General features: G+C 40.3%; 1 protein-coding gene across 1 annotated transcript; it reads right to left on the minus strand.

Moving 5' to 3' along the window:
* Positions 1 to 41,054: 41,054 nt before the first annotated feature.
* On the minus strand, positions 41,055 to 110,481 carry NKD1 (NKD inhibitor of WNT signaling pathway 1). The gene is made up of 8 exons (XM_042027749.1): positions 110,445 to 110,481; positions 79,893 to 79,994; positions 61,423 to 61,529; positions 58,789 to 58,884; positions 50,358 to 50,505; positions 49,261 to 49,345; positions 45,390 to 45,520; positions 41,055 to 44,644 (listed from the first exon to the last, which is right to left on the minus strand). Exons 1-8 carry the CDS (start codon positions 110,479 to 110,481, stop codon positions 44,070 to 44,072), a joined length of 1,281 nt encoding a protein of 426 aa, XP_041883683.1. The 3' UTR covers positions 41,055 to 44,069.
* Positions 110,482 to 144,179: the final 33,698 nt, after the last annotated feature.

The following is a 144,179-nucleotide window of genomic DNA, read 5'->3' on the forward strand; positions in this document are numbered from 1 at the left end:
CAAAAGGTTTTATTTTTCTGGATTCAACCCTACCTTGCCACCCAAGTCACCCGGAAGGACAGGTGCCTTTGGTTGGAATTCTGCCATCAACAGAGTCACAGCAGTGATGTTGCAGTGAAAACTACTGGCCAATGACAGTCTTCACATTGATGTATGCTATTCCTGGAAACTGCTGCTGGATGAGGATTTCTTTTGACAACAATTGGAAGATAAATCCATAAGTTCTTAATTATTTCATGTTTTCTATAAATTTACTAGAATATTCTTTGTGTAATAGTCACAAAATTTACAGAAGCCTAAACAGATTCAATCTTTGTGTAAACAAACATTTTCATTTACTTCACCGGACTGATACATAAAAATCAGTAGGTGCAGGAGGCAGCTTGTGGTATATTCTGATTTCAGATACTTAGATTTCAGTTTGAAACATCCTCAAAATGATAATTGCTATAGAATGAAAAAATTTGACACCCTGCTGTAGAAACCAACACTATGGAGCACAGAGGCCAGAGAGTTATTTAGGTCAGCATTTAGTGCAACATTCTGGGGCATACAGTCTGGAAGTACCACCTCCCACTCACAGAATGAGCGTGGACCCAGCATTAGCTAAAACTGGGAGCTGTCAGCATCAATCTGGAGAGTGTGCTCTGTCACTTTTTGTGTACACAGGCATTTAGATCCACTATGGTTTTTCTTATCCATATAATTTATAATTGCATATGTGAAAACAAGACTTTCCTAAAGTATTTCAAAAGCTGTTCTTAGCTGAAGTACGGTTCAGTTGTGTTTAGTGCTGTTCAGCTCAACAGCAAAATTCGCACTGATGGTGGGGATAACTCCTAGCAAGCTTTTCAAAGGGAAGGGGTTTTTTATGGCTGATAAAGCACTGATCTCACCTGTGAGAACCAGGGTTTACTTCTCACTCTCCATCATCCTCAGAAAAAAGCAAAAAAGAATTTAGGCCTTTCAAAACATTCACTGCACAGAAGCTCTAGAGAATAGAAACACACACAGAACAGCAAGGCAAAAGCCTGGTGTGCTAAAACTGTGTCTCATCCATCTGTACCTTATGCACAAATTCCTCCAGAAAAATTAATACCCTCCATCTGGCAAAGGAGGGTGCTTTGAGCACTTTGGAGCATAAAGGCCATTATAGCTTTAAGCTCATTATATAAAATAAAACATATTTTTTAAATTTATAAATAAACTTAATATGCTCAGAGAAGAGAGCAAATTATTAAATATTAGGAACAGATGGGGAAATGTCAGACCACAGCTACTTGTATTTCCTGCATTTCACAGCTGGTTTGCAAGTACGAAGTATGCAAAGCCTTAAGCCACTCAGATCAAATGATCAGAGTGGACCAAATTCTGTCCCCTTTACTCAGGCTATTTATTCTGCATTTGATTCAAGTGTTGTTTTGCCTGAAAGCTACACCTTCTTCTGCAAAGTGCTTTCATTTAGGACTGATTTTAAACCTCTTTAAGATGGTTCAGTAACTGAACCAAATTTCCAAACCCCTCCAGACCCTTTGCCTTCAACTGTACATCAAGGAAAGAGGACTGTCCAGGGCATTCCCAGTCCCACCCAAAAATCCCGTATTTTTCCCTAAAGAAAATGGTAGTTAAAGCAGGTCTCTTCCTCCTTTCCTGCAGTTTTTCATGTATTTTAGCCTTTTCGACATTGTCAGTCTCAGAAAATATGAAAGGCATCTTTATTTCTTTGGAGAAGAAAAACAAGAGCTGTTTAGTACTAAGAGTATTTTCTCCTTGTTTAGGCTGTTATAAACACAGTTCCTATAAAATAAAAACCAAAAACCCCACAAGAAACAAAAAAACCAACAACAAAACACAAGTCAAAATCCTCCCCAAGAACAAATCGCTGGTGTCATTATATTTAAAACAAAAAAACCTAGATGATGGATGCAGCCAGACACTGTGTTCCTTTTAACCTGAATCTCTGCCTGTGGGCCATATCATCCTAAAAACTCTTTGATACAAGTTAGGAACTAATGCTAGGGGCGTATCCAGAACTGCACACAGGTACCTGCTGATTTGCCAACTCACAGGTTTCAAAAGTCTCGTAGCCTGCTCCTGGCACCTCTTGTCAGTCACTGACAGGAAGATCTTCCTCTGTGAAGGGCGATTTGCACAGCAGGGGACCTGCAAAGCAGCTGCCGCAGGTACTGAAGAGAAAATATAAGTAGCAAATTATATAAAAATGATCTTTTTTTTTTAAAGGATCAGGAGAGAGAGGGGAGGAATTTGCTTCCCTGAAAAATGGGGCACAGAGCAAAGAAGGCTGAAGAGAAGGCAGACATGAAAATGCCATAAAAACCTCAGAGTGCAATTGATGTAGCCAGTAAAGGATATTAAATGTCCCCTGGTGAGGGATTCGATGGCACACGCAGAGGCCACGGTGTCTCTGTGCATCACAGCTGCACACAAAGCACCTGCCTGGGTGTCCTGCCTGTGGTCTCCCATGGTCTCAGTGCACGAGCAGAGCCTGAGCCACAGCAGCCCCTGCTCTCAATGCTCATCTCACAGATAAATAGCTCGAGCTTTTGGCAGGATGGCAGAGTCCTGTGCACTGCAGTCATGTCATCTCACAATGCTCTGGAGAACATTTCTACGGCAAGCAGAGGGACCATTTGCACATCTGCTCTATTCCCCTCAGAGACAAGCCTGAATTATTTAAAGGCATAAGAGGGAATACTTAAGCTTCAGCTTGTCATATATGGAAAGGAAAAAAACCATAAACAGTACATTTAGTCTTTACACGCCACAAATCTAAAACCAAACACAGGATTAATTTAGGTTTTCTGCTTTACAGAGCAGTATTAGAGGTTTGTCCAGCATACAGCTTCTCTCTCCCATCCCCAAGCCCAGTTTTTTACTGTTCAGTAACAACAATCAATCTCATCAGCACTTATCCCTTTTTCTGCCTCTTTCCTCTTCCCTAAATCTGCTGTCACAAAGAATTCTTCTCACACCCGTAAAAAAGAAGCCTGAAAAATCTATTGTAACAATGATATCATCATACTTTCTTCCTTAAGGGTTTAAAGATAGAAAAACTGGTTTTGTTATGCCACTGTACAATATAAGCAGAAGATGAACTGAGTAAATTAAATAAAAAAAAAAAATGCAGATAAAAAGCTAAGTAACAACTTTTTTTTCCCCCAGTTATTTCAGACTGCAGGATTGTAAAATGTTTGCCAGCTCCTGCTAGTTGGGGTACTCCTAGCTGTGACTTGTAGGGTCCCTAGAAATTCAGTTAAAGCCTATTTTCAGGAGATGAAGCAGCATCTAACCAGCAGCTGCTGGTGGGGGCTCTGTGGCTGCCCTTGGGTGGACTGTTAGCTCAGGCTGACAGTGTGGTTGAGATAATTCTGTTTTACAGTGATGGGAAAGAGGAGTGAGATGACACCCCTTGACTTATGCCCGTGGAGGGAAGCAGGTCCTTGGAAGGGACAAGCAAAGGGCCTGCAGCTCTTTCACAAGGAACAGCCTATCAAGAAGGGCCATGAAATGGCATTACATGTCTCAGCCACAGCTACCTCTTCCTGACTGAAAAAGAGCTAAGGATTGTTTTATTTCAACCTGCTGAGTAGGAAAAGATATTTTTTGCCTCCCTCCCGAATATCATGAGAAATAAGGTTGTTTACAGGACAATTTTTATCTAAAAGCATGACTCCAAGGAGTAGCCAAAGGTAATCCAGGCTTTCAAATATAACAATGCATAATTTTGCTGTATTTAGGACCTAGATCCAGCCTTGACATTTGCAGTTTTAAAATCTAAATTTCTGGCCAGATATTTCTAAATTTCAGTCCAGAGCTGCAGCTTCAGGCATGCCAAATAGCAGGCAGATTCAAACGAGTTCTTCATCTTTGGTAGAAGCTCAAGTAAAAAACTGACTAGAACTGGAGCAGGAATCATACAAATTTGAAATTTTAAAGATAAATTAGAGTGCTTGCAGGTTTTTTACGTGGCTATTCCAAGCTGTCTCTAGCAATGTGCACTAATTGCTTAAACCTGAGACTGTGTAATTTCACACAACTGCAGCTGTGTGCCAGCTCTTTAAACAATTCACCTAAACAGCTATAGTTAAAAAAGACCCAATTTTCTAAATCAGATGGGAAAGATATTTCATAGCAATACGGAATTAATATTGTCCAACTTGTTAGAATTAGTCCTGATTATAATTAAGGGCATACACAGGAGTAGCCATGGAAAAACAGATCTCTGAAAAGTATTTTTGGAGGTAAGATTACATATTGATCCCTAGTGATAATGGGGTAATGCTTCAAGCTTGCAGGCAGAACGACAGGTCTTTTGAACCATGAAAAATGAACACACCAGAAGCTAAGTGAGAAAGTTAATAAGTTGCAGGTGAAGCTGAATATTTTTCTAGGTGGTAGAAGGACATCTTCAATGATACAAATTTTTTTGTAAATATAATTTACATTTACTTTGCACTAAATAAGTGTAGCAGGCAAAGTTTATGATACAGGCAGTTCTGAGGGATTGGATGGTCTGCTAGTAAGGAGGAGGGTGCTAAAACTAAAATGACTCATTAAAAATAGATCATTTGTTGAGCTGTATGAGATGCCTTAAACTAAGCATTCAAAATGATCAAAAAAGGAAGCAAGACGTAAAACGGGGGTGGAACACATGTCTGTCACTGGCTGTCGTGGTGACAAAAAGGGAACAAAAAATCAGGCATGCTAGGAAAGAAAAAAAGGGTCCAGAGTATCATTAAGTCAACAGCTCTCAAAGAACAGGATTATTTTATAGCAGGAATTCCAGTGCTGCCAGATGAGTGTTTTCATTAGGACCAAGAGAGGTCGGCTGCACACATTTCAAACCCACTCAGACTTGTGGGCTTAAATATGTGCTCTGGTAAGCAAGCCTTCTGCATTCCACAGAGAAGCAGAATTCTCACGTTTCCAGAAGCATTAGAGGTTGGAGTTGACCCGGAAAACCTATTTATTGTCATAGTTGCGTACCAGAAGCTATGCATGGCGATTCCCAAACCTAACATCACTTGGCACCTCAGGGCAGTGTGGAAAAGTATTCAGGAACAAAATATGCTAGTAAAATACTAAAAAGAGGAGGAAGAAGGGTAAGGTTGATATAGAAAACTCTACAATGGCCTTGTTTTTGAGCAGCAGAAAGAGAGAAGATCTGAAATGCACTTGCATTATTTCTTCATTGACCTGTTATTTACCCAGGTCCTCAGAGAATACATTTTAGCAGCTTGCTTTGTACCATAAAATTAAAATCTTTACTCACCCTTTTCCTTGCTGGTAAAAACTCTCGAAGAGACTTCCCAAAAAGCAGTCCTTCCCAGGGACAGATACAGCAAATGGGAAAACGAGGATGTTGGCCTGTTTCCAGGTTGAATCCTCAGGTGGTGCACTTTGACAGAGCCACTGATTAAACTGTTTTCAGCTCTTCTCTCACTGAATGAAAGAAGCATTTGATAAGATGCAGGAGAGGCACTGGAACAACTGTTGGTAGCCCAAAACATCAATTAGTAGTTTAATTAAAAAAGCAGGATATTCTGTAACTGAGAGGAGGAAAGATCAATACAAAGAAATAAAATCTAAAACCTGCAAGAACAGAGTTTTTGTTAATCCTTCAGAATCAGACATCTATATTATTGCTTATGAGATGTTAGAAGAAATTTGTGTATATTAAAATCATACAAGATACATTTCTGATCTTTGTGTTTCACACAGTAACTCATATTTGTGTTTCATTTATCTATGAACAGAAATATCATGTCAGCTTTTCAGCTCTGAAAAATCTGCCTTTAGAGATAGCAATTTTCTCCCAAATGACTCTGCGAGTTGGAGAGGATCTACAAGATCATATGGAACTATTTTTCCTCCCCCTTGGTCATTACACTAGTCCCCTGTCCTTACTTTATCTAATTTAGAAAGGTGGAAGTAACTAATCCTAGTGTACAGTCTTCTGTATGAAATGGTGAGAGATGGTGATTTAGCCAAAATGTCTTTTTCCATAGTTTGTCAGCACTGATTATGAAATGCACAACAGCCTCCACAGAGCCCATTATCCTCCAGCTAAGCTCAAGTATTTCAGCTTGAAGTTCTACAGCATTGTCATGAATCACTGTTACTGCAATAGCAAAAGCAAGGCACTTTTCTTTAGCCATCCTTTGTAAACAGCATATTGACTTATACACAAGTACAGAAAAAATGTTGCAGAAAACACTTTCTGGAAGATGTTTTTCATTAGGGTTTCACTGCTGGTAGGCAGCTCACTGGAAAGCAACATCACAGGGATCATTGTGTCTGGCCTTGGTGTCATTGCTGAATTTATGGCTGCTTCCCATGTTCTACCAGACATCTGCATTTAGATTATGTGCGCAATCCTGGCCCTCCTGATCAATGCCAAAATTCCCATTGACTTTGATGGGGCCTGGATTTCTCCCCATTAATGCTTGAATCATAGAATCACAGACTGGTTTGGGTTGGAAGGGACCCCAAAGGTCATCGAGTTCCAATCCCCCTGACAATCCTTTAATTTCATTCCAAGCTAAAAAATGCAAGGAACACAATAATTTCCTGCTATTTAACAAATACATCCCTGGAACAAGGCTCCTGTAGCCTTCTGTCCCTATTTCTATCCTTAATATATTGGTTAGATTGTACAGTATTTTAACCTCCAGTGCTTTCAGCTCAGGTAACACAAGTACCTCCAGTGGACAGCCTGTGGGACTACTCATGCCTAAGAGTTAAATGCAAGTTTAAGTGATGAAATGTCAGGTTAGCTTTTTCATTAGAGTGCATTTGATAGCCTTCTGTTGAATCAATCTAGAATGCCGTTGCCATGAATAACTTCTGCTATGAATTGACAGAAATCAATAAAAATAATGAGAGGAGCAACCTTTGTGAGATAATTTATCAACTGCTACAAGTAAAAAAAAAATTTAAAAATTTAAAAAAAAGAAAATGAATAGGCCTGAACAGGCACATGAAAAATAAACCAGCATGAAGGCAGGTACAAGGGACAGGGAGGCAGAATAAATACAGGAAACCACTCAGAGAGGGACCATGCCAGAAGACCCCCTACCAACATTCAGTGTTCACATAAACGTCCAACTCAAGATTACAAAAGGTGTCTTGGACTTTTAAGGGACCATTTCCTTTGTATACAAAAATCCATGGCCAGGAAGATCCACATTTCTTTCACGAGCCTTTTGGGAGATATGTCTCTAAAGCATCTTTTTTGAACCACTCAGCCAAAAAGCCTTACCTGTCCCCACTGCTGCACTATATGGAAGAGTCAGATGTCATCATTTACAGCTTGTACTCCTGCCTCTCTGTAGGTATCATAAAGATAATTTTTAAAATCACAAAGTAAAGGTTAAAACAGTTATATGTAAGACATTATTCTTCTGCTCTGTGTTAGTCTATATAGATTATAAATTCTTTCAAGGAGACTCTGTTTATTAACTATCTGTCCAGAACCTATAAAGCCACAGCTCTGATGCTTCTGCTCCTACTAACCAAATAGATGTACTGGAGCTGAATGTTACAAGTATGATTTAAACTGAAAATCTGAGGACGTGCTAAAAAAGTAGAAATGTTGCTTATTCTTCCTTTTCTTTTTGCCAGGTCACAATATGAGGACATAGACTCTAAAAAGTGGACATTTTTTAAAGATGGCTCCTGTGCAGAGCTGACTTTTCCAAGTCATAACTAATACTGAATAATTCAAAACTCACAGTACTGTAACAAAATCAAGGTGGGAAATGGCTACCCCCAAACATTGTCAAAGTAGGGCTCTCCCAAGTGCTTGGATGATTCCTTCTTCCACAGCACATGTTCACCAGGCACAGCCTGCACTGGACATACTGCTGTCCAAGCTAGGAGTTAGATATTTAAGACTGTTCTCAAAAAAATCTCTCATCTGTTTTGAGGCTTTTAAATTCTTGTTGTGAAGTAAAAATTCACTCTAAAAGCAGGGAAAGAGAACTACAACAGGTACCCTAAGGGCTCCTCTGTGCCTCTCTTTGACCGTGGACTGTCAATAACCACAACACTGAAAAACAAGCAAGAACACTTGACACTCCTATAACATCATTTGGTTTCCCTTTGTATCACTGACCACAGGAAAGAATGGAAATGATTTGATGGATCTTTCTCCACTATTCAATATGGGTTTGGATGTGCAAAACACAATCTGGCTCTAATTTTTTTTTTTTTTTTAAATTAGAAAAATAGAGAGATGTCTGTAAAAAACAACAGCAAGCTTGTTTGACTTAGTGTTGTCACGTCCAAATAGTTCAGTGCTTGTCCTATGACATTTTAGTTATTTAAAGCTTTAGTTCTTTGCTTATTTGTCTCAGCTTTCAGTGAAAAAAAAAAGGGAAAGGGTTCATTTAAATTCCTCCTGCTTGCAAGGCAGAACATAAACTCCAGAAGAAACTCTTGGGGAGTCCAACAATACCCTTCCAGATCTCCTGATACAAAACCTCTTGATTTTTGTGGCCTACCCAGTTTTGATTCCTCAGGCTTACTGAAAATTTAAACTCACTCAGAGATTTTCAGTAACACATATAAGATGTACGGTGTTATGACTGATGGCTGACTCTATCACATCTGTTCAAGCAGCTTGCAATATACTAATAGTGATGCAAAATAAACTCAGATTAATGCACTTTATTTCACACAACAGGCAAGAAAGACAGACATTCAAACAATTTTATAACCAAGTTTTCTGGCTGTTTTTAACTTTGCACTTTAGTAGAAAACTCTCATCCTGTAATTGTATTTTTGTTTGTTGGGCTGCCAGGAAGTGCCTTACAGGTAGTATGATTAGCTCTACCTGTCTATACAGATTTTTATATTTTTTTAAAAGCTTAGTATCTGTTGTAACTGAAAGACTTGAATCCATCCATACAGATTTGCAAACATTTGTCCAAAGTGCTCAGAGGCATTCTCTTTTTGAGTGCAATGTGGTGCCAGACTGCATCCATAGGTCAGGATAATCTGAATGACCAACATTGGGATTACCTTATTTACAATGTAGCTCACAGAAATAGACATCCTTTGTTAAACCTCCTGTTTCTGTATGTGAGTAGGCCAAGAAATGTCAAGAAAAGAAGAGAGGGTTAAAATATTTGTGGATGTTTTGCAGGGTAAAGTAAGGAGATATTTGTTAAGTAAGTTCTGAAATATTTCAAGACTGTCTCTAACTGTACCCTGAGGATGAAAAAAAATTTTTTTAAAACTGAGAGTTATTTTTAGTGAAGAAAAACAGAATAGATATGTCTTCACTACTCTTTCTGTACTGGTAGGCTTGGAAAGACAATGAGGCAATAAATTCTGCATTAATCGCAAATGCACCTGTCTCTTCCAACTGCAAAAGCCTTGTTAATGTCTGTGTAACACTAATACAGAAGCCCAGATTATGACATTCTAGTGAGCAATACCAGCAAAACAGCAGGACATTATGTGGAGCATCAATCAAGATGTTGTATAAGAGAAAATATATCTCACTTTTTCAAAGCACTGGGAAGGAAGCGATCGTGAATAGTCCTTTAACCCCTCAGTGCTATTGTGCCAATCCAGCAAAGACTGAGTATGCCCTGAACTTCATGTGCTGAAAATTCAACAGCTGCACAGCATTTTCCTGCATCAGGAGCTCTGCCAGTTTTCATTCCTGTTGCATGAAAGTATTCTCAGGTTGCAGTTCTAAACTTTCCCAGATCTGCTGACTATCACCAAGATGTGCAAGAAGATGATATTCAAACATTCCTTAACTTCATTTACTTTAGTCACTTTACTTTTTCATAAAGGTTGAGGTCATAAGCTGCTCTAGAATGTGTCTGTGTCATGTTGGCCTTTACTTTGCAGTCCTCTGAGGAGCAAATGGAGTGTTCACTCATAGTTCTTGACAATTCCTACTATTTTCACAGTCATGACTATTAGTGCCCCATTCCCTTTCATTTTCTAAATCCTTCTACAATAATTTGAGAAGAGTGCTGATCTAAGAACAGGAAACACAGAGAAGAGTCTTGGACTCTGGGCCTCGCTCTACAGCTAACACAGCAACAAAGGACTGGCTCCAAAGTGCTGTTCCTCTGATCACACATGCACGTGCTGTATCAATTTTTCCGCCTTGCTTTAAGAGTCTACAAAATATATTCTATAATAAACACCAAATTAATAGAGAAATATTTGGAGAATTACTTAATTTCTAAGACCACAAAAGGACCTCACAGAACAGGCACTAGTTGAGCCCAAAGTATTTGCAGGAATCTCTGTGGATTCCATTGCTAATAAAACCTCAGACCATACAAAGATAATCTTACTTGGCTTTCAGCACCCAGCCTTAAGAGGTGAGTGGTGATAATACTGTTCCTACTGAGCTTTTGTCTTGTAGAAAGTATATTTAACACCACACACTGTGTCAAGCCTCATATTAATAAATGATGCAATTCATTTCAGTCAGAGCTATTGCCACAAGCACCAAGAAGTGTAATTAATATTTTCTGATGTGCCTTGTTGTCACTGTTGGGGCGGTCACGACACGCACAGACAGTGCCTCTTTCAAGGGCCAAAAAGCCATTTATTAAACAAAGCAGCCTCTTTTATAGATCTCTTGTGTGTTATCATTCGTGTTACAGATTCATTGGCTGCTAAACTACTACAATAGACTCATTGGCTATTATTAACCACAACATACTACCAATTGGCTACCCATAGCACCAGCATTCAAGCATTCAGAAAAATAACAGGTGCAGATATGTTGCTGTTTTCTCCCTCTACTGTTTAACTTTCTTGCTTCTGTTGATACTACATTCTCATGGGTAAAAACTAATTGTTTTTCTTCTCACGGACTTTTCTCACAGTCCTTCTCTAGCCAAAGTAACAGGCCTGAGCCATAATTTTACGAAGGCAACAAGGCCTTCATTTTATAAGGTTTTACTTAAATGCCACACCTTGTCTCATAACAGTTTTTATTCAACATGAAGGATCATTAGGAGTTGTATCATTCTGAACAGAATGCTGCTTCACAAATTCCTTGTGCTAAGCTTTACTTTAAGGATTTTCCACTGTAAAAAAATCAGGTGTAAAATACTTATTACAATGCTTTAAAATATGCTAAAATGAAGGGTGATATTTAACTCAGTATGGCAAACACATTTTAAAAGGTTTTATGTTGCTGAGAGGCAGCTTTCTGAAACTGGTAAATGAGCAGATAGACACATTTCTTCACCTGCAACACCACTGCCACAGGCTGCCAAGTCATGTCCACCTCTGCATTAATGTAAAAGCTGCAGGATGGAATGAAATTCTCTGTCATCACATCAAGGCACACACACAGATTCTGAATCTCCTATGTATAACCATTTCCCTGGATATAGTGGGGGAAAATACATAGGTTTTGCTATGCAAGCTGTAACATTAATGTCTGAGCAAGTCAGTGCCAATTGAAATCAATGGAAATTGGATTTACTGCCTAGGATTTTTCCAGTGGGAAGAACTCGAGCTGTCGTGTGGGATTTTCCGGGTTTGGTGTGACACTAGGTGGCAGTAGTTGTTTTAGAAGCCTATTTTCTTTCTTTTTAAATTTCAATCCGTAAATAGAAGTGGAAAAGCACACGTAATAAAATCAGTGCTGATTCCACTGCCAGTTGACGAGGTTGGGAAATTCAGAGTCTCAATACCAGACAGCATAGCTTGAGAGCAAAGACAAAGGATGCATCCAAAAGAGTGATGGTCAGTCCCAAGATCGTGCTAAACAACCTCTGGGAAGGGCCACAGAAACCCAAGAAGTCGCAGCCTGCCATGGGAGGGTTTCTTCTAAGGCCTTCCCAGAACAAGATATGTCATTTCTTTCCCTTCCAGGGCCAGTCACTACATTATCAAGAGATTCTGGGCTCTTTTCTTACATGTGAGAAAACTACTGAAATTTCACCTTTTATTTTTCCTCTCCTCCTTTGCACATAAGTTATATTAGGACAAGAAAAAGTACGTACATTGATAAAAAATTAAAAGATCCACTTTCTACATCGCACACTACCAGGTATTTCTTAACGAACTCTCAGAAAAGGAATCTGATATATTCCCATCTCATAATTTATTTATCAAACAATAAAACAACAATTTATCTTTTTTCAATTCCAGGTCATCAAATTCTTTAATTAAAGTGGATTCAAACAGCACTATTTCATGTAATAGTGTACAAAGAAATAATTTTAAATTTCTACACTTTCAGTATGCAAAACCAAGAACTATATACAATTAGGTCAATCTAAAAACTCAGGAGTGTTCCAAAACATAGAATAGATTTCAGTTTCTTCTGAGCCTGATATTTCCTGATCCTATGAAATTATGTATAATCAAGTTTTTTTCTCTATATCCATCTTCATAAAATAAGGTGCTTACTTTTACGAAAGCTAAGCTTTTCACCTAATCATTCAGTCAAGGAACCAAGGCCTTTAAAAAAATGTGAGGTTTTCATTTGACTTGCAAGAGCTGTCAATGCTGCATTTCGGGAACTACTGGAATAGTGCTTTTAGAGACCATGTACATACAGCTGTTCAGTGGGACATAACAACCCTCTGTAGCCCTTTTGGGCAGCAAGAAAAGCAAGAAATGACTGGGTCAGTGAGGGGAGGTTAACAGTGACACTATCCTTGTTCTAATCTGGTCCAAAAGTCCCTACTTGTAGAAAAAAAGTATTTTTAATAACTCATCATTGGAAATTTGGTTTTTTTCACCATACACACACTGCACCATCACCAGCTGAGTTCCCCCTTGGGTTATGTTGGGATGTTGATCTTGAGCAAGAACTAGTTTAGAACTGGGTTCTTTCTTAAAGATTATTTGAGCACTGGCTAACTAAAGAAAGCAGCTGCAGTCATGGCACAAAATATCCTGGCTAAAATGGGGCCAATCTCTCCACAAGATTTCACTTTTGAAACCACGTCCTAAGAGAAATGAACAGTCAGCACTGAGGATCACAGCATCCTAGCAAAGAAAAACAACACTACAGGAATTCTAGTAAATGTGGAATTTCTGATCAGAGTTCATACAGCATTTTCATTTCTCTGATCCCAATGTAATTTGCCATCAGACCAGCTATTTGAACTCATCTATCCTAATCTAGTTCTTGCATTCCTCTCTTCAAGAAAAAGAAAATAGCACGTTGATTTTTTTTGTCTTCAGACTGACAATGACACTGTGCAGACTAATAGTGATACAGTTATGAACTCCAGCTGTCTTTGGTAAGGAAAAACCATTAACACTGGCTTTCTCTTTATCCTTTCCTTTTATATCTATTTGCTTGTTAGCTGAACTTTCTTTGTACCTCTTGAAACCCACTGTAATAATTCATACTGATTGCAAAAGACATGCTAGAAGAAAAGGCTGCAAAGCCACTTATTTGTAGTTATCTCAGTTGTTGATCTTAGCCAATAAACTGCTGACTGATCACTGCAAACGTTTCTGCTTATAGCAGATATGCAAGGGGCTGATACTTAATTCATTGTAGCTTCTGTTGCTGCTGGTATATTGGCATGACAACTGGAGGGCTGTGCAGTGCCCCAGCTCAGGCACAGCACAAGGGATGGGCCATGTCTCGGGGGTGCAGTGGTGCCTGTGCTGCTCTGGGACCCGCCACCCCGGCCTGTCCAGCACATGCCACTGGTGTTCCCCTGGAAGCGCACAAAGATTTGCACAAGCAGCTGTTTCAGCTGCAGAGGGAAATGTGCAGCCCCACTTCTAGGCCTGTCCATCACAGCCAGAGTGTTTTAAAGGAGGTGGGGAGAGGGAGGAAAGTCTCATCGCTGTGTGCACATAGGGAGGGAAATGGGTATCTTGGGAACTATTCTGATTTCCATTGGCAGCTCTTTACCATCTACAGTAGTGCCCTGGGCTTTCCCCCTCTCAGCTCTACCTTTATAGTGTTCAGGGTGATGTCCCCTCTCTACCAGGATGACAAGGTACACCATTCTTGTGCTCCTGGGGTTCAGCTGTCAGCCACAGCACAGAGCTCTTCCTGGCATTTTGTGAACAACCCGTGGTGCATCACTGCTTCGGGAAGTCCTCAGCATTAATCTGTAGGATTCCAACACACAACAATTTAAAAACTGAGAGGGTAGAATTTGGATGTTTAAAACACTTCATCTGTGCTTCTCCCTCATCTCTAGACAGGCACTCCTAGTTACCCACAGGCACTTTTATTTCTGAAACACAAGTGGGAATTTAATCCTTCATATGCCCTCAGTTTTGAGCCAACTATCCCATTGCAAAACTGAGCCAGCCTGGGTAAAGATATCCCTGCACAGCCTTCCTCCTCTGGGAAGGAGACAGCTAAACACAATGTGCAGTGGTGTGCACAGTTGCACAGATCAATGCTGTCATTCCTTCTCTTTATTCCCTGCCTTTCCCCTTCCCTCTGCTTTTTCTTTTCTTAGAATGGCAGATTTTGGCAAGTGGACTGGCTTTTTGTTCTTACTTTGAGCTAGATCTGGGGTTACCAAGCCTCAATTAGAGCTCTTAAACACTGCAGGACTCCAGGTGATGAACATCAGCCCAGAAAAGCACAGAGAGTGACTCACACCGAGCTCCTGCCTGGTGCACAGGGCCATGCAAGGCCTGTGTGGCACCACAGCTTCAGTGTCCTAGATAAGGGTGCAAGTGATGCAGGTCCAGAGCAAAGGAATAAATTTTAGACACGTGGAGAACGCCTAATATAAATAAAATAAACTGTATAAATCAAATATTTCGCTTTTGAAATGCTAGCTGTTCCAGATGTAAAAATCTAAACAATTATCCCTGAGATAAGCATCACAAAGTATATTTATATTTCCCCCTAGGTTTTATTTTGTGTTCCTTGATATATACAACATTTTCCTTTTTAAAAACACTTTATGAGTCACATGCTCTCTCTGTGTACTTTTATGGAATTGCTGTTGGAGTTGGATGAAGCTGCATTTGCATTCAAGGGACAACTCAACTCACTGTAATCATGCCTAATTTGTTGGAGCACTGAGTATTTAAATCAGATTATTCTAATGTTTACAGCTCCCACAACCCCCAAATTGCATGATAATTGTCATGTCATGCAATTTATAGCTATGCAGGCTCTGCACTAAGACTGACAGGACAATTGTGTATATTATTAGTCAAACATTTGTGAATCTGAAGAAATTATGAGGAATCAAAAAGAAATGTGAAGAGCAGACATTACCACAGGCAAATGCAGTTTAAAGTAAACCCCTTCCATTTCACTACTGCAAATGTGCAGTCTTTCTGCCCTTTTTGATCCTGGAGGCTTCAGCTGACACATTCAGAGATTCAGGTGGTAAACAGCCGCCTTCAAGCCCCCAGGTAAACAAAGATTGGCCAAAGTTGAAACTCTCTGCAAGCACATATTCTACTATTAGGCACATTTACTTCCTCGAGTTTATTCCTGATATCAGAAAAATATAAAAACAGGAGTTAGAAGTATTCAGAAAGGAGCTACTAAGTACCTGGACAACAACGTGCATGAAGCTTGAGTTTCAGCTCTGCCTCCTCTGTAGAAGCAGCTCTACGTGGAATTCAGCAGTTGAATTGCAGACTTGTAAGCAAATATGTGACACTGAAAGAAACACACCCTGCTCCTTTGACAGCTCTTAGCACAGTGTGGTAATGCTTCCTAAGTAAGTTTGTAGATGTCACTATAAAATCACTAAGAACAGTACTTTCTCATTAAGAGGGGGGAGGGAAAGGAAATGACAAGACAATTATGTTTTCTGTCCCCAGAGTATAATTCCCACCGGCAGAAAATGCATGCAGCTGCTAGAAACTCAGTGGTGGTGCCACTACTATGGTTCTCTTCCAGAAAGCTGGGAGAAATGTGGTCCCCATTTTCCATTTCTCAGATGCAGACCCCACTCCATGGGGCAGTTGCTGCTGCTCACATCCTGAGATGCGCAGCCAGTGGCAGCTCCATGTTCTCCTCTTGTAACCCAGTGATGCCAAATTAGTGGGGAAGAAAAATGAAGGCAACTGCAAAGATCAAAGAGGAAATTTTGCAGAGAGGCATGTGTGGTTGCTTGCTAACTGAAACACAATGCCAGTGGTTCTTTTAAAGCAGGAAGTCGATTCTCCTGTCACTTATGGGAAGGCTGATGGAAATTTGTGCGGCCTTTGAGAGTGGTTGTTCTGGAACATCCTCTTGGAGGGACCTCAGGCCAGCTGCTGGCAGTGAGATGGAGCAGTGGCAGAAGGGGCTTCCTTGTGGCTTGTGAGGAAATCGATTACAACTGAACCTCGGGCAGGGGCAGGCTCTGCACCCCTGCGGGAGGGGGTGGCAGCCATGTGGGCCAAAGGGCTGAGGAACAGGTGGTCAGCAGCCACTGCCAAATCACCATCTTGACCTCATCAATAGCCAATAAAGAAATAGAACAGAAACACGTTACAGATGGCAAACAGCTAAATAAAAAGACATAAAAGTGCAAAAAAGGAGCTCTTCTGTGGAGTAAACTGGCCCTCACACCACCAGTTCTGAGAAAAAGAGATTAAATTGTTTCCTAATTTACCCTATGTATTCAAGGCATGGTTCATATGCCCTAGTGTTTTTAACAGTTTGAAGTATTTAGATGGTCAATGATTATCACAAGGCAAATAATTTTTATAAAGACATAAAAATATTCTCATTCAAGAAAACACAGCTGGGGAGACAGAAAAAGAAATACATCCTAGAGACCAATTTCTAATAAAAGTTGATCCTAAAACAAAATGGAGAGTGCAAAAATGTTACATTAAAAATCAGAGTATTAGATTACTTCAAAAATCAAGAATGCAAGTAAGTAAAACAACTGCTTTTTTTTTTTAGAATTGAAAAAATTCAACTTCAAACACACCTGCCAAAGATTCAAACTTCAAATTAACCTGTGGAACAGAAGCAACAGACAAGCATGGCCTTTGGAATGTGCTACCCGAAAAACCTGTAAGATAAATGAAACACAACAGTCAAAACATCCAACTCTCCTGTGAGTCATGATAGATAACTGTCAGGAACACGGTGCATGGTGATAGCCAGAGAGCCCAGCAGTTTCAAAAGACAAGGATAAAACATTAGTTTAGTGACAGCTATTTACAAAAAGCAGGGACTATTTGTCCAGGCATGTAAGAAGTTGTTAGATGAACATCTTACCATGATGAGGAAAGAAAAATGGGAGCTTATGAAGGAGAAAGTGATAACAAAGGAGTTGTGATAATATTGCCTTGCTAAAATTTATTTGTAAGACGGAATTAAGCACTAGACTTTTCTTTAAGCATGCTAGACTTTTCTAATACAGCAATCCAGAGAGAAAAGGGGTGGATTTTGTGCATCCACAATGCCCTAGGGTAGCTACATCAAAGAGCAAATGGAAGCAGTGTCCAGCAGGATTCCCAGGTGCTAAAGCAGAAAAACCAGATCTGGGAAAGTGTCCATATTTGTAAACTATTATCATTACAATACACAAGATAACAACTCTTGAGAACTGCCTCATGCTTAGCAAAAGTGATGCTGAAGATCTGCCTGGCCTGTCAGCCTTACCAGGACATTCCTCCCTTGACAATCCCTGAAACAATAACATTTATTAAACTTCTTTTGTTAACACAAAAGCTGTTTTGTGCTTGTTTGTTTAGTTTACCATCCAGCAGAAACAAAACAAGTCTGGTACCTAAATTGGAGGGCCTGGTTAAATCTGAATGGTACATGAGAACAAGTCTCCAGAGAAAAACAGCAAGCCCCAGCAGGCACAGGAAGCGTGGTAGGGACTGCACTCTGCACTGAGGGCCTCCCAGGGCTCCACTCCTGCCTTATAGCCAAGCTGGGACCTGCACAGTCCCTGTGGGAGATGCCAAACTCGAGCAAACCCCACCCCCATCTCCACATATTTCTGTATCAGAGAACAGTGCAATCTCCCTTAAACCCCACAGTCGAGACTCCCTGTGCTCCCTTCAGCCTGCTGTTGTAGGAGCAGGGGCTTCCACCAACAAGGAGCCACACCAGGGTGGTTGTGTGAGCCACTACACTCCCACCCAGCTCTGCCTGTGGCTCTCCCTTGGCCTTGGAAACCCCTGATGAGGTGACAAATCTACAGCTGAGCTTAGCCCTTGGAGGTGGCCATTTCTGCATGGGCTGTGCCACAGCTGTCAGGTCAGCTTGTGAGCATCGCTGCTGGGCTAGGCTCAGCTCAGAGCAGTGGCCATGCACACAGACTTCATGGTTTATGGACACTCAAAAGCACACAAACCCTTCCCTGCAGCATGTGGTCCCTGGTTTCAAGATGTCTCTATGTACCAAATGTTACCAGGCCCAAAAGTTCTCTGATTTTCTTTTAAAAACTGGAAACTACTTATTAAAGGCAATTATTAAACTTTAAGTTCCAGCAAATGTTTAAAATACAATGTGTTGTAGGAGCTCATATAAACTGCACCTGTAAGTGACATCTTTGCAATACTCTTGTACATAGGAGGCTCAAAGCTATTTCTTGCCAGCAGCAGTGATCCGCAGACTTTAGATGTTGTTAAAAAGCTTACAATATCAGCAGGGCAACTGCTGCCTCCATTAGAAACATGATACTAAGATGCTGATTAATACCAGGAGGGGGCTTTAATCAGCCAAAGCCATATGCTATTTCACTTAAGATGAAAGTGCAAATGATAATCATTATTTCAGAAAGGATGTATTTAAAAGAAGAGCAGAACAGCAAGTGGCATCTTTTTATCATTAGAGCTTCTTCATGCAGCCCCTTTTTTTCTAAAGCTTTGTAAGCTTTTATGAACATCTGGATCATTTCTTCATTATATAGGCTTCCAATACCATTATGTTTGATGTAGTGTTTTTAGTGGAGCTATGCTAAATGTCTAAATATACAATTAATTCCTATTAATTATAGTTTTCAAACTGGTGAAATTATCCATCATTAACTTAATCACTTGTATTTTATCTTAAAATTGTATTCACTCTTTTATAATCCCTACATCTAAAGCCATTTCTTCCCTGGGCTTTGTGTGATGTTTTGCATGCTGTTTGTATAAAGGTTTGCCAGCCATTTTCAACTGCTTGTAGAACTGAGGCTGTCAGCGGCAGACCATTTTAAAATAGAACCTAATTCAGTTTAGTTGTTTTACCAAGAAGTGCTTCAGAGAGAAGGGGAAAAAAAGAGGTGAATTTGGATCTGTAAAGGGCAAGATTTCATTAGACCTGATGAATCTTTAGTTCTGTGTTCCTTACACCAAGGCAAGAGGGGTGAGGGAGGCTTAACAAGAGCAGAGTAAGGGAAAAGAGTTATTCACTGGTTTCCACTTCATGTGGCAGTAATTCAGCATGAAAAGAGCCAAATGATTTGGAAGTCTACATTGACTGTACTTCAAGAATTAGGAGCATCTTTAATGTCAAGTTACAACACATCTAAAGAAAAAAACATCTCCAAAGCTTTCTTTGAACACTCTGGCCTCATTTTAGGCTTCTTCTGTGGCTTAAACTGGAACTTATATTATGACACATTAGTCAAATGCCTCCCCCAGTTTTGAAGCCTCAAGTTGGATGGATATTCCCTTTTCTTTCATATGGCATTTACAGCATAAAAAGAAAAAGAATCAAAGGATTAAAAACACCAGAACAGACCTCTCATCAGTCTCCTTTCAGGCACTGACAGTCAGAAAGAGTGCAGCAAACCAGAACTGCTGCTGGCAGTGATGAGACATAAGTATCAGCTTGTGGGGTGTGGTACCTCCAGTATGCAACAAGCCAGTTGTTGCCATGGTCACTTACTTAGTTCTCAGCTCTCCTCCTTCTTGCAGAAACACCTGGAGTGGGTGGTGGCCATGGTTTTCCCTCCAGTCTAGAGGTTCCTAAGCCCTGATTGCTCTGGGGGTCTCTCCATCCACAGCCATTGACCTTCCACAGAACAGCAAAGCACAGCCATGAAGAGTTACACAGACTCCAACACAGCACAGACTCTGTGCAGTGTGACAGTCCATCCTGCCAACCCAAACCTCCCTGACAGCACCTTTTTGATTAGATCTGAGGCCCACAGAAAGCTGTCCGTCTTCTGGACTCTTACCCCAGCACATTCCAGGATATACCTCAGGTGCCTGGTTTGACACACCTCAAGGAATTAAGCCATTGAAAAAGACAATTCTCTTAGAGGTTCATCATCCTGAACATGAGCAGCTATTTTTTAATCCCATCACTCTTCTCCACTATTGTAGACTTTTCTCTGCTGGACCTGAAGGAGCTTAAATGACACTCATATGCACCTTTACAAGGAATGTGGTATTATCCTGGTTTTGTACTAAGGGCTCACAGAATGCCTCCCCTGCTTGTATTTACATAAGAACTGTTAAATACATCAAGAGCACAAAGACATCTAATTCTCACAAATAAAGCTGTCTTCTCATCTTTGCTTTCACTGGCATTTTGTGGTCGCAAATACTTTTTGCAATTTCAAATCTTTAATTTACGTGTCTCTTATAACTTCAGAGAACTCTTGTCACAGCTCTGGATGTCCCATTCGTCTAGTCACGTCATTTAGGATATTCTTCTCTTTATTCTTTATATGATGTGATATCAAGTGATCATTTGGGGTTCAAGGTTCCTTAAAGTAATACATTTCATTTACAGTTCCAGCTGCCTTGGGGTCACAAAACCATGTGCTCCTGCTCTGTTTGTCTTCCAGGCTCCCATTTTAGGACACTAACATACTTAAAACTACAGTTCCCAGTGCCTCAGATTACAAAGGAGATTCTACACTGCTCCCCCGCTTCCATAACATGTTGGAAAATTCTTACTTCTACAAATGAAAAGAACCAGCTTGACTGACACTGAAAATTTTTGTTCCAGGAGAAACACTGAGCAGGAGCTAAAGTTTGTTTTATTCCTTTTGTAGTGAGACAAGGTTGTTGCTGGTTTTGAAAACTTGTGGCAGCATGTGAGACCCAGCAGCAAAGTTGTGCTGGCTGGGGATGGGATCCTTTGGTCTGTTTTAATCACTGCTCTATTTCCTTTCAGGTCCTACCCCTCCTTTGGCTTTGCTCTCAATTTTACTCCCCTCCTCTAAATGGAAAATTTAAAATATAAGGCTCAGGCATCCGACCCATGGCTCACCTCCAGGTGTGCCACAATATGCCTGCTCATCATAGGGGCTGCTTTGGCTCCAGAGGGCAAAGCTTTTAGCTTTGATCACTCCAGATGTATTTTCTCCTCCTAATAAACTGAAAATTACTATCATCCCTTTTGGGTCTCCAACAGCTCATTTGCCCCTTATTTCTTCAGTAAGGCATACAAGGAATATAGTGGTAAAAAGCTACACAGTCTAATGCAGTTTTAAACCAAAATTCAGAAACAGTAAAAATGAACTGTCTCTCCACAAGTAAATTAGCTGCCAGGTGCTCCAAGATCAAGACAGCAACATCCAGATCCTGCAGGGCTGGAATTTAGGATTTACTTCAGAAGTTTTTAAGTTAGGCTAACAAGGATGGCCCAAAGATGACTCTCTGTAGTTCTGCATAATGTACATACCACTCCTTTGCAAATCCCTCCTGACTAAACACAGAGAGGAGAATACTCTCAGTTGCTTCTAGGTAATGCAGAAGACATTCATATGGCCACTTTTCAAACTTATTCTGGAAAAGAGACCGTGACTGATTCCAGAACATAAGAAATACTGAGCTAGGCCAGTGGTGCACCTAGACCAGTATTCTGTCTCCAGCAATGGAGAACTGACCTTTAAGCCCAGCCCTTTATTTCCTGTATCTTAGCCAGTTTTCAGTAAAATAACCTGTCCACTAACATTTTTGCAATCCAGTTTCTTCAATAGCCTTTTGTGTGTAATGTTCAAAAAGGTTTTCTGAAAATCAAAGTATTGATGTGCACATGCTTATTGACACCTCATTGAACTGTAGCCAGTCAAGGGCAGGACTTCCTTTTCCGGAAACTCTTGCCCACTCTGCCCTCAGTGTTCTGTTTATCCCAGGATCCCCTCTAAAGCTCTTTTTATATTTCATTTACTCACCATTTGAGTAATCTCAGACAGAAGCACTCAGGTGGAGTCTGAAATTTCTCATGTTCTTCAGGCATAGTTCACCCCATGAATGCCACAGCTTCAGTCTGAATAGTTTCAGTCTGAGCATTAGTACAACCTGCAGCATCCCATGAGCTCAGTCCATTTGATAATGCAGTGGGTGACAAAAACCTTGCAGCTGCACCTAGACACATGATATAAACATAACACCTTGTACTTTCGCTGCTGCCACAAATCAGCCCCTTTTGGAGACCTTCTTTTTTCATTTTTTTCCACAATAAGATTCTTAGAATGAATACACAGAGCCTTTAAAAGATTAAGGTGCTTGGCTCCTAATGATCCCTTTGTTTACAGAAAGAGCTGGGGGTTGCAGCCTAAGGGATCTACAGGGTCCAGGGCAAATAAACAAACCAGTCAATTTAGAAAACAGCAGCGAGGACTAATGACCAAGAGGCTCAGTTTGTATTAAGACGCCTTGAGCAGGAGTCCCAGCTCTGACTCTGGCAGGCTGCAGGACCTTTGAAAGTCTTTCTGCATCCACTGCAGTCAGTAATTATCTTGTCTGTTTAGATTGTGATCTCCTCATGTCAGTGATTGACATGATACATTTGTACAGTGCCAGTAAAACAGGAGTCACAGCTCAGCCCAGGTTAGGACCCTGACGTGCTGTTTTAGTAACAACATCACTCTCCTCCTCTGGCATTGCAGTAATCCATAGCTACATTACCATATCCACCTGCTTTGGGCCATCTGGTATACATAAATGTCCCCGTGTCTTTTTACATGTAAATATAACTCTTTGAAGACTCTTCTTATTGTTACCAGTCACTGCTTGTTAAGTGCTATCAGAGTTTTCTGCCCTGCAGGAGAGAGAGGTGGATCCAAGGAGCCCTGCTGTCCAAGGAGAGCAGCAAACAAACATGGGTGAGCCAGGAGCTGGTTCCTGTTTGAGTGTTCCCAGGAGGGAACTGCACTGGAGCTGCTGCAGGTTTCAGGGAACTCAGAAAGGGGACAGATTGTACACTCTGTTAACAGCCGTGGTTTTGAGCGTGGAGGGAAGTTGCAGGTTCAGGAAGCACAACACACGACACTGTGCTGAACGAGGAAGGAGATATAAAGACAGAAGAGTGTGATGCAAGCAAAAGGAACTAGAGAAGGGACAAAACAAAACCATGGCTCTTCTCCAGGGACAAAACAGATCAAAGCTCTTAAGGCTAAAAAATTAAAAAATTACATAAAAGGGATTAAAGGGATGGAAAGTTTCAAAATTGGGAAGAAGGGAGGCTTTGGTTGTCACATACCTTCTAGTGTCAGAAAATGTTAAGAAGATCCCCACTTTTTTTGCTATTGCAGTGACATCTGCCTTCCTGTGACAACGGCCCTGAACTGCAGAGCTCAAGTATGACAGAACTCAGATTCCGTAACAGATCTGCTCTGCTAAGCAGGGATTATCTTTGCATAAGATTTGTATGAAGTGCCTCACACAACTGAAGCTGAATAGGGCTTTTAGACCCAACTACAGAATACAAGATACAAAAAAATTCATCAGCATCACCCCTGCTGTAGGCTGAAGCAGTGTGCACCCTGTTGAAGCATGCTGCAGTCTGACAGAAGGATATACTTTGAACTAATTAATCCACTGGCTCTTCTATCTTTTAAAGATTCAAATGCCAACATTACCTCTTACCTGCCAGTCCTATTTCAATTCCCTTTGTCTGAAGAAATTGAACTGAGAGGGAATCATAACAAAATGAGGTGATTAAGCCTCCTAGAACAAATACAGTTCCTCCTGCACAAGTGTTGAGGGGTAAAACTTTCTTGCTTCCAAAGTCTTTTGAGAGTCCTGAAATTCTTTTCTTCTGCATTGCATTTTGAAGTTGCTCCCCATGAATATCATTGTCAGACAATAGTAACTCTCCACCTACTGACTGTCAGTAGCTTTCACAGAGATGACATTTTAAAGACTCAGAGTTTGAAAGCTAATCTCTCTTCTCAAAAGTTATATTTCCCAGTAAATATTTGGATATATACTAGACAAAGTAAATGTAAGTGTTCCTTGTAACTGTTCAACCAAAAAGATGAAGACTATATAAGAATGGGGCTTAATTTGACTAAAAAGGTACTTGTGACAAAATAGTGTCAGTCTCAGACTCCAGTTCTATGTAACTGCAATTCTTTAGAAAAACAACAATAAAAATCTGAATTAAAATTTTTTTTCTGCAAATGCAATACTAAGGTTGACACTTGTCTGCTGAATCGAGAGTTTCTATGAATAGTGGATCAAATCCTTCAGCATACTAGCATGGCTCTCAGTGAAGAAAATACCCACAATGCCAGGAGCGGTGTGGGGTTGCATTCAGACTATCAAACCATTCTTAACCCAGTCTGGCTACAGCTCAGGGCTTTTGTGACAGGATAGACTTGAGTGTGCTCTGCAGCCCAGAGGTGTTCTACAGGCTGGGCTGAATTTCACTGTGTGACAGCTTCCCTGGCACCTGCTCTGGAGCAACTAAGGTGAACTTGAGTGTGGATTGAAACACCTCACTGCACTAGGAACATGTCTGAAGTCCTTGACAATGTCTTAGGAATATTTTTGCTCTCTCTTTTCTTAGGTATTGTCATTATTTTTTAGAAGTATCCAGTCCAACTGCACTTCAAATTAAGCCTAGGTTTTGAATGGCAGCAAGAGACCTCAGGCATTCCTTTTAGACATTAAGTTGGAAGGTCTCAGATGTTGCACACCAGCTTATGATCAGACACATTATTTCAGCTGTTCCTCTTGCTATGGGTTATCCCTTTGGCCTAATTAGTCAGATTATTACAAAAACATATTCTGTACCTGTGCCCCTACACCTGAGAGTATGAGATGTGACTACAGACCTTTTGAGATCTTGATGCAAGAATGAAGAAGCCACCCTCTGCTTTACTGTTCCTATACGATGGTTGGTGTTAGTTCTGCTCCTGTAACCACTGCTGCACAAGGATCTTCTTTCTTGCTCCCACGTTCTGTTCAAACCCCAAAACATGGTCCTGAAGCTTTGGCTCAGTGAGGCTCTATCTGTGTGCAATGGCACTCAGTAGGAATTTTTCCAAGAGCTCTCCAAAGGGTAGTGCAGTTGCACATCATCTGCAGGAAAGCTTTCGCATTCTTAAACTTTCCAAGGCATTTCTTTATTGGACATGAAACCCACAGGTTGATAATAAAACTATGAAAAAAATATCCAGGTTTAGAGGAATTATTTAGCAGTTGAGACTTAAAATTAGCCAGATCTCACTTGCATATATCCATGATCTCTAGGTTAGCAGGTACTATAGCCAGCTCAGAGAACTCACAATCAGATGATCTCTGTTCACTTTTGTCCCACCTTAACTGAGAAAAAACATATCTCAGTGTTGACTTTGGACTTTCCCTGAGCCTCTTCCACACCTAATCCTCTTCAGTCAAAATAGTCTGAATCTGGCAAGGAGATCTGGAAGGAAGTAAAGGTCCCCTTTTATCCAGATTTTCTTTTTTTGTCTATGCACATTATTTTGTTAAAGTAGAATAGAGAGGATGAAAAATTCAAGAAATACAAGAGATAATTCTTAGGAGTGATAGATAGCTTTCCAGAGAAAATGCAGACATTCTCTTTAATAATATTGTTATCTTCTCACAAGACGTCCCTCATGTAAGAATGAAAACAGATAAGGTGTCAATATTACCATGCATTATACCCTCATTTTCCTTTTTATAAGTTATCATCCCAAGGCTACAAAATTTCTAGAGAGTTTTAGGCATCTCTGATATGTGTTCTTAAACAGAAAAAGTCACTCCATGTTTATGATTGTCTCTCCCCCATATTCAAAGTGCTAGTAAATACTGTTTTCTCATGGTTACTCTCAACTAACAGAAGAAAAGCCGAGTAAATGCCTTGACTGAAGCTATGGAGTTTTACCTCTTATTTCCCTGAATTCCTGTGGATATCTGTTCCTTAACTATCATACATGAAACATCCAGTAGTTTCTATGTTCTGACAGGTACTTCTGATCTTAATGGGCAAGACTCAGTGTCATATGGGTTAATACTCACCTATGTACATTCCTTATTTAGATATACCCCACTACAACAGGCACCCATTGAAAGGTTTCTATGTCCTGTTTGTTAATCTAAACTATTTTAAGTCTCAGTCCAGTTTGCAGCAGACAGATGCTAATATTAAGACATTGCTGTATTTCAGACTTGACCCCTGCAGAGCTGTCTCAGCAAAGCAAAAGCCTGGCTGGCACAGAGCCCGGGCTCCCCTCGCAGCCCCTGTGGGTGCTCCCTTTTCCAGGGCAGTGTGCCTGGTGCACTTGCTCTGCGAGTAAATCAAGCAAAGCACACGCAGTTCACCAAACCAACTTTTTACAGCTTCAGAAATAATGAAAAGGAAGCATAAATTCAGTGCTAGCAGCTAGAAGACACAGTAGAAACACCCTCTTCTGCAGCTAAGTTTCTAGTAACATCACTGGATGTCCTGGTCCTGAAAATTATGGGGTTTGGGTCTAGAAAGTGCCTTTCCCTTCATCCCAACACTGCTCAGCCTCCCCAGGTGACTACCACTCCATCAGAGTTTCTAGATCCTTGGAACAAACCGAGTTAAATAATTGACACTTTCCTTTGTTTGACCCAGCATACAACTTTTGCCAGTGTTCAGACTCTAGGGACCACAAAGCAGCTACTATAAACTTCTGAAATGCACTGTGCTGGTTTAGACTTTGTCTCTGATGCTTTTCCTAGTATTAACTCTGTATCTTCTCAAAATTACACATTGTCAAATTAAGCACAGTTGGTGGCACATTTATTATTGTTAAGTAAAGCCAATGAAAGAACATTCATTTCTTATAGAACAACAAGGATTTTTACAGAATTCCTGTCTTGGTTCCACACTTTTTTAAAAATCCACTTTTTCTTAATCTCTTAAACTTAGGCTAAGCAGAGTTTTGAGGTTTGCAGAGCTGTTCTCCAGCTGAGTGTTTCCTTTTAGATATGCATACCTCCTTGTTGGACATTCATTATCAAACCTTGTGTTTGCCTTTTATCTACAAGTCCTCTTCAGTGTTCAGCATAAACTACATGGACACCTTGCAGATTGACATTTCTTCATTCATGCTTTACCTTAAACAGCATGCGAAGACATCAAAGAAGAGGCGCCGACTTTGATGTTACAAAATGAAAAACGCCTCATGATTTGCCAAGACCAGGGGAACTTGTAGTTTGCTCTTTTTTTTCCCTTAAAGAAATACTACTGCTTTCCCCGTGAATATGTGAAAATCTTTGCCATTTTCACCAAACCTGTATAAACATTTTGCTCCCAGTAAAAAAACAAGCCACGTCTCATTGCAGTCTGTTAAATATGGGCCCCAGGGCCTAAACTACAGTGGCTTGAAGGAACACACACACTTTATTTAAAGAGCTTATTTGTTTCTCACCTGTGACTTTGCACACCACGGTTGTCATGACCTCCAGCATCACCTCACTAATAATGATAATGATAGTGCATGTGCTCTGGTTTTTATTCACAGGTCACTGAGAGGGATTTAGAAAAACATGGTCATTCCTGTGCTGTAGATAAAGGAATTGTGCAATGAGAGATGTTATTTGGTTTGGCCATGATAGCAAATTGCCAGCCATAAAACAGAGCTGTCCCAATTTCTTGCGGACGCTTGGCTCAGAGCTCACTCTGATCAAGAAATCAAAGGTGATTTCCTCAGCACCATAACAGACACGAAAAGTGCCAATAACCCTGGGAGGAGGCCAGGAATACCTTGTCAGAAGGTGCCTCTCACCACAAGAGGAAAGACCAGATTTGGTTGAGAACTCACGTTCCTGTTGTTTTGAATACTGGGAAGGGAAGTTTTGCTTTTCGTGTTTTCGTTCATTGTTTGAAATGAAGAGCTGCCCTGTCCTTACAAGGACAGAAGGAATGTGCATAATTAGTCCAAGGCTGGAGAACAGAGACATTCAAAATGAACATTTGTTAGTGATTTCCCAGGCTGCAGTGGAACTAAGAAGAATATCATGAGAGGAAAAGATATGTAATTAAATATGATTTGTTCAAATGCTGCCAAGCTAGGTCATTGCATATGTATCATTCAACTGTATTGCTTCAACATAAAGTGCACGGTCCCTCTCTCTGGCACAAAATCCTTTGATTAACCAGCCTCTCTTCATTGGTGGAAGGGACCAGCCCTTTTGTTGTTTTGCTGCCGGCAGTGCTGCTTGTGCTATTTCTTTAAGACTCTTCATCAGATGTGGTTTGTCAGGAACATGCCTAGACTGTAAGTCAGAACAGAGCTCATTTTCTTTGATGTGCATTTGTAATGTGCCTGCTCCAAAAGGAAGGGAATGAAAACTTTGGTCACACTGTTAATCTTCAGGAACTACATTTTAAGCAACTGGATGTGAATAGATTATGCACAAACTGTAATGTTGGCTACTCCTTTCAAACAGAATTTTATAAATAATTGGTGCCAACACAAGAACATATGTCAAACACTTAACCACAACCAATTCAGGAGGAATGTGTTTAGTCCAGACCGTCTGCCACAGAAAGACTTTTTATTTCCAGTTTAGGACCTGAATTTTTCCAAAACAACATGAATAGCTGCTTTAACCTCATTTATTGTTGTATTGTGCTCAAGACCAGCTCAGATATGATCAGTTTGGCTATTTGGCTCTGGTGTTATAGGTTTTGTACTCAAGACTTTTACCCTTGAGTAAGTGTTTTGCATACTAAAAAAATCTGAAAGTGAAAGGGTTACACTTCCTTGAAGGTCCACTTGAATGGCTGTGAGAAGAGAGCCAAAATGGTAATCAGATCCCTATGAGATCATATTGAAAGCAGCCATGCCTATTGCACAGAGTCTTCTGATGTTGCAAGGGTCTGTAAAACATTTAATCACTGGAGTTGCAATAAGTTGAGATTTGTTGTGAGTACTGTAGAGAGCACTCGTCTTAGATAAAATGCTGCCTGGTAATGCTCTTACAGCTACATGAGCCAGAATGCAATCGAATATCCATGGTGATTTAGCCTTGCACCGTCATCCCAGAGAAGGGGATGCAGGATTTTCACAGCTACATAGCAGTGGATTAATATAACTATTCATTGCAATTCATGGGAGGCCTGATCCAGCTCCTGTCAGTGGAAGGAAAGATGCCATTTGATTTTACTGCGAGTTTGGATGGGGCTTTGTGTGTCTAATCCTGTAATGCCCTCCACTACCACAGAAGCTTCTCCAGGGTTCTCTATTACTCTGCTGTCCAGGTGGCACTTTTACAGCTGCTGGTCTGCTCTTATTACTCAGTGAAGCCCAGGTGATCCTAATTCTGCCAGGCAGCCAAGCATTGCTACAGAAAGGTTTAATAGCTAAACCTTGTCTACCTTGCTTTTATTTATTCAAGCTTGTGAAGTTCTGACTGACCTAAAATCTAAGATTGGCATGAACCATGTCAATGCCTGTCATGGAAAGAAATGAATAATGGGGTTTCAAAGATGGCTCTGCAAAAACTCACAGATGAGACTGCTTGTGGAAGAAACCCAAGTAGCTTCACTCACAATGTACCTTCTCCTCTGGCTCAAAGTGTGCAGGGAGCCAAGAGACAATCCTCGTTAGCCTATCCTCATTAAACACCCAGCAATCCCTATCCAGTTAAGCTTTCACCAAATAAACCTTTTATTAAGACTGTGTTTTGAGGAAGCCTTTCTCTACCAATGGCATGGTTTGAAGCTTACTTTGAAAGGTGGAGAAACCGAGCTAAAAGTGGACCAAGATTGAAGAGCAAATCACTCACACAGATCAATCCAAATGACCCCTTCTGGTTTCTTGCAAAGATCCAGACCTGTAAACAGTCAATGGAACTTGAAACACTGAAGAAATCTGAAAGGTAGTTTATGTCTTTCAAGTGGTTAAAACAAAACAAAGCCTGAGCCCATTTTATAGTACAGGTTCTTGTCTTTGCTGTCACTACTGAGCAGCAGAATGAGCAAGTTTGTATGTACCAAGGGTAAAAGATGGCTCAGTATATGGTTATATTGTGTCCTTTGTGCCTATACAATCAAAATACACATTAGATGAAAAAAACCTACCTGGGCTGCTAGAGCCAAACAAATGAAAAGGATGCCTCTGACCAAAGAGCACTGAGTTTTCAGAGATGGCTCCTGAAATATGCCAGGTTTGAGAATGGAAACCTCAGAGCATCAGTCCTTTCCCCTTGGCTGACAGGCTCTTGCAAAAGAACAGAAGAGGTTTTCCAGCAGATATTTTGAGTGTCAGGGAAGAAAAAACCCTCATGAATTAATGTGGATTTTGAGGAGAATGATATTGCCTAAAAATACCATTGTTAGTACAGGTTTTTTTGACAGACTTGGCAGGTTTCTACAGCACCTTCTGACTATATGAAGCTGTGTGTGTGACTTAACCTTTTTATTTCTGCCATTTGGAGTTTAGTCTCTGTCATTGTTGCCCTCTGCATTCAACTCCTCTGAACTCTCAGTGCTCCTGACACTCATTGTTATTCTGCTCTCTGCTTTCAACAATATTCCAGTGAGATTCCCTCCCTGTCAAAGCCCTGACTCAGTCTACCTTAGAAAACTCTCTGTTGAGCTCTGAGAGACAAGTGAATATTTCTAGTTTCACTATTATTTTTAACTGGCCAAAAGTGCCAGGATTAAAATGTTTAACAGAAAAAAAAAGTGTTCTCAACGTTATTTATATCACCCTCAGCAAAAGAAATTTCACAACATTTTAGTGTTTTGCTGTGCTTGAAGGGTGAACATTATTAAAAAGTGTTTCTTAGCATCACATTCACTTCCCACCTGCTTTGCTGCTACTGCCCAAGTCCCACACCATAGCCCCAGTTTCAGGTTGCCTATCAGATGTTGTTGAAAAGAACTGTTTGGAGGCATAAGGATTAGCCAGGTGAAATCCTGTGTGATCCCTTTTCCCAGGCCAAACACTGAAAAGCACACCATCTATAAGCCATTCTTACCCCCTTTTTTTCTTGAGCCTGAAATAAGGCCTGGTCAAATCACCAGAAATATTCTCATTAAGCATTAGCTTGTTCTTAAGGAAATAGTTGTCAGTATCAACTCAGCTGTGAGAAGCCCCTTTTAGTTTTGTAAAAGCTGTGTAGCAGCAGACTAGAGATGGGAAGGTAAAGGAAGCAGATTAAGTTCTCAAGCAGTGTTGTACCAGTTTAAGATGCCCACATCCTGTCACAAACTACACCCTCATCTACAGCAGCAGCAGCACTTATTTCTCTACCATTTTTGATGTGTTCAGACATCAGGGAAATTCCCCAGCCTGAAAGGGCCTTATTTCCAGGAATGGTTTCAGCCAGCCCCAGGACTTTCTGAGCTGCAGCCAACAGGGACTGCAGCACCTCGAGGCCAGGCTGCAGCTTCTGCTGCTCCTGCACTCCTTGCAGCCTCCTTGCAGCACTGCCAGGACGCTCTGACACTCCAGTATCTTGCTTGAACACACTCAGTAGCTCCTCAAGAGAAAGAGCAATGCCCCCCACCCTCTCTGAAATCCCACCCCATGCTAGAAGACTAAACAAGCCACAAGCAAAAGTAGAGGACTAAATACTCGGCCATCAATAAGAGCAAAAAGAATCACCAGAATTTTAATTGCAAGACCATCCCCCAGCACAAGGGGCTGGGATCTTTGGAAAGGACAGGACCACCTGTTTGCTGCACACCTCAAGGCAGTCTCTGGCTGCTGAGAAGCCTTGGGAACTAACTTCCCAACACTCAGGAGTTTATCCCATCCCTTAAACACAAGCAGCACTGGCTGCTGTCAGAACAGAACTGCTATGCTGAAATACCTGCTAGCATTGCCTATTTTGGCAATATTTGGTAGTGCAGATTTGGGACCTTTATGATGCATCATGATCTCTGAAAATTTCATAAATAAACCTGTTCATTACTAGCATAATTTACTGATCTCATGTAGCTGTAAACTCTGGTTAAGGAACCCAGATCACAAATCCATTTCCTCCAGACTGGCAGATAACAAACATTACACAGCAATGACCCAAACTCTTCTGTCAAATCTTCCAGAAAACAAGGGCTATGTTGTATTTTTTCACTTGGCACTACAGCTCTAGCACATAGTACCACTGTAATGTCAGATTCTCATTTATCTTTCCCCAATTGCACTTCTGCAATTTAGGGAGAAAACCACTTCACCTGTCTTTAAAGGCCTAAGAAAGGCTACCACACTTTGAATTATTACATACATCAATCTAAAAATATCATCTACACACTTGTCTCCTTACCTGAGAAGCTCAGAAGTAGAACTTAGACATGTGAACTCCATCAGCAATAAGCAAACGAGGAAGAGAAAAAAAAAAATCAATTTATTGCAAATGGCCAATACAGCAAGTACGAGCTGACACTCTTATTGCTAGCTGAGGTACTACAACATCAAACAAAATGATTAAGGATTTAGCTGGGTCTAACAAAATACATGAGCAATTTAGACTCTTACTGTAAAAAAATAGCAGTCATTTTATATGATTCATCCACAGCACAGCAGCCTTTACAGTGTGTTTGTATGCTCCAGTGAGGCCTGACAGCTTACAGGACATCAGGTCTCCTGTGCATGAAGATACAGCTTTGTTCATCCATAATTCCCTCAATAAGTCAGTTACTTGTGGGTTGAAGTTAACCAAGTTTGGGTTGAGCACTTAGATCTCAAAGGCTGAAAAATGGGACTGTTAAAAGATTAAATCAGGAACACCTTAGATAAAAGGTCACAATAAAGAAAGTGTGTGTATCTTATCGTAACTTAATTGCTGGTGATCAGGCATGAAGTAGCCCTCAAAGATACAACCTTCTGAAAACTCAAGGTTTCAGCTGAGAGATCAAGTCTGGAATTAAAATAGAGTAAAATTTAAATTCCAGAGTTCCAGTAAATTCCAGTACAGTGGCTACTGTACTGAGTAAAAGAAAATCTGTCCTATGCTTGTAATTGAAGCAGCTTAGCAAGGCAAACTTTGAGCTATTACACTTAGAAAAAAGAGCATCTCTCCACACTGAGCATTTTCATCCTTCAGTCTCTCTTTGAGCATCATTACAAGCAAACAATTCAAACCTGTCACAGCCCCTCAAGCTTTACAACTTATAACCTGCTGCAAAACCACACTTGAGCCAAGCCTTTCTCGGAACTTGCTAGAGCAGGCTCATGGGATTACTGCCCCAAAGTGTCCCTTCTGCCTCCTGCTGGAGCATAAGAGACCTTGAAACATCACAAATTCATTTTTCACATGGAAGATGATTTTCAGATTAATTTTTCTGTTCAGGTTTATCCTCAAGGTAGTTTTCCACTCAGAACTCTGAGAAAAAAAAAAGGGGCAGCGGGAGGTGGGGGGGGGGGGCTGCATTCTGGCTCATATGCAGTCTACATCAAAAGTTACCAGGACTACAAACCAGTTAGGAAGCAAGCTAACAGACCTAACCAAGAGTCTGCTGTGCCCCCTGAAGGAAAAATGAACTGACTGAAAGACATCAGAGGAGGAAAAATAAAAAATTAAAGTCCATCCTGTTGTGCTAAGCTGGTCAGAGCATGCCCACTTCATCCTATTTAGGGTGAAAGTGTCTAATATTATATCTGACTGGAAAAAAAATAAAGCAAGAAACTTAATTCAAAAGTTCTGAACATTTGTCACGCCTTTCCCCTGACACTCGGTGCTGCTGAGGGCCCCCCTGGCAGACAGGGGCAGCCACAGCCACTCCTGGTTATGGGATGGCTGCCACGAGGGTGGCACCAGCAGAGCCCGGGGTGTGAGGGATCCCTTGGCAGCCACAGCCAGCGACAAATCAAGCGGTTATTTTCATCAAAGTGATAGAAACAGAGTTGATCAAAACAAGCAGAAGGCACTGTTCTGTTTGGTCTGTACACTTTGTACACTGCCACTTGGGAACTTAATTAGCCCACATGCTTCATGTTTCTATCTTTAGTCTGATGGCATACAGCTGTTCTTTTCAGCATTGCTGCCTACTGCCCTTTCCCTGCTGTTGGGGTACTCTTGGAAATAGAAAAGGTGGGATTGACTCAAGTTTAACCCTCTGCCAGCCCTTGCTGAGTGCCTAAAACAGAACATTTTGGCCCAAAATCATGAGGTAAATTGTTTCATTACCTCATGGGAGTTTTCCCACATGGCCAGGGATGGAGAGAAATCCCACAGTCTCAGAGTGCTCATCCCATCACAGGGCCACTCTTCAGAGCCAAAATGCTGAAAAAAATAAAAAAATGAACCCTTTTCAGGGCAATCTTACCTGCTGGGGTGAGGGGGAAGAATTTTTGAGTCACCGTCTGCATGAGGTGACAGGACAGAGCTGGTTCTGCTTCCCACCTCAGCCAAGATGGATTTGTGGCAGAAGAACAAGCCCTGGACATGAAGTATGAAGGGATATAGATTATTTCAGGATATCGAGACCTGGCACTTTCCCCATGGCCCGCCATGACAGACAGTGACCAAGACTGTGCAAGGATTTAGGAATAAGAAAGAAATACTCCAGGACTGTGGTTGTCATGGTTCATTCATACTAAAATGCCGGAATATCTACTGAAGATGCCCTGCTGGCCAATGAAGCCAAAATTGGGGAACGACTCAGGAATGAGGCGTGAGCTCCCACTCCTGGTTGCCTCTGTGTTCAGCATCAGGTTAAGCCTCGTGCACCCCTATTTACAGTACAGGAAGGAGGACAAAGCTGGCTTTATAGTCCGAGTCTGCCCAGGAAGGAAGGGAATGCCCCTATGCACTACATCTAATAAATGAAGGTCTTCAAAATCCCTTGGCTGATGTAATTTCTTGCCCAGGGTGTCACAGCCTTGGCCTCTCAGCTGGGACATTCATATCTCCCAGCTGGAATGCAGCCGGCATCCCCAAGCCTGGCTGTAACCTCCCAGCTCAGAGAGCAACTCATTTTTCTGAGCAGTTAAGAAGTTATACATTCATCTACTCCCGAGGCTTAACCATATCAGTATCCTCCACCTCCTGCTTCCCCCCAATAGTTTTTGTCTCTTGTAGTAATTTTTTTCTCATATTCTAGAAATCCCTGCTTCACTACCTTGACAGTGAGGTGCTGTATATCACACCGCACTCATGAGTTTTACATTCCTACGACATGGCAGACTTTGATACAATTACAGCTCGGCTACATATCTTAATTTATGTTACAATATTGCTGTAGTGATATCAGAGACAAATGTTTAATTCACAGAAACTCAGTTTCAAACTACAGTCCCTGAATGCAAACAGCAGACTTCAATATTTTTTCATCAATTTCTTAGTTCATAAAAATCAATTTTTGTAGAGTTTTTACACTGTACATAAAAGACTGTGGCATCAATTAGCCTTAATTCTTTTTTTTTTTCTTTTTTGGAAACCTCTTTGTAGGAAAATCTCATATTTCAGCAATTTGCATTATCCACACAATCTGCTTTGAAGTTCTAAGTTATGGTAAGAAAAGGATCCACTTATCTGCACATAAAAAATGTTCAAAGCTTATAAATTCCCTGAAACAGATGTACATTATCATTGGATTTGCCTTTCTCTCTTTGCTGTTGCATGGCTAATAGAGTTTCATATGCCCCCTCACATCCTCCCCATTTAGCATCTTTTCTCTACAGAAGCATGCACCCTACTGTGCCAATCCACACTTCAAAGATTTCTGTCTATCTATTAGAAACAAAGCACAAAGTGAGAACATATGGCCCCTTTTAAATTTCCCACATTTAAGTCAATATCGTTTCTTTTCTCCTTTGGCAAAGAAACATAATAAGGTTTATCTTCTCCCTTCCTAAATCTGCTGGCTCTCTCAAACTGCTTGTGCCAATTCAGCACTTACTTTGCAGTATCAGACTTGGCAGCACATATGAAAACAAAATCTCTAATTTTTTAAATTGCTTTTATTTCTTCAGATCAAGAAGATGCATTTAAATGATGAAAAAGGACAAAATGTAACTGCACACTTTCAGATAAGTGGATTTTAAACACATGAAAGGGCACAACAGAAAGTCAACAGCAAAAAATTGTCTTGTTCAAGTTCTTTTCATGGTGACATCTTTCCAAACTGACTAAAGGGATGGAAGAGTATTCTGGAATCTAAGGCCTTACTGCACCTGCTTGTCACATGTGCCAGAGCTGCCAAAGAAACCCAGTACTGGGGTTGAGGGGGGTGATCAGACACTGTGAGACACTGACACCCCTCTTGAGGACAAGGAACAGTTACTTGTCTCAGTGACTGTGGCTCCTCAGTTTTCCCTGTTGGTGTTACAGACATAATGAACATACCTCTTGTGTGCTGGGAAGCAGAAATTTTGGACCATTCCTTTGGAGTGACTCCATCCTGCACATCCCTGGGGAGATGAGTAACAGGGCACGCAGGACGCTCATAGTCAGATCTGCTGTTCAGTGGATTTCCTTTGCAGTCATGGGCTACAGAAGCAATATCCAAAGGAACAAAGGCTCCAAGTAAAACAAACTTCATTAACTATTGTTAGAAAGATCAGCAGACACATAATATCCTGTGAATGCCGAATTCCTGATTTAATTACAATGAAAGAGGTTGCAGTGATGATGTTTTTAGCAGAGAAAGGAATGAAAGTCTTGCCCTGCTCCTGAAAACACAACTTGCTCCTTTAATTCATAGTTACCAGCTAAAGTGACTCTGTGTTTCAGACTTTTAAGATATCAAGATTGTAATCTTTAAATTAATTGATTTTAGCATCCACTTATTAGACCAGGAAAGTTCTAATAAAAACCGGTCCCTAACCACTGCAAGCTATGAGTGTCCCAGGGCCCTGAGTCCACAAGAGTATAAATTGAAGTACTTCTGTTGATCCAGTAAAGCTGCACAAAATTCCCAGTGAAACCTATGGAAGTGACATGCTCAGACCCGTTGAGGGTTGTGGCCCTAGCAGATGACACACTCAAACAGCAAGTTGTGATTATAGACATGAAGAGTAAAAACTATTCCCTGAAAAGGCTGTAAAGAGACCAGAGGAATGTGAGGCCCACAGTGCTGCCTTATTGCTTCCCTTCATACTTTTGCACTTACTGGAAACTCCGAGTCCCGTTAATTGAGCTTTTCCTCCCCTCCATTCCGTGCAGGGTGAGAGGGTTAATTGCTTTGGACTGAAACATTACAGTTTTTGTACTCCTGCTTCCTACTGGCACATTGAATATGCAGATGCCGTGCGCACACACCTCAGGAGTGCCCCAGCACTCGGAGCAGGGATGAGAACAGCCCCAGACCTCCCAGCCATGGGATGAGAATAGCTCCAGACCTCCCTGCCATGGGTATCCATAGAGCACTCTATCAATGGTTTGAAAATCAGCACTGGCCAACTGAGACCTTAATGCTAATTGCCATAGCATTTCAGTGTTTATCTTAGTTGAACTAGCATTACCAGTCATGGTTGTTAACAACCTCAAGTGGCACTTTATTCATCTATCAACAGCCTTACCCTGTGAACAAGCAAGCAAAGAACTATAAACACCCACTCCAAAGTCACTTTGTAGGTTTAAGCTGAAGCCCACAGAAAAAGGCTATTCACAGATCGTCACTGAGAACAGAAAAATACAACCTCCAAACCAATGTTTTACTCTACAAAGTTTTATTTGTCTTTTTAAACTTGTAAACCATAAAAAGAGCTTATCAAATATCTGAAATTAGTACAAGAAAAAATGATGACTCATAGCAAACTGCATTTGTAAGGTCCAAATTCCAAGACATGCACGGTGCTCTTCTGCTTCCATTTATGAAGCTGAAAACAAATTTGGCCCAGTTTGTTAGGTGTTTTATTGGAAAATTTGCAAAGCCTCAGCATGCTATACTTCATGAATAGAACAGAATGGGAAGCATTAAGTGCAAGAATAAGCACTCAGCACCAGAAGGATCTGAACCCCATATCTTCATCCACAAAATACAACACCAAAGGAATACATCTCCCAGCCAGTAGTAATTACAGGCAGCTTTGTCTCTGTGGACTAGGCACTCAAAGGAAGACACACACCCCACCTCACAGACATGTCCTAAAAACCAGAAAGCACAATTCACATCATTACCAGTATGCCTGGTACTGTTAATGTTTGCCCACTGCCAAATTTATGAAGCCCCTTATGTCTTCAACACTCTTAAAAAAACTTCTGGAACTTCCTACACTCAGACCCCCCAGATTACCAGCCTGATGAGACAACCAACAGGCCCAGTCTGCCATTCCTTGTGGTATAAAGATTATCCTTTGTGTCAGTAGATTTCACAGGCATAGTTAGTGTTTAGTGTTCTGAAAAATCAAGACAGATACTGAAGTTTTGGGTAACATTTGACCAACTTAGGTGTGTTTGTAATCAAAGAGAAAAAGAACTGATGTCACTATTCAAAATGTGTTCTAAGAAATACTCAAAACATCTGCAGAAACACCTCTGCTTCCAAAAACGTTTTCCTCAGCTTGGACAGGGACTTAGGAAAATGGGGATCCTTCCTTATTCTGCCATAGCCCCAGTGAGTATCTGCAACTTTCCTGCCTCGTGCCTCCCCCCGCACGCTGGAGATTCACCTCTTATAGAAAGTCTTTCAAGTTTTCCCAGTGAAAAGCATTCTACAAACTAGTGTTGCTGTTTTATGAGCAGAAAATGTACCATAAGAGATTCACAAAAGTATTATGAATAAAAACTTCTCCATACAGCATTTTCCTGCCTCTCGTGTGTCTCCCCCAGCCCCTCTGTTGGACAGTTCTATGCTATCCCTACACTTCTCAAATCTTTCCATCCTTCCCTTGCCAGTCTTTCTACACAGCTCTAACCCTCACAGTAATCTGCCTGAATAGTCCTTAAATCCTGCTAGTTTAAAACAAAGAAATCAGAAGACTTCATCTGTGTGATTCCTATCATTTTAGCTCATTTAGGATTGAATTACCTAGAAATATATAGAAATGTAAAAGTAAATTAAAGCATCATTGAAAACCTCATTATTTAATAACTGTAATTCAAGCTTCAAATAAGACACATTTCAATGCAGATTGAATAATTTCAATATAAAGTTATTTGCTTTTCTATATCTGTTCCTTTTAGACCACTTTGAGCACATTTTAAATGTGCACAGAACAAAGAAATCCCAAACCAGACCCTTCCAAATCAAATCAAATCAACATCTGTTCAAATATGCAAACAAAATACATTATTATGTCATAAATAGAGGCTGGTTTTGCTGTTAAGTGCATTAGAAAAGAAATCTTCTTCCCGAAGCTATTTAGAAAACACATTAAGTTCAATTTTTAGTTCATGGATTTTCAAACATGTTTCTGCTGGTATATTAAAAAAAAACAAAACCAAAGAAGTCTGACAACTAATAGGATGTTGAATAAGACTTGGTTCCCAGCAAAGCTATGAATAAGTCATGTTTGAAAACATACTTTTAGATCTTGATGAATTGCATCAAGATAATTAAAGGTGAGACTTGATTAGCTGACATGTTTCCAAACATGAACATTCTTGCCTGTACTCCAGGCAAAAATTATGGTGAATGTTTTTGCAAATTTTCTAGCATGATGAATTTTTCTCAAGTATAATCTAGGCCCAAAGGGGCCCAACTTTCCTGTTAATTGGAATACAAATGAAATCTGTCATTCAATTATTGAGGTACACGATGACATATGGAGAACAGTATGCATTCATCAGAGCTGTGTGTTTATGTGGCAGCTTATGGACTGTCAGCAATACACCATGCTCATCTTCTTAGAAAAAATCACCTCTGCCAGAATCCATCTTGTTCCACTCACTAACTTCTGCCAGGGGACACACTCACACACACACGTATATACACACACACATCTTTAAAGTACTTCTCCAGCTTAACATTGCTGTTCTATGCTCATGATGACTAGAGTAGAAAGATCATAACAGAGGTCACATATTTTGCTTTCTAATTTGGTAGGGCCTCAAGAGGCTGGTCTGCCAATATGCCAGGAGAATCTGTACCTCATCACCCACAGGCAGAACTGGGTCTCCATGTCTAACAATGACTAAATGACACGTGGATGTTTCAAAGACATTTGGAAGTGCCTTGAGGTCCTCCAATGACAGTATAAAGACAGTATTTTCTGCTAATCTTAATTAATTTACCAGCTTGCTCTCTTACAACAAAACTTCCATTTACTATTAGCAAACCCATCAGCAGTAAGATGCAGAAAAAATAAATACTGAAGTTACTGGCTGCACATTATGTAGACTTCAAACCCACCTTCCTGGAATGAAATTATAGGCACCCTGCAGCCAGTGGGAACCTGGCAGTCTTGCCAGAGATTTCACTGGGACAGAGATTTTACTTCACAGCCTTAGCTTAGGTTGTTTCGTATTGTGGTCATGAAGTTGTGAGAAGAGCTTAGCAATCCTTCTTTTCAAAAAACTGTCCTCCCCAGCATTGCAGCTGGTAGAAATGAGGAATATTTTTCAATTGAATTTTTTCAGCAAATAGTGCAAACTTCAGGATTGACTTCATTTTGCTGAACTTCCTTGTGTAAAAACAGAAAAAGTAAGTGAAAAGTTTGGAGTTTTCATCTGAACTTACTTAATACCACTCCATTTTACTTTTCAATATTAACAATATACTCAACTTTGATATTTTTTCTTTGGGAATAAAACGTTTTGTTTAACCAGAAACTAAACTCTTTCAAATTTTGATTCAGCTACAGTTTTGAAGAACTTAAAACAATTTTTTTTTAAGGAAAATTTTCAGAGTTAATAGCAAGATGAAATATCAGTTACTCAACACAGGTCCAACAGCAGGGGACAAGAAATTTACCTTTTAAACTTGATAGCTTAAATATTAGACCAAAGCATACCCAGTCCATACGTAATTTCCTGATCCTGTTCCCAAAAATGTTAATGCAAGCTCTTTCATCAGTGGGATCTGCAAGCACTGACAGCAATTGCAATAGGCCCCTGAAATCCACAAGAAGAAGAAAGAAATGTACTTTCTGAACTAGTAAAACTTTAATTAACAGGGGGTTCTCTTGGCACAGTTTTTGCTGTTAAATAAATAAAGCATTTAGTCAAAACCATCTATATTTACTATACAAAATACTGAAAAGCAAACATATTTAAAAGATACGGAAATTTAAGGTTCTGTGAAAAGAAACTGTGCTACATGTTATTCACACTTATAATGCACATAACACAACTGCAACACAGTATTTAGATACTGTATATTCATACATGGCTGGTGTAAAGTTTTTGTAAGGGGATGCCATGTTATTAAAACGTGTTTCACAGACTCTGAGCAAGGCAGAATCTGTCTTTTGAATGTCCAAATATAATAAGCCAAAACAAATCAATGCCCAGCTGTAACCAATGGTCAGTCATGTTCCATGTCAGAGTTCACCTGGCACAGCCAGTACTGCACACTTCTCAGTCAGATGGGATTTTGGTAGTGGTGCTGTTTTCTTTTCCAGCAAAATACCTTTGGGTGAAGGAGCATTTTTACCCCTTTGCTGCCCTTTCTTGGAAAATCCCACAGTTCTGAAAGCACTTGAGTTTTCCAGAATGTTTTCTGGTTTTCAGCAACAATCTGCATTAAAAAAAATTGACTAAGAACAATTTCCACCTCTCAGTCTTTCTGGCATATGCTCCACTGAAAAGAGAACAGCTTTAATTACTTCTTCAAAACAAATAGCATGGCATCCCTTCTTAGATGGAATGTACACTGTGTGTTTGCATGCGGTATAATGTCACTTGAATACATCAGACTTTTTTAACACTATAATATAAATAAGCTTATTCCTTCTACTAGACATATAAATGCCTTTTTTTTTTTTGCAGTCCATAATTATATATACATTGAAAAAGAATGATACACAAGCAGCAAAAAAGGCTTAGACTAGAACAACTCAGTGGTAATTAACCAAATTCGTGGCCTTTTCATATTTTCAACACAGAAAATTCTGCATATAAATATTTTTGGACTTTAGGAATTTTAAAATAAACAGAACAGTATAGTTGTCACACAGATCAAACACATTTTAAAAACATTTTGTTAGATTTTACAGAACACGCTGTTGACAGCTAAAAAAAGTATAATATAATAAACCAGATTTTTTAAAGGGGACAATAAGTCTAAACATCTGCTGATCCAGGGAGACAAGAGATGGACCTAATTACCATTAAGCAGTGATTCTATTCCAATTCCACAAGAAGGCAAGGCTTCCCACTGTTCTTTACAAGGTGATGTCTCTGTGTTCTTAGAAAGGACAATATCCCTCTAAAACTGGTCAGCAGTAAGGTAATACCCCATTTTGGACTGATCAAAACTCTAGTCAGAAAACAAAAAATACCCTAATCATAAAGGGCTTATAACAACGTCGGATAGTTACATTTTACAATATATACTATTGACAAAATACCACAACATTAAAAATAATTAAAACTGAAAGCAAATACATTTATAGAACATTTATGTTTTGATGTAGGAGTTCTCTACTTTCATGTTCCAAAAGAAATGTAGGTGTTTTCCAGTCACTTTCTACCTGCAAAATGGTGATCTGTACAAACCCCAACTGAATCTATTATAAATCTGGGCTCCACAGAAAGCAAAACGTGAATGTACTAACCCTTCTTTTTTTTTTTTTTTTTTTTTTTTTTTTTCACTTTTCCAATTTTCTTTTGACCTTCAAATTTCTCAGCAGCCATTAAGGTCTTGTGAGTGTGGTCTGATTCTCCTTCATGGAATGGAAGCCCTTTGACATGGAAAAAGTAGAAGAATCCAGAATGATTGTGAATGATATTTTTTATACACGTCTCTAAAATAGGAGAAGCACAAATTGATAGGTGCTTGGGAATTTAAATCAGAGGCACCAAGAAAATGCCATGGCATATGTTTCTAAAAAATCACTGTTGTGGAAAAAACAAATATAATGTTAATATTCAAACCACAGATTTCTAAAACACAACAAAATGTACCTGAGAGTGCGCATATTTATATATATATATTTATATTTATATTTTATATATATTTGCCAACATTTAAAGTGAGAAAGTATATTTTCCTCAATTCTTTCTCAAAACAAAGAACTGTGGATTTAAACAAAACAAATCCCCCCCCCCCCCGCCCCTCCATGAACCCCTCTCCTTCTCAAACCCCCATGAATGATAGTTATGGCCCAAGCACTAAAATCTAGTGATGCTTTGGAAAACCCCATTTCACATCCTCCTCTTTTCAAATGGTTACCCCAAACAGAGTGGAGAATAAGCAAGAGAAAAACCAAAAATAAAAGAAGTATATTTAAATATTACCCAGTATATAACAGACTGTACTTTTGTCAGTGAAGAATCTCCAAGAAAATAAAGTGTAAGTTGTACAAATGTAGCCCTGTTGACAAGTTTAGCTAATATTTCCTTGTAATTAAGATGATTTGAAAGGATGTGAACACAAACAGGCTACATGAACACAGTATATTAAATTTCCCCCCTGTAGCACATTACAATCAATAAAAAGAAAATAAAATCTGAATAATACTAGAGGTAGCAGCTGTTTGTATTTTCCATTATCTGAGTATCTCTGGAGTCCAACCCTTCGAACATTGCTCCCCTGATGAAAGGCTTGTGTGCGATCAGCCGACGTACAGCAGAGTGGAAAGCTAGATGTCTGCAAGACTATTTGAAGTATCTTTCTGAGTACAATGGAAGTAGTACTTTTACAGAAGTGCGTTGACGACCTGTATTAAATCACAGCTCAAAAAGCTATGGCTGTTTGCTGTTTTACAAGCCACTTAAAAAAAAAAAATCCACAAGGTGTTTGAGTAAGCTATGCGGTTCCACAACATATAAATAGGGTGAGTTTCAAGAGTTCCATATAACCTCTAAAATATATGCTAGCTGAATATTAATGGAGTAATGATCATATTAATCATAGTAATGCCTTAGTTCTGGTATCACAAGAACTCATTTCCTTCATTTGGGATGATTCTTGGAGGATGTTGGTGGGATCTCTTCTATGTCTGGTAGAAGTGGTGGTAGTGGTGGTGGTGCTCGTGGTGGTGGTGGTGCTCATGTCTTTGTATCATTTGTCCCACTTGGCCTTCATATAAAATGACTGTGGGCAGGTCTCTCACATGTTCCTTTTCCACAACTGTCCCTGGAGACTGGAAGGTTTTGCACATTTGGTGATTCTCCTTTGCCCTCTGCTTATGCTTCTTGTGGATCTGTTGGGATTGCAAGGGAAGGTACGGGAGGTTCTGGCCCACCCGTGCACTTGGGGAAGCCATGGGCAAGGACACCCCTTGAAAAGGTTTATTTCTAACTGCCCTTCCAGGATGCACAGGGGCGACATTTTTACCCTGGGCTTTGGGAGACCTCACAAAGTGCTTGTTTGAGTCCTGGTTCCGGAGCCTCTGTTGGATTTCTGCAATCTTGGCATACGAACTTTCAGCCAGATTGATGTGGTTTGGATCCACCACTTGAGATTTCCTATGGTGAACATGGAAGGTTTCAGGCTCATGAGAACGGGATCTAGTTTGATTCACAATTCTGCCTGGTGGGTCATGTTTTTGAGCTGCTGGAGGAGATCCTAGGAAATAACGAGCTGAGTTAGTCATCTAGTATTTCAAAGTTTTAATTAGTAGCATGCAGTTGGCAGGGATAGCATTATCGGCAGAACAAATTTTTCCTAAGGAAGTGAATGCAATTATAGCTGTCTAGTTTAATTACATTTAATAATTCTGGCCAGTAAATAATACACACACAAATATGAATACATACCTAGAGAAGAGTGAATGTGTGCATGTGTGAGCATGTGTGTGTATGTATAAAAATCTTTATGTTCCCAACTCTTGGTCATCAAATTAACTGTGAGGGGAATAGTAAAATCCTGGCAGAGGGCAGGGAAATGAAGGAAATCAAAATCTCTTTAATTTAGGGACTGAATCCAAAATTCCAGGTACGAACACACATTCTCCTATTTTTGGGTCAGTAGTGAGTATAAAATATATGCTGGTATCATCTTGGGCACAAGCTCCAACATCCAAAAGTCAGTCCTTGTCTCACCCGTAGACTAAACTTAATAATTTAGATGTAAAGATTGTTCTCCTAGGCTCAGCTCCAAGTTTAGCTACACAAACAAGTACATCAAAGCAGCCTTGCAGCACATTAGCCACTCTGTTGTGATGCCACCTTCACCAGTAATTATCTTGCAGTACTCACAGTCCTATTCCTAAGTCACTACACGCAAATCACACAGCTTCACAATTCACTGTCCCTGATACGGAACGTGAAACTGAAGAAAGAAAAGATTATGATGTTACAACATAAATTACCTGGCCCAAACTTTGATGTGTAGTTCTCTATTCCTGCAAGATCCAAATAGTGGTTTCTCCTTTCAATGTTCTCATCAACACAATGACGATAGCACCCACTTTGCTCTGGATTGTTCTCACTCTGGTGGTATCTGTCAGCAGGAAGCAAAATTACAATTCAGCACAACTTCTTTAAAGTTGTTATCACCATCTGCAAACCAACAACTAATGGACCCTTTGAAGTGACAGGAGCTGCTCACAAAGAAACAACAAATGCTTGAAATTCTGGATGACCAGATTTGCTAAGTCGATAGGCCTGAACTGACTGTTCCTTCTCATCACATAAATCAACCACAATGTTACAAAGCAAAGGAGGCTTTCAAATTGCATCACACGTGCAAAAGCAAATAAAACCACTTCTAGCATTTATAACTTTCTGTCTTAGGGCCAAATCATTCAACTGATTCTCCAATTTGGACATGCCAAAGAAAATCTGCTGTTTGATTCACAACCATTCCCACCACTGTGGGGAAGTGCTGGGGTAATCCAGATAAATGTTCATTTGTTCCTGCTTCAGACAGACAGGCAACAGCACAGGTGTAGTAACTAGAGAGAGCCTGGGAAGAGAAGGTGTTGGTAGGACAATCAGAGGTAACTGCTGCTTTCCAAAATATAATTAATAAGGTCAGATCAGATGCTGGCTTTAGAATCTCAACTCCTTTTCCTGCTCAGCTTTGCAATTTTATTTATAGCAGAACTATTTCCTGAGAATAAATATCTGAAATACCATTCATTTATGAGGCAGAAAAAATTCAGGCAGAAGTTTACAGTATTGTAGCCCAAAATGCCAAACAATTTAATTCAGCAATTTAAATGGAAGTCTGCAAATATGAACAATATTTTCAATATAACAAGCAGGATAAGCAGAAAACTCTTGACTAAGTTGCTGCCTGACATTCAGTCAGTTCAGTCTCCAAGACCACGAGATTGGCTTTTCTATTTCTCTGTGCAAGTGCACTGATGTCAACTTAACACCAGAATTTGGCCTTGTATGCTACACCAGTTGCTAAATATGGGATCTGTACTGTATGGTGCCCAATACTCTGCTTTTAGTCTATTAACACATTTCCAAGTTTCCAGAGGCTGCTGATCCCATCGAGCTTTGGCACAAATGGCTTTCCTGGTCTAGCTTGTACTGTTCAGGGACATTACAGAACTGAGTCCCCTTGTGTCTCTGTCAGACACAGGTCTGAAGTTCCTCTGACAAAAGTCACAAGACTTGACCTACCTGGAAGATCATTTTTGCTCTACTTTGATAGAGGTAGAGTCTCCTGAACGGAGGAGAGTTTGTCTGGAAAGCAGGTAAGGTTTAAAGACTCTGAGTCAGCTTTGAACTCCAGAAGTGACATGGGGTACTCTCAAAAAAAAAAAAAAAAAAAAAAAAAAAAAAAGGGGGAATGTCCAGATATTCTTTATTTTTTGGATACCTTGCCCGCTCAGTACCTTTCCTATCTCAGACACACCTTTACAGGTTGTTACACTTTAGCATGTCAACATAAAAGATCTCTAGGGCTAGAACTTGCCTAACTGCAGTTGCCAGGCATGAATCACCTTCAGAAACCACTGGGACTTGCACACATGTGCTGGAGACAATGCACAGTTAACCCAGGAAGAAATATCATTGAATTTAATCCAACACAATTAAGCAACACTGTATAGAGCACTGTCTGTTGGAAATGAAGTTAACAGGGAACCTGTTATTTTGTTACTGTAATAAATTCAATCTCTCATCAAGACAGAGAACAAAAATGATGCCAGTACTGCCACAGCCCTACATTCTAATAACTTTCTTACATGCAAGATGACGTTCAACAATATTCATGCAAATATACACAGTGAAGCAATTATACACTGATGAGAGATGTGCTCCACTGTCAAAGAGAACTTCAAGTACTTCTGAGAACTGAAGTGTCTGGCATCCAGCCCCACAATGCTATCCTGCAAACACATGGGAAGACAGAGGCAGGCATCAACCATGCCTCAAGGACTGTGTAAAAATACAGTGTTGTTACTGGGTTTGGGCTTGGTTTAGTTTTGGTTTTAATAAAAATGGCATCTGCTGAAGTGTTTGTGGAGTGTATGGAAGTCCTTTCTAAAATTCCCAGGCTGATGTGTCATCCTGATGGCACGAAGCACACAGCAATATAGCAGGAAAGGGGAGTAGAGCAGTGACAGAGCACAGGGCAGAAAAATGCAGGGACATCTCCTGAAAGCCTCACTCACTGAGAACACAGGGTTTAAGTCAGCCAGGGAGAACCAGGCTATCTAGCCATGAATCTAGCTACTTATCTTGATACTCATATTAGCCCTACAGGTGAAAACTCCTGCCTGTAGCTTCCAGCAAATGAAAAATCTATCTCCCAGCCTTCAGGATAAAAACATTTCTATCCATTTTATCTTGAATACGAATCACATCTTGCCTAGAATTCCTAAGTGACTGAACATGTGAGATGTGTGCACTTCTCACAAGTCCTCATTGCTGCTTTCAAAGGGAAAGCAACTGCATTAATATCACGAGATTCTGATCTGAGCTTTCCTGAGGGCTGTCAGCTTGGCCAGAGTGCACGAACATCCCTGAAACACACAGTGTGAACAGCACTCTCTTCATCCTGTCTACATTTTTTAGTGGGATGCAACAAAAACTGATGCTGATCTACTCAGCTCAAGATACAGATTTGTTCTATGAAGTCACTCACCAAAGGGAGGAGAAGGATAAATATTTTGTCCCAACATTTGATGCTTCTATGACTGTGGATTTAACTGGAAGTGCATGCTGTTCATAAAAACACTACATTTGCAGAGCCTGGACTTTAAGGTGGATAAGAGGGGGACTTCAAACTGAAAGGGGATTTTTGCACTAGATTATCAAACAAAAACAGTCTATTGAATTCACACAGGGCAAAACTTTGCTAATGGGCAGAGGGAATCTGCACACCACATCTAGGCCAGCAAGTAAAACCACAGAGTATTCTTCAGTTCATAGAAGATTTTGTACAGAGTTGCTGACACAAGATTAATACTAATTTTATTCTTCTTTTAATCTGAAATTTGACTGTACTGGGATTTGCTCACTGGGATAACTCACTAGCATTTTTTCTCCATCCAAAAAAGGGAGGTACTGTTCTCTTGTCAGTTTTAATAAGACTGAATGCTCCTTGTCCTGATAAATTTGTTATGTATTCAGACAAATATCTCTAAATCCAAGGGAAGCCAAAAGTTTGTTGTTTTTTTTCTTTTTTAAATTTGCAGCTGAAGAAACAAACACAACTAATGAGTCAATGTCATTACTGTAACATTTCAGCAAACACTTCCCTCTGCCTTAGTATGAAACATAAAATGTTAAAGTATACCAAATATACATGAAGATGACCTGTTAGCACTCTGGTCAGGTTATGAGCTGGTAACCAAGTTAGACCATATAAAGCTTGGCACTGTTTGAGTTGATGAGTGAAAAAGATGGGCTGGAAGGAGGATAGAGAAAGGCAGGAGCTGGCCACTAAGGAAATGAAAAGGTTTTAGGACACTTTTAGCCAAAAGGCTGTGCTATTAACCTCCCTTATCTGCACACAGCATCTAAAAAGACAATTCAGATCCTCCAAAGAGCTCATAGAAGAAGAAAATGTCAGGATTTTTTTCTTTTTTGTTTTTTTTTTTTGTTTTAATGTATATATCCAGCTATGGAATCTGCTCATAAGTCCACAATGAAAACTCCTGTAATTCCTGTATTTTAAAATAATTTTTAAAAATAAAACAGGCAAGAAAGAAATCAGCGGTTGAGGTTTCCTCAGAGCTACCCAGTGGCTGCTAGGAGTCAGGGTTCAATTCCCCTTACCTGAGAGAAGCCCTCTGCTTCTTCTCAGAGCTTCTTGCTTCTTCATTAGCTTTGTTTTCAGCTCTGTGCCTGGCACTCTGCAAATCTGCCAAGAGAAAGCACATTATTGTCACATTACTGCCCTTGCTGATCAGCATAAGTAACAATCTACATTGCAAATACGTTTGTTGGTGTCAGTAGATCAGGATGGGATGTATCATTTCATGGAACCTTCTCAAATGTGCTTTTGCCCGCATGACAGATTGTAGTCAGATGTAACCTCGACTGTAGGGTTAGGCTGCACTCCATGTGGCAGCCCAAGTGGAGCCACACTCACACTGACAGGCTCAGTAGCTGGCAATTCACTGCTGTACTAATGCATCATGTAGCTTCCCAGCAGTGGGAATTTGCTTGTGTCTGCTCCTGAGGGAGTGAGTGTTTTATTAAAACTGAGGTAACCAGGCTGTCCTTTTAGACCTGATGCCTATGTTTTCTACTGAAGTATTATTTTAAATACTTTTAAGTATTTCAATTTAGTACTACTCTATCTACTGAAGTAATTATTCTGATACAACTATCATTACAGTGAAGATAAGTTGGATAAGCCATCATGGTATGAGCATTTTATAATGGCAGACTCTGCCAGCACAGAAAAACGTGCAATTTTTATGCATAGATTCTTCGAGTTTGCTTATGCTTAATTGTTTATTTTTACCCAGCAGCAGCGGTAGCTATGCACTGGCAAGAAACATTTTATACCCCTACACCTGCTTCCACACAAACCAAGAGCTGTAGTATCAGCAGAGACAAAGTGGTCAAAAAGGCCTTAGATCTGCCTTGCAGTGCATAAAGACAATTACACAACATGTGGGTTATTGCTGCTTCCAAAAGAAGCAATCCATCAGGAGAGGGAACCCTCATTTGCTAATGAGACACTGAAAGAGGGCAGGTAATTTTACAACTGAGATCATAAAGCAGGTTCATGGGGTTTAATATACCCACATAATTATTTGCCTTTAAGTATATATGTATTTGTATTAACAAAATATAGAGATGGGTTTTCAAGGGACTCTGGGAGTTTTCTGTACTTTTTCCAATGGCTGATTGCACATCCTTACCAGTATGATTCAACAAGATACCCTTTTTCTTCTGGCTGCCATCTGGTGCCACAGTAAGTTTCACTCGCAGAGTTTTGCTGGAACTAGGAGAATGGTTTACTGATGCATCAACTACCTCGTAGATGGTATGAAGCAAGCTGGTAATATCCTAGAGTTGGATTGAAACACAAAAGAACACAGTACTGTGAAAATGGCATGAAACCTTCAGCTTTGATGCTTACAATTGTTTTGGACTTGGGACTATTAAATGCTGATGTATCCTCAGAAGTCACTGAATTTAGAAGAGTTCAACTTGCACAGAGCGTTACAATCTTCACCAAGAGGAATTATGAATTGGGGCAAAGCAGACCAAAACACTAACAACACCACAAAGATATTCAGGTTTCCCAAGCTCTGATTCAGCAAAATGGTGTTCTTTCTTTTCTTTGATTTACACAGAACCCAGGGATAATCATTCATACTCCACTAAAAATTGAGTTCACATGGCCAAAAGAAATACAGCAATTGAAGAAAATCTTGGACATTACAGTCTTCCTATTTGTTTGGGGTTTTTTTTTGGTTTGTTTGTTTTTTTTCCTTGGGATAATTAAATGGTTGATTATCTAGAGGGAAACCAGTAGGAGAAGTGGCAGAACTGTAAACCTCAGGTTTGGAAACCAATGATGTCTGTCTGAATGTCACCCTACCATCTGTGTTTTGGGGTCTAGCTTATTTTGTAAAATTCAACCAGTTCTAAACACACATTTTTAACTGAAAACATTATCCAGTCTATTACAGAACCTTCTTCACAGATCTCTTTGAAGGCAATGGGATGTGAACAAAGGCTTACATGTCTGCCTATATTGGAAAGAACAGCAGACAATTTTAACAAGCCAATCGTTTCAAACAGGAGGAACACTGTTTAGTAGCTGGTGATACTCAAAGGTCTCTCAGGCTGATTTAATCCAGCCAGGCTCAAACAGGGTACTACCTTAAATTGCCAGGATGAAAAGAGGATCTCTTGGCTCACAGCTCTTCCTCAAAGGGATTTTACCCAACTGATCTTGGGCACCAACCTAAGGCCAAAGCATTCTGATCATTGTAGGCTGTAAAGAGCCCATTGAATGCATATCTGAGAATTTCTCCATGCTGGCCTTCCTTTTCCTTGATCTATCCTAGTATCTAAGCTCTTTCCAGATGCCTGCAAGCACAAAGGAAATATCGAAATCATCTTTTGCTAAGTATAACTGGTTCTCAGGATTAAGAGTCAGGTCTATAAAAATTCAAAACCTCTACAACTTTTCCCTTGCTCAGGGGTCACACCTGTAACAAGGGCAGCTCAAAGTTTAGTATGCCCTAATGGGGCCCAATACTTATCAACACACCACACAGTCCTCATTATGGAACCAGCTTTAAAGATGACACAGAAATACTAATTTCTACTCACACAGAATTTAGGGAAATACTGACCTTATGGCCAGGACTGATGATATTACAGTAGATGATTTTTCAGCTCAATAGGAAGAAAGAATAACTAAATCCTAGGGGGTCCAGACTTTATCTTAACATGTAACCTCTCTAACTTTTCTGCACTCAGGGGAATTTCTCCAGACTTGTAAGTTCAAGACAATATAGTCATAAAAAGACAGCAGAATTTGCAGTGTCTCGATTATTTTTCAACTGATATTTTTTCTCTCATGGCTGCAGGAGTCTATATGGGATATAACCACCATGTCAGTAGCTGCTTTCCATGCTCTTGACAATCACCATCTAAAGCTTGAGTGTGGGTCAGAATGCTCTGTGTCAATCTGGCGGACACCTCACAGCTCTTTAACACATCTCCCTTCTCACACTTCCTCCCTAATTTGAAACATAACCAGACCTCTAAATAGACAGAGCCACATCCAGCAGTCAGCTTGAAGAGCTGGATTTTCATTTCCTCTAAGAGGACAAATCCAAGCAAGCACATAAACAGACAAAAAGCCATATCCGTTGTTTTATACACCCTTCGTAAGTCATGTTCTAGGAGCACTGTGCTATAATCCTATACTTTGATAAGCCAAACCTTCTCCTTCAGCAGAATACTTAAGCACAGTATTTATCCTTAACTGGGCTCCATACACTCAGCACTTGGGTAAATGGAGCTTTTCCCATACATTCCTGGATATGTTGGTTAGCCAACATGTCATCTTTCCACACAAGGCTGCTATCAAGAGGTTATTATCAACTTTTTCATTCACAATAATCTGCCCTTCTTCCTTTTTTCAGCTATGCCAGATATTTGTAAATTCAGATGTTCGAACATCTAGTCTATTTCAGCTTCAATAACCAAAGATAAAAAATCCCCCGCTGTCCTTTTACATGATTTTTTTTCAGCGTTGAGGTCTAACTGGCTAACTGGCTGACAATCTGCACCTTGTGTTCTGTGAGGGTCTTTCTCAACAAGCTGCTTGACTCAGCAGTTCAAAAAGTACTCCCAAAGGCTGTCAGGGAAGGCCAAATGTGGCATTTGTGTGACACATACTTGGCAAGTCACAAATATGTGCACATGCACATCACAGCAGAACAAGTTATATCTCTCAGCCAAACAGGCCCGAATTAACCCAAATTAATGCCCAGGCTGTGAAATGACTGCACAGAGGACTCGGGACCCTTGTGGACTTACACACTGCTGCCTTTGCATTTTGTTATGTGCTTAACAGGCAGCCTCCTCCATGGTGCTCTGAACAGCTCTGCATTCTGGCACTGGAGGAACGTGGTTGTCACACTGGATGCATACCAAGATCGAGGTTAGGGATAGCCATGAGCAACCATTTAGTGCTTATGCTGATCTTTTAAATACTGACAACAACATTTTTATTATAGGATTCATTTACTTGTGGTCCTAATTTGGGGTTGGCAATTTCAGCAAATTGACAGCTCTGATTTGGTCAAACAAGGCTGCTTGGGTCGTTCTGTCTCATGCACCAGTCCTGGCTGAGTAGGTACCAGCTACAAGGCAGCTTGAGCCTCCTGTTGCTTCACAATTACAACATATGAATTTCTGAGGTGCTGATCTACAGGGAATGGTCTTTGTCAAAAAGGTTTGAACTGTGACTAAAACTGCCTTCTCACAGCCCTGTTTTGGCAGCTAATACGGTAATGGTTTCTTGTCAAATTGGTAGCAATAGACCATTAAGATATGTTACTCTATATTTAATAGTTACATGTATATTTACCCCCAAAAGTATTTTTATTTTCCCGTAGCCTGCCAGCAGACATTTCTCTTGAAAGCTGTCCCACTGAACATTGCCTGCATCCATTGAGACAGCTTTACCTTCTACACACCAGCTTCTGCATGTCACCATGCTAAAGAAATTTAGCATCAAAGATCAAGAACTAAACCTAGTTAAATGTTCCTCTTGTCTGATACATCAACCAACATGACTCAGAGCCCACCTACGAAAGAACCGAACTTTTCCGCACAATGAATTATGAGTTTTGAAAGTCATGTGATTTTGCAACTGTTTTGATTTAGACTGCTTGCACCTCCCCCACAGAAAGTGGAGTTTTAGACTACTATCTTAAATGGGTAAAGGGAAACAAGAACAAACAAACAAAAATATTCCTCTCCTTTATAGCAAATGGATTATATTTAGAGGGGAAGTATGCTGCATGACTAACTTCTGAGGGGCTTCTGGTATGCAGAATTCTGCTGGAATCTCTAGTTTAATCAAGTACAAAAACTGAAACTAAGATATATTTCCACAGAGAGGAAAACAAATGCTCGTTGAGTAGTATCCAAACAGCCAGCACATGCCATACCCAGATTTGTCTTTTGCTTATTGAACACCACGGTTGGTTTTTCCAGGGTGAAAACCCCATCCTTTTTTATCAAGCAGCCAAGGCAACAAAGTATATTAAGAAGAGAAAATTTAATAGATTGCCAGAGATATTTCCATTCAAAATATTAAAAAGCAAACAGTTAAGCCCACACATGTATGCTGCACTCACACATGTATCTGCAGAATACTTTTTTGGATCTCCAGTAGGAGATTAACAGTAATTTAGAACATTCAGAGAAACCAATGGGTCTGAAAAAAGAACGAGAGCACTGAAGTATTCCTCATTCCTTCCAGAACTTATGTGAGACCAAGAAAGTCCTTATCCAGGTACTATTTTCTATTTTTAAGGAATATTAGTGGTACAGGGATGACCTTATTTTTCCCAGTTAATAAGCTATTAGCATAGCTTATCATCCCAAGACTAGTTAGAAAATTAGAGATTTTTGTAGAAGCCACTAATAGGCTTTTCCATTAGAATTAATTTAACAGAATGGGATATTTGTACCTAAAAAACTCCAACCAACAAACAACCCCCAAAAAATGCTAAACTACTAGCCTCCCTCAAATAAAAAAAACAAACCACAAAACACCCCCAAAACCAAGAGTTTAATAACACTGAAAGAAAAGATTCAGTTTGAGTCTTTGTAGCTTGCCTGAGAGAGAATTCTTCGACCCCCCCTTAAAACCAAAAGAGAAAGTTATATTTTCTCTTAATATTTCTACCTGACATGAAGACACCATTTCTAATGGCTGAAATTATGGCCACAGATGGGCACTGCTCCTCTATCCATTGGTTTAATTGTTCTATGTCCTGAGTTAGTACAATGCTGACAAACACAGTGAAAACCAACAAATTTCAAGATAAGGGTCAGGTGGATAAATGGTTGCCCCAAAAAAGCCAATATCCTTCCAGAAGTCAATGACTGAGTTCTGAATGCAGATATAACCTCAAACCTTTTTATTCATCAGAGCACAGGAGTAAAAAAATCTAAAAAGGGAAAGAACAAGTCACAAAGGAAACATAAGAGGAAAAATTGGGTATTTAATGTAAGACACAAAGAACATTTTTAGCATTAAAAATGCATGAAGAGAAACATCAATATCAGTTCATTACCTTTCCCTTGGAAAAAGATAAATACAAATGTCTCATTTGTACTTTGTTTGTAGTTTGATTTCTACATACAGCAGGATGTTTTTATTGCAACATCAGCTCTGTTTGATCACATACATTTTTGAATCATTCTTATTTGGAACGTGAAAGGAGCTTCACTTGCTATCTGCTCAAAAGCTACTCTAGAAGAAATTCCCCTTTTTTTTTTTTTTTTTTGTCCTGACAAGGAACTTTCTTGTGTGCTTATTCCTGTGCAGCCGCTCAGCAAAGAAACTCAATTTTACAAGGAAGAAATGATAAAAAAAAACCAAAAAACAAGCTTGTGTTTATGAAGTATAATTACATTCAGAGAGCTCAATATAAAACCTCATGGATCAAAACACATTAGTTCAATTATCCAAGTTTCAAGTCCAATTACAAATATTCGTGTGAAGATAATTACAGCGCAGCTGTCAGTTCTAAAAAGGCCTGCTGTACATAATGAATTGTCCTCTTATGGCTTATGGAATGAAGGGAAACATTATTAGCCAAGTTTTGTAATACACATATTAGAACAGGAGAAGTTATCTCTCACTAAACCAAAAAGGACGGAAAACCAGACATCCTTATGACAGAAAAAGCAGAAGTTTAGTAACATGCAGTAATGCTAATTTATAATTTGCCATCCCAATAATTATGCTCTCATAATGGGTGTATCTCTTCAAGAAGCCTGACTAGATATGAATTTCTAATTATAAAGACTACAGAATAAGTCATACAGATTCTAGGAGGAAATCAAAGCAGCATTAAGTTCTGAAGATGTTGTTAAGATCCAGAAGAAATTTCACTAAGATGGAATTTGAATGCTTTTGCGATGATCTGTCATTCTGTAAAACCCAAGGGAAGTTGTATCAACTAAATACACAGCTTATTTACAATTTTTAAACATTTGAATGAAAAAAACCCATTCAGTCCATTAGTAAAATTGCTCCCCACCTGTGTGTCTTACAAACTTAATTTAACACCGTGGATTCCTGTGGAAACTCTCTGGACATGGGGTATAATGTTTTAAACACAATGATTTTGAATCAAATGAAATGGATGTGGGTGGGCATGCCACTTCTTTTCCAGTGTCTCACTTTTATAACGTGGTGAAAAGCAAGAATAATACTACTGACTTCTTTTTGTAAGGCACCTCCAGGTCTACAGGTAAAAAAACTTAACTTAAAAAATTTCATCTCTCTGTTAAATCCAGCTATAAATCCAGGAGACATTAAAGGGAAATTTTCCAAGAAGGAGAAAAGGTTCATATTAAGCTTTTCTCACCAGAATGCTGGACCTTTGTTAAGAAAAGCTGACTGTTTCTGAATGCATTTTCATCAGCTCACTAAAGGGCACTGGTACAGATCAGCCTCTTCCTCAGACTGCCCATTCTGTCCCTGATCCAGCAATGTACTTCACATACTTTTAACTGAAAACATGTCTCTTATTCATTTTAATTGAAACTATTCAAATGTTTAATGTTCCCCCTCGTTAAGTCATTTGCTGGAACAGGAGCAGAGTTGCTTAGCAAAGGACAGTATCAGGCACACTTTGTCTACCCAGCTCCCAGGGGCCAGGAGAACAAGAATTTCTATGTCATATTAAGAGACTAAAATTCCTCTTTTGTGGCCAGGATTATCTATGAGCTGCTATTGATAGTCATTCTTGCTCAAAAAAACCATCATAAATTGCACCTGGATTCAACAGAAGATAACCAAGAAGATGGCTTATACAAATGGTCCTGGAACAGTTTGCAGAAGAAGTGTGTGACATAAATGGGAAGATTAGCAATGGTGTATACTGCTTGTTTCTATCTTTGGTCACATGTAAAGAGCTGAAAATTATCAAACTATTTGGTCCCTTGGTTGAAAGAATTTTTTTTGGCACAGGTTCAAGCCTGAATGTAGCAACCTCCAGACCTCAGAGTAGTATAATATTCAATCCCTGCACAGATTTGGTTTCAGTTAAGCTGTAGTCTGCTCTTGTAGCAGGGAGAGATAGAATTTGGCTGTAACATATTCTCAAAGTACAGTCAAATTAAGCTCTTTGGTGTACCACATAATCACAAATAATTATTGTATACACACTTGAAAGCATATTCTCGTTATGTTCAGCACATGGAACTCCCACTGACATTAATGGGAATTCCATGCCTGAATGTAAAAGACACCCATGTGTGTGGGTTTGGGGTTTGCGTGTTTTTCCCCTATTTTTGAGAGTCATGATAATCTTGTAATGAAGACTTAGCCTTGGGTCTTGAAAGACCTGGGTTCAATCTGCCACTAGGTTCTTGTGAGACTTCAAGCAAGTTATTTCATTCTTCTAGTCTCTATTCCACAAACATTAACAAATACAACACTACTTCCTCACCTCACCCCTCCTTTTCTTGCCCTCCCTCTCTCTATCTCCCTATCTGAAACTCTGGACTTGGCCAGCAACTTTTCATCTGCTTGTTCTCGTGCATGAGTGGCACAGATTTCACTTCACTATTCAATGCACTATCAGAGTAGCGACAATAAAAATAACCTTGTAATGATGTTCAAATACATGTTAAAAACCCTGAACAACCACCACATTTGGCAATGTCAAAAGAAATTTGCTTCAGGCTTACAGGAAAAAAATCTGCCCTCAGTTGGTGTCTAAGGCCACTACACTTTCAGTATTTGCCCTATTGCTTTCAGTCAGTTTTAGCAATTGTCACAGGCACCAGCATTAGATCTAAGTGAGAAAAAGCCTTTGATTTTCAGTTGATTATCTAAAGGCATGGGAGCCAGTAAACACACATCACAAAAATCAATGACAGCACACGGCAGTAAATCCCAAGTAAAAGACATTCTTCTAGAAGAAGTGTTATTCAATTCAGGCAGAAATAGTTCTCAAAAAAGACTATATCCTAATCTATACATCCTCTTATTTGGCTTCTCATTTGCACATGAAATGTGACTTGAAGACATCCTGATGATAAAAAATACACACAGGTATGCTTTAACAGCCATTCTTTATGGTCCTCCAGAGAACATCATCAGTGTTATTTATACTTGGAGGGAAAAGGCAGAGATCAGCCCAATATTCATGAAAACAATAGAAAAGTATAGTTAGTACTATTGGAAAGAACGTCAGCAAGCAACCTTGCTATTTAGTTAGCTTAACTCTGAAAAGCAGGAGAGAAGCCAGAACAATATACATTTGCAGGGGTTTATTTTGACAATGTGTTTAGCTGTTCAGTTGTTTCAGATATTTTTCCTCCTCAAATGCCGGTACTATTTTTTAAAGGCTAATCTCAGGTATTAAACAACAACCAGCTTAAAAAATGGTACAGTACATCTGAAAACAGTGAACTACTGGTGGGATTGTTTATAGGAGAGAAGGGTCCATGGAAACTGCTATTTAAGTTGGCAGGACACCTCTACTTCATAGTAGAAAAAATGTTCCTGTTATAAAACACTTCTCTTGTTAGCAAGCGCTGCACATAAAGGGGCAGCTGTACTTTGCTTACCTCACGTGTGACTCTTCCGTTGTTATCAAAGTCATACAGTGTGAAGGTCCATTCTTGCCTGTTATCTTCCTCTACAGACACATCACATTGCAATTCCTAAGAAACATGCAAAGAGCAGCTGATTACCTAAAGCAAAAGGCCTGTTTGCAGAGGAGACTCTCTGTAGAAGGAGGCTGCTTGCTTTCTTCCTTCGTCCCTCCCCTGTGGGAGGAAACTTTCAGGATATGTCCCGGAGAGGCCTCTGTCCACCACAACAAAGAGGTCCCATCACAGTCATATAACCCTCCTAACTCTCTGGGATACACCTCAGGGAATTCACAACATGCTTTCTACTGCATTGTAGAAAACAGGAAAAGGTACAAGAAAACTACTCCCTGAAGCTCTTGAAATGTAGTAAAATACCCCACTAAAAAGTGAGAAGGAAAACTATGCTTAACTCAGGAAGAGGAAGACAACAGAAGCAGACTTGCAAAATGAGGTGGCACACCACAGGGCCAGGAGTAAGGATTAATGTGGTATGGACACAAATCCCCACCAGAGAGACCTGTCCTCGACACAGATATTTGACAGGCAAAGGTTGTCAGAGTTAGTGCAGTACAACATCAAGCCACTGAAGCTCCTGAAATGGAGCCTGCCTTGGAACTGGCAAGAACAACCTGGTGGACAACCTGGATTGCCTGCTTCTTGTTTTAACTATGTTTCTATTAGTGAGAGTGTGATCTGTGGAAAGCCTGAAAGAATCAATTTGTTTAAGGGGAAATAAATCCCCAAACCAAAATCAAGAACAAAGGATGCACTTCGACTGACACCTGGGTGCAAATCATTTGCTGTCTCTCAAGGTCTGTGCAATCAGAATTATCCAGAGCCACAAAAAGGGAAAACAGAGAAGTTACAGTGCAATTAAAATGAAAGGCACTGTATGCAAGTAAAATAAACAGCTCCAAATAGCTCCAGCATGATAGACCTCAAAATACCTGGTTGATCTTCTGACTTGAAACCAATTCCCTACAGCAGTTACGGGTACCCCGTCCCCTGCCGAGTTCAAAGGCAGCCTTCCTCTCAGTTGTAACAAGCCCGGCTGAGAGCTGCCAAGTGCCCCACACTCCACTGTGGAAACACAGTTTCGTATTACATAAACATTCCCGGCACCTTTAAAAGCCAAATCACTTTCACCTCAGATTTAGACCTCTTGTCGCAACACACGCGTTTCTGATTCTTTTATACCTTTGAAGCATTTACCAGTCTCTTAGCTCCCAGCTTACATTGCTGGAAAACTTCCATTTGTAGAACAAGGGAAAAAAAATTCAATACTTGGTTTCTTGCCACATATTAATACTTCCCTGTCCCACACTGCCTACCATAACATCTTTATGTGAGGATGTGCTCTGCTTAGTTAAGAGCCGTGGAAACCTTCCCTGCATTAGTCACAGTGCCTAGAACCAAGTGCTAACCTTTATGGCATGCCAAGAACTACTTGGGAACAAACGCAGACTTTGCTGGTACAGTGGAGCTCCAGCTACTCTGGCACCAACCATGTTGACAGGTGTCCTCCAACATTCAAATGTCAAGGCACTGTTAATTGCAATTTATCATGCCTTTCCTGTCTGCAAATGTCTGCTACTCAAGGTAGAATGTAAAATGTGCCTAGAAAAAGAGTTATAGCTGTGCAATAAAAAAAAAAAAAGGAACATTCACCTCCCCCCAGAAGGCACACAAGCAATACCTGGACTACCCATGGGAAACCTACCTCCCCCTAATCTGCTTTAAAACAATAAAAAATAAATTGAATAAATTGTACCGGATTGAGAAGGCTGAGAAGGAAAAGAACACTCGAGCCATGCTGCAAGGTGTCTTTTAAACAGCAATTGAAGAAACACAAAGCTCATTACTTAGGGAGCCTGACAGCACTGAAAGGCAGAAGTTTGCCATACCTGCTGAAGTGCAGAGATGAATATTTGTGCTGTTTCTTGCTGGTACCAGAATATCTTCCTCCTCACCAAGACAGACAACCCACTAGCTGGATGACTGCATGCTTCCATACTCATATTTATGAAAAGACTCCCTACAGAAACAAAATCTCCCAACTACACATGATGTCTGGCAGTTATATGATGTTTGTAAGTCTACAACAAAATAGCCCATAGGACTCATCACCCTCCTTCTCCTCCTTCCATGTGATCAGATGGATTTCCTGTGTAGCAGGTCAGGATTATTTCACTTTGGAGACCTGGGCACAGAAGACCAATCATTTCAGAAGCTTTTACAAGCATCCTTTACATCACGTAGATTTACCCAAGTGCAATAGTCCATGAAACTCAATCTAAAGATTTGATAATATGGTAGCTGGCATAACATATAAAGGGTTAAACTGAAAGCTTCTTACTATACATTTCAGACCCTGAAGAGAAATAATCACCATTTGATTCTCTCCAAACCTGGAAATAAATGTCACAAATCACCTCCTAAGGAGCACCAATAGTAAGGCACTGATTTGTGCCAGTTCTGTTGCCTCCCATACCCATTACAAACATTGGGAGCAATAAACATGCATCAGATGACACTATTTGGTCCACAGGTTATTTTTCTACCATAATTATGTCAGTACAGTGAAACTTTAAAATGCAAAGGACTTACTTCAAATTTCAGCTGCTTCTTGGAACTCGTGCGTGTGTCACTTTCTTTTTCTGCTTTCTTTTCATCTCCACTGCAAACTCCATCTGTCTTCTCTGGAGGCAAAGCCACTACGAAAAGCATATTTAAGAAAAAATGCTTATAAGGAAATGTCAAAGCAGTCTCATATTTGCAAACCTGTCTTTATATTTAGGGTGAAATTGATATCAGCAAACTTGTATGAGAGGATCATTATACTTGATTTGCTTTTGTGTTCACTACACATCTGGGATAATTTCAGCAGACAATCTACCAACGGCTTTTGGTACACAGCCTCTCCTACAAACATCACTAGAGTCACAGGAAGTTCAAACACAGTATTAGGAGAATATAAAACAGCAGAAATGTTACTGCAAATAAGTTGAATGATTTGCAAAATATTGAAAGTTTCTGACATATTGCAAAAACCTATCACATTCACCAGCAGTGAGTGAAGTAATGAAGTTGAAATAAAGTCCTCATTCTGTTCCAGTTTCACTCTTCAAACACACGCAAAGCTTAGTACCTTCCAAGAAGGTAACACTACCTGCCAAAAAGATTAGTTGCCTTTTTTCAATGCATGAAATAGCATATTTTACTCAAGTTTCAAGTTAAAACATCAGGCACTTGCATAAATCAAGAGCACTCATAAAGAGCATCAATATTAATATCTATCACAACATAACATATATCATATATGTAACAGAAAGATACATGCTTCTCATGTGGATTAAAAGACAAATGCCTAGAACTTATAGCTGTTCCTTTGGCTTCTGCAGGGGCATTCAGCCTTGCACATGATGAAACCCTGTATCTGAAGAAAACTAATTCTATCTTCATTAGCATTATGAAAATATACACAGACTTTTTAACCCTACTCTGAGACTTTTAGACATGATTTTTTACACATCCACCCACCTCAGCCAACATTATGCCCATACTCCATTACATATAGCAACAATCCTTCCAACTCCCCAAAATCAAATATTGCAAGAACACGGGGTCCTAAAGCCAGCATTTTCTTCTCTTGCACTGCAGCATTTGCATTTACCCAAAGCCTTTATCCTAACGCTATTTAGGAACTGTTTCTTGGGGATGCCTTTGTAAGTAGCATCTCATTAAGTGCCAGTTCAATCAAGTTGCATTCCTTACAAAAAAGGTGACATGATCCCCTCCAGTTCAGGGTGACCTGTTTTAAACTGGGTTTAGTGCCTCTCCTGGTGTTCCACACTGCTGAGCTGCCTCCCAACCATTCTTCTAGGAAAGCAAGTCACTACCATGCTAGAAATTAAGATACTCTATTAGCCATTTTCCAGGACTTTCCTTCATATTTAAACTAGAAAAATAAGCTTCAAAAAACTAACCCAACAACAACAACAAAACCCCACACAAAAAATTCCCACAATTCCCATTACCATAGCTTCATACTCCCAGAAATTCCAGAATTCTGTCACAACACTCACATTGTCACACTGAAATACATATCATAATCTCATTTATGTGTTTAAATTTAAAATTATTGTATTACTTTTGTTTGTTTGTTTTCAAAACTGTGGTATGCTATACAAGATGGATATGCAGTAAAGAAGGGGAATGGAGTACAAATCCTGACCTTGGGAATTTCCTGACTTTGATATGGACTGGTGGTTTTGATGTTATACTAATACCAGCTTCCCAACACAAACACATGTGTAATCTGCATTATACCAACACAATGGTGTTTATTATACACATACTGACATGTTGATATACTTTGATTTCTACTCCAAGTCATGTTAACATTCCTTAGACCAAACATAAGCTAAGTAGGAAGGTCAGACAAAGGAAGACAAAGGTGCTTTCACAGCAGTTTCTTCCCTGATTCTATTAACCTGTTGTTATTGGAAAGCAGGGACTGTTTCTTAGGAGGTTTTTATAGAGTGTTTATCATACATAAGACAGGTATTAAAATAAGTATTATTTCCAATATATACTTTGAAGTATATCTGACAGAGTGCCATTTGCTTTATACTCACTTTGCCCGTAAATACAACTCAGCATTACTGGAAGTTCAAAGCTAAGGCCACAAAAAGATTCCCATACAACAAAAGACAACATTTGTTTGTCTACTTTAGTCCAGCTTTGTTGTTTCATTCTAACATCAACAAGAAATGAAAAGGTAACCTGGGCCTTCATAACAAGTTACACTGATAGTGGTTCTTCAGGCACACCCCTAGATTTTCAGTGCCTCATCTCTACCAGTGATTGGTTCTTCACATTCACAGTTATTACCTGACAGAAACTTCTGTAAAAGAGGCTTTTGCAATCCCTCACAATCTTGCTCTAGGGAATGCGAAATAAATGAAAGGTGGGCTGGTATGACCACTAGCTTCACTGGGACAGTGAACCGCTATTTGGAAAAAAAAAAAATTCACTCCTGTTATCACACATTCTTTTAAATGTTTAAAAGTACATGATGGCCAAAAGACTTCTACAGTGGTCTTTTATCTGTTGAGGGTCAGCATCCCAAATGACAATGGCATGGCAGACTGCATTAGGCATAGCACTGTGAGGCAGATCCTGCACAAGATGATTATTCCCTGCCACAGTGCTCTTTGTTGGGTTTTCTATCAAAACAAAGTGTCTTAGAGAGCACTTCCTCCTTTCCCCCACCATGCTCCTACACTGTGCTAAAAGCCACTGGCATGTGCATAGAGCACCAGAGTTCCCCAGTCCACACCAGGCACTTCAGAGAGGAACAGCACAGAGTTACCTTCTGCTTTCAGGAGCAGCCCTTCCCCTGGCACGGTTAACAACCTTTCTGGATGTACAGTTTGTGTGTTCAGATAGGAAGCTTTCGCTTTAATGTATAATTCATGTAACAGAGGAAAAAATGTGCACTGACAAATTAGTCTTCTCAAAAAACAAGGGTTCAACTATTGGGGAAGGAGGGGATACATCTTGCAGTACACTCCTTGGGAGGGTTTAAATGCTGTATGCCAGAAATTATCCTCTTTGAGCTTCACTGACCTTTGATCTGAAGAACTTACTGGCCTTGCTGCTCCAGGGAATTATCCTTTGAAATCAGTTACTCATTTTGGAGCTCAAATGAAATGGGAAAATCTGGTGATCTCATCCTGATGTCAAGCTTTGTTCAGCAAAGAAAAATGAAATCTAACTGAGGAAACTTTAAAGGGCAATATGGAGATACTAAAATAGTATTTACAAGAGATCAAATAATGTGTCTGTGCATATATTCCCATGTGTCTTATCCAAACTCATTGAACATTTAAAAATACATACTGTTTTGTCTAAGAGAAGGAGAAGTGTTAGGCATCTTGCTGCTATACTTAGTTTTGACTATTGACGTGCTCAGTTTCATGAGGGATACAAACACATGCAGAGCCTACTTATAAATAAAATGAGAATGTCTGCTTTGGACAGTTAAAACTGGCAGCCTGTAAACAGAGATCCACCAGTGAGCCACATGCCAAGGTTCAGATACATTCACAATGTGAACTTCCTTTCAGCTCTGCCAATGATATTAAACTAGACTAGACAAGATAGTTATCTCAAAGGAGTGTGGAGAATTAATAGACTTGAGTTTCCAAAGTCTAGGCCATCAGAAATAGGTCTACACACAAAAACACTTACCTCCCTGCTCAGACAACAAGTCCTGACAAAAAGAACATGCTACACAGAAAAATACACAGAGAAATATACCCTTGTTGTGGGAATCCACAACTGAAGGGAAAAAAAGTATATGTATTGCTTCTCATGGGAATAACCATATGCTCTCAAAAACAATGTTCCCTAACAGAATGTTTCATGAGTTGAAATATTGCATATGTTTTCTTTATTATGTTCTTTTCTTGTTCATTATTAATGGTCTTGTATTCACTTCTATAACCTTAAGACACTATAAAAATGCGTCTGGACAATATTTGAAATTGGAAAGACAATAAAGGAAAAATATTAACTTGGAAAAATTGTGAAATACCATTCTTTCACAAAAAACAAACTGACTGGCTTAAGTGTACTAGCAGATGTTTCTCCCTACAGTTGTTAATTACTACCACCCAATTGCTTATAATTGAAGAGGGGGAGGAAAAGAGCAAGAGAATGAACACCAGTTTAAAGATATTAAGACTCATCCCAGAAGAATTAAGTCTTTTTTTCAGTTTTTTTTCATTCCTAAGGAAAGGGGGTAATAATTCAAAATGCTCCTTAGGAATCACCAAAATATCCCAGAAATGAGGTAAACTGATTGCTGCGCTGTGTATTGAATGAGGTTAGAATACTAAGCTTCAGGCAGAAAAAAAAATTTTTCTCTTGCCTCCATCGTGCATCTAACAATAAGGGAGAAAAAAGAAAACACCAAAATAGAGCTGCACTCAGGTGGAAAAGTGACTATTTAAACATTCACCCTTACTCAGGTGGCGTGTTATTCCACATCTCTCAAAGGTTCATTCCAGCAAAGGACCATGCTCTTTGTCAAATGATCTGCCGTCTCAAAGCAAGGACAGCTTCACTCCAGTTTTCAACTGTACTTCGCATTTTAGTCAGATGGATTAACAGGACCTTGAGCTCAGAATCAAAGGGTGCAACTCTGATGAAGGTCCAAGTCCGGGCTACCAACTCCAAATTTTGCATAGCAGTTAGGAGAACTCAGGCTAAACAGACAAACAACTTCAGAACCTCTTTCGAAGGACAGCCATTCCCAAAGCTATGTGATTGTTGCATCACCTTAATTCAAAAAGCAGAACTACAGGAGAAGCTGTGCAATTCCACAGTGGTGAATTATGACTGGACATTACCAGCGATATGTTAACCCTATCTTAATGTCAGGGTCATTACTGAGAGAAACCAGAGTAAAGGTAAAACTGGAGAATTGACAAAAATGCCACCTATGAAAGTCAGCACCTGCCACACATGAAACCAAACCTTTGAAGTGAAATATTATTAGCCTTCCTCTCATGTTGGGTGGACTGGATTCCACAGCAATTCTTTAAAACTACTACCAGAAGCAAAGGGACAGAATTATCTGTACGTGGGGAAAGGAACAACAAACCACACACTAGAACCTGAGACTTGTGGGGGAGTAGGATAAAAGCAAAATTTAAAAATCATCTATTAAGACAAGGAGGTGAAGTCATAAGCACTTCTATAACAGGTCAAATTGAACTCCAGCAGCAATATTTGACTGGTGGAATTGAGTGTCAAAGAGCAGGCCAAGCTCAGTAGTAAAATTCCTATGGACATAAAAGGATAAGGGTTTCCCTTCCAATTTACAGATCTAGCAGATGCAGCAGAACTTAGGAGACTATGAGAACCAAAGGGATAGAAAGAGAATTAATTTCATTGTTTTAGCTGAGGTCTCTGATGTCTAAGTTATCTGGTTCTGCCAACATTTTTTCATTGCAAATCAGGTTTGACAAACATAACTGACATTTCTCACTGACTGCGCAACAACTAGAACAATAACAACCATGTTTGAAAGTCTAAATTAAGAAGTCGTCCTTTAATTAACAATTACTTTCACATTCAGATTTCACTTCTAAGTTCTCCTGGAGGCCATGGTTTAAGAAACATCACTCCCATTAAGCACATTTTATTTTATTCCACAGATCTGATGGAGATAACTTTGCTCTCTTCTCCAGTGGCAAATGAACATAGGGAGAAGGGGGTCAGGGAGGAACATTCCTGTTCCACAGCCACCAGAACAAGCACATAGAAAAACAGGCTCGTCCTGGGTCAGTGCCAAAAGCATGTATTCAGCTTTCCCTGTCTGAAAGCTGAAGCTGATGAATTAGACACACCCTTCAAAACAACAAAGATCAAGCTGCCTTCTCTGAAACTTACTGTAGGGAAATTAATTGTCCATTTTACATCCAGCGGGACAAGTCAAAACCAATTTAGAGGAAGCTGTACTAGTAGTGCCTCCTACCAATCTGGGATGGGTATTTCAACCTGAAAATATGGAGAGAACTCATGTTTTCTCTTTCATGGTTTCTTGTTGACAGTCACAACACAAATTAAAGGTTCATTTGCACACCATAGGGAAAAAAAGAGTCACAGTGTTACAAGACCTACTGCCAGCACCTGACCAGGAGGAGACAGAGCAGAGGGACAGTGACTCAGACCTTGTGACAGCTTGCAAAAAAAGAAAAAAAAAACAACCCAAAGAAATACAAAACCCAACAAAAATAGAAGACCAAAATATGTTTTAAATATTCAGGCATGGTTCTAACTGATAAAACACCACTAAGACATTGAGGAACAGCTAAACTGAAATTCGCTCAGAAAACAATTTCTCTCCTGAATAAAGTTTAGTCAAACTCACAGGTCTGTGCAACACCACCTCCCTTAAAGGTTCAATTCCTTTCGCCAATCCCAATAATTTGACATTTCTAAGTAGAAATACTTCCAAGCTTTGATGCAGAACCACAGGTTTCTATCTAGGTCTGGCTTTTTTGGTTTGGTGGTTTGGGGATTTTTTTGGCTGTTATGCTGGGGAGAGTGGGGTGGATTTTTTACTATTTCCTTGCAAAAAAGTTGTGTAGTAAAGATGCAGATAGAAAAGACAAATGGTCCCTCTCTGCTAGCTAGGGTGTAACTCATACATGCTTAAACACTAAACCTAGATTTCTCACACTCTCTCTAGAGTGAATTTGCTAAAGGGAGGGAGTTTGCTGAATTTTGCCAGATTATGATTCCCTTTTCCAATTAGCGCCCCAACTGGCTGTATTTCATCAACAGAAACTGCCAGATTAAATGCCTTACTTGACCATCTTCACCCAATACACTTTGATGTTCAGTTCTCAAGCTTCAAAATACCTTTTGGATGAAGATCAGACAGCACTAAACAGAATTACTAATTAATTAAGCAAAGTTAAATTTTAAACACTGTTTGTTGTGTTAGCCAAAAGCCTGAACAGAACAGTCTTTTTTTTTTCCTTCCTCATTGGAGATCAAAGAAGATCATTTCTCATTCCCCACCCCAACCTTAAAAAAAAAAAAAAAGAAAAAAAGAAAAAAAAAAAAAAAAAAAGAAGAGAACACGAAAACAGGGAAGAATCTCCGTAAGTTTTGGTCAGAATAGTTCAGGATGATACCTGTAGAAGCAAGATTTTTGTTTGATCAGTGGCCATATCAAAACCCTCATGAACAGAATGCAATCTGTTGCACCATTTAACATAGGTAAGTGTTCCTTAAGTGAAAACTGTCACTGTCATATGGACCCCTCACCACCTTCTTACAGTATTGTATGTCCCTGGGGCTCTGAATGGGCCTGTGAAGTGTTGAATTCTGTTACTGAACAGGGACAGATAGGGACATCAACTGATCACTTGCAGCTTAAAACAAAAGAAAAAAGACCTCTCTCCTCTAAAGATGGTCCTACACTGATTTTGGTTAGTAACTGGTAACAATTTTGCTTTTTAAAAATTCATTCTCAGTGTAAGTTGCAGACATGCATGTTCTCATAGGATTTTCTATCTTAAATTTTCTTTGTCTTTGTCTCTTTGGATTTTTTCCCCCTGAGATTCACAGGGGAAGAAAAAGAAGCCCCTGCATAACCCTTTATTCAAAGACTGAGTAGGTGATGTTATTAATAATGTAGGCTTTGATATTAACTTGCTCCCATCTAACTTAGAAGTTCAGTAAGAAAATCGTGTTTCTACCACCTTTGCTGTGATAATGGGGCCTCTAAAGGTATCTGACCTGTAATATTAAATTAATCAGAATTGCTTCCCATGAGGATGAATGTCACTCTGACCCTCTCAGAGCTAAACTTTTATAGAGAGCAACGTTGTCGACCCATACTGTAACATTATTTTGGCTGTGATGAATTAGTTACACATCTGACAACACTTTAGTAAATATTCAGTAGTAGGTTCAGTATTCCCATCCTCACAGCCCTACGTATTATTCTGAGAGGGAGGGGTGAATAGAGGCTGATCCACAAAACAAGAGAAAAGCGTTATTGTGATTAATATTAGTCCAGCATATACATGTGCATATCCCTTTCCCTTTTCATATTAATGCATGGGTGAGGAATGGTACTGAGGTGATGCATCACATACTGCTAAACATGCGGAGAAATAAATTTCACCAGGGCTTGACCCAACCACCTGAAATCTGGAGAATACACAGGATCTCATCAGAGAAACAATTCCCACAGAGCAAAGGCATGTATCTGCTCACCATTGTTAATTAGCACAGCCTAAAGACCTCAGCCAGAGATGGAAGCCCACATACTGCTCAAACACAGAAGACGAGATGGTTTGGAGCATGATTTGGAGCACCCTTTCAGGAGGAGCCAGCCCTTCCTGTTGCTCCAGACAGCAACTCAAGATTCAGCTTCCCACTTTGAGCTACCCCTTTGGTGGAAGATCCTGTAATATTCTCCTAGACACTGTCATTGTGAATTTACCTTCAGATGTAGCATTTTGAAATCTAGGCAGCAATACCCATGTGCTAGAGGGGCTGGGCAGCTGTCCCTGCAGGGCACAGGTGCCTGGGACAGGACAGCTCCCAGGGCATCCTGCAGGAGCACAGGGAGTGGATTAGTCCGAACCCCAGTTTGCCAACAATGTCCTGCCACACCTGCATGGCTCCGCTCTCTTTAAAGGCTCCTCGAAATAGCAAAACAAGGGTCTGCAGCACCACACTTCAGCTTTATGCCTCCACATCCTTAGGATGGACTATAACTCCCTCCTAAAAATATCTTTTATGCACAGAGTGCAGGGCTGCCTTGGCTTCCCTCAGCAACTCCTGTGCCAGCACTGAGCCCTGAGCGCAGCCCTGGCTGCCAGGCACAGAAATGCTCTCCCCTCCTCCAGAGCCCTCTGAAATTTCCTTGGGTAGTGGCTCTCTTACTTCTGGATATTTTGGTTTACAACTACTATTCCTTTTTTCTCTTTCTGTTACCTTTACAGTTTTAAATCCTTTTTGGTACAAAGTTGAGAACTCTGGATGACGTATTTTATTGGTGAAAGGACCTGGATTGCTGGATCAGATTTATAAAGCAAGAAAAAACTGATTGCTAGAAGTTTTATTTTGTTTTCGGTATTTTGGGGGGGTTGGGACTTTCCATCTTACAAGAGCAGCTGGACTCCAAGCTCTTTCAAGAGCAGAAATGTTGCTTCAGGTTCATTTCCACAATCCCAGAGTGCTGCATTTATTATTTGCTTTTACTCACAGACTAGTTGTGGTTACAAAAAAAAGCTTGTCTTCCAAACAAATGACATTTTATCTCTTTCTCCACAGGAGAATAAGGTTGACTGCTACTTGTGCTTTGAGGTTTGGATATGATTGAGATGAAACATCTGTTAAGAAAAAAGGTGTGGGGGGACTTTTTTCTGCTAAAAATATCATGCCTTTTTTTTTTTTCCACCAAACTTGAAACATGTGATGAAATTCAACTTTTAAAATATAACCCTGGAGCTACTTGAAACTATAAAAGTCTCCTCAGTATCTGAGGCAAGTCAGAATTTCCACTGTTCAAGCTGGGCTTTTATGAAGAGCAGACTTTAGAAAAACCTGTAATCTGTCTAGGTAACAAAGGGCACTTGTTCTGCCTGGTGAGGTAAAACTTTGGGTTTCTGTAGCTACTGCAGCAGAAGTGGAGTTGAAACACACAAAAGCACCCTGACTGATACACACTTTGAATTTGGAACAGCAACTGGCAAAGCAACATGCTTGTCATGGAAATTGCCTCCACAGCTCTGCATCGACACACTCGAGTGTTTGCAAGGTTCTGCGAGTTGTTGTAGCTAAACTTACCCAGCCCAAGATTCAGGCTTCTAACTTTGCATCTACCAGGCAGGCCATCTATATAAAACAACAGCTCCTAAATGCAGTCCCAGAAATGCAAGAACCATTTAATCCTGCCATAATGTGTGTCCACACGTAAGACACTCCAAGATTTGAAATCCCTGTGGGCAGGAGAGAAGGGCCTTAGCAGAACATGGGATCTAAACAAAAACCTTTTGCAGAAAGCTACCACAACCCCAGCAAAGGCTGCACTCAAGCTCAGTTGCCTGGTGCTGTCACAGGTCAGTGAAACACAAGAAAACTTGTAACATTGGGAATATTTGGGAGTTGCAGCAGGACATATTGCCTGTTAAATGGAGTATTCAAGGTTTCTAAAAATGAGCTAAAAATGAGTGTAGTGTTTCATGTAAAGGTGAGCGATCTGAAACAATATGTTGTCTTCTGAAATACCACAGACCAAAATTCTTTCAATTATAAAGGAAAAAAAACTGGAATAATTCTACAAACACCAGCATGAGAGTATTATCTAGTCCAAAATCTTTGACTGGAAATATGCACTAGCTTCACACGGATAAAAAAAAATAGGAAAAAAAATAGAAAAGAAAAGAGAGAGTCACAAGAGGGTCAGAGAAGAATGGCATTTTGACTCACTTTTCAAAAACATGTTTAATAAAACCTCCATGAACTGTGGTCAAAGCTACAAGAAAAGTAACTGGTAATAATCGTTGCTGGGAAATTAAAAGTAGAAAAGGACCTTTGTTTAAGCAGAATAAATGAAACCACTGGTATTCATCATGTTTCCAGAGAGATTGTTTTCAAACTCCTGACTTGTTCCCATATTTCATTCTTTGTTCTTGATGGTGGATGTTCAAGTACATTATTGTACTGCTGCACATGTACAGTAATGCAGCTTTATCTCTGACCATAGACACGGGATCAGCTCTCTCACAGGTACACCCAAGTCCGTCGCTTTGCCATGGCACACCTGAGCTCGTACCCAGCAGTGCCAAGGCAGGAGAGCAGGACAGCCCTGGGCAGTGGTGACCCAGCCCCCCAGGGGGGTGGTCAGGGTTTGTCAGGTGTGCCCACAGGGTGGGCAGGTGGAGCAGAGCTGTGAACAGCCTGCCTCGCTCTGCACTCAGCGAGACTGTGACCCAGCCCAGCCCAAATGAGCAGTGAGCCCATACAACTGAGGCCCAGCCATTTCAAGCCACAAGCACACACCACAGACCTCTTATCCCTGGCACCCATTTCTCAGCCCTGTCTCAGTCCTGCTACAGGGTACCTTCCCTCGAGCTTCACTCACTGATATGAGCGACCCGTTGGGTGCTGACAATCAGCTGCCCAAGACTCACCATGATGCCTCGCTCACCTTTGGGATGATAAAGGCAAATCCAAGAGCCCTCCTGTCTTTGATGAGATCTCCCTGAGCTACACCCTTTTGGCCTTTGATTCTTCTGCTTCCCACATGCACCCTGATGGTCTGGCTCTCACATACTACGAGAGAAGCAGCTTGAGAGATCTGTAGACATAGATTTTTCAAGAGGTGACTTTTTGCCTCCTAGCAAACTAGTTCATGACTACCCCAGAGCTGAGAATAAAGGAATATTCTTATTGTTAATTGATTATTTTTTAAATGACCACTCAGGAAGAGCATTAGCTTCTCCATGGAAAAAGAAGTTGCCAGTCTTAGGTAGATGGAAAGAACATGCAAAACCAGTATTATTATAAATACCATGCACATAATATTATTTTAAAGCTTTCCATATTTAAGATATTCATTAAGGACCAACTCTTTGCTTTTTTTGAGGTGCTTGTTTATTTCCCTATTATCATTTGGCTTTCTTTGGTCGTCATTAAGAATATAGACAACTTTTAAGTTTGGAAGAATTTCTTGTGTACTGTACTTTGTAACTCTCTGTCATATTCTAAGCAACAGACATGGTTCCAGAAAATCCCAAGCTCCAGTCTCAGCCTTGCTGTGGTGCTCCTGAACCAACATGGAACTTGCTTGTGTTCAATATAACAACTTTCCAGCTGTGTAGAATGATCTGAACACAGAGATCAATGTGAAACTACTACTTACAGCAGGTATGATCTTCCCAGTCTAATGCAGAGGATTAGAACCCAAAACACTCTCAAAACATAGACAAAACACATCATCTATCACAGCCTGCTAAGCAGCACCAGTAGGAGCTGGTGCGGTGTCAGCTGAAGAGAGTGACACACACTGTGCAGGGAACACGCAGGACGCAGGCAGGAGAGCACATGCCCTCCACAGAGCAGCAGCTCAGTGTGAGGAGGAAAACTCACCCTTCTGAGGTGTCCAAACAGCCCACTTTTCACTGCCTTTCTGTGCTCCGCTCGCCAGCATGGGTGGGAGCTGTTAGACACACTGTAAAGGTTCATTTGGAAACACCTGGAGACCACTAACTCATTACACACAGGCCATGGGCAACCATTGGATGGCAACAGTCTTTCATCACTACCAACCTGGCTGCACTTGAAACAGCAGCTCTAGAAGTAAAAGCTTCTGATCCAAATACCAACCCCCCTCAACTGGAACAGCTAATGTTAAGAAACACTTGTACAATTTTATATTTTTTAATTTTTTTTTTAAAGTGCCTCATGCCGTAAGATTTTCCTCCCACTCATGGCAAGCAGCCTACCTGCTTCTTATAATTTCCTGGATCTGTGCACAACCACAGGAAAACTTCTGCTAATCCTACCAGTCTCATGTTCTTTGGTGACTTTTATTCTAACTGCCAAACTAAGCAGTTGTCTCCTGGCACTCTCTACTGCTCCTTCCTCCCCACAGCCCCACGTCCTTCACTGCTCCTTCCAATCCACAGTAACCAGCTTATCAGCTGCCAGCCTCAGCAGGGACCCACTGCTTGTCAGATACTGGTGGCTGGTGCCAGTGGGTCACCCCGTGCCTGAAGACGTTTTTCAGAGTTGTTTCATGTCATATTGAGTAGTAGGAAAGGATACAGCAGAAACCTCTTGAGAGCTGAAAAAAATACAGCCAGTGAGCAAGTGATCACTAGTCTGAGGTGATCACATAGCAATACTCATGCATAGCAAATCTATGGTAAGTGCATAGGATTAGCAACAAGTCATTAAAATGTAGAGTTCCCATGTAACATCCCAGAAGGCTGATCACAAGAGCATGTCTAAGGTAGAGTTATTAACACTCTATTTGCAATGTCAGGGATAAACAGATATTTTGTTTAAGAACCTGAGAGAGAAGAGACCATCATTCTCTGCAAAGCACCAAGCCTGCATCAATAGTACTATACAGGTAATAACAATGGTGCCAACATAGAGCAAATTTGCCTGTGTGCAAGATGCAATCTATGCCTTTTCTATAAATACACTGGAATTTCATGTATATAAAAATACAAAAAATTATTTAAGCTTTAGAAAATAAATAACCATCATAACTGAAAGCATTAACTAGATAGAGAAATGCAATTTGAAATAACTGCCTTTTATTACTTAACTCAGCCAAGAACAATATATTAATCTACTAGATTTAAGAGATTAACAAAGTATGGTAAAAAGTGTCTCCCAGGTGAGTAGAAGGTTAGCTAGAACTAGTTAAAATGCTTGTTCAAGTTTTCCTTTGCTGACAAGTTTATGAACAATTTGGGCTGAAGTACCATATTTTACCATCCTTCCTTTGAGCTGATAACCCAACAAATATTCTTCCAATTACTAATTTAGGAAAAACTCCAGGAACTAAAGCCTTCGTTGAATCTGTCCTGAATGGAGAGAGAGAGGAAAGGGAGTTATCTCACACAGGAGCAGCCCTGCTGCAGGGTGCAGTGGAGAAGGACGCTCCCCCATGCCTCCCCTGCCGCTGCAGCCCCAGCAAAGAGAAGCATCCACCTGGAAGCCAATGTGCTCCCATCACTGGGATGTCTGGGACCAGTGTGGAAGGAGAAGCACATGCAGCTGGGGTGGTCCAGACAGGCTGTCAGTGCTGGGCATAAGACCAGCAGCCTTAAACCACCAGTTCATTCTTCGCTATTGGTTCCTTGTTTGCTTATCAGTTCTTATAAAAGTCAAAAATAACAACACAGCTCCTCATGCTGGAACACTGCTGACCACACCTCAGCTCCCCCTTGAACACAGCTTTCCTGGATGCTGGGGATGAAGATGTGAAGGACAGACTGCACACACCAGTAAAAAGTTGAAAAACATATAACAATGTTAAGAATATAGTTAATTACTTTTCTGCTTTGCTGAATACAGAATGCCTTAATTGCAGGTTTAAAAGTTCCATAGTGGCTTGTAAATATGTGAAAAGTGCAACAAGTAGCTCTTTTACAGATATGCTAGATTTTTTTCGGCAACAACATGTGCTTTGAACTCTGCTAGAGGGCTTTCTAATATTAATGGACAAGAAGATGACCTGAATAATTTGTCCTTTCTGCTACCAGAACAGGGAACATCTTACATCTAGGGATTTAGTTACATCTCTCTTGGGAAACATATAAAAAATTGGGCTTGTTGATTCACGCCAAGCTCTGTCACTGCTTTCAGCAGGACTTTGGATACCATGTTCAGATAAGGCACCAGGAAGGCTTGAATCTTCTCCAGTCTTCTGTTGAGAGAATAATAATCAAGACATCACCCTCGGCTGACAAATGAAACAGAGAACAGATTGCTATCAGTGTAAGAGGCAGCTCCTCTGACAGGTACAGTGAATCACCATGACATCACAGGACTAGACTGATCTCAAGAGATGCAAGATTTCTGATTAGTAGAAATACTTAGGTCATACTTTTCAAGAGAACAGTGACATGAGAAATCACATTTTTGCATAAATAATTGGGACAATAGGTTAGGTATCAAGGTGAAGCTCAGGACTTCACTGTGAACTCCAAAAAGCAGCTGTATCCCACAGGGCTCCAAAGAGCTTGTCCTGGGACAAGGAAGAAATCACCCCTTTATATAATCAGTCAGCATCAGAAGACTGCATCAGGAGTCCCTTCCTGAGCTGAACTTTCTGAAAAGTTTTTAAATGTTGCAGTAGTGACAAGATGGCGAAACCCCACTTCATTTCAGAAAGATGTGGAGTCGTCAAGACAAAAAAGCTCTCCTGGTCTACAAGCTTTAGCTGCAAAAAAATCCCAAAAAGTCCAGGGAAAGGAGGTGAAAAAGGTTCAGAAAAACAAGAGCAGGACTCTCGAACAATTCATTAGAAGCTTACTTATGCCTAGAAGAGTTGAGGGAGAACTTGGATGTTATTATTGAGTACACAAATAGCAGCTATCTTTCTGAACCACCTGCTTGTCTCCTGGCAGGAGAGTGACTTGCTGTTCAATCCTGCACTCAATTCCTGCCTGCCATTTTAGCTTCTTCACCAACATGAAACGGAAAATATCTCCTGGTGTCTGTGCTAGGTTTTGTGACTTCTTCCAGAGCCACCCCTAGTCATTGGTTGGTTCTGGCAACCCATTATTCTAGCTAGGGACAAGGAAGATAAAATGGGAGCTCTTTTACCCTACATGTGAAGGGTTTTGAAGCACGTCCTTCCTGTGCAGAAACTGGGGGACAAGGAAGTTTGAGCACAAAACATTCCTACACAGCCACAGCAGATTGCACAAGTACTCCAAGTCTGGCAAGTGGAAGGTTCTGAAATGCAGTGGGAAATCACTTGGAATGCAAGATGCAAATAAATCCACTACAGAACCTATATCCAGCATGCCCAGTTGCTGTGTTATTAATGAAAGAGGAAGAGGGAAAACAGAGTAATAGTAGTATGAGACTGAGGTTTCCATTGGTGTCTCTTATCTAAGGAAATCACTGACCACATAAGAGAAAATCCAAAAATTTCAATTTAGTGACTTGCCCAGCAGCAAAATCAAAGGCAGGTGGTGGATATAATAGACAATGCTGGTCAAACCGTTTCTCTCTGCATAGCACTCAATAAACAGAGTTGCCGCTACTGAGTTCTAACCTCTTGTCATGCAGCAACATTGAGTCAACAATCCGCTCTCATGGCTTAATGCTTTTGATGTTTACTTTGTTCTTTGTATAGTTCAAAAGAAAGCACTAATGCACCAGTCCTCTTACCAAATACAATCTTAATCCCAGAATCCCGAGCCTTTTGCTGTTGGCCAGTTAAGTCTGTTAAGACGAAAGGATTTGATCAAGCTTTACATAACAACACAGAAGTTAAATCCAGCAAAGAGAGTTCTTTTTATCTGTACTGCTCAGACAGCTAAGAGGGGGGGGGGGAAAAGAGAGGGAAGGAAAAAAAAGGTAATAAACTTGGCTATGTAAAACAAAATAAAGAATTCAATTATTTCTCTTATTGCCACTTTGTCTTTTCAGTGAGAGTCTTCTAAAGAACTCAGATTTATTCTCCAATAAAGTTCCTGAGAGCAAAGGCTCTAACGTTCCCTGCCCAAACCAGAACTGTAGCTATGAACTTGCTATGCTTTTTTTGCAAATCTAAGAAATGTTTCTGTTTCATCCCTACCATGTATTTATGAAGGCAGAATACAGTTCACTGATGCATGGTATTTGGTAGAGCATGGTATTTGCCATTCATGTCCTCTCTGAGCTGAGTCTAATCAACCATTTTCTGGGTTACAGATCCCTGTCTCTGAAGCTGTTGGTGATTTTGATGTTATCTTATGACACATGAGCATATAATCATGCAGCACATGTGTTATACCAGTACATATGTAAAGATCATGAGGAAGCAAAATAAAGGCAGAACAACTATTTTAGATGGAAAGATTAATCTGTGTTCTAGAATATTAATTACATTTTCCAACAAAAACATTTATATGCAGAGAAGAGGTACGACAGTTGCCATCTTGTACCTAAGCTACACAGAATTCAAGCTGTGACCGATCAAAGATCTCAAATCATGTTTCAGCTTCACTTTATCAAATACCACAATTTTTTGCTAGTACTAGCACAATCATTAAAGTATGATGCAAGTAAAAAGTATAAAGTTACACAAAAAGGATGCTTTAACATCATGCTTGTAGTATTGTCTGAGAACGGCAAAGATTTTCAATATCTGAATGAAATGGGGAACTGCTTAACACTGTCCCCAGCATGGAAAGCACAACCTGGAGATCTGAGAGCAGAAGGGACGAGGAGCAAGCTTTGACAACCTGCATGCATTTGCCTGAGCACTGGGTGGGAACAGTCATCTTCCACCCAGCTGGAAGGATGCCACAGAACAGCTCTTCCCTGGTGACAGCACACAAAGGATGGACCACTGCTGGTATCTAAATCTGGTCTTCACTACTCATCTACTTCATAACAAATGGGACTCATTGGAAGTAATAATGTGAAACTGCTGAAAGACTGAAATTACAGTTACCTAAAAGGTTTTATACTCTAATAAAAAGAATATTGCTGCTGACTAGTTTGAAAATTAGATATTGAACATTATGTTTGCTATACAAGATAATGCTACACAACAAAGCAAGAAATAATTAGAGGCAAGGAAAGATAGAATGAGACAAAGAAAATGAAATTATTCACCTTGCTGACATTTCATATCCTGTCTGAAGCAGTTTCTCCTATAATTCTAAAATTAAAATCCTACCCTTTACCAGCATTATGTCCTACTAAAATGAGATTGGAAAACTGTGGTGAAGTTAAACACAAAACCACTCAACAAACACTGACTCCATCATGGCAAGTATAGCTTGCCTTTGTGATTAACAGTAGCCTACAAGCACCAACTGAAATTGAGTTCCTGTGTTATGGCACATACAAGACATGCAGTCTTTGTAAACTACAGAGATGAGAGAAACTTGGAGAATCACGGTATATTAACACATTGCACAGGTAAGGAACTGAAAGGCAGACATTCTTAACAGAGAATCTTTCACGTTCTGTTTATACAAAAGCTTCTAATACCAGAAACAAATGATTGGATTGTAAAGGGATAGAAATTTCCAGATTAAACTTGACATGGTTCATTGCTCTAAATAAATTGGGCATATTGTTTCCACTAGTGTATAATATAAATCTAGCACACAGCCCATGCAACCGCTTGTTATACTGGAGAGTTTCTGAAGTCTCATTTCCTTGAAAGGAATGAGCAACAAATTAATCTTCTCCATTCAACAACCCCCACTTGGCAGAATACAGCATCCATACTCACAGGCACCAAAGGTCCTTCCCACCACAACAGTGATTCCATCTCAACTGATCACAGACGAGGAGAAGAGGTGGAAAGAGAAATTGTCTGAGGCAATAATGGTTCCATTCATATTCAAGAAAAATGTGCTGAGTAAGAATCTCTAGTCCTTATTAGAAATTGACGTGGGAGTTTCTAAGGCTGGTTTGTGTAACCCAGAAGGGAGTGCAGTGTCTCAGATAACCCAGTGTTAACAGTCTCACTCACTGCATTTGCCACCTCTGCCAGGGACAGCGACATTCGCCACTGCTACCAGTGTCAAGAGAAGTACCTGGAGAAAATGGTGAGACCTTTAATTAAAACACTTGGTCCCTGTGGTTCAGCTGGGTAACTTTGTTCAGTACTAGTAGTAGTGGATACAGAAATAATACCCTATTTCCTTCTTAACAGCTTTTTCAGGCAAATGACACATCAGTAGATCAAGAACTGCATTCTCAGTATATGCATTCTCACACTGATTTATTCACTAACTTGCTCCAATACCGCTTTATATTAACCAAAAAATTTTGTTCTTTACCTTCTAGATGAAAGTGTTCATCACCAATAGTGTCTCTGTAGCCTTCCCCAGATAAATCCTGTTTAAAACAAAACAAAACAAAACAAATTAACCACAAATATACTATACACAAAGTGTTGAGGTGTTAACAATATTTACTTATTATTGCCAGAATTAATTTAAAACAAGAATGAGAGCACAGAAACTGTTTTCCAGGAAAGAAGTCAATCACCTTATCAGTGGTAGTGAATGCATTTGGTGCTATTTTACAATGCTCTGGACATACTTCTGGACAAAGATTTAGTGAAGATGAATTGACGATAGAGGGGAAAGAGAAAAAAAGTTCATATTCAAATAATTTTACAAAGTAATATTTAGTATTTCAATGTTCTTTCAAACAAGCAAGATTAAAAAAAACTCCAAATGGAAATGATAAAGGAGAAATAAGCCATTCACTGCCTGCAGAGGAATGTTATCACTTGGTTCCACCAACTTCAGAAAACTTCCATATGCCAGAGGTCACCCAAGAAAAGCAGATACCAGATTCTGACAAGCTGCCTGAGCCTTCAGTCCTGAAATTAATGAAACTTTGCCAGCCTCAGTATGTATAGAACAACACAGGAGCAGATGCCATAGATATGCAGACAAACTTATCTCAGACCCAAAAAACATTTCTCCAGTGGTGCTGAAGTAGTTATAAAGTGCATCAGTGGGATTTGGAGCTAATCCCAGTCACAAAGACTCTGAAGAGCATTCTTACTCTCTTATTAGCAAACCCTTTCAGCTCCATCACCCCACCCCAGCTAAACCATAAGCAATGACAGCTATCCTCATGTCCTGCCTTCTCTCAGTCATTCCAAAGCTTTAGGAGAACCATAGTGTCAGTGACCTTACACTGTAGGCTGGCTCCCTGAATTCTCCACAAACACTCTCTGCCTCTGATAAAGTTATGGTGACAAAGAAGGATATGGGCCTAAAAAACCGGTGTGCTGCACTCACAGCCATTCCAGCTGCATCTGCAAAAGCACTCACAGCCAGCATTCTCAGCATCAACCTGGGAGCTGGAAGTTGACCATGGAGAGCTTTTAGTATGAGATAAGGATAAGGGAATAACTGGTGAAAATTATGTCTGGTTGTATTAATTAGCTTTATTGTTAAGGAATCTGATCATGGTAAAGACAGCTCACCTCTTTTTCTTGAAAAAGATGACAGAGGTTCTTTACCTTCGACATGCCCAAATGTTATTCTTTCAGATTAGTTATAACAGAGTAACTAAGCCACAAAAGCATATCTTAGGAATTCTTCAGTATCAATTTCTGAAACAACATGTTAAAAATTAGATTGCACTAACACTACTGGACACTTAGCCCAGAAACCCTGAAAATACTGTCTCTTCACAATCACATCCCCTGAAGTAAAGTTAGACCTCGCATGACAAATGTCTCTGAGAAATGCTCGCAAACTGGCCTGGAATGCTGGGATACAGCACAGCACAATACTGCTATAAAAGCTGACATTCTGGATTTATCTTTCCAGGTAGAAAATCACAAAAAGCTACTTTTGTTCCAGTAAAAAAGGTCTCTTTTTCTGGGCATGTGCTGATTAATATCAATCATTACGTTAAAAATTATGGAAGGAACAAATAGAGAATGAAAAGAAGACATAAAATGTTGGCATGATGCATCATATTGCTGCAAGATGATGATCTTCTCAAGACCATCTAAAAGTTAGTATACTTTTGTTTGACCAAATTCCCTCATGTCACAATTTTCCGTGAAGCTGTGAGAGCACACCTCTGCCTGCTCCCATAGATAATGATATATAGAAGTGACTCTGCTCTCCCACAATGCTAAATACTGAATACCTGTTTCATTTGGGGTTTTCTTGTGTTGGAATTCCTGCTCCCTTTGGAAAAAAAAATATTTTCTGTTAACCTGGTCAGCAAATATGCAAATGGTAGGTACTTGTGGTGTATCTCTGAGAATACTATCTAGATGGTAGCTTTCACCTCCTAAAATTTTAGCTAAGCAAGCACTGCCTCTGGGTATCAAACACGGCCTGTTAAAATGATGTCATTAATCTCATGCTCTACAAAACTCATGAGTCATTAACTGTTGTGATTTTTCATACGTCAAAAGACATCACTTAGAAATAAGCATACATTTGTTGATTAAAAATGCACTATCAAGTAACTTAAAGGAAAACAGTAGAAGACAGAGAGTGTAAAACAGCAGAGTGAAGCATTAATATTCATTACACTAGCTTCCTTATTTCCTCACTTTTAATCATTACATGGGTCTTAAGCAAATATGTTTTATATTCCAGTCTAGTTTCACTCCTTCTCTAGCTCCTAGTTATTTAAGTTAAAATAGTGACTTAATGCAAGCACATTTCCAGTAAGTGTTCTGCCTTAAACCAAATTATTTTAAATTAACACATTCTAAAAAGTGTTTTTCATGGTGTTGAACCATAATATAACTGTTAGACAGCACATAAATTGACAATCCATCCTGAAACTGATGAGAGTATCGTCTGAACATTTAGTGACACATTTAAGCAGAATTCCTCAGCTCCCATTCAAAGGGATTCCTCTGTGGAAGATTCTGACATGTATCATCTTTGATAGACAGACACGTATCTGCAAAGGGTGTGGGCAACTCTTGAGATTTTACAGGAAAAAAAATGCAGGAGAAAAAATATGTACTCTCTCATTCATCTTATCATCATTAACTTCTCTGTCAAAAAAACTGCAAGAGAGTCACTTGAATATTTTTAGCACCACCAAGATAGATGTTGCAACCTGAATAAACACCAAAATGCATGTGTCCGAGAAAAGGTTTCTGGGCAGTGTATGTGAATTCACACAACAGAAAAGTACAGAAGCTGAGCAAGCATCAGAGAAGACAACTCTGACTGCAGCTCATCCTGCATAATATTCTCCCAGTAACCCAGACAAATTGCCTTAAAGCGGATAGAACAGTGCATCTACCCCCAGCAACCCAAATTCATAAAGTGGGTTAGAGTGAAAGAAAAGGGTCAATGGGTAAAACAGAACTTGCAGCTCAAGAAATTCTAGTGGGAAGCAAACACTACAGCCAGGTAGGAGTATTTGACACTGGGGACCAGTGTGTTTAAGCACAAAGAGGACAGCGGCTCGAGGCGATGAGCGAGCCAGGAGCAGCTCTGCATTCAGCCAGGCTCTGCCACAGGGCCCTCAGCACCCATGCCACGGCAGGACCAGTGCCCAAGAGCAACAGCAATGACATTTGGGTCACAGGCAGTTGTATATCACTGTCCTGACACGAGGTTTTAAATGACAACGCTGAGTTTTCAAGCTGGAACACTGAGTCATGAAACAACCAAAACCAGATGTACCCTGTGAAATACTATATAAATGAGGTCAGTGAGCACTTGAAAGAATAAAGAGAAGAAACATTTACACAGAAGGATTATGCCAGCGTGCCATTGCTATGGGTTGCTGAACAGGAACCCATCCAGAGTAAGTGTCTCTACCTCACCAGGAGTTTCCCAGATAAATAAGTTGGCCTCTGTTAGCTACCAACACAAATCACAGTGAATGACTAAGATTCAGGCTCAAACATGTGCTTCAAAACTCAGAACAGCTGCCTGGCCTGGCCAGAAAGGACCTTGTGTCCCATACATCCAACTCTGATAGGTGCCGCTGTACTCAGCTCAGATTTGAGAGGGCGGGGGTGGGAGAAGAGTTAATTAGTGCAGCTCCCTCAGAAATGTTGCTGAGTATATACATACACGACGGGAAAAACAATCTTTAAAAGCTCCCACGGCCCAGGGCTGCTACTCAGTCGGGTACAAGTCCAGCAATCGTCACTCGCTTCCCACCTTCACTGCACAATCAGACATCAATGAATTCGGACTCGATGGAAATTTTAAATTTTTAACCTCAACATCAGCCCTAATGGCCCTGTGCAATCTTTTTACTGATACAAGTCTCTGGAGACAAAGGCCAGGCACTCACTCTGGGGCTTCCAGCTATTGACTTCCTTCTCACAAGCCATCTGAAAATGCTGCAATCCAAACACTCACCCTTCATTCTGCCTTCATCACCTTTGCTGGCTCCCTTTCTGCTTCTACATTGAGGTTAAGCTCCTTGATTTCACCCTCCAGGCTCTGCACAGGCGTATTTGTGGTCACATCTCCTAGTCCTGCCTCCTAGTCCCTACATCCACCAGTTGCCCTAACCTTGCTCTGCAGTATTACCCCTCTCCCTGTCCTGGCTCTGCCTTTCCATGTCACCTCCCATGCCATCCAGCAAATTTATGGCACACAAGAGCCGAAGCTACTGATTGCAACCAGAGTGTGTATTTTAGCAGCCTGTGCCTGACCTAACACAGTGCTCAATACAGTTTTGCTCCAGTGTTAAGTACAGACAGATACATCCACAGATGTACTAGATATTTCAAAGAATAACCTTTGATTTAAGTGGGTTATCATGATAACAAGCACATTTTTAAAGCTTGGGCCCCCCTACTCCTTGTATTACATCTCAAGTCAATATTGCATTAATTAACATTTTTCTAAAAGGTGTTGCTCTTCTCAAGTAGAAACAAGTTGATTTACCTTTCTCCTTCAAATACCTCATTAAAATCCTTTGATTTAGCCTTAAAATACTGGATTTTCCACATTTTTGGCAGAACATATGCACGTATTTCCTGTTTAATTAAGTTTTTGTCAAGGAATCATACATACTGGGGGTTTTTTGCACAACACATGCAGAAGACAAATCATCAACCAAAAACCTTTCCTCCCTATTTTTAACCATCTGACTGAAACATGGGGTTTTCTTTCTTTATTCTCATATTGATGCAATAAAGTTTTGGAATGAGCAAAGTTGAAGAAATGCATTTCACAACAGGACTGCAAGGGACAAGATATGTGGCAATTCTAATGTCTTGTGTAGATTTTAAATGGTTTTAAAGTCACTGCCAACAAGAATGCTGTGTCACCTATGCACAAACTTCAATTCTTGATGTAGAAAAAACAATCCCAAGAAATAGAGGCTCAAGAGAATGAGGATCCCCTTCGGCCTTTCAACCAAATCACTGAGGGCCCGTCAGGTACCAAGAGGCCATTCTGAATGTTTCAGTCTTATGTGCTGGAAAGAAGTTTCCAAAGTAAGTCTGATTTTCCTGTAGCAAGTCCTTAGCGGACTGTGGAAACCTCATCTGTTGAAGATGCTTCAGGAAACCCCTCCAAACCCCAAAGCAGTCATTATTGTTTTGCTTTATTTTTAGTCTTGTCTAGACTTGAAGAGAAAGAGGAAAAAGACTTTTGAAAAACAGTCAATGGAAGGAACCTTGTTCCCCTTTGGGTATCTGAAATTTCCCATGGACTAGAAACACGGCCATGTGTAAGTAACTATGATCAGCTCAAGCCTAGGCTTCAGCACTAGAAAGCCTACTCACACCTCAAAAAATGGTGTAGTTTCTTTTAGGCTAATGTAAGTGGAAGCAGATACTCAGTTATCCTGAGGTGGTCATCATTCTTTAAATACAGGTTTTTAGCCAGGCTTAAAACTTGACAATGAAATAAATAAGGAAATAAATAAATTAACTGCTCATAGTCAGACATGTGTGGAGAGGACGTTGTGCCAGGTCAGCAGCTTCCATGCAGTCAGGTACCCATGCAGTCAAACACAATGAAAGTAGACATTTAGGCACACAATTTTGTGTAATCACTACTTACAGGCAAAAGAGAAGAATGTGCTTTGGGCATGCATCTGGCTCTCTCTGCATTTGGAAATGAAGACTTCATTGTAATACTCTCTTTCAAAAATGCTTGGAGATCCCACTCAAGCTTTTTCAAATAAACCATACCTCCTATATTACAGTATTCTATTTAGGAGAAGAGCTTCCTTTGCTTCTCTGTTCATAAGCAATCTATAAACCCAGGGCCTTACACAGATAAAAGTATATATGCCACTATAAGCTTCACTATATAAGCCACACTATATAAGCCTCACTATAATGAAACTTGAAACCAGGCAAAAATATATGTAAGAATTAAAGCATATACCATACAGAAAAACAATATCGAGCAATACACATTTATGCCTTGTTTTAAGCCTAATATTGTTCTTCTACAGCATATTTCCCTTTTTCTTCTGCAATCATGAGGTCTCACTTTTTTAAAGTCTGCCATTCTGGATAATTTAATAATAAAGATACTTCACTAGTATGCAACATTCTGTAGAAAATGCATGAAGCAACTCACACTTGAAGACGTCAAGGTGACTCTAATTTTCAGACCCACATTAAAATACACACTGCAATTCTGATAAAGTAAATTGTTCAGCAGAAGAAACAAGTTTAACTTCTACAGTGTTCTCTTTCTCTGAAATAAGAACCTGTGCTCTGTCATTACAGAAGGGTTTTTCTTCCTCCGCCATGCATCGAAGCTTCTCTCAGATAAAATTTCTTCATAATATAATCACAGCAGGTAGAGTTCTTAAGAAAACAGACTTTTCCTATAAGATCTGTGACACATGATCTTGGATGGGTTTAACTGCTGTGGCTTAGGATTTTACTTTATCTGCCTTGTTGGCCTCTATGCCCAAAGTTATGGTCTTCCTAACAGAGAGAGCAGGACACAATGGGTCTAGTACCACAGATACCAAAATTCATTGCTTGGCACCTTAGCATAAAGATCACACTAATCTACCAGCTCCAAAAATAAAATGATGAAACACAAATGCCTTCAGTGTGGCTGCCTCTGTTCTCTGGGAGCAGTAATTCCCAGCCATAATAACATGGCAACGCTGTTGAAAATCATGCATCTGTATCCACCTGTTTGACAGAATTGGCACCCCTGCAGTCTCATCTCACAGAAGGTATCTGTAGAGCAATTCCAGATGCTGATAAATATTGTGATGATAAAGACACAATGGCCAAAAAAACTCCCACTCAAACTCCAGTCACAAAGGATCATGGACTATTAGAGGCTTATGAGGCAGAAAACATCCCCAATACCTTTCTATCTCTGTTACAGGCCCCCAAGTGGGTACCAGGAGCAGTGGTTGTATGATACACTTTTAAGGGCAGGCCATTCATAGGAATATGAACATGAGCCTGTTGAGGAAATGAACATGCAAAGCAGATGGACACTTGCACAAAAGCCTTCGTGGTGAACACCTGAATAAGAAAGGAAACATGGTACTTTTTGTTCCAGGTTGCTTCCAACACGCAGCTGAACCTCTTCTGCCCAAATCAAACGTGCACCAGGCTTTCCAACAGGATGAAACACAAATCCTTTCTTCATATTTCTGACCTATTCTTTTCTCCTGCCTGTGGAAATCAGGTAGTGACTACAATGAAACATGCTCTTTGCAAGTAGCTTTGCCATCACTACTGCAGGGGGCAAACGACCATCCTCCTTCAGTTGTCAGTCACTGCAACCTGCAGCCAACAAAGGCTATCTGCCTGCTCATTTAACTTGAATCATAGGCTTCACATGTGCTGTGGAAGATAAGCAAGGTTGTAAATATAAACCAATTTATACCCTGTGTATATATATATGTCTGTAGAGGAAAAAAAGACCAGAAATAATAGCTTAAAATACTAGGAACTTTTATCCAATGTATGTTAAGACCTGTAGATACTCAGAAGATCAATGCAGGGTACAGTTTTATTTAGATTATTCCAGTTTCAAGACAGAGCTTTACTATTTTTATGATGTTTTAATCCTGAATTTCATGGATTTTTACAAACCCTTGCTAGGTGTTTGCAAAGTGACATCTTCCATTAACACTACTATTGGAATCCTGTAACTATCAAGGCTTCTAATTTTTAAGGTGATAGGATAAAACACAGTTTTTCAAGGACTTCTGCCAGATAAGAGATCATATAATTGAAAGCAACTGTTAGAACAGATGTACGGAATCAGCAGTTACTTTCCAACTGAAGAGTCCAGCCATCTTCAACTAAAAAAGATCATCAGTCTTTGAGATTAAATAGAACTGAAACAAGAAATGACTGCTTTTTGCTATCTTTGAAGCTACTTCAGAAGAATAAATGAACTCTACAGATTCAGCTATTTACCTTATTTTGTTCTAACTATCCTCTAATCTCCTTGCTGATTGGAAAATCAATTGTCCCATGTTCCCCAAGATCTTATCTTCAACATAGATTATACTGATGACCATGTCTAAAGACATGAATGAAAAAGGACAAATCTTCATCTTCCTTCCAGCCTGGAGAAGCTCAATAACTTCTCTGAATTGCTTATTTTGGGCTTCTTCACCACAGCAGGCAGATGGGCGTAGCTATGTAATAAATCTGATTTTCTGTTCAACTTCCTTTCATGATAGATTTCATTACCAAGAAACTCTTTAACAGACAGGCTTAAGTGCACTGAGGTGATTGTATCCAGGCATGTGCTGGGAAGCAAGCTTGCAGAAAATGGCTACAGAGCTTGAGTACAGAATAACTTGGTCATTTAAGATGCGATCACCAATTCAGTGATCACCACAGCTTTAACATACTGCATTCTGAACCTTCCTTGTGAGAACAACCAGTGTCTTCCTATATGGCTCAGGTCTGCATACAGCACAAGGGCTTAGAACTCCCCTAGAATGATAATCAATGCTCCTCTATTATGTTTATAGCTCTAAGGCTTTTCCTGCTAATGGATGACGTATATTTATGCAGCTGGAGGAAACCTGGATTCAATAACTGCTCCACCACAGACTCACTGTGTGGTGTAGGGTAAGTCCCTTAAATCTCTCTGTGCCTTCATTTTTCAACTGTAAAACAGAATTCTTGATGCCCACCTTTGCAAAGAGCTCTGAATCCTCAGGATGAAAACATACCCTGCTAAATAATATTACCTTGTTAGGAAGCACAGGTGTGTGACCCTGGACACATATGCTAATGTTGAGCCATAAATCTGTCAACAGGAGGTGCTGGCAAAACAGATGGTTCACATTCCTTTTTAAACCACCTCTTTGTCCCTAGAGCCCAGGTATGTCAACTAATCATTTTATAACTGGTCGGGGTTTTAATGGGCCAGGAAGTCCCAGCAAAGCACAATGCCATCAACATTAAGGCTAAAAACAGAGCCAACAACAGGAAAAGACAGACAGAGAGGCTTCTTTTACTCTTCTCCTCTGTTGCCAAGCATGTAGGACAAGCACTGTAAGGCTCTGCAGAAAAAGATAAAATAAAAAGCAGAATCTATCTCCACACATTCCTGTAAGCAGTCCAGCATCGGTGACCATGCCCGAATGGTGACTGATGCTGCACACATGAAAACAGACACGTTTTTTAACAGGCAATAAAAAACCACAGACACACACCATTTAAAAACCTGATTTAGATGAACAATTGCATGTTGATTCACAGGGACGTCAGGAGGATTACAAGCAAATAAAAAGTTCCCTTCTAAACATTTTTTTTTTTTTAACTTAAGGGTTGCCTATATTATTAGAAATTCTTATTCCCTATCTCAATAGCTGAAAACTGAGTACATGGCATTTTCCTTGAAAATGTTACTGTAGCAACAAGGGCAGAGGCAGAATTTGGGTTGCAGGCTGGGTGGGCGGGTGACAGAGAGTGCTTGGGCAGGCGGGGCAGGGCAAGGCAGCAAGCAGGCAGGCAGGGCAGAGCAGGCAGGGCAGGCAGGACAAACTAGGCAGCAAGAGCAGGCAGGGCAGGCAGGCAGGGCAGGCAGGCAGGGCAGAGCAGGCAGGGCAGGCAGGACAAACTAGGCAGCAAGAGCAGGCAGGGCAGGCAGGCAGGGCAGAGCAGGCAGGGCAGAGCAGGCAGTAAGAGCAGGCAGACAAACCAGGCAGGGCAGGCAGGCAGGGCAGAGCAGGCAGTAAGAGCAGGCAGTACAAACCAGGCAGGGCAGGCAGGCAGGGCAGAGCAGGCAGTAAGAGCAGGCAGTACAAACCAGGCACTAAGAGCAGGCAGGCAGGACAAACCAGGCAGGGCAGAGCAGGCAGTAAGAGCAGGCAGTAAGAGCAGGCCTGTCTGCCACGCACATTCCCATAAATGGAATCGCAGGGCCAGCGGCCCACATCAAAGCATGGAGTTTAGCAGATTTCCCCTTCCCCTCCCCCTGAGCCTTTGAGACGGAGACTTCATACTCCAGAATTTAATATCTTTTTCCTCCCTCCCCCCATCAGCCCCTTTGTCTGTGTCTCTGTTCTCTAAGAGCTAACAGATGTTGATGCCATATAGTTTCAAAGAAAACTTTTGATGCCCACATAACTCATTACAAGTAATATATTCCAAGAATGCTTGTAGCTCAGGAAACACTGGGGTGAAAAAACAGAGGAGAGGGGGCAAACGGCTACACTGAGCAAGCCTTGAGAGAAAATAAATAGTTCACTTCAAAGTCATCAGGGAATTCTTTAACAAGCTCTTTCTTCCGCAAAACACAGAACAAATTCAGCTGAGCCTAGAATTCCCAAAGGGAAAAAATAAAACCAAACCCCATACAAATGGCAAAGCAGGGAGAAGCATCTGAGAGGTCGCTCGGCTCGCCCAGCAGCGAAGTGCAGCATTCTCGAGGTTCACTATTCCCAAGCAACCTGCACTGTGCCAGGGCACAATAGCACCACTGAAAAGCAGAGACTGTCAACAATAACAACACAGAGAGCCCTAGAAAAAGCTAACCCTGTCCCTCTGCACGGAATGAATGCAGAAGGCAACGAGATTGCTCAGTTCATGGAGCACTGTAAATCAGCCTTAAACACATGAGGAGGATGTGTCATGAATGTCGCAAGTGAAAACAAGAAACATCCCTCATTTAGCAAAAAACAGGTGATTGCAATTTTCAGGGCAGGCAGGTCCATGTTCTTAGCTGTTTTCTAGGACTACATCTAGACTACAACCCTCCATAAATTTTGCTAGCAGGTCTCCTCCTCTCCTCTACTGCTTCAGCACACAGCTGCATCCTCCCCTCTGTTTGGTGAGAAGGCCCCCAGGAGTCACCACGGGTTGGTAGGGAGAAGGGTTGAGAAAAGGGGGGAGGGCGAGAATGTGATTACATCAATTTCCACAGCAGGGGGATCAGATTGCATCATTGTACACAACTTGGGGCCCACTCTTTTATCCCCGATGCAGGCAAATTTCCCATTGAAATCAGTGGGAGACTTGTCTGTGCAAGGACTGCAGAATCGCATGTTCTGTGATCACAGAATTAAAAAGCAGTAGGAAGCCACACCTGGCAGCACCTCTCTCAGTGGTTCTCTGCCCTCCATTGGGATGGATATCAAATCACAACAAACAAAAATATAACACCAATGTTAAATCCCTTCCCCCCTCATATACAAACTCCTAAAAATCCACCACTGCAGTTACTGTATAAAAGTCTGTATAAAGTTCCTGCCACTGTACTGCAGATTTCACACAAAGCAACTAACCATGAGAAAGAAAATATCAAGGGGAGACATACATTGACATCTCTTAACTAGAAGGCAAAGAGTTTTAAAGGTTTTAGACAAGCAGGTGTGTTCTACTGCTTGTTTTTTTTTTTTCCCCAGGGGTTTAGTTGGAAGTGGAGAAACAAAGAGAGCCCTACTGCAGCAGCAACAACCCAGGGTCTCCTTCTGAGTAATTCAAATACAAATCATAGTACAATCGCACAACATGTAAAATTATTACTTTTTCACTGCTGCTCATTTGCAAGCACCATACTTTGCATCCACTGACATCTGCATGAAAGTTTTCCTTGTAGCAGCTCAATAGTCTCCCCAGTTCAGCTGCTGCTACTCCTGTTCACACCTTCTTTGAAAAATAATTATCCCTCAAACACACTGGTAAACAGCTTAGGAAACCAGAACTACAGTCCTTTATCAGATTTGTTGAGGATAAAATGTGGTTCCTTGTATTCCTTATTATCTCTCCTGCCTCACTGTTTGGGGATAGGTCATTTCCTCTAGGGAATAACAAGGAAGGCATACTCAAGACTTGTGGCTTTGTAAGTAAAATACCGTATTACTGAGGTCATCCACCACATTTCAAAGCATTAGGAAGCTTCAGCAGGAGAGCAGGGAGCAGAGCAGCTCAGGTAACTCAGATCTAGTCTGTGGCTGAGTGGGGCCAAGGTGGAGAAGACAGGGGATGACACCGAAGTACAAAACACTACTGAGCCCTTAGGGAATCAGAAGATTTGAAATTCTATTCCATAAATTCAAGGCCTTGCTGAACTCTCAAAATAATGCACCTTTAGGCTGTGGGTTCTAAGTTTGTTCAAAACTCCCCAGCCTCTCTGGACTGAGAGCACTGTTGAGCAGGTGGGGAGGCTGGGCAGCCCCACCAGGAGCACGCTCAGCGTGGTGGCAGTGGCTCCATCGCCATCGAACCACGGGTTCTGAGCTACCAGGGCAGCTGGTCAGGACCTGCCTTTGGACAACACTGTGTGCACTGCCCATGTTTTTCACCACTGTCAAACAGCATATTCCAGTGTGGGCTAATTACATGCTCCTTCTGTCCCACATATACCAGAACACAGTGAGAAAAAAACCAAAACAATCATGGATCATGAATCATGAAATATACAATATAACATAAATTTTATGTTTTCATCCTCCTGGCTAGGCCTGGTTTTAGTTTCAGCTGAGCCCTATCATGTCTCTTTTGTGACAGCAAAATAATAATTAGGATGAAAAAAATAGCAAATAATAATTAGAAGGAAAAGAAAAAAAAAAACCCAGACCAGAAACTTAGTAGCTATTACTTCTAGTGACTATTGGCAGCAAGAGCTGGAGTTTCCCCCATATAAAATGAAACACAACAGCAGCAGCAAAATGACTGAGGTTTTACATTAAAGAGAAATTGAACTACAGTCTGGGGTTCCTCCTAAAGCTGGTGATGCTTTGCCTTAGAAATCTGCACCTATAGCAATACTCCTGACTTCATACCATGGTTCTGCTTTCTATATGCAAAACTTTAACTACAGAGGAATCAATACATCCAGCTTATCAGCAATCTTGCTGGACTCTCTCAGCTGTTTCTATACAGTGAAAATTTGCATTCAATAGGTTAAGTTATCTTTGCTGGAATTTGTCAAATCCCCTCCCCCCCTCCACCCCCAGTTTATACACAGTCCAGAGCACAAAACCTGTACAGTGTATCTCCTTCAGTAGCAGGACACCAGCAATATCGAGTGCTCTCAGAAACTTGTAATTCCTTTCCAATCTCAAGCAGACAAATTAAACAGAAAGGAAATTATTTAATTTTCACAATTTTTTTTTTAAACTGCCAAAGATACCATCAATACATTTTCAACTGTGTTGCCCTGAACAGTAAAGGTGTAGACAGAAATCATTTAGAAAATGTGCATATCTTCCTTAAACAGAACTTCTGGTGATACACACAGGAAGTGTGTAGGAGGAAAAATACCCTACTTCAGCCAGAATAGAGCAGATCCTCCTTTTGATGCAACTCTGACACTCTGGACATGCAAACCCTAAACTTTGGCCAATGCTATGGTTTGTCTCCTGAGCTGGGCAGAATGATGCCTGGAGACATCTAAAGACCATGGAGGGACTTTTGAGGCTGTTTTTCACCTTTTCAGGGAAAAAGGTTTTCTGATTGTGTGTGTTGGAGTGTGTATGTTTCAGTTGTTACACTGCAACAACAGAAAGGCTAAGGAACAAAGATTAATTTTGCCAAATAATAAGTTTCCTCTCAAGAAACACTGATAGAAAAACATAATGGAGCCTCATAAATATGGACAGTTCTTGTCCTGAAACAAAGGAACTGAACTTGCAGTGACCCAGCCAAGCCTGGGCTGCTGAAGCACCAAGGGAGGTAATATTTATAGGACCTCTTTCAAAGGCTTTTTTCCCCTTGTTCTCGTATTTCCATTAACAAGAATTACTGTATTACTTAGCAGTACTGTATTGCTTAGGCATTACCCTGCTGCAGCACACCCTGCTGGGGAGCACTGCCTGTTCCTCATGGTGCTATGCAGACACACAAACCCTTACCAGCCCAGGGGGATGTGCCCAAAAAGGTTCATGGGGATTTGTTTTTTACCACCTGCAGGTGCTTGCAGTAGAGCAGATCCCACCAAGCTTCTTGCACTGACCAAGCCCAGAGAAAGGTGTGTGCACAGGTCTTGGGCAGCAAAACCTTATCATTCAGCCCAGGGTTCACGAGTGCACAGGTACTTCTAGATCAACCCCTAGTGCCAGGGGTGTGTGTCCACGCAGAATGTAACCTATGATTTCAGACACAGTGAGGGCGTCAGACTCCACACAAAATGGGAGAGGCCAAAACCAGCACTGTGAGAAGCCAACCAAACCAAAGATATGGGATGTTGTCAAAAGCCATAAGAACACCATTTCCATGTTCTGAGCACATCACCAGGGCTAGCCAAGTCCTCAGTGTGCTCCCCCTGGAAAGGTACAGCCCCCATTTACACAGGTGGCATAGGAAACACTGCTCTGTGACTAGCACAAGACACTTGGACAAAAGTGAAGTCACTTGGGATCACAACAGACACTTTCTCTTCCCATAGAGGGTGGGAGAAAGCTGAAAGAGAAACTTCAGTTTCATCACAGGTCCACAAAGTCCTCAACATGCGATTGTGACAGAAACTGGGGTTTTAACAGTCTCATCAGGTTACCTTACTTTCTTTTTCAAACCAATTTAACTCCATCTTTGTGACAAGGTTTTGTACTCATTTGCTATGATTTATAACATCTTATTTAAACATAAAGGCCCGTGGAAATCCTTTACAATGTTTATACAATTTTTAATGTTTTCCATGAGGACCAGACACATTTGGGAGGGGAGGGAGGAAGGATGACAGCCCAATGCAGATTATATGGAGAGCAGCAGGCTTGACTGGCCCCATGCAGCTATTAAAGGGACAGCAACATTTTAAAATTCACATTTGTCCAGAAAGTTTTACCTAGTCTTATGTAAACACCAGAAAGGCATTAAAGGAAGAAGGAAGTCTCAGCATTTCCAGAGAGTTCACTTTGACTTTAGAAAAATTGTTTCAATTCAAGCCTGTTGGTCCTTTTAATATGCTCCAGTAAGAAAGGCACAAAAAGAGGAGTGGTGCAAATAATCATGAAAATGAAGGAAAATGACAAGGAGACTTTACTACTCCAAGCTACCTTCATTTAAATTTTTAAATATGAATTAGGGGACATATTTCTTCACAGTCATTACTGGCATCTCAGTTGACATTATTTTAGTATCAAATACTGTTTAATGGTGCTAATTTTTAATAGATTGTATTTAAAGAATGAAAGAAAATTAACACAAACAGATCTTCCTCACTAGGCACAACTCTTAATTTCAGTCAGAAAGTCTGTCAGGCAGCCCAGATTGCATCAACAGCTTCATGAGCTCATGACACACCAGCAGCAGAGCACAAACTGTTGCCCAAGCTGTCCTGGCAGGACATGTAAATCTTCATTTTGATCCCAGTTTTGCCCTAGTTTCACATTTCTGTAACTGCAGCAGAACAAAATCAGAGTGGCTGGAAATAAAATTCTGCCTTCACTGGACTTTCAAGACCAACTCATTTTCTAGTCAGTTATAGCATCAATATCGATATCAAAGCAAATATTTTAACTTAAATTGAAAACTCTTTATATTTCTTTCACAAGCAAAATATTAAGAACCCTGGCCTAGAGAAAGATAAAAGGAGCCAATCTCCCCTTTAAATTACCAAACAAGCCTGGGCTTTGACTCCTTTTTCAATGGGAAGTCAAAACGTCTGACTCCAATCAGTTTGTATAAACCAGCTTTTGTTTTTCCTTTTACCCAAATGACTCCACTCTTAAGGATTTATTGTAACTGGATTGCTTTTCTACCCAGCAGGGAGCTGTAGCACTAGCAAAGCTGTTCCACACAGTAGGTTTTCCGCTGATTGAATTTCTAGACTTTCAGCTCTTCGGAAATGTTTGCTCTTGTACAAGCTGTCAGAGGGAAATTGTGTGCAGTCGATTTTGTCTCAGCTAAAGCCAGGCGGGGTTCCATATGCAGCCAGCCAATGTGGAATTGAAAGGAGGAGGATCAATCAAATTGCAAAGGAAAAAAGGTCTCAGCACAAACAAATTAAAAAAAACCCCAAAGAAACAAACCATGCAACAGAAAAAGGGCAGAGGGAAGCAGATGAGAATGGAAACCATTCCTGCAAATAGGTGCACTAGAAAGAACCAGCAACATCCTTTCTTAAAAGGAAAGCTTTTATTTAAAAATCACTAAAATTATAAGGGCTAGGAGCCATATGAAGAAGTTGTTCCATTAACCATGCACAAAGCCAACGCCATTATACTGCTCCAACTCCAAACTGCTGTATAATCCCTCATCCCTGGAGCAGCCCACCCTACCAGCAGTGCCCCAGCTGTCAGTACCACAGGCACAGCACACACACAGCCACAGCAGCTCTGCTATACGGGCTGCTGGCTCTGTGTAATCAGGAACACCCACTGGGAAGATGTAGGAAGCCATTGGAAAGTACCTCAGCTGCCATGCTCGTTACAGACCACGGAGGGTGATTTAACAAGAAGGATTTTTCAGGTCTCACATTCTCAGGAACTTATGAAGACCACAAAGTCACCTCCACTCCAAGTGGATCATTGCCATTCTCTTGCCACGCACAGGACCTAATGGTGCTAATTGCTGTCTGCACCTGAGGTTTTGTTCTTTAGAAATATAATAACTGACAGGGCCCACAGAGGGGCAAACACAACCAAGTCAGAAGCAACAAGCAGAGATTAAGACATCTGTATTAAAGGTCTCAGAATCTGAGTATGAGCAACACTTGCCTCTGGTCTGGTCTGCAATAGCTCATATTTCTAACTCAACTTCAAGGAGAAGTTTTGGTTCTAACTGCATTGCAGGCAACAGAAATGCTTTTAGGTATTAGCCAATCCTTCCAAATGACATAGTAACCCACGAAAGTGATAGCACAGGTGAGCATTGGACTGGGAGTCTCTGCCCTGCCAGCAGTGGGCAGATAAGCCTCGCAATATTTAAGTACACCAGAAGAGGATGAGGAGTGGTTGCACTGACACCAGGCACACCATCTCGCTTGTGTGCTGAGGTTTGTGTTGTGACAACTCCTTGTTAGAAAAGTTGTGTCACCTGTTTTATATTTTAAGAAATATTTGCATCTAGTGGGTCATTCTTTTTTGACATGCAGTGGAAATCAAAAACACATACAACAGGGGTTTGGTCTTAAATTACTGACTTGACCTTCAAATACTTTTAAGTCCTACACCCTTGTACTGCTCTGGACTTATCCTCATGTGTAAATTTAGTAAGTAGCCAGGCAATGAAGCAGTATCCCTAGTGTCTGCAAGGACAGTCATTCTACCTTTTAAATGTGTTATGGGGAAAAGCACCTTGCAAAAGATCTTTGTTAGAGCATCCCAAGTGTCTGCAGCAGTGACTGGTGAAGAGCCTCAGTGACGGTGCAAAAAGGAACCTTCAGTTTGCTGTGCACTGTCTTTCCTCAGAGACACTATACAGTGAGAGAAGATGACATCTATCATAAAACAAATAATAATAATGAGGATTTTTGCAACAACTCTTCCCCAGTCAGCTGCCTTACATTAACAGTGGTTTTCCCTCTCAGTTCCTCCCTTATTTCACCTGTTAAGTGTAGCTCAGTGATTTTCCTGCTGGGAGTCTGTTCAGACACGCTTTCCCAACTCAGCACACTGACAGCCTGACATTTGTGTTCCTAATCAACAGTGCACCTCAACAAAGCCCTGATGATGAAAGGAAATATCCTGGCTCCAAAGTCTTCTGAAGGGCCACGTGCCTGACGAAGGCATTTGCACCACTATTTACACCATATTTAATGAACCTCATTACTGAATCAGTTGTCTGCTCATGTTAGTCACTGAAGAGTTCCCTCATTTTTTCTTTACCTCTCGGGAGGCTACAGTTCCTCTTCGACCATAAATAAAAATATTGCAAGCAGAAAAGAAAGAGGGCAGTGAGCAAGAAATTCCTGATACACAAGAAGGACGCAAAAGGCTACAAATGACCTGAAACTTTGATCAGTCTTTCCTCCTGACACTATAAAGATTTACTCCAGATATCCCAGGCACTACTGCTAACAGTGCCCCAGCCCAGAGCTGTAACCATGTATAACAGCTAAACAAAGTATTGCCTTAGGATAAAAATTCACTCATCAATCCCAGCAAGGGTTATTGAAAGGTTATTGCTCTCTAGTTAGAATACACTGCCATTTTCAACTAAATGCAGATTTGATTCATAGTGATACAGAATTTAAGATTCAATATTGTGAATGCACAACCTTCTGGTGTTCTATGGGAAAACAAGAACAAGGATTGGTTAATTCTCCCCATACAGTCTGAGGATGCTCTGATTGTCTCAAAGACTTTTTACCTCAGTATCAATTTCTACCGAGTTTTCTATCGCACAATTTGGTTTGAGAGCACGTGGCTGCACGAAGTGCAAGAATTATTGTGGAGCTCAGAGACATAGCTGATGCAAGGCAGGTATAGCTGCAACACATCTTCTCAACAATTATCCCTAACCAACTGCTTAATTTCTTTCTATTCCACTTTCAGGTCCTAAAAACCAGAGGAGAATATCTGAACTGTCTATCAAAGCTAGTGTTCTTCACCACGACCAGCCTTAAGAGTTCTACAGAGTTTGCTCTATTTACCTGCTTTGTATAAAAGCCAGCCTTGCTCTTTCGCTTCTAAAAGAAAAAGTTATGAGGAAGAGAAATGACTGAGTGCAGCAAGAGGGCATTTGGGGACTTTGGAAAAGGAGGAGCACAGCTTGGAACCTCACAGCTCACCTCCACGTTCTCCCAGATGAGACACCAACAAACCACACTAACTCATCTGGGCATTGCACTGGAAAATACAAAATCCCTCGAATGGTTAGAACAGAAGTTTGAATGTATGTCACTCTACTCTGATGTGTGCAATTATACAAAATACACATTGTGGATTTGCAACATCTCCCATTTAAGTAAATGGAAGTTTTGTCATTGATTTTCGTGGCAGGGGACCTTATTTCCAATGCTTAGCATAGGCCAGCTGCAGATTAATGCCCTAGACCATATGCCATGCCTTGCAGATCCCACTTTAGACTACAACTGCCTTTCATCCCAAACAAACGGCTGTCAATCTGCCTTTATATGCTTCAACTATCACCTTACAGTTATTACTGGAAACTGACTGCTTTTGAAGGAGCAAGGAACTTTCACACAGAACCAGGATAATGACAACAGAAGAAGATAAAGTAAGAAATCTAGGAGAAGTTAAATGGGTTTTTTTTATTATTGCTGTTTTTAAGAACACAAAAACATTGAGGATGGGAGAAGTTAAGAGACAAGGCTTAAAGACACATGAAGACTGGAAAACAGATGCAGAGAAGAAATTAAAGACACCCAGTAATGGAAACCTTTGAACAGGCACTAAGCTTCCTCAAATGAATAGTTCTTTTGAAACCAACTTGACTCCTTAAACGAATAAATTTAAGTTTGCAGGATCAATCATCTAAAATGAATGCCTAAAATAAATGAAAGAAAGATATAAGATATCAGAAGAACAGCACATGAAATATTGTATCACACTAATACTAATGTTAATCATCCTCATTAAAAACAAACTTCAAAGGGGTACAAGAAGCCTAAATGGTAATATAGGCAAGATTTAAAAGTGATGATAGAAACAAGGCTAAGGTATATAATAGCACATGCAGTGGAAAGGGAGTAATCAGAAAGACTAAAGCAAAAAGGGAAACCAGCAAGGACTACAGCAGGAAGGAAGACGGGATGTATGTACACAAAAAACATGCCCAGATGTTTTATTCCCAATTTATTCAGGGCCACACCCTACGAACATTTCTCACCTGATGAAAAGCCACGGCCATTACTGTGAATTTCAGTGACCTGGGTCTAACTCTAAAGGATATTCCTAGATGTGGAGTTGCAGGGGCTTCCCTTCTAAATGAGCACACACACGAGCATCTGCAGGGCTTGGTCATTAGCTCACAGGGGTTTCTGAATTCCATTTTTCTTACATATGGTTCCAACAGGCACAGCCTTATCCAAGTGAGAATGAACTGCTGGGAGTGTGACAAAATGTGGTGCAATGCAGAGACAGATATCCAGTGGAGACTAATATTTCCAAGAAATTACGAACAAATTCTACTGCTCATCTGACAGAAATGAGATGGGCTGCTGGCTGACGCCAGAAAGCACTGAGAACACTGCCCTAGTGAGAAAAGTTTCTGTGGCATGTAAATGATATTTCCTCAGATCAGGTATATGTAAAATATAGGTTAGGTATCAGCACCTAGTACATACATGCTTTAAACAAATACAAAACCAAAACAAATTAGCAAGAATTCAAAAGAAAAAAAAGGATATCATGAAAATAATTACATGGATCATGTCTTTTAGTAAAGCTCTTCTACAGCCCTACATTATGGAAAAAGAGGCAGATGAATTCTCTGTCAAATTTTGCTGAACAAATTTCTGCCAACGGTGTCACCCTGCTGAAGCAGCGTGGGCAGCTGACAGTGCAGGTCCTCGCCCTGCTGCCCTGCACTGTCAGTACTACCTGAGCAACCATTTCAAAGCAGTCCCCAAAGATCCTGTATGAGCTGCTCTTATATCGGTGTTTCTAGTATAGACCTCACCCTCCAATGTGTTGTATGGGGCAGAAAGCAGCAACTGTCTCCATGGACATAGCTCAAAAGTAGTTAATCCGTAACAGGGATGCTAGAAAACAATAAAGACCTGAGAAGTGGGGAAAGCAATAGAGATAGACTAGAAGAACACATATCATGGAAGTAAAAGCCCTGAAAGTTACATCAAGTTGCTGGAAAAATTAACTGCTCAGATGTTTGTTGTAAACCCGCAGTCTTTCCAGGCTCTCCAGGGCCAAAGCAGAAGCACCACCAGCTTGAGCTAGAGGACAGTATCCTTAAAAATTTGCCTGTTGCAGGCTCTGCAAACAAGATACAGAAGGGTTTGCAGTGCACAGGAACAGAACTTTACACAATTTTATGGTCCATTTGAATTGATGCATACTGTAGACTCAAACAGTGCTGGGAAGCCCTGGGGGAGAATGTCTGTTAACATGTGACAAGCTTTTGACTTAGGGAAACCTGAACACAACCTGTCTTAGATCACAAAACACATTGGGTTGGACAGTTCTGGCACACCAGTTTAGAAATTCTCTGCCCTAGGATGGGCTGAGGTGTTTCACATAGGCTGGCAGTATTTGGATTTCACACTGAAGTCCGAGGTATTCTCCATTTTCTCACACAGTACTAATAACAGACCATTTTAGCTCAAGTTCATCTGCTTTTATGGCAAATAACTCTGCATACCCAGTATTTACCAGTTGTAATGTGGCACCAGAATCCCTGTTAAGAGCTTAATTTTGTGAATCTCTTACACAACGCCTGCAAAGAAAACTTTGCAGCTGCCGAGCTTGTTATGGGTTGGGTACTCCTTTGCATCCTGACTGAATCCTAAATGTACCCAATAAAGCTCCATTTATTTTACCTAGGGATATTTCCATAGGCCTGTTTTGATAGGCAGAGCTCCTTCCCCTTTGCTTTAGTGTCTTTTCCATTTAAGAGTAACAAATTTAAAAGTTTAAAAATAAATAAATAAATGGAACAGGAAACTACCATAGCTTCAAAATCTCACTTTCTGGATAGAATTTAGGACAAGGGACAATACTAACAAATACAATTTGTACCAGACTTTAAAGCCCACATGCTCAGGCCAATGATCACACACATACACAAATTCACACTGTGAATTCTTTTACAAGTTTGCTGGAGATAACACATAAAAGCTTGCTTGGAGACCTCTGCTTTTTTTTCTTTTTTTTATCACTGTGTTTATTTTTGTTATGCCCTTGCACACAGAGCCTTAGCTCTCCACTTGCAGTGTGCATTCTGCTCATCTCACAGAAGCAGGAGGGGAATCTGAGGAGAACAAGTTTCCTATCTGTACATAGAGCACATCACCACACCAGGACACTCAGAGTCAGTCGTGCAGCCCTCTGTGGTCAGGGCTGCATTTAAGCCTTCTGATAACAGACTGGGGCAGGCAGGTCTGTCGCTCTGGACATATGAAACTGTACTGCCAGGAAACTGCAGCTCCTTTGAACAGTCTGTGTGCAGGGTAGCAAGGCTGGCTCTGCAGTTCAGCACAGGCAGCTGTCACAGCCCTCCTTGCCTGCTTGACCTAGGGAAGAGTGAAACACAGCCAAGGAAAAAACAGTTCAAAGGCCTGAGCCTGAAAGCAAATGCTAAAAAAAAAGGAAAAGGAAAAATAAGAACAAAGAAATCTTAAGCTGGTTTGTCTGTTTTTTCAATTTACACAACTGTAAACAAGTTCAGAGGTTTATTAGTTTATAATGCTTTTTGTGGTCATGTAATTCAAATGTGAGCTTTGATTTAAGAAATGGAATTTGGCAAGAAAGGAGTTTCAAGGCAGCCTACTCACTTTCCCATTAAGAAGATTAAAAAAGAATTCAAAATATTTAACTTTGGGTAATAAGGTCTATACTTGTGTAGCAACTAATCTTGTGCTCATGCACATCCCAATTTGGTACTGCACTTGCTTAAGTTTAAGCAAGTAAGTAATCTCACTGACTTCCTGCTACTTCAGGAAACGCTAAGTGCTTTGCTGAAATGGGGCCATGATCAGATTTAAACAGTGTCCTTTAATGAGGATTTACTGATTAGAATAAAAGATCTCCAGAAAAGCCACTCAGCCTGTTCAAAGCCAGCCATTCACCTTAACCAGCAACTTTTTATCTAATTTTGCTTTTAAATAAAGCTATCCTCCATTCAAGGGTGGAAGCCACAAAGAGTTATTTTAAACAGAACATTTCAAGTTCAGCTAAATCTGGGAAAAAATCAGAGCCTGGACTCTTAACTGTATCCGGACTCGCTGTGCCTATATATGTAGAAGGCAGCAGCACATAATCCCTTGGTGTACCACAGCCACTTGGGCATTCAGCCTTAACTCTGAATGTGCTGTCTTGCTTTTGTAATCCAACAGGCAACATCCGTATTTTCTGGCAAAGTTCTTTTCAGTCATGATTTTTTCCAGATTTCAGTCATTTCTTGCATGCAAAAGGAATTGAATTCAAACCTTAATGCTACAATAGGCTCTAACTGTATATACCACATACTTTTAAACTAATCATTCTCAAGAGCAGCAACTGAGAAATAGGCTCACTTGGCCTTGAAAATACAGGATGTAGTTAGGAATAAGGGAAGAATGTACTGAAGAAATATCATGTATTTCCCCATCTCCAACTCCAAGATAAGGCCAGTATTTTACATGCAAACACTCATGATTTCCTTTAAAGGAGGTTTAGGTCTTTCTCAGAATTATGATTATTCTGCTATTGCTTTAGCAGTGCCCTCTTGCAGGTGTTACTGCAGAAAAAGTCTTTATTTCACAGAAAGTTACCCTAAAGAAGAAATTACATTATCCCACATCCACACATGGCAATGACCATCCATTTAGCTGTTTAGAAAAACATTAGCAAAGCCACAGAAGCTGCAGCTCTTATAGCCAGTACAGATTTAATTTTCCCAATGGGAAGAGGGTAAAGTTGTTCCTGAGCAGGTACATCTGCACACTCCGGAGAGGCTGCTTGGCCTTACTCCCACAGCACTGCTGGTGGACGGGCTTGTCTGCAAAAGGAAGCTCTGCTGGATTTAAATGGGAGGCTTAGTTTTAAAGAGAGTTCAAGTGCAAAAAGCCATGTGGACATTTATTTCATGTGGTTTATTTTTATTTGGCTTAATTGATTCTGAATCAACCAAATAAAAAAGATAGCCAGAATCCTTAATGCCCACAATAGAGTCTTCACCATTCAATCCAAATTAAAGTAGCAGTTTATTTAAACTAAAGTTGTTGTGTATGGACAAGGCCAAAGCTAATCAAGTGTTGTCTCATCACAATGCCAGCAAACAGTCTGAGCAGAGATAACAGCAAGCTCTGCTTCCTGCCACAGCAACTAGCAATGAGGGCGGGAGGCTCTTCCAGTCCAGAGGAAGACCAGTTTGGACTACACAGGGAAGAGGGGCTTCCTGCTTGATGGGGCTGGCAAATCTATTTCTGCGCCAAAGAAACAATCCCCTCAACATCCCTCCAGTGTGTTGTTGAACCTGACCTGTGTGAAATTTGAGAATGGATATAAATCAAAGGGAGAAAAAGTAATAAAAAGCTCCCGGCAGACTTGATGACATGTTGATAATGTTCTCGTCCTGGAGTCAGGGTGACACCAGCCCAAAGATGATATATAGAACTAAGCCCACATACCGACGATTTACTGGCCTAACGACAGTTTTCATTGATCAGAGGCCAACAATTACTGGATTCCTTCCCACTGCCTATTTCAGTATCAGGCTCTGGCGTACAATCAAAACACTAGCCCTGCTTCTCCACAGTTCATGTGCCAACTTTGCAGTGGAAGCTCAAGCCAAGCAAGAATGATATGCAAATCTGGCAGGTGTTTGGGGCATACCAGTGCTGCTCAAAAACCCAGCCATAAAAAAGGAAATGGCAGACAGGCCAGGGGAGTCCCGATCTGTTGCAGAAAGGCTGCAGGCTCTGTACAGTACACAGTAAACAGGTCCCAGAAACTGGAGACATGGCTTTCAGGCAGCAACAGAAAAGCTCAATTATTTTATCTCAGTATAAACAAAGCACATTGTTTATACCCCCTCCAGATTGTCTAAAGGCCTCTCTTGCCACTGCAGCTTAGTTCAAAAAGAACAAGAACTTACAAACAAATAGAGCAACCGGTGCTGGTACCAATCACATAACATGCCTTTGTATTTTGTTTTGCTTTGTATCTTGAAGGAGGGAGCCAGGAGAAAGAGATTTCCTTCCCAAGTGTATGGAAAATGGATGTGTCAAACTGAATTAATATCTGCAATAGCACATTTAAATGGCCATGATTAAGCTGCTGGAACGAGATGAATCAGTGTGGGAAAGGTGCTGGCAAAGAAATATTTTTCCAGTATATTACTGTCTCTTACAGACAGGCAAGTGCATGTAATTTGTCTTGGTCTACCAGGATTTACCTATCTGTCCCACAGTTAGCATAGGGGAATGCTGCAAATTTCCAAAAGCTTCTATTCACCTTCTTTGGGACACAAAGAAAAGTTGGGAAAGGCTCCAAAGAAACAACTCCTGCTAAAAGATGTCATTTCCTTACCATAAAACTCATGAAATACACACAGTTAGGAACTACACAGGAGCTCAGACTGATACGACAGTATCTTTGTACAACACTCTTAAAACATGCCACTAAATATTTTCCATCTCTCTTGACCTTCTATCCTCTTTCTCTTTTTCTTAAATCTGATTTGGCCAAGTTTTTCAAAAGAAGCAAAAGCAGCTGAAGAGTTCAGAAATGGAATTACTGTTTTTAGGAACACAGACGATAGAAAATATGTCTTCTGAAAAAAATTACTTTTGCAATTTCATGAGACATCAGAGTTGACTACTTTTAGGGGAAATACAGGCAAAAAAGACAATATGGGTTTGAAAAAACTCAGAAGATTTGGGGTTTCCTGTGTCTCAATAATATCTGCATAAAATGAAGCTATCATCAGAAATACTGTAAGCACGTTGGGAGAATAACAACCACCACCCAGGCCAACCTGAATGCATCGTTCCAACCATGTGTTCTTTTTTTTTTAAGAAAAAATTGATATAACAAACTTAAAATATTTAACCCTCTTCTGCAAAAGGAGAAAGGGTGCAACTACAAAGAAAAAATTAAGCAGCTGAGTATTCAGAAGATGCTACCAGCACATAGTCTGAAAAGAAAGGGAGTTTTCCTCTATTCAATCTTCCCAAAAGTAAAACTTTTAAGAAGAGAGGCCAGGAGGTTTCAACCCAAGTAGGCTTTTATAGAGAGAGTTAACTTCTGTAAAAATATTTTGCACAAAGGAAGACCCCCTGAAAGTAGATGAGCCTGACAGCCTTTATTTGCTCCCCTATTCAGTACTGGCTGTAAAGCTCTTTCTTGCTGCCTCAATTTCTAACTTCACCTGATATGGCATTTTAGCCTCTATGTCTATTTACTCCTGAAATGTGACAGGCCAGTAACCACAATTATTTGCACTGCAGCCATGCCTACACTGCCCTGGTGAGGAGCTGGAACCCTCTCACACTGAGCACTGAACTACCACTGAACTGAGCCTGTGAGTGCTGACCAGGCTCCTGGCTGTGCTGTGTGCAAGTGACTCCTTGCCATCCCACAGGAAAAGCATCCCCCCAAGACTCAGCACCACCCTGCCTCAACTGTACTAGATTATCACAGAGGGGAGCAACTCTGCACGAGGCTCTCTAAAGACAAGCCACAGCCAGAGCAGCTCAAGTATTAAAAATACATTTATTTTTTGCCCAGTGCAGAGAGGTTGTTGGAAAGAGCTTCCCTATCTTTTCCTGTCTAAAAGATTAAATAGAGAATGAACAAAATGGAAGCAGAGCTGAGGAGTATGCTTTTGTCTTCCTTCTTATGAAAGGGGCTAGAAGTTATTTGAGGGTCTCCATGGAATACATACTTCTTTTAGCCTCTTTTCCATTAAGTTGCAGTACCCATCTGGATCCTAACTCTCTTCTGCAACTGCTGAAACCAACCATCTTTAGTAGTTCCATATCTCTATTTTCTTTTTTATTTTTCATTCCTGGACAGGGATTATTTCAACAGCAGATTTCAGTGTGGAATGAGAAGGTGGCATTGGAAACCACTTCCTATCAGGAACTGATATTCATTAATCTGAGCCCAAAAATTAAAGGAAAGCCCAACCTGAAACGTTGGTTCTGCCTGTCTGCATCACACATCTCTTGGGAGGAAATACAGGACACAGCTCACTGAGAGGAGTGCCCCCATTGTGTTATGGGTGTTTGAATTAATTCTCAGCGTATTTTGACCATGTATGCAGAGGCTATAGTAAGTTTGTTGAAGTATGTTTTCCCCACTCTTTCATATCACAGTTCTTTCCTTCTTTCACTAGTATTTAGACAGTCTGGTGCTCATCAGCATGCCCTCCTGGTCAGGCAGGCATCTGCTTCAGCTTCAAGTGGTCTGTGGGGAAAATCAAAGCTTTTATGTTCAAAGAGGCCAAATAATCACCTGAAGAGGGTCCCCAGATCAGAACATCTGTATGCAGTAAGTAGGTGTGTTCCTAAGTATCAGATTTTTGGAGATGAAATAATCTACAAATGCAAACGTGAAAGATTTATTCATACCACTTACTTCAAATAATAACCCTACCAACCAAGGTTAACATTTTCAGATATAACTCTTTCCCAAGGGACTTGCTTTATGTACATGGTACCCCTATGCTCTTCACTATACACCAAACACAATGACAAGGCCAAATGTCATTATATCAACTTATTTTTATATCTGGACAGAGACAACATCATGGTAAATAATCAACCTTCTCTTTCTCAGTTGCTGAAGGTGCCATACTTGCAGAAGTGCACTGTCTCTGACAGTTTTTCAGGGCCTCCTCTGTTGGATTTATTTGCTGCATTTGACTGATCTTTGATGAATCTGGGTTATGACAGTGAACTGTTGTAATGCACTGTGTGTCGAAATCAGGTCAACACTGAGTTTATTTTACACTTTTAGTGACATATGAATGATTTACAAATTTTTGCTAAGCAGCAGGAAACTGTTTGATGCTGTTCCAAACTGTCCTGGACAGTAACTACTCATGCTTCTGAAATGTAAGAGTACTGTAGAAGCTACCAGAAGCTCTGGCATTGCATACAGAAAAAGGGAGGTATGAGGACATCCCACTCAGCAGCACTCTGTCCAGAAGTGGAAGGCCAGCTTAAGCATGCAGTCAGGCAAAACAAGTTTATATTGATCATACAGATCAAAATTTCCTCAGTAGGACTCTTCCACCTCTTCAGTCAGGGCCTTTTTTTTGGTTGGTACAAGGTAAATTTTTCCAGCGTGAACTCAGAGGACGGGTTACCTAGTGAAAACATGTGGAGTAAGAGCACTCCAAAAACTATTTGTCAGCCTTCAGAATTTGTTCCTGCATCTTTATTGTGGCTAATCTTTCCCATTTCTCCTCTTCCCCGCTATTTCTATTTCTCATTTCAGATCTCAGTCTTTTCACTTTCCTTTTTTCCTTTCAGCTTTTCTTTTTTTGGACAGTTGGTGGTTTGTGTTTATGTACAGGAGTCAACATACATCAAAACATTCCTACATGCCAAACCTCTCAGACTTAAAATGTGTGCCTAAACTGAGAAACACAAGAAATAAATTTGCAGAATTAAACTTTAAGTAGTTTACCAGACCAGATCTTCTAACTTCATCTTCATCATCCCTCCCTTTCAGCTGATGCCAATAATTTACAATAATACAAATGAAATGAAAAATAGGTCTGTGTGGAATGGTAACAAAAATAAAACTAAAATGAAAGAAAGATGAAACATGGAGTCATGGTGCACTGTGCAATTAGGATAATTTAATTTTATATTTCACTAAGTGAAGGTTGCACACAGGGCTGATCTCTGCAAGTAGCTGTGAAGTAAAAAAGCAATTTTCAAGTATTCCTGCTCTGTCCAAGTAATAACTGAATAAAAGGGATATAAACCCGTTCTTGTTCGCAATTTGGCAACATCTGACAGAACAAGTTTCTCTATACTGCTATACTGCAAAAATAAAAATCAAAGCAATTCTCCTCTTAACTAAGAGCCTATGTCACCCGACAGCACAGCTGGGAGATCTGGATCTGCTGCACCCTACCTGTCCAAGTGGAATTTCTTCCCCTTATTAATCTCTCTGGCAAGTGGTGGGGCTGCCACTATATTTAGCCAGCTCATGCAGGACTGGCTCCCGCTGTCTTCACAAGGCATATCAGGTGCTGATGCCTATTTTTAGACAGGACATCTAAACTTCCCAAGTGTGGTGACCCATGAGTTTGGACATTCTGCTTTTAATCAAGTGAGTTAATTAACTGCAGGGCTCTAAAGGTAAAAAAGGCATCAAAGAGGAAGAGCAGGCTACAATAAAGCAACTCAAGATCTGAGTGATAGGAGCTCCTCCTACTTCAAGCACAACTATTCAGGGAAGGAATTCTTTTGCCCTCCTCTTATCTAGGCCACTGAAATCCAGGCAAGGCTTCTTCCTTCCTGCAAGAGGCTGACATCATCTTTTGTTCAAGAAAGTCTCTAGCACTGGTATTACTTACTCTCAAATGAACAGTTATTCAACAGATGAAATTTTGCCCCTAAATACCATGCCACCAGGAGGATACTAAGAAAGTATTGAGATCCATTATTGAAAGTAACTACAAACTGCTTTACAGACATTAACAGAATCTTGTAAAATAAGCATGAGAACTAGCTATGGTAGTGAGCAGTGATGGCAGGTGATAGGTTGGTACAGGATGCAATGGGGGTTGAAAAAACTTTAAGGTATTTTCAAGAGAGGTAATGTACATCATGCAGAAGTTAAAGAATTTGAGAGAACCAATCACAGAACACAGGATTTCTTATAACCTCACCTACTTTGTAACCGTCAGCCAATAATCCTTCCACAGCGAAGTGCCAGGGTTATTACTTCTTCATTATGCTAATTATACACAGGGTGAAAAAGACATCCAATATTTTCAACCATTCTGAGAATTAAAAAAAAAAAACAACAAAAAACTACAAACCAAAAGAGCTTATCATTGTTCAGGTTATTTACACAAACATCTTCCTACTGGCCCATGTCTCACCTCTAACACAGAGGAGCTGTTATTTTGAGCTGTGCTGGTGGGGAAAATGCAAGGATTTTCTTTCTGTTCAATGTAAAAGGCAGATACAGAGAGATATGGGATAAGTCATAGTTTAGCACAAGGTTGAGAAGCACTGCAAGTGCTTATCCAGTTCCACGACACACTGGCAAACACCGAAAACACAGAGAACATGATGATCAATGGACAAAACTCTATCTGCAGAAGAGATGCACCCACTGTTGATAGTGGGTGTCATGTTCTGCTTCTGCAAAGATAAGTCTTTGGTCCTCTGTTTTCTCTCACTCTGACACATGTACACACAAACACACTGCCCCCTTAAACACCCACACTTAACAAAGTGCCACAGAGGCCAAGCTTCACAGGCAAAGGTTCCTAAATCTGCCCCTTTTCAGATAGATGAGAATAATGCTTTCGTGTCAGCCTGCTGACATTCCAATTTGCTCTCCAGCTTAAAGGCCTTCCTTAAAGCAATGAATAAAGAAAGGACAGTCAGCAGCTTTCCTTTCCCCTTTTTCTGTCATTTGCTCTTCTCCATTCATACATATATGCATCCTCTCCCAGATTTTTACCACAGTGTTTCTTTTGTTAAGTTTCTCCCTTCTCAGCCATTGGACATGGTTGGGTTTTCTTTTTCCCCTGAGAGACAGTGACAATTTTGGACACAGCAGTTGACTTGCAGCACACAGAGTGGACATGAGTCTATCCATGGAAACCTGATATATCTCCTCTGGTTAAAATAGCACAACTAACTGTAAAATTTCAAAGCAGCTAGACACTGAGCAGCTAATCCTACCTTACTTACCTCCTGCTATATATTCAAAAATAACAGCGTTCTCCATGCTATAAGAAAATTCTCACCCCTGGTCTATATATATCCATAGCACCCAGAGGAGTCAGCCAGAGATGAGGTCTCCTTCTGCCCCGAGTAACACAGACGGCAGATCAGACATCCCTGCTCACGTGGCTTACCAGAAACAGTCCCAGTGTTAAAACTGACCTCACTGAAGTTTCTGTTTCTTGCCACTGATGAAAGGAGACAGCATGACTGGCTCAGATGTCAACATTTACCTTGTAGACATCTAAAGTTAGCTGAGCTGAACTGAGCTCCAGACATGACAAGGAGTACAGGGCACTGCACAGTGCCTCAGCCTCAGCAGCTGTGATGAGGGGGGTGCTGGTAAAGACAAAGGGTAACCAGAAATTAAATACATATTCTGCATGTGAGTACTATAAAATCTGAACATTATCCTGTGCCCATTTTATTTAAATAAGATAACAAAACTGTTGTCAAATTAGAAATGAACATCCTATTTGTAGAAGCTGAAAGTCTCAGAATAAAGAAAACTATGGCCATTTATCTGAGTAGGTACTGCAGCTTCACTGAGTTGAGATTTGAAACTTTTCCAGCTTAGTTATAATTCACAAAACTCTTCATAGCTCAAGTCATTAACAAATCCAGAATAATTTTCTGTATTGTGTCATATGCAGCACATTTGTTTTTCTTGTTTGTTGTTACAGACAACTGCCATGCCTCCAGTACCCTCTTTCTTGGTGCTCTGCTGTTTTTCCCACTTATTTTCATTCCTAACCTTTAATGGCAATTTTTCAGGCAAATCACAGCATTACTTCCATTACTGCTTGACTCAATATGCTTATTTGCTTAAAAAATGCTCATAACATCCCCATTGCAATGAGGGCTGATTCCCCCAGCCAGCCTTTGCTGATATTATTGTGTGTTTTCTTTGTTTAATAGCCTAGTCCTCAGATACAAGTCATCAAGTCATTTTGGTCAGTCTCATTTCTCAGCAATCAAGTCAGCTGTTTAAACAATGTGCTTCCACTTCTCATCTTCAAGGTAAATTACTTCACTGGGAAGCAGAGTATTGTTAGCAGCATCTGCTGTGGCTAAATTAAAGGCAAGAGTCAAATTCTCTCCCTGTTTTACAAACACTGAGCAATTTTTTGAACTAACTAGATGATTGAAAATTTGTTATATAATTTAGGAAGAAAAATTTTTAATTAAGGGGAAAAAAAAAGTAAAAATAACTCTCACCCCTATCTGGTTAGAGATATGTTCAGGCACTACGTGTTTTCTGCCACATGCTGGACTTGCAGCAGCATAACAGAGTTCAGAGGCTTCCCCACCATCCACCATATCCTGTAAAAACTATAACAAAACAGGCTTTTCCATCCATCCCTCAAACTGATTTGAGCAGTCATTTACACCAGTCCCAGGGAAAGGATGATCAAACTGTGAACTTTGAAATGAGGGTGAACTCACACATCTGCTAACCTGTACAACTCTTTCAACCCAATTTTCTTCTGGTCCACAGCTCTTCTCAACATTCATGATACTCATTCATGGATATGATTTAAAAGAGAACAGTTTCCTCTAACAATTTTGGTCATGGGAGAAGGCTGTAACAGGCAAATCTACACCTCTAATTGGCAGAAGTTCTTCCTAACTGAAATTCATTAAAAAGCAATTTTTTATCAATTTGTGTGTGCTTTTGAAGTTCTGTTTTGAGTTTTTCTTTCATTGTGTCAATCATTCAAGCCATCAGATGTCCTCATTAAAAATTAATAAGGAGAGCAACATATAAGTTAAAGGCAAATTCTGGAAAACAGCGAAGAAAGTATTTTTCTTACGTATTTAAAAAATGTTGGGCAACTTTGTATGCAAATATCAAATTTAAGGGAAACTGAAGTTGCAAAGGAATGTCTCCAAGTAGGTACAATCCTGAGTCCTCAGCTTGGGCATCATTTAGGAGATGGGCTCTTGGAAAACTTTGCCCTTTGGATAAATGCGCGGCCTCTTGCACTAGGAATTATGATTCTTTCATGTGATATCGAATGGAATATGAGCAGATTTGGACAGTCAGCCCTGGTTAAACCTTAAGAAAGTGAGAATGGGTTTTTAAGCGAGGGCCGGATTGTATTTGGTTAACAGGTTTTTTAAAAGCATGTGTGTAAAAGGATACTGCTGCAAAGGAAGTAGCCCAGCTTCAACTCCCATTAACCCTTGACAGGTATGACTTAAAGCTGAAATCTCACACCTTCCCTGGTTTAGCTCTAAGTGCTCAGATATGTACATAGATAATTCTCAGATTCCCAGGGTTTATAGTTCTCAGCTCCATCTAATGAAGAAACATCCCCACAGTGTTTATTTTTTGAATGCATTAGCAAGCCTCCCTGCTCTCGAGTCTCTGAATGCCCATTTCAGCCAGCTACCAATTCATGTCACACTGTAATGAGCATGAAATCAAACTATAAACCACACTTGGCCAAATTAGTATTAACAGAGACAGGGGGAAGTAAAAGAGGAATAAGGGAAACCCAGTTCACAGCTGTGCAGATCATAACTAAAGTGCCACATGCAAGAACAAGATTATATTTTCTAACAAATTCCATACAGATTAAGTCATCAAAATAATTCTGGTAGGGAGGATGGTTAATTCCACTAAACAAATCTGATACATACAAAAGGAAGTCTACTTTCTCTAAAATGGACAGAGCCTATGATAGATTCGAGAGTAGCTGTCATGGCTAAGACAAGAGAACTTTATGACCATAGTAATGCAGTTGGTTACACAATTAGACAAACTGTGAAATTATCAGTTGCATTTTGGAAGTGTTTAAAAATCCAAATATACCCACTCTTAAACACAAGTGGAAGATATATTCTGCCATGCACAGTCTTCGGAGGTGAGAGACATAAGTAAACATAGTACTGGAGAAAAAGATCCAAAGGAAATTAAACTACTTATTTCCAGTCACAGAAGGATTCAATAGAGAACTGCAAATAGTGTGGAAGTCCCTCCATCCCATCTCCTGAATGATGACCCTGAGGCTGTACATAATTACAGAAGTACAATAAAATGTTCCATGTAATACTTGCTTTGTCATCCTTCTTGAATAGACAGACACAATGCTAGGCAGTTTTAGCAGCATTCAAAGAAAAGTTAAATTTTTATTCTTTCCCACATCTCTATATTGGATATTTCATGCCTCTGAGGAAGAGGGAGAAAAGGCAGACTCAGGTGTAGCTTTGGTGTGCTGGAGCAAAAATCTCTTACGGTATAACTTCGCCCTAGGACACAAAAGAAATGTTGCTGTTTTTCAGAGACCAAGATATGGAGAGAAAGAACAGACATGGAAGAGAAAAAGGAATGTTCAAGACAGGTTGAGGTTAGAGGCTGAGTTGGAAAAAAGAAGAATTAGTAAAAGTGACGAGAGATAGAAAATGAAAATATTGGTCAAAAGACCTAATATGGCTAAGCAAAGTAGGTTTTAGGAGAGCTCTTCTTAATACTGGGCTCTCAAGACAACCCCAGGGAAGCTTTTTCCTTTCTCTGGCACATTTATCAGTGACATGCCAATAACACTGTACAAAGCAGCTCTGCATTGAGCACAGTCAGGAATGAGGAGACTCACAGAAACTGAGCTGATGGGGAGACCTGCTGACACACTGCTGGAGGCAGTGTCTTACTGCAGTGAAGGGAAGGAACAAGAGCATGAAAAGCCTGGGGAAACAGGCCCAGCTCCAATTCATTCTCTCTCCAAGGAAGTGGCAGTTCCCCTTGGTCCAAATGCTGTACACATGTACACTGGCCTGTTCTGACCACAGCTATAGCCATTCAAAGAATAGTTCCTTTCCAGACAGCACAACCCTAATCATCCACACCACTCAGTTTCAGGCTATCATGTCAAATAATATTTAGACACAATTATTAGTAGTAGCAATAATCTCACCACCAAATTAATGTGAGCTTTTGCCTCAACGTGAATGTCACACTCCTTAGGATCAACAAATAGAGAAAGTTAAGCATCCAATACCCAGATTTTACATAAAACATAGATTGGCTGATGCATTTGCTTTTCCCACCCATCATGTGTTAGTCTTTGACAGGAAATGAGGAATGGTTTGTTGCTTCCAAGAGCTGTATTCTCATCCCAAGGCAACATCCAGTAAATACACCAATACATCTGTTAGACAAACTTCTACTTTGTGGGAGTACAAGCACTATCCTTGTGTTTGTTCTCACATTCACCAAGCTCTATTCATCCTTAAAACTTGTTCACCCCAAAAAAGACTTACTACAGGACAAACTAAACTCACAAGACATGATCTTCTTTTTGATGGTTAACTTGGGGTATGTGAAGAGAAAAATTAATACAAGGTGAAATAGATAAGCCTTATATACGATATTGTTTCTCAATATTGCCAATTTAGATGAAGCAAACATGCAAAACAAGGCTGTCAGCTCACAGGATGAGAGCTGAGCTATCTCTGCAGTCTCAGAAGCAACAACTCCCCCCTGACACATAATAAATAAAAGGGTTCAAAATTTGGGCAGTAACAGAAGCCTCGAAGAGCTTCAGACTGCTAACTCCCTGTGGTAGTCTGCCAAGCCAGCTGAGGGAATGGTGTGGTTTCTCCTTGGTAACAAAGTAAACCAAAATTTGAGTAAAACATGCCACAGTCCCGACAAGTGCTGTCGGAGAAACAACATGAAGAAAGAGCTGGAGCATCTGAAATGCTGCTGGTGCTTGGGCTGAGTTGTTGCCCCAGGAAGAATGGGGAGGATTGTGACTCACATGGAGGAAAGTTAAGAAGACAGGTCCACGAGCCAGGTGTAAGGGCAAATATCATCACTGGACATGACCAAAAGGTTCTCCAAGAGCTGAACACACTGAGTTGCCACTGTTTAGATAAAACAAGCCCATGGCCGTTGTTTCCTAGGAGGGCAGCTTCTAAAGTTCATTTGGAGTTTCCGACTGGCCCAATCCAGGGACTCAATGCTGAACTCAACACTCGAGAGAAAACTCACTTTCATCATACACACAGAAACATCCTAGTAAATACCCAGGATAGGGCAATGACCTGCCAGCACCTCCCACAGTTAAGATCACCATGCAGAGGTGCTGGACATCATTTGCTGCAAAGTGTTCACGTGTGGCAAACCAAGTGTGATTCTGGTCTTCCCTGTCCATCCATCCGTTCCTTCCCATCTGGTAGCCTGCCTCCAGCTCCCTCCGCGTGGTGAACCACTGCACGCCCAGCAGCTGCAGCCCTCGCAGAGCCACCCAATCCCTATGCTGTCATTCCAGCAGCTTCTTGCTCCACAAGAAAAAAGAGGGATGACAGAAAAGAAAAATGAGAAGTAGAGTGAAAAAGAATGATCTGGGGAAAGGCAGATACAGAGGGAACAGAAATAATAATCAGGAAGAAGACATACTGCACAACAGCAAGGAAAGAAAACAAGTTCAGAAGGCAGAGTGGGATGAAAACCTTAGTGTACACAAGAGCTGAAAAGGAAGATAAACAGCAACAAGTATCTTTTGCTACACAGGGCTCTCCATAGAGATACAAAGGGGAAAAGTTTGCCTCTAATTAGAATTAACTACTTCCATTCACTTCCACAGTGCATCAGCTTCCAAGTTTCTATCTCAGTGTTCTCTTTCCCCATCTGTGCTAGGCAGCAACACTTGTGTGGAGGTTCAGCCACCCGCAGGCCCCGGGTGCTGCAGGGACCGGCTACAAGCTGCGGGTTATTGGCCAGCAGGAATGGCCAGGGGCTGGCCCTTTGCAAAGGGGTTTTTCACCTGGTATCCCAGCAGGAACTGTCACAGTCCATTACACAGACCTCAGATATAACAAAACAGTGTATTCATTTCTATTCTAAAGAAATTGCCATGTTCATTTGGACATGCCTATTAAGCCTTAAGAAAAAATAAATTTGAACAACTGCCAAATTTAAAGCCTTGTGTTTGATAATAATTTTTTTTTTTTCTCCAAGTAGCATAATGCGCCTAATCCATATTGTGGGCAAGTATCCTATAAAATTTAATTAAAAGCCCAAAGGTGGTAAACAAAGTGATATTATGACACCAGAAATATAACAGTTTTGTGAGGTTTCAACGTAACTCAAGCCACAGGTGGTTCTTGACTGACTCAAGTCACAGTCCATGAACCCCATTGCAGTAACTACCTACTGTGCTTTTTTGGTACATGTTACGCACTGGGGCTTAGTGCCCCTAAATGTTTCCTGGAGGAGGAGATGAAATAATTATCTTGGTATACTTAGCCTTCACTAAACAAAAAAATATTTCCATTTCCATCCTGTGGGATTTCATACGCCCTAAAGTTTGATGGTTAAAAGTGCCATACTAAGTACTAAGACAGATCATAAAAAAGGTTCAGGCTTTTCTCCAGGGAAATGTTATTCTGTGATCTCACTGTTTTCCCAGATAAATTTCATTGCATTGTTTCTTTTGCAGCAGTTTTAGACCCATGTGAATGCCATAGCCAATACCAGATGTGCCTCCACGCACTTGCAAGAGAGCTCTGAACAAAGAAAATCCAGGAGAGCTGGAGTTCTGCTTAATGAGAACAGCCCTGGGACAAAGCTTTAATAGTTTAACTAAAATTACATTCAAAACTTAATTAGCAGAAGCTCTGAACTCACAAGCCGTGGCCCATGAGTTCTAATACACTAATTAGCTAAGACACCCTTTAAAGCCAAGTACAGCTAAACCTTCTTGAAGAGCTGTCACGTGAGTCCTTGGATCTGAGGAAACATTTGCACTGCATATGGGAAGTTCAGCATTATTTCACTACAGTGCTGCTGCATACACAATTATTGCAGGTCCCAATTACTCTGGGTAACAAATAAACTATAAAATGTTCATAGCATATAGCCCTATACACAAGGAAAGATCAAAGCAAACTTTAAACAACCTTTAAGCTCAAACTTTAAGCCACCTGGTCTAGTGGAAGGTGTCCGTGCCTATGGCAGAGGGGCTGGAACCGGATGGTCGTTAAAGACCCTTCCAGCCCAAACCATTCTATGACGATGATTCTACAACGTACACACAGTAATGTGAGCCAAAAAACTTGGGCAGCTAGACAAGAATTTTCAAAACTTCAGAAAAATTACACCTTAAAGAAGGAAAAAACATTCAAACTAAAGATTCATTTCAAACATGCAAAAATCTGATGTTCCAGCCATTTTGAAGAAAATGTCACATTTTTTGAAAATAAGTTTTGTGACACAGTCTGTCTATTTTGACAAATTATATTGTCTGGGAAATAAATTCACCACAGGACACCAAATCAGCTCTGCATTGTCCTATCTTTAGTGACATTATTTAAGCAAGATTGCTGATTTCAGTAAGCAATTCGATTAAGTCCAGATTTTGGGATATGAAGAAGTACTGCAGGTATTGCAGAATCTCACAAAATACATACAGATTTTTTTACTGTAAAATTTTCCCCTTGAAACTAACCCTGAAAAAGGTTCAAACACCTTTCTGTTATGTTGACACAAATGTCTGTATTTCAGCTGTTACCGTTTCACAACATTTTATCATGGCAGTTTTCAACATACCTTATACAGTGGAGAATGGGAAAGAGAAAAGTTAATTTAGGGACATCAGGGAAATTTATATTTCTTAAGGAGACTACCCGACAGTCTTAAAGAAAAAGAACAAAAGGAAACTTTACACTCCTGTTCCAGCCAGTGAAATCCATAGTACTTAATTTATTTACCTTTGAAGGACAAACAGAGACATTGCTAGGATTTGGATCTCTTGTGTCAGGGCATTTCAGTGGTTGAAACTTGATGCTTCTATGAACCAGTAATTAGCTTTTTCTCTCTGAGACCTTATTTTTCCTGCTAAAAAGGTGTGTTTCTACCTTTCAAGATAACTAACTTAGGCTAAAATTAGATGTAGTTTGGTGCCCAATGTTTAAGAGGAGGAGCCTTTCCAGCAGGAAAATTGGGAAATCTTCTCTTTCCCTGCCCCCCAAAGCAATTAAAACCTCTGCAGCATTATTGGGTTATTTTATTTTAATGGATCTTGGTCAGTTTAGAAGTGTGCTTACATTGGCTGTCTATAACCACAGGGGATAACCTTGAGAACCAAGAGGATTACTCCAGCCCTTTGCCTCACTTTTTCTAATGCACATGTGACACTCAAGATAAAGATAGGTTTTTAAATATATGGCAAACTAGATAGAGTCACCCCCTGGCTGCTGTTGATCTTCTGTGGCCAACCCTCAGTTAAAGCTGAAGCACCTAGCCTTCACTGTATTCCTACCTCAAGATAGCACAAAGAACTGAGAACCCTGAATTTTAAAAATATACTTCTGCTGGAGTGATGTCCACTACCAAGACCTAGATTTGCACCCAGATAATACATTAGCAAACTTTGAGTAGGGACAAAGTACAGTGTGCTGTAGTAACACCACATACACATCTGAAAACTGGGCCCTGGCACTGAATCTGGTCAGAGACCCTTTGAGTCTACTCAACACATGAAACAACATCTCACCCACCCCTGTTGGGTGGACACTGGGCATCCATTCTGCTTTCACCAAACACTGCCAAGAGTAGCAGGCAAACATCAAATATTACACATTGCAATAATCCTGTCACGTGGTGACTACTGTTTTACATGTGGAACTGTATAAAACTCCCACTGACACAAATCCATAGCTAATAGCTATTAGGGTGCTTACTATCTACATGAAGTGTCCTTCTTTTCAGCTTTATATAATGTACATAGGATCCACAAAACATCAAGGGAAATCTTAACCAGGAGTGCAGAAAAACTTACTCCCAACAGGTTGAAACTAATAACAAAATAAAAAAAGAGAGAGGAGTACATCAAAGTACAGTATTTAGTTCTGCTTGTATGTGTAAAGCACTAAGTCTTCCCTTGAGGATACAGAGTTGTGATGTTTGCTCCTGCACTGTGCTGCCTCTGTTAAACCCATAGAAAGAGTTCAGGCCTCATGATAACTTTGCAACTGCTGATCCAGTAAGCTGCTTAAAAAGACTCTTGATCTCTCAAAGCAAATTTTTTACTTCCAGTTTCAAGTTACATTCCCTATTTCAAGTGACTAAAAAAAGAAGAATCAAGGGGAAAAAAAAATTTCAAATGAAGAAAAATTAAAATGAGACATGCAAGCTCTCCATAGAAATCAGCCAGCAAAAATTCAAGAGCACACTGTTCAGATTTCAGTCTGGACTGTTCAAGGTAATAGGTTGGCAGCAAAACGAGGCTAACGTTCCCCCTTTCTCCTGTAAGTAAACGCAGAAAGGAGTCTAGCTGGATCTGCAACACAAAATGAGTTTCTATTGCAGCCAAAGCACTGACTGCTGCTCTGCAGTTGTAAGGAAATGGTTCATGTCACATGGCCAGGAAGAGAAATCCATGGAGAAAGAAAACTCATGAGGTCCATCATCCTGCCTCCCTTCCAAATCTTCTTTAGTCCCAAAGGAGAGATAATGCAATCTAGAATTGGGTTAGATTTTCCATCGACTCTCAAGACAGACTGTCCCAGCCAAGAGGGTGGTCTGCAGAGGAGCTGGTGAGTTTTCAGGAGCCCAAGCTGGGGCAGCATCCCAGCACCTCTCTGGCTGTAAATGTATCCTGGCTTCCTTCTGTTTCAGAAAATAATTCACAGAAATGAAGATCACCAGAAAAATACCTAAGATATTTTTTTCCTCTTTCCATGTTAAGTTTCCAATCAATTTCCCACAGATGGGGAAAATCTGATCTTGTGCCCTGAATCTCCAGCTTGTAGAACTGTTTGCTCTGTAAACTGTCATGAACAAATTAAATGCAAAGTGAATTTATCAGGGGCTTTTATTTCTAGTAAGCATCTGGGAAAAAAAAAAACAAACAAGCAAACAAAAAAACAAAACAACTAACTCTTAGAGGATCATTGAGACACTGGAAATGCATATCTAAACATGCAGAACAGTCACCATGCTTTATTTCTACTTGTGAAGCAAGACAGGTTGAATTACAGAATTCATGCGTTCTCTCGAATTCAAGTATTTCTGTCCATCCCAGGTGAACAATGAATGAGCTGCTCTGTAACAATGATGCCCCCAAAGGCCCTGTAGCAATTTTATTTATGCAATTTAGACTTCACTTTAGTTATTTTCAATGCAACAGAGTTCAAACAATACCAGCTCTTATTGCCAACTATCTCATTCCTGCACATTAGCTGACGAACAGCACTGCTTCCTAATAACCTTATTTGATTCGTAATTAATGCAGCTAGAGTTTGCAAAAATTGCACAAGAATTGTTCATACAAATGCACTTGTATGAACAAGGGTGAGACATAAAAGCCTCAGGCACATTGAAACAAATCTCTCCTTTTCACACATTCACTGCCAAAGTGTTTGTGTAAACATGAAAAAAAATTGGCTCATTTTCACATTATTTAAGCCATAGAAGACCAGGAGGTGGCAACACTTGGATACTAATCTCATGCTGAAATCTTGAGCATCTGGGAGAAAAAAAAAATACTATAAATAAAATATATAGATGATTGAAGTAAATGGGAACTGCACATATGCATCCAAGAACTTTACTTGGCCCATAAAATGGAAAACCAGCATCAGCTAAAACCACAACAGAAATGGATATAATTTGTCAGGTCCAAATGCAAGAATACAAATGGAAATGACAGAACACTAAAACCTCAAAGAGGATCTGCAATAGACATCAAAATACTTACAGAAATTACAGAGAAACATGCTTGAAAATAAATAATTGAGGACAAGCCTGTTAATATAATTAGTTCCTCCAGTGCAGGATAGGTAAAATAGAGTATGGAAGTCAGGATGTGGAAAAAAAGGAGATTTATCACAAGTAGCATGCTTCTGCTTACCAAAAAAAACCCAAAAAAAATTCCTGTTAATGGTAACTTTATAGTGCCACCTCCTTCCTAACCAGCACATGCCCTCACCAGGAGTTATTTCATACCAAAGCCAGTTGTAATTATGCTGTGTGCAAATCCAGGAGGTTATCGTGCCAGGTAGTTTAACTACTGATGTCCCTGTGATTGTGACAGCCAAGCGCTTTTATGCAAAATATGACTTACAAATCACACAGCACGTGGAATGAATCAATAATTGAGCAAATGTGCACTCTCATAAACAGTTTTCAAATTTCTGTGTGAGACAAGCGTAAGCAGAGTCCTTGGGCAATCAGACAATACACCACTGAACTTTATGCAGCAAGGCTTGCTCTTGAATTACATTTTCAAAAGCAGTGGTTGGCATAAAAAACATATCTGTCTTCTTGCCAGAGCTTGATGAGCGCCTGTTGGAGAAAAGGATGCCCCTGCAAAAACCAGGCAGAATTAGGCTTTTCTGGGAAATGGAGGTATAGGGAGTGACCACTTTAGAGTTTGTTATCAACCGCCTTGCCAACACTAAAGTCTCAAGACAAGTACTATTTCAATTCAGTAATCTCTAGCAATTAATCTCCTCCATTTGGATCTCAGAGTATCTCTGGATACAAGATGACAGTCTGCTCACCCCTCTGCCAGTCTATCAAAGAGCTAAGCCTTTCTATTACATGACTCTCAACTCTGATGCACACAATACATTGGCCTCATCTCCTCTTTCAAGAAGATACTCTTACAAGCATCACGGCTCTTCTTTTTTTTGTGTAAGGGCCTCTGATCTAGAAATAAAGAAATTTGCTGGGATTTATATTCCCCTTCAGTTTTTCTAAAGCTTTTGGTATTTTGTCTTTATCCTTCATGTCTGATGATTTGAATATCACTGTTCTGACAGACACATCACTTCCCTCCTTACAAGTGTTTCTATTACTCTTTTGACTTCGAACTGATCATCATTCTGATTTAAATGCAACAGTTCCGCTAACAAGTTGTCTAAAAAGATAATCAAGACTCCTTTTCTCACATTTTCTTGTCACTTGCTAGCCTATAATACTCAAGGGCTTCTATTCCAAAATCTCTTTGAATTACAGCTCCTCATTCACTTCTGGAAGACTCAAGGTTGGATTAAACTTCTTATATTGCTTCCTGTTACAATCTTAAAAGGACTCTTTTCGTGTCTTGCATTACTTTCTTTCCATTCTTCGTACACTTATTTTTCATTTGCATTTCAGTAGCACTTGGAGGCCCCAACGAAGCTGTCGAAACAGGTTTGCACATTACAGAACTGGAGTAGAGGGGCTCTGCCCCAGGAGTTAGAAACGCAAAGAAACAAATAAAGGATCATTATCTTGGTGGGAAGGATGAACAAGCAAAATACAGAAGCAAGACTTGTCCAAGCTTACAGGGAAGTCTCAGAAAGACACAGAAAGAGAGGCCAGATCTCCTAGAGCTGAAAGGCTCCCCATCTCCTCTCTCTGGTACTCCCTTTCCCAAGGCACTTGTGCGCATCTGGTCTATTCAATTATGCGAGACCAACATATAAATGGCTGTCATTTGACTTTTGCAGCCTCCAAAATCCGTTTTTCCAACTGCCAAAGATCGAGTTGCAGTAGACCAAAAGCAATCAATTTTGAAAAATGAGTGAAAGGAGTAAACTGGAATGGATGATCCCCATTTCCATTCAGCAGCACCTCAAGGTACTGAGTGAACTAAAATGACAGTCCAAGAAATTTGATATTAAATATTAAATGAAGAAAACACATGCTTTGAAGAACAGAACATCACTTCTAAGCAAAGATGAGATATTATTTTTCACAAAAATACATTTATTGCTGAATGTCTTATATTAAAAAAAATATTAAAAAATAAAATAAAATTCTACAAGAACCCCAGCCTGGAGCATATAATGGTTTATGCAACAAATACTTGTGAAATGCCTACTTAAAAAGTTAAATCCCCTGGAGGGCTTGTGAATCTTTTAGTTGTAATGTACCCCTGGAGGATTTTATTTTGTATCCGCCTAGCCTAAAGTTAAAGAGCACTTTTTGAACATGTTTGCTTTACTTGAAGCTAAAATCTGGGTTACTTGGGGGAGGGCAATGGAGAGTCTAATAAATCTTACAATATACTTCTTGGCAAGAAAACTACTTACTGGTGTCATGAAGAAACAACTTTACTGCTCTCTAAAGAAATATTGGTTTCAGAAGTTACTATTGTATTCAAGACACATGGAGCTACATTAAATCAAGTTGTGAAACATACTTTGTAATATGTGTTTAAAAAAAAAGTTAAATCCTGAAACAGATTCTGACATATTAAAAACAGGAGAAAAAAAAAAAAAAGGAAAGTTTCTAAGACTTCCATAAATTTTGAAGGAGGAAGTTTAAAACTTGGGTGTTCCTCTCCATAAGTCACATTCCACAAGGAAACAGCTTGATTTTATATATATAGTTTTACCATTCAAACTTCAGTGGGTGGGGGTTTTTTTAAGCTTCTATTTTCACCATTAAAAATTGTGTATTTCTAAGCACAGGAAGCATGAACAGGGAGCTCACTTGCTCTGACGATATCAGCTAGAATATGTTTTCTTACTCATATTTGAGAAAGTGCCCCAGCTCTTGGCTCACAACACTCCCAGTTACTTTCTTCCCAAACACTGCATCCACAAATGGATCAGCTAATTAATCTAGACATAATTAATTAAGGCCACCAGCAGCAGAACAAAATTGCTTTGCCAGTTGCCTATGCATCTGGATGTCCTCCCATATGCTGCCCAGAGGAAAAAGTTGAGAGGCCCAATCTCTACAGAAAATCAACTGTAAAAACAATAAAGTGAATTTAAACCCTTTGAAAAAAAGCAGATTGAGTAGCCAATTTATCCTCAGAACAGGCTCAGTTCAGACAAGAGCAAGGTGCCATGTTCAATTCTGTACCTGAGGGACCATCAGTATAAAGGAAACAAGCTGAATTCAAAGTCCCTGAATTCCTGTGCTTTCTGTTTGAAGATGCCTACAGGAATGTGAAGTGAGAGCAGGTGCCACAACTGTCCTCCAGTGGCACATTTCGTAGACTGTTAACAAGAAATGTTTTCTTGGAAGTATTTGCAGCCATATAATAGCTTCTAGTTCCCCTTTCTCACATGATATATTCTGGGCTAAAGAAGTTAACTCAGTAAAATCAAGACAATAATTAAAAAAAGAAATCTACATATGATTTAGACTCTGATGTTTGCAGTCTGTATTTCTTAATTCCAAAATGCACTTCCTTTCCCAAGCCTGGATGCAGCAGATACAGCCTGAGCCACATCCTACAACTTCTGTCTTGGTAATCCTGTGTTGAATGCAGAGTATATTTGTGAAATTATGGTCAGTTAGACCATGTTTGTCAGGGTTTTGTTTTTTTTAACAAAGTGATGCTAACAATACAGAGAATTACTCCTCCAGCAGCTAAAATGAATCCACTTCTAGGCCAGAACTGGAACCAACAGCTTCTAAAAGGCGCAGAACAATATTGCAAGTGAGCATCCTTTTCCTCAATGTGACTGGATTCAAAGTTCTGTACAGAATATTTTCAACATATACTTTTCACAAAGCAAAGATTCCTTAAGGTGGAAGCTTGTTTCCCAATTTAGCCTTATCTTTTGCTTCCTCCCTCACCATTCCCATGGCACTGTGGGCAACAAAAAGAAAAGGGTTAAAAGGAAAAAAAACCCAAACAAAATAAAACCCCTCAACACCTCAATATCTGCCTTTCAAAACATCTCAATTCTGATGCATCTGAGAACTAAACTCCATCACTGGCTACTGATAATTGAAATTAAGGAAGCAGAATATTTTCAAAGCTTCAAATTCCAAAGTAAACTTTATTGGGAACCTCAGAATAATTGTCTCAACTCTGCAAATTAGAATGAATATTTAATGTTACACTGCTACCACCACAAAAGGCCTACTTCTTTTGATAAAGACACTGATTTATCTCATAATGTCCTGGGAGGTTGAGGCTGAAATATTACAAGAGAAGCTGGCTGGATCTAGGTTTCAAAAATGACAAAAAAATTATCAACCCTCAGTTCTTAACTGCCTTACATTAGTCTTCAAAGTTAAAAGGAGGATTAAAAACATCACTAAGTAAAGCAAGAAAATATCAGACATGCTGGATTTCCAGCACAGTCCAATTTTATCTCCTAATTATTTAAAATGCAAGCTGCCAAGTGCACCAACTATTATGACAACAAAAATCTGATCCAACTTTGCAACAACAAAAAAATGTTTATCGTAGAGGCCTAAACCACAGATTCATTCTGTAAACTTGGAAGCAATTCCAGAGCTAGTGCCATACATCTCAAAGGAAAAGATAAACCTTCACTCACATTTTTATATAACAACAAATGGGTCAGCAGTCTCCATGCAAAAAAAATTTAAACCCTTCATGGTTGAAGCCACAAGACTTCAACAACTCCTTCTTATCAGGGATATTCCCACTAACGTAAGTGCAAGTTAAACTCTCAGCAGAAGCGTCCTGAGTCATGTGTGTCAAGAGCAGGGAGCAAGGAACAAAGCTGGCTCTCGAGGGCTCTGAACACTCACTTGCTCCTTACAAGAAAGGAAACATTTTGCCTGCTTCAGGAAGGGTCTTGCAGGACAAGAGTTTTGTCTCCTTCCAAATCATCTCTGGTTTCCAAACACTTTGCACAGAAATTGAAGCCAAATGGCACCTGAGAACTACAGACTGAACAGTGAACTGAAGACTTAAACAGCTCATGTGAGAGAGCGTCGCAGGCAAACACATCTGAAGCAGGAGGAAAAGTCCATGTTTTTACCCATCCCTCACATTTTTTCAAATGCTTTTGGAGGACAAGCTAGCTCAGCAGATGAGAAAGGAAAATGGTGTCTTTCAATAACAGGTTGCTGTTCCAAATTCAGCCCAGTCTGTCGGTGGCTGAAAGCTATTATCCAACAGGTGGCCAATGTTGAATGAAATAGGGATTTCACTTCCAGTTTCTGTTAAGTAAGTGCCTGCAACACACAACTGGCAGTTTGAGCAGACAGGCCAAGCCCTGGCTCTCCAAGCTGTGACCGAGGTGTGCTGGCAGGGCAGGACAGTGGCTTACACCTGTTTTGCAGCAAAGGACTTCATTTAATCAGTGTTGTTAAATAGGAACCAGGAGTGAGCTTGTGTTTTTAAAAGAAAGATGAAGACAAGAATTTTACATACAAGACTTTTGCCTGATTAATTCCAGCAACAGGAGATATATCTAGTGTGTTTACACTATATAAATTATAATTGCATCAAATTAAACAAGTCTTATATTTTGTTTGAAGCTAGAAGCTATAGAACTTTCCATCTGATACAGCTCTGCTATCACAGTTTATGGAGCAAATGACTAAGCTATGAAATTTTACTGGATGAACCTCAGCAAAGTGCTTCAGGCTAGTTTCTCAACATTAGGACATCTGAGAGTACGGCTACATGGCAGGCATTCCACAGTAAGAGCTCGTGTCAACACTTCCACTGGGGTAAATAAAGGCATAAGCTGCCTCAAATTACCTTGTATTTACTGTGGGGTATAGGGGAATGCAGACAGAACTCCATGGAGCAGCCAGTTATTGGTGTGTCCACCACCTCACTTATCCAGAGACCATCTGCCCCAAAACTGCAACCAAACTCCCGTATCAGCCTCTGAGGCACTTGATCCTGAGATCTCCACCCCAACCAGGCAGAGTTTGCTACATGGATAAGATAGAATAAGGGGGGTTTAACTCTCCCAAGCACTGCCATTCCATTCTTTGCCTGGTTGCCAAAACATCCTCATTGCAGACAACTTATTTTTAGCTTCCTCTGACACTGGCTGTCCCTCTATGCTTAAAGGGAATGGCAAACCATCATCCAAAAGAACAGCCCCTGAAAGAAACCAAATAATTAGCAACATGTGTTTTGGTACAGAAAGGTGCAGAGAACATGGCTTTCCCTTTCAAGGCACACGAAGGAAAAACCTTGGAAAAGCACGGAACTAGATACTGTTTTCTCAGCAATATTTAGTCTAACTCAGCCTCCACCTACATTCACTTTTGCACTGAAAGAAATACACTGTGTAAACTTTTTAACATTTTCTTTCCTTTATATCCTATCCAATGTCTTCTCTCAACAGTATTCAGAAAAGCTGGAAAACGGCAGCATTTCCTCAGGTGACTCTACAGTAGGAAGTGTCTTCTGTGCCACAACAGTAAAAATCACTGTTTCCAAAGCTATGTTTTCACTTGTGTGCTATTGGTGACAATGTTATTGATGACCCAGTAACAAAGAGAATAAACCCCACATTGTCAAGACTGTGACTACATATACATGCATACATTCAGGAAAAAGAAGGCAAGCTTAAAACAAGTACTTCAATATAAGTGAGTGTTAAAAAATGGTATTTTTCCTCCTAAATGCATGGATAAAGGAGCTTTTGCTAGTCTCTGAATTTGCCTTTCACAGCTACATCATCAAGCAATGTCTTACCCAATAAAAATATTTCTGCAGCATTTAATAACTACATCTATAGCACCTTGTCTGAGATTCAAAAGCCTTGGAAATTAAAATATGGCAAGAGCACAATTTATGACAACTCTGTGAAGTAATGTCTATGCATACACTCCCTCTTAATGTCATGATTAATTTACTGTTAGGACTATATTGTAACAAACTTATTTTAAGTTACTGGTTCTCCCCCAAAACAATGCCCACCCACAAAAGCCAAGCTGTTGGTCCCTGTGCCTGCTGGGCTGTTTTCTGCCTACTGAATGATGGCAACCAGAATAAAAGTCAACAATTCTCAGATGTGTTAAAAGCTTCAAGCTCTTTGCAGCACTCCCCATAAGCCATAAGCAAACGTGATATTGCAAAATGGCTTGTCATCACCCTCTTCCTGCCCTTCCCAACACATATATTCCTCATGAAGGGATCTTTTCTCTCCAACAGCACCTCTGAGATATTGAAACCTAACTGCCCTATTATAGGAAATAGCAGGCGAAGATGTCTGCTCTTACAAAAACAATTCTATTTATAAATTGAAAACAACTTCCAGGGTTGGCATTTCCAATATATTTATTACTTCAAGGATCATTAATCTTTATAAAGGACAGAGCTCTGAGTTATAACTAAATGCTGTCAGCATAAACTGCTAAAGCCATGCCTAAAGTAACAACACTTCTATGTCAAATAGTATCATGTACAAGATATTCATTGAAAGTGAGAAAAATCCCATACATCTCAATTTTGCTGTCATAGATACACACAATTATTAAATATTTTCAGTAGAAGAAAGAGAAGTGGACAGAGTTCAATGAACTTAGCTTTGAAGACCCTTTTCCATTATATACTTGAGACAGTTAAGAGATGTAAACTGTGCAGCTTTAACAATTCTGAGTGGAACTAAAACCTACACCACTTTCCAATAATTATTCCACACTCAAACAGACCTCTACTGCCATGTCTTTACACCCAATTTTTCTCAAGTCCCACTGTGATTCCTCATCATTCTCCTTCACAGGTCCGAGTAACCTTTTTTTAGGCGTCAAACAATATAGACTAAATTCTCCTTCAGTCTTTACTTCAGTATTTACTGGCATGTTTACATATGGAAGCAGATTGCAATAGGTATTCCAGAATAGCTGCTGTGCAAACACTCTGTATCACAATAAAAGTCTGCACAAGTAAGCACATAAATTACTGATAAATAAAAGGACTTTTTATTCTTTCACTCTATGCCTATAACAAAGGGTCTTACCAGCTTCCCTACAAAAAGAAGCAGTAAATAATTTTCCCTTTCAGTTTTCTTAGTTCAACAACCCTTAGGTCTTCTGTGAATTTCTTCAAGCTTGCCCATTATCTCTTTGGTATTGGTTGGTTGTTTTTTTGTTTTTTTTTTCTGGGAACAAAAGGATATTATAATGGTGGCAGACAACCATACATTGCACACTGCCTGTGCACACCACCAGACTTGGACTGGCCTCAGCATCCACGCCGAAATACACCTAAGTTCCCCACACACAGTTGTACCCACAGATCTAATAAGGCCAAGATGAGCATTTGCAAATTCAAGAAGGAACGAGGGAGAGTGCAGAGTAACAATACTTTAGACCCATGCTAGTTTCTGAAGAAGTGATGTCCCCTGCAATACTCCAAAAGAAACAGCAAGTAACAACTCAGCCAGGGTTGTAGCCTGCACTCATTGAAATTTCCTACTGATTTTCAATAATTCCCTAATGAAGGGTGCAAAAAGTCAGCAAAAGGAAAATGATTTCTCTGAAGGTCACATTCAAATGCTTCTAAACAAGTGATTACTTTCAATTCTGACCTCTTTGGTATCAATTGAAACTTGGCCTGAGAAAATGGTTTCAGGACTCTGCCCACTGGTTTGTTTGTACAGTGGCACAGGAAATATGTAAATAGATTAAATTTACAACAAAGTGCCAAGCATTTGAGATTGCTGGTTCTGTAATATTCTCTGCTGCACGATTATAACAGCCAGAGCCTGACTCCACAGAAGTCAGCACTAAAACCCCTCTGAAAGCAGACACCCTCAGTGTCCGATGGACTCTCCTGCCACCATCCCAGCACCAGCACACGTGTTCACACATTATCAGCCTCTGCTCAGAGTGAGGCCAGTCTGAAATTACATTAAGTGCCACACACCAGGCTACAGATACAATGGGTGACAGCCCAGGAGAGAGCATGTTCCATGCCCAGCTAATTTGTCCTGTTCACTTTTGGGTAAGTGATTCTCACTGCCATTCATAAATCATGCCTTCTGATGAGAATTCAAATTTAGAGCCCTAACCTCCCACTCTACAAACACACTGCTGAGTCAGACCCAGCTTAACAGATCTGAACAGACAGCTTTTTACCCAACGTGAGTTTCTCTTAAGGTTCTGCTTACTGCCGGACATAATTCTTAGTGTTCTTCTTCCCTGCTTAATGTTCTCCAAAACCAAGGCTATTCGTTGTTTAGTTTAATCCTTTGCCATCTAACAATTAATTTCAATTACTTGAGTAATGAAATGTATCAGGCTATCAAAGTGAAACAAAGAAAGAAAAGCTTTCCTAAAAAGATAGCATGATAGGACATTTACTTTCTTCTCTGTAAGAACATACAAGTTTTCACTTGAAGAGAATATATGAGAGAAGCATTATTTTTAATAGGCAATTAATGCTGCATTTTCAGCTCTACTAGACCTAGTCAAATTGTCCTTCTTTGCCTGAATATTCAGAATTTGCCTAGCAAAAGAAAGCATCTGACCCCAGCAGAAATATTTTCTAAAACAAAGACATGCTGAGAAAGTGAGACTTCCACTACTAGCAGAGAACATCTCTCAAGCCACATGGGTGAATTTTAACATTTATATCCCTGCTAACTAGACCCAGGCTGAAACTAAAACCACAAATATGGGGAAAGTCTGAACCCAGATCTGAATTTTATAGCTCACACCCCAACTCCTCTCTTAACAATGGCTGGAAAGTGCTTTTCAAAAACTCCTACAATATTTGTTCCATACACAGGAAATGAGTTTAATAGTACATATTTGGGGATTAGCTTTGTTTAGTTGCCCAAGCCTTTGATTCAAACTCTGTAGATAGTATTGCTTTAGTTGCTACACAGAAACAGATATGTTTCCTGATGGGATGCCTCCCCTGCTCACATGGTCATTCACCTTAATCCCTGTTAACTTTATAGGATGCTACAGTGCACATATCACTGGCTGCAAATGAAGTTCTTTATACAAGTTTCTTGGCCTTCTATTCACAGCATGAAAACAGTGAAGATAAATATACTGCTGAAGCATGGGAATTGGGAAGTTGGATAAAAAGTATTACATTCTTAGAGAGGAATTCTTCATTTCTAGACAACATAAAGCAGTTCCTGACAATGAATTTACTGCTTTTCTGCTTCAGCACAGTGGGCTGTATTATGACCTTATAATCCACTGCAAGCAAGGCAGCAGCTGAGAGCTGCACTGCCCTGGAGCTGTCTGAGAGATGACTGCAATTCTGAACTGAATCACAGTGTCCTTTCCAATTTCCACTCTGCCTCAAGGAAGGCACCAAGCACTGCCTCTGCACTGTCCTCTTCCCAAAATGATTCTGTTCATGAGCTGGGCTATGCGCCACTGTCTTTCCACTCAGAACCAGGTAAGTAAGGAAGTAGGAGATTTGAGGAGAAATTCTTTAAGCTCCAAAAGTATGTATATGCCACACATGTTCTTTGTTAGCCATCTGTACAGTGGCTATGGTATAGCAAGGTATGGTTATTCAATAGAAATGGTGTGTACTTGCCTCAAATGTTAGTTTGGTGTGCTAGACAACACAGGATTGCAAAGGATTCTTGGTGTTATACACCAAATTCACACCCTGGTAATTAGACCACCACGTGGTTTTGTTTCTCCCCCAAGATTCAATTTCTGAAGAATGTAGCATTTAAATCAAGCTAAGGGAAAGGCAGTAGCTGTTAAAATAGAAGTATCTAACACATACAGTGTTAAGGCCTGAGGAACTGGGAGAGAAAGAAAGCAGCCCAGGGCAACTACTGAGAAAGTGTGATCTGTGGGCAATAGGTGGCAAAGAAAGCTTTCAGTGTCCAAAGGCAGAGGGGAAAAAAAACCCCAAAACAACAACAAATGCCCATATCCAACACACAGACTAAAGTACCCTGATTCCAGCCAGACTGACCAAATTCTCCAAAACCACAGAGCTGCTAGATTAAAACCATCCTTACGATTCAATACTCAGAGAAATCATCCTTAAATACATAATAATAGGGTTTGAGATTCCATAAAATCCTCTTTAGACAGGCAGAATATTTCTGAATTCTCTTCATATTTACAAGGAATGGGGAGCAGGGAAGCTACAGACTGGGATGTGCCTGGCTGCAACACACAGTTCTGGGGGTGTGCTCACTGCTGCCAGGCTGACAGGACAATAAGTGCCTCTTCAACACCATATATTTAGCAGTACTCTCTATTGTTTAAAAGAACAAATCACATTCGCAGCAGAGAATTCAGCAGCACCAACTAAAACGCTTGGGAGTACCATCACTAACCATCAGTCACCATTTCTAAACATGACCGTGGGTGATGCATCACAGCCAGCACCAAAGCAGGAGGGAAGAGGTGTTAATTAACCTGTAAACCTGCTCCACTTTGTGCTCCGGATAGCACAAAGGCCCACCGGAATTGGAGGCATAGTTCACCCTCATTATAAGGCTCTCCACTACAAAGCCGGTGCAAAGAAAAGCCTACTGCTTTGACTCACCACCCCACTTCAGTTCTTTGTAAACATTTTGACATGCATTTCACTCATGTACAAACTCTGCTGCTCCAGAGAATAACCTTCAAGAGAGGTTAATTTCATTATTCAAGCAAACACCAGAAAAAAACTCATCTCCTTGCAAAGTTTCCAGTCTAACTGGTGCATCAGAGCTTGTCTTCAGCCGAACTTTGAACAAACCCTTTCCTTCCCCCTTTAGTTATGTCTGTGTAGTCCATTTCATTTAGTAACAGTGGTGAAAGTCTGGCATTCTCCTCATGCTGTACTGTATACCTATTATGATTTACACATGTGCCAGCCATACCCTCTGTCCCTACATTCCTATTAATCTTGCCCTGACTTTAAAAGCATCACCAAGAGCAAGGTACAGCAAAAAGCAGGAAGTCCACATCACCTGAATGCACATTTCCTTGGACAGGCCTCCATGAAAGTGGAGATTCAGCTCATACATGAAAGACACATCCCTCTCACCATCTTCTACAACCTTGTCCAAAGTCTCGTTCAGATAAGTGAGATGTAAAATGTCTTTTCTCTCTGTATGTCAGAACTGCTTTGATTAATACAAACTTTTTAGAATTAGATGTCTTGAGCCACTGGATTGTAGCAAGAGCCGGACAGTTCAGAAAGGCCCCTTTCTGAAACATTTTAGGAAGATTACTGTAGATCAAAAGAAACAATGTAAGAGGTTGGGCTATTTTGCAAGGGGAGATTATATAAACTTCAAGGAGAATTCAAACATTCTTTTTCATTCTTACTTTACTCAGGAAAGTAGGTGATAAATACCAGGCTTGTTCATAAAAACATAGCAATGAATTAAGAGTACAGCTGGCACTGAAGTTCTTCATGAATTATAAATATTTCTCTGGTGGGGAAGTGGGAAAAAGTGGATAAAACCAGTAGGTTCTAAGAGAAGACAAATGAGACTAAATGAGTGGCAAGTGTTTAGCAATTTTGGGTGCCTGCAAATATATGAGCAACTTTAGAAAAGACATACACATGAAGCTAGGATCTGGACTAGAATTCATGGCTCCTGGATCTCACTCTTAAACCATAAATTCAGAGTTTCAGAGACCAGGTAGCACCACAGCAGTGGCTGCCCATCCCTGGCCACCCACATCACAAACACCTCTCTGCTTCACATCCCAGCCGCCAGGCCAGTCTGCTAATCTCAGATGACTTCAAAGCCTACCTACCTTGTGATCGAGAGAGCTTAAGAAAGCTGTGTTTAACCTATTACCCCATCTCCTTAAGTACAACAGGGCTGACATCTTACCCATGAAAATCCCAACCACTAAGCAGAGACCCAAGGGGCAACACCAGGCAGCCCAGTTAGGAAAGGCACATGCTGTTATCAGAGTCTGTGTCTGAACCACAGAGAGCTTTAACCTCGTAGGGATCTCTCTGCCACATACACCTGAATATAAAATATGGTCCAGCATCATGTGCAAATGGATAAATCTAAGAAGCACTGCACTAGAACACACAGTTCCCAACAGACTGAGCTACTAGAATTTCAGTCACAAGATGAAAACACAAGCAAAAATTATTTTATGATGGAAGCAAAAAGGATTAAGGGCACAGCCCAGGTATCCCATCTGTACTGGCTGTACTTCTGATGTGCCCATTCTCACGTCTTCTCCTTAACAACCAAGTCAGTGATTCTGATAGACTGTATGCATGCAAATTGGACTAATTTGTTTGACTGTATCCCCAATACCCTAATTTTGCCCTTTCCATCCTTTACCAAGCCTGTCTACCTAAGTGGAAGATGCACTCCCTTCTCTGCCCACTTGCTTTTTTCAGGCCTCCTTTCAGAGGAGAGGTCAAGCCTTTCCTCTCACCAGCCCTCTCTCGTCTTCTTTCTTAAGAGAACATTTTCACCCAGTCTGAGGGGATTGCATTTTGCTCATTCCTGTTTGATGCACTTCTTGTGAGACAGGATCAAATGAGATTGAAGGCCCAGAAGACCCCATGCTGTGCACCTTGCATAAAATGTACTTTCTCTTACACTAGAAAAAGGCTTACATGACATATATTTTTTATAAATATATATCTATGAAATTTTGAAACTAGGCGAAAAACATTATAATATCATAAGGTGGCAAGGAATACAAAAGAAGAAAAAAACCCACAGTGAATAGAATCCTTTTTTATAAAAAAGAAAACTATGCTTAACACAAACTCCTTCATGAATTCTCTTTATACTTCCAGCGACACAAATTCACCATTCTGCTGACACTGTTGCTGACACTACTGAAAAAATCATCCAAGATGGCTCATTTTAAAATAAAATTTTGCAAGGAGCCAAATGGGGATTTGTAATGGAACACTTCCTTCTACTTAATCACAACATCATTTCTGTGATGGTATAAAATCCATTTGGTCTTTTAATTGATAAACATGTAATATTTTGGGGTTAACTCCCACAAAGACATCCAGCTAAAGGAGAAAAATCTTAAATTACAGTTGCCCAAAACAATCCTCCTCTAATTTACCTAATGCTAACACACAAGAAATCCCTACAGTAATTCTGTGTTTCTAATACTGCTGTCAATTTTAATACTACCTCCAGATTCCACTCGTTTCAAGTCACTGAGAAATTCTAAGTATTTACAACCATCCGTCAAACAAGGAACTATTTCAGCTCTTTGACCTTAGAATCATGAGGTATAAACTTTCAACTTCCATAGGAAAGATATTTTTAAAACGAAGGGTGCATTTCCCAGAATAATGATGCTCTAATACTAAACAGCAGCTCAGTTATTTTGTGTTAAGAAACCAAAGCCCTTCTTACACAATTTCAAAGCAGCAGCTGTGACTTTGAAACTAGGAACTCATTCTGGCCACCTGCTTTAAGACCAGCCAAAATAAACGTGGTGGGATGGTTCCTGTTGATAACCATGGGATGGCAGGGTAGCACAGGTTATTTGCTGCTAGGGCTTAGGCCCTAGACATCACTAACTTCTCCAAGATCTCATCTGGATGAGGACCTCGGGATCAAGATGCATTTGAAAGCTGGATTAATTATTAAGTGCTAGTTTGCAGTACTGTTACTCATGAGGAGCAAAACTTCATTGCACAGCTGAGATATATTGTTCACAGCATGCCATTCACAGTGTGATGTTTTACTCCCACAGCAGATGATACTTCTTAATCCCTTGCCAAACAGAAAGTATTATGGTCTGGCTTATAAGGTATTGGTTTCTTTGAAGAAAGGGTTTATTTTACTGCTGTGTTTTTTGTTTGTTTTTGTTTTTTTAATAAACTCAAAACCATCCATAATAGCAATACCAGTAAACTCAGAATTATTACTTTAAAACCTCAAACTAGCCCACTTCTTCTAGCCTTACTAAACGCAAAAAGCATTGCAAAAAACAGCATCCACCAGTGCAGCTTAGTGAACACTAACTAGACCTTCCTGGATCCACAACCACAGCTGCTGGAGCAGAGTGTACCTCAGAAGCTGTTTCAGGGCCTAATCCTGCTCTCGGCAGAATTAACAGAGTTACTGAACTTCAAAAGTAAAAGGATTTGGCCTACAAAATCTCAGCCATTTCTAATTCTCATTGTTAAAAAGCAAATGCAGTCCCCCTCAAAAAACTACACTACAAAGTACTACAGAAGAAAAAGAAACCTTAAATATTTAAAAACATACAAATGTGTTCCTAAAAGTTTAATTTAATATAACACTGCTAAAGAAGGAGAGAAGAAAATAAAAAAATCAGGTCATTCACAAGTGGCCTAAGTTCTTTCTGGTTTCTACTGTTCTTTGCCTTGCTTTCCCCCCTTGCACTCTCCTTGTGCAGAGGCACATTTCAGACAAAGTACCCACTGTAACGCTCACAGAGCCGAGGTGGGAACACGCTCTTCTCCTTATGGCCAGCAAAGGACACACACTTTGATCTTCAAGGAAAAGACTCTGGATGGTGCAACTCAAATGGCTGCTACAAGTTTATTTCCCTTTTTTTTTTTTCTTTTCCTATAAATTAGCCCTCCTTTTGATATCTATTCTTGCTCTTGAAAAAAAAATACGTACATCAAGTTAAGATGAAAACTGGCCACACAACAAGTCTGTGTTTACAAGCTTAAGAGCAAGTTTCACTTGAACACAGGTCAATGCCTCTTTAAGAAAAGATCACATACCAAAAAAATCACACATGGTTAGAACACATCATGAGCAGAGAGGAATTGTGGACTCAGTCTGTGAGGCACCAAGCCAGCCTGAGAAGCCCTTTGAAGTTAGAAAAACATCCTCTGGTCAGAGCACATTTGTGAAACCGTGGGACAGGCGCTTTAAACAACATTCACTCCGAGATCACCTGCGGTGTGCCAGTGGATTGGCGCCTGCGTAACTTCAACAACGTAACCCTTTATATTCCACAAAGATCACTCACTCCAGAAGCTCTCCTATCAACAGCACAGTCACAAAACTGTGTGGCAAAGCATGTACCATTTCCTTCTCTGTACAACACAGGCAGGCAGTTCCAGCAGACATGTGAAGTTTGGGGAAATCCAGCCGTAAGCAGACCTTGGTCAGCAGAAGAAAGGCCACTCTACCTGGCCACAGCAGTGCTGACACAGAGGGAAGGCATCACCCTGCAAGAAGGGCCACTGCAAACCAGTGCTGCACGAGGCTTACAACAGAGTTTGGAACGCAGCCAGGCATGACACAGAATAGTGCTCATCACTTTGTCAGAAGGAAGATTCTTAGCTGTGGATGGCTAAGTCCAGGTAACACATGGGGTTTTTCCTCTCCCATTTACACACAGATAAGACTGAACATCAGAAGGCTTTTCTAGCAAAGTTAGCTCCCTCCACCCAGCTCTGCCACCAGCTATTAGCACCCAGCCCGCTAGCATCAGTGAGCTGTGCCAGCCCAATTTAAAGCACATCCACCCCCTGATCTGGCAGGTCTCTCAGGCTGGAGTGCCTCTCAGAAGTCACTAGCTGAAGGCAGCAGTGGCTACCCAATCCTCATACTACTGGATATTGGAATTGATGTGCAATAGCAGATGATCTTGACTAGAGCCCATGTCAGTTCAGAGTGTGGAAGGAACGAACCTCACCCTGCCTTTGGAAAGGGTTCCTGCTGATATTAGGAGACACTCAGACACTCAGACTCAGACACTAGGCCAGGACTCTTTCCTTTCTTAAAACATACCCCTAAAGGCGCATCATTAGCATTTTTCTTATCTAACCGTTCTGCTCTTCTGTGTTTGACAAGCTCTCCTACTTTCCCCAGTGGTGGTGAAATTCCCCTCATTTTTGAGGAGAGAGGACTGCCAGTGTTGCCATCAGAAACACATGAGGAGGGTCAGATTACTCTTGCAGAGCTAATAAGGGACCTCACAGCCTTTCTGCTTCTCCCACAGGACATTACCCATTGTCTGTTATTCAATTATTGCCAAATCGAGGGGGATTCCCACTGCAGTGCCTTTGGTTTCTGTCTTTCCAAAATGAGGAAAATCAGACGTGCCATAGATTAAGGATAGAGTGTTTTAGCAGAGGTTTGTTCTGTATTTAAACAGCACGTGTATGTTTAATCAATAAGCACAAGCAACACCTTCATGCTGCAGTCTAGCTAGTCCCTCCTGGATAGCAGCAAATGTCCAAGGACACAGAGCTACTTCAATGTGCCTTACTTTTGAATTTCATTGCACATTTCTAACAAAAATATTTCTTTTTTTCCTTAAAATTTAAAAGAAAAAGAAATCAAACACCACATCTGGAAAAGAATGCCATGGTAAGGTTGATGACCAAATTCCAGTGAAGTCTATATAGCATCAATGAATACAATACTTCCTTTCCAAGTGCTGGGGTTTTTTTTCCTTTCTGTTGCATATCACCATGTTGTAGTCCAAGAGCAACTGTCTTTCAAAGTAAAGCCCTGTACAATAGCACACAGGAAGAGATCTCATTTACTTCTTTATGCTGTGCATTAGTCCAGAGTTAAAGATTTTGTGTGCTTCCTATCAGTCATAAATAAATGACTGAAAACAGCCCTAGAGTAGAAGGAAAAGAAAAAAAGAGACTGTGGTGCAATACTTTAACAAACCAACCTAATTAGATAAAAAAACACCTTCATACAATAAAAATGTGGCATTTTAATGGGTATTAAGCAGTGCTGTGGGAATAGCCTCTTTCAAAACATGCTTTTTAAACCTATCTGGAAAATTACATTGCTAATTACAAATGGGAATTTAAGTGGCAGTACAGCTGGGAAAAACTTTTGTGAACCTGTCACAAAATGATCAGATAAACTGCATCTGCAGGGGAAAATACACTGCCATTACACCAGCAATGTAGCTGCCAGATTAAAAGAATATTAGTCTCTTGAACCTTCCCCCGTCTTCCACTGATGTGGCAGAGAACCCAATACAAAACTACTAAAAGCAGTGAGAAGTTTCCCCTCTGTTACAGCAGGACTTTTGCATCAAAGCATACCAGAAATAATGCAGAATTTTCAAAAATTATAAAAACAGTCTTACCTAACTGCACTGAGTTAGTTAAAAATATACATCTAAATGTAATTTATTTATGGTATTTGAAATAACTCCTTTTACATGCATATCCACACCAGGAAAAAGACCTTGCACATAAGCTTTGCATAAATAAAAGTGGCTTTAACTGAGATAACCTATGAAGTTTATCCTCAAAATAAAATTAAATATTCAGCATGGCTAAATGAGGCACAGTTTTTCCATGGGAAAAAATATCAAAGTATTATTTATTTTCCTGTAGGTACTTGTTTTGAAAAGCCCTTCCTCCCCACCTGGGCTTCTGCTAAAAACCGCAATCTACATTTAAACAGTGTGTACGCTTTAGAAAATTATCAACCAGCTTTTTTTACAGCAGGAGCTTATGAAATTATTTGATCCACTTTTCATATAGAAAGTCTATGACTGACCATAAATAGGCAAGATCCCAGTATAAACTTACCAGGATTACATCAAAGACCTTCCTCTAGGATCAGACGATTGATTTCCTCAATGCTTTTTAGAATTTCTTCCAGGATATTTTGGGTTATTGCCTTAGACCTTTGCTCAGTTGGAATGACAGATATTCTGTTTGCTAGACTGTGATGTTCTCTCTTTACAGGGGAATGAGTGTCCGTAGTGTATGCACACGTACACTACACGAAGAGAGAGAGACTTGGAAAGTTCACAGGCAAAATTATTATTTGTTGTTTCAAAAAGAGTAGTTTATTACAGAAACTCTGATACAGGCTTAACCGCAGCATCTTACGCAATACAGAGACTGCTTGTTATTCTGTGAGCTCAGGACTGGGACACTTTATGCTCAGAGAAAATTCCCACTCCCCAAACAGGCACTTGTTCTTTCTGTGCACTTAACTTACAAGGCTTAGCCTTACAGCTACTACCCTCCTTACCTAACTCTCCTGAAACTAACTGTCCTGGAACTATAAAAGATTTTTAAGATAGGACAAGAAGAAGCTTAGTCCTTACCTACCACTATCAAATCTTTGGGGAATCAGACAGCAAACTATCTCCAAGGGCAATGTGACACACTACCCACCGTTCTCCTTCCTCCCCCAAGACAAATCTGTCACCTCCGTACCACTCATCATTCGCATCAGAGTATGGATCAAAAGATCCGAGGCTGCTCCCAAATCCCATTTCTCCTGGAAGACAGTACTTTGTTCTGTCACTTCCCTACTGAGTCTATCCCCTTATTTTATGCCTCACAGCATGTGTGGCTGCACCCCAAGATCAAACACCCATGCATGATTTTCTTTCACAGATCTTGAATCACAATGTTATACTTTAATAGGAACCTCAATATATTTAATTCCTTTAAAGCTGCCACAGTAATGCCCCCAAATGCATTAAATTCCACCCTAATTGCAAAATACAAAGTATTTCTCTGGATGGACAGTGCACAGACTGTTCTGACCACATGCCAATCCACCTCTGAGCTAAAGCAACATACACTGCCTGCATTTGTTAGTCAGAAGTCCAAGGATACATGGCTGAAAATTCCAGGCACCTTAGAAGTTCTCTGCTGCAAATTTTCCTCAAAACATAACTGATCTTCCGCATTTAAGGGAGGATCTCACATTCTCAAGGCATTCTCATTGCAAATGATACAAAGAACAAGAGCCGCTGAGCCTGCATTTAAATCCAAACCCATCAAAACTGAAAGCAAGACTGGTAGATTTCCTTTTTCAAGGTGTAATCGAGACACCCACTCCCCATCACAGTCAACTCAGTGAGTTTCAGAGTCCACTGAATTCTCAGATTGAGAAGGGTTATTGGACAAAATTACCAAACTATCACAAAATGCAGAAAAACTGCTTGCCTGATAAGCCTTGTTCACAAGTATTAAATTTTATTAACAACAGCCCTAGGTTTAAGGAACAACTACTTCTCATGTATATTTGGCAGGAACCTTGGTCTGAACCAAGGAACCACAGGGTCTTCTGTTCCCCCTGCTGAGGGGTTAGTGGCTGGTGGGACCCTTTAGGTGTGTTTTTACAGGGCTCTTCTTGGTCATTGAGGACCTTCTCAGGCACTGAAGTCAAAATTTCTGTCTGGTCATCTGAGGAGCAAAATTATTTACACCACCAGAAGTTTTACGGACCAAAACAACAGGATCATTTATTGCCCTATAATATGCAATAGGCCAAACCACAGAATTGCAGAGTGGTTCAGGCTGGAAGGGACCACAATGGGTCATCTGGTCCAACCTCCCTGCTCCAGCAGGGCCATCCCAGAGCACAGGGCACAGGATTGTGTCCACATGGCTCTTGAATCTCTCCAGTGGAGGGAGACTCCACAGCCTCTCTGCATAATCTGTTCCAGTGCTCGGTCACTGCACAGGAAAGAAGTTCTTCCTCATGTTCAGGTGGAAATTTCTGTGCATCAGTTTCTCCCCATTGCCTCTTCTCCTATTATTTGGTACCACCAAGCAGAGCCTGGTGTCCAGCCTCTTGACACCATCCCTTCAGATACTGATAGACATTGATGAGGTCCCCTAGCAGCACCTTTTCTCAAGGGCTACTCCCTTCCTTAAACAATTAGATTCTGTATGACTAAACCAGAAGTATTCCTGACGTATGATGGGCACCTATCAGGTCATGTGAGACACAAATATGTAGAGATTAGGGAATCCAGTTGAACAATTGCTTACAGACAGAAGCCTGTTGGAAAGCCAAGTCCCATGGCAAGCCAACAGATCGTCCTTATTAAACAGTGGACATGAGGTTACATGGCAGCAGTCTATTTGGAACACACTAACTGTACAGGACTTTCCAACTCAAAAAAGGGTGTCTCATGTGTTCAGAAGTGCCCCTATAATTCTTCAAATTAGAAGACAAAATACATGCCAAATTGCTCTGATGACAATATATCCAGAAGCCTACAAAAAGTAAATGCCCTGTACAACCGTGGCCCTTGCAGAAACCAGGGCAGCAGTGGCTGAAGGTACACAAATCATTTCCCCTTTCTCTTAGCTTACACTAAAAGCCAGCACAGCCCTTTCACCACAGCTAGCACCACTGGCCTTCCACCACTGCAAGAGAAATATCATGAGATATTGCAATACAAACATGCTTTGCTGGCTCAAAAATCAGACACAATGAAGATTTTGCATTTGGAACTTGGTTAATAATTCTTGAATGGAATACAGTCCAACTCAGTCTCCCATAGCTGTAGTTACTCTGTAGGAGTAAATACAGGCTTAGTTTTGCTGCCAATGTTGGCAGATATGACTAAATAAATTCACAGAGAAAGTATATTTGACCATTCCTTCACATTAATTTTTTTAACTAAAACTTTACCTCACTTTCCATGAAAAGAAATCTATAAATATCACATAGTTTGGAAACTCACAGGTATTCAAAGTAACTGGTATATGAAGAAGAAAAGTGGTTCCATTACAAAAAAAAAACAAAAATACTTCAAGTATTTTGTACATCTGAACATCTACCATTTGCTTTCCAACCAGGGTTTGATGCTGACATTCAAAAAGCAAAATCCGTCTGCAAGGATTTCTATAAAGGCCAACATCTGCAGCACTGGGAGCAATGTTCCATTCTGATTTAAATATCATCACCGAACAATTATTTCCCCAACTTTGGAAAAACTAACTCCCACAAAGTTTCAATACTCAAGAGATTTCTCTTTCCTCTGTTCATAACTCAACTCAAAAGAAACCATAAAAGTCAACTAAGATCTTCTTCTGAAGGGTGCATACAAATAGCCACTTACTGAGCTCCTCCTGGGTCTTATTACAGATCTCAAAACCTACAGAAAACCCTTCTGTTAATGAATGCTGCTGTAAAGAACATTCCCATATGTCAACAATCATGTGCTACAAATATCCCATTTTTGGTATAACTAAAGTTTTAGTGTGAAGTCTGGACTGCATTATTTACATTTAAGACATTAAAGAATATAACGTATTGTTGTCATTTTTCATCCCGGTTTACAGAAGAAAATATACTCCGTCACCAAGGCCTCCTCATTCAGAAGAATTAAGGTTTCACTAAGCCAACAGGGACTATCAGTAGCCCAAGGGACACAGATGAGGACTTGACCCAGCTACTACAGAGAATATGCTTTCTCCTTACAAATACCAACCTAAGTAACTCCACTTTAGTGGGGTTGGGAGAAGGAGGGTTGTTAGAGACCAAAAAAAGTTCCTTTAATGAGACTGTTTGCAGAAACTTCACGGGCCATTCAGCTTTCCAATCAACATGCCAAATTATGAGTGCACCACATTAAATCTGAAACACCTATAAAACAAGCCCTGATGAAATACAGAGTCTTCCATCTACCGCCTCCATATGGCTCAAGCAAAGTCAACTTTTAATTTCATAACACAAAATATTTAATTTTTGGTTCTCTTCATATGTCAATTTAACCTCTGGCACATAGCTTTGAAACCATATAAGGATGCCTAACACTTTCCATATGGCAACTGAATTGTGGCTTTTAATTGCACCAACTGGTATCATTCAAGGATAATTCCCTTGGAATCCAGCTTTCTGCTATAGTATTGGCCAATTCACTAATCTCATCACCATGGCACTAACGCTTTCAGAGACTCTTTGATTGTTAATATTCATATTATAATTTTCCCAAACCAGAGCTGTCAAGATATACTATGTACACCACTAATTAAATTATCTTGGTTTGTTGGCACTAAATTTCAACACTAAATAAGATTCTGCTTTTCTCTCTCTCAATACAAAGTTTGGTAATTTTATTTTAAATGCCATAGACAATATTTTTGAGTGCTAAAATACTTTTTAGTCATACCAATATCTAGCACTCCTGTTGTTTATTTTATCCTCAGAGTCAACAAAAATAATTATCTATATAATACTGACATTAATGGACTTGAAAATATTATATTTCAGTTAAAAAGATCACTTCAAGCAGTCACACAAGATAGCATCCAAGGAAACTTTCATTGCTCTTGTCACCATACCAATAAGAAGGCAGTCTTTCAAATGTCACTCTACCCATGAAATGACCCCAAAGTAGTGCTACAATTA

This window comes from Corvus kubaryi, unplaced genomic scaffold (genome assembly GCF_017639235.1).
Source record: "Corvus kubaryi isolate FWS band 111438036 unplaced genomic scaffold, C.kubaryi_AGA036_p1.0 37300, whole genome shotgun sequence".
In the NCBI taxonomy this organism is placed as follows: Eukaryota; Metazoa; Chordata; class Aves; order Passeriformes; family Corvidae; genus Corvus; species Corvus kubaryi.

What these genes read in the sequence shown, in the direction of transcription:
- NKD1 (XM_042027749.1), bottom strand. Translation starts at nt 110,481, where the DNA reads ATGGAGAACGCTGTTATTTTTGAATATATAGCAGGAG. An exon ending in AGAAGCAGCTGAAATTTGAA is followed by an intron (nt 58,885 to 61,422) that starts GTAAGTCCTTTG and finishes CATGTTTCTTAG; the next exon opens with GAATTGCAATGTGATGTGTC. An exon ending in AAGCAGAGGGCTTCTCTCAG is followed by an intron (nt 45,521 to 49,260) that starts GTAAGGGGAATT and finishes TCCTGCTGACAG; the next exon opens with ATACCACCAGAGTGAGAACA.